General features: G+C 42.8%; 2 protein-coding genes across 3 annotated transcripts; one reads left to right on the top strand and one right to left on the bottom strand.

The window, feature by feature from the left end:
* Positions 1-42511: 42511 nt before the first annotated feature.
* Positions 42512-48051, top strand: LUZP1 (leucine zipper protein 1; the record flags this gene model as incomplete). Its single annotated transcript, XM_080693317.1, has 2 exons — positions 42512-45580; positions 47896-48051. 2 exons carry the CDS (start codon positions 42512-42514, stop codon positions 48049-48051), a joined length of 3225 nt encoding a protein of 1074 aa, XP_080549443.1.
* A 4804-nt stretch (positions 48052-52855) lies between these two features.
* KDM1A (lysine demethylase 1A) lies at positions 52856-138969 on the bottom strand (the record flags this gene model as incomplete). Of its 2 annotated transcripts, XM_080690970.1 has the most annotated exons (20): positions 52856-53041; positions 54480-54626; positions 55800-55927; positions 57451-57565; positions 58335-58522; positions 61759-61891; positions 66780-66891; positions 67796-67869; positions 69329-69463; positions 71383-71473; positions 71859-72001; positions 82539-82633; positions 84961-85042; positions 85964-86070; positions 86622-86714; positions 88271-88349; positions 93946-94079; positions 104647-104706; positions 124443-124608; positions 138604-138969. In XM_080690970.1, 20 exons carry the CDS (start codon positions 138967-138969, stop codon positions 52856-52858), a joined length of 2634 nt encoding a protein of 877 aa, XP_080547096.1. The 2 variants fall into 2 exon arrangements, with proteins under 2 accessions (XP_080547096.1, XP_080547097.1); XM_080690971.1 differs by lacking the exon at positions 104647-104706.
* Between the last annotated feature and the right edge of the window lie 5210 nt (positions 138970-144179).

Below are 144179 nucleotides of genomic sequence, written 5' to 3'. Positions count from 1 at the left end.
CTAGCTTCAGACCTGTGATTCTCCACCTCAGTCTTCCAAGTACTGGGATTACATGTGGGCGAGGTGGTGTCTTCTTTGGTTAATGTTTATTGACTACCTTTTTTTTTTTTTTGGTTGTACTGGGGGTGGAACCCAGGGGCTTTTCTACCTCTGGGCTATACTCCCAAGCGCTGGGATTACAAGCATGTGCCACATGCCCGGCTTGACTGCCTTTTTGTATGCCAGGCAGTAGTGTAGGCACTGGGGTACAGTGGCAAACAGCAACACGATACACGCCTTGATAGTCTCTGTGGTAGTGGATGAGATACATCAGTAAAAATATTAAAATATTTGCATGGGGGTATTTTTTAAATGGTCAATACATTTAGGGGAAATTACTTTGTAATCTTATTAATGGAAAAAATGGATTTGATAATACAACCTCAAAGGGTTGTTGTTCAGTTTTTTAAAAAGAAATAGTATTCATATCCATGTTCATAGCAACACAGGTCACAATAGCCAAATTATGGAACCAACCCAACCTAGGTATATATTCACAGATGAATGGATTATAAAATTAAAGAGTATCACACAATGGAATTCTGCTCAGCAACAAAGTGGAACAAGACAGTCATTTGCAGGAAGATGGACGGACCTGGACAGCATCATGTTAAGTGAGATCAGCCCGTCACAAGTGAAGGGTCCTGTGTTTTCTCTAATATGCGGGAGCCAGGGAGTCATCAGTACATCAGAGGGGCTTCAGATACGGAGGAGGAGAAACTTCGGTGGAGCTAGGGGGAGGGAGGGTCAGGGAAGGAATGCCGCCCACTGACATTGTGTACACATGCGAGCATACCAGCGTCAGCCTCAATACCCTGCATGGGAAGGAGGGGATAGGGAGCAGCTGGGGAGCCCACCACCACCACACGTGCTGTGTGCGTGTGTGCCACTGGTGCTGTGGTTTACAGTAGGATGTGAGACTATATAACGCACTAATAAAATTATATATATGTATATATATATGTGTGTGTGCATATAAATATAAAGAGATGGTAAAAGGTTAAAAACAAGAATTATCCTTGAAATTTGGATCTGTGGTAATTACATTAATTTGTATCCCAGGTGGCTCTTCTAGAATAACAGGTGTCTTCTTGGGTCTGTGTAGGGCAGCACAGCATTGTGGCCTTTTTTTTATGATGTGTTGCAGAGAACAAAGAAGTTCAAGGTTCATTGGCAATTTTTTTTTTTTTTTTGGTCCTGGAGGTTGAACCCAGAGGTCTTCTAAGATACACCCCAGTCCATTTTTATCTCTTATTTGGAAACAGGGTCTCACAAGGTTGCGGAGAGCTTTGCCGAGTTGCTGGGGCTGGCTTCGAACCTGTGATCCTCCTGTCTGCCTCCATCTGTAGTTTTTTTCTTTTTTCCTTTTTCTTTTCTATGTTTCTTTTTGCAGTACTGGGGATGGAACCTGGGGCAGTCTATATTCGAGCTACATCCCCAGCCCTGTTTTTTATTCTTTATTTTGAAACAGGGTCTCACTAAGTTGCCATCGTCGTTTTTGCTTTAGTGAAAGCAGTGCTTGCTTACCTCCATCCTTGGGAGCTAGGAAGCTACTGGAGATAGAGTTTTCTGGCTTCCTCGGAACTCCCACTTCTCAGCGGTATGCTCTCCTGTCTCAGCCTCCCAAATGCTGGGATTACAAGCATGCTCCACCACGCCCGGCTCCCTCAGCTCTTCTCGACTGGAAAATCTGTAATTCAAGTTTAACTTACTCGGCTTAAACCATGGGAGTTTATTTCCCTTGTAAATGTCACTGCAACTTTAGGATACCCTAATGATTCTTGTATGGTTCTCAGAGCTGTTAGGAGTCTGTGTCCAGCGCAGTCTCGCTGTTGCGTTCTCAGGTGGTGAAGCAGTCTGGCTTTATTTTATACTGGGCCTCTGGTAGGTGGGTGGGGCTCTTTCCATTACTGACTGAATAAGCATTTAGCCGACTTCCTGATCATGCCCTGTCTTGTCCTTTGTTTTTTCTGTGCTTTTCATGATTCTTTACTGTAGCTCAGGTGTTCTTCCATTTGTGGCTCTAAATAAGGCAGGCAACATGAAGCCCTTTACACGGTTGTTTATTGGAAGAGAAACCTTAAATGCATGAGTTAGGAATGGAGGTTAGTTCTTTGCTCTTTTCACAGGGCAGGTTTAGGAAGAAGAGTAGAGAAGATAAGGGAGGTGTGGAGACTGGGATTCAGTAAGACACTTTAGATGAAATATTTGTGGAAATAGAACTTTGGGGTGCTGACAGGGCAGAAATACTTGAGGAATGCTCCCGTTTTAATAAAGAGGTTATTTTTAGTTTGCAGAAAAGAATGGTTTCATCATCGTACTGGAATCTTGCAGTCGTGTTTGCAACCTAAACTAATCAGCTTAGCTGTGCCAGAAAAGTGTCAGGTGGCATGCTCATTTCCTCCTAACTTTGAGTGCTGCCGGGCTTAACTCCTGAAATCCTCTGGCTGGACCTTGTTAGTAGGGAGTAGCAGGTGAAGGAGGTGAGCTGCTGCTGGTGAAGGTGCTGGCCTCAGGAGGGAACCTGCATGCCAGGCCCTGCCTCCGTCCATTCACTAGGGCTATAGTTGTACTTGGTACAAACCAAAAATAAAAGAAGACTAAAAAATAGGGCTGGGGGCGTAGCTAGGAGGTAGAATGCCCCTAGGTTCCATCCCCAGTACTGCAAAACAAAAACAAACAACATCAACAACAACAACCACAAAACAAGAGCATTCCTTGTAGTACCCCACACATGACTTTGGGTGAAACCATCTTAAAACCACAGTTACTGATTTTCCAATAAATTTGACATTCTCCACCTGTCTCTTGGTTTTGTCCTGGATATTTCACTTCCAAGAGTGGTTTAAAATGGTGTGTGTGTGTGTGTGTGTGTGTGTGTTAGTTCCTAGGGATTGAACTCAGGAACATTTTACCTCTTTGCTATACCCCAGGCTCTATTTTATTTATTTTTAATTTTTGCGGTACTCGGATTCTATCTCCAGGCTATACATCCAGCCCTTTTTAAAATTATTTTGAAATAGTGTCTCACTTAGTTACAGAAGGCCTCACTAAGTAGCCAAGGCTGTCCTTGAACCTGGGAGCCTCTTTTCTCAGCCTCCAAAATACTGGGATTACAAGGTGTGCCACCATGCCTGGGTTTTATTTTTTATTTTGAAACAGTCTCACCAAGTCCCAGAGGGACTCACTGAGTTGCTGAGGCTGGCTGTGAACCTAGAACCTGAGAACCTCCTGTCTCAGCCTTGCAAGTACTGGGATTGCAGGTGTGCCCCACCATACCTGGCTTAAATACCCAGTATTTTAATTTTTAAATTTGGGTCAGAGTTTATATAACTTACTAGGTCAAGAAAACATGGTTTGTGGTAGTACTCAAATTTGGTTTGGATACTATGTGGTCATTGTACATGAAGGAATGTAAATTAATGAAGGTGTGACCTTAGCTCTTGAAGAGTTTCGAATGGTACAGAGAAAACAATAGGCAATACAAGTAAAACAAGTCCTCACTAAGTCAGCTGTGCACAGCTAACTCCCTACTAGTGTTCATGGGCTATCGGTCAGTAGGATTCACAACTTCATGCTCGAACGTGTTTTACTTTAATTTCTCTTGCTTTATATACAAAGATATAAGCCAGCAATTATAGTATGACTTGACTTTTGGCAGCCTTGGGGACTTTTCTAATTGGTCTGACTTTTTTTTTTTTTTTTTTTTGTGGTACTGGGGATTGAACCAGGGGCCTTCTACCTGCGAGCTACAACCCCAGCCCTACTTTTTATTCTTTATTTGGAAACAGGGTCTCACAGAGTTTCAAAGGGCCTCACTGAGTAGCTGAGGCTGGCCATAAACCCCAACCCTTCTGTTCAGCCTCCAAAATGCTGGGATTATAAGCATGTGCCATCACACCTAGCTGGGCTGACCTTTTTAGCTTAAAAGATAATAAATAATTTATGTAACTGATTCTCGTGGGGACAAGAAAAACTTAAGGATAGTTAGCTTAGTAAAACACCTTGTAAACTGGCTCATCTCATTTGGAGAGGCCAGGAGTCTGGGACGAGTTGATCATTTTTCTACCTCTTCTGGTCACTGAGCAAAGTGGCTCCATGTAGAAGCCCTTCAGTTCTACAGCTTGCCTTAGGTCAGCAAACTATTTAAAATTTGAGTATCAGTTTCCTCACTTAAAAAATGGATTTGATAATACCACCTCAAAGGTTTGCCTTGAGGATTAAGAGTATGGTTGTGCAAGAGCTCTGGACTATGAAATAATGTGTTTTGTTTCTTCATATTTATTTTTTAAGTACTGGGCACTCTTATCCCCAGCCCTTTTTAGTTTTTAAAATTTGAGGCAGATTCAGACATGGTGGTGCATGCTTGTAATCCCAGTACTTGGGAGGCTGAGACAGGAGGATCATGGGTTTGTGGCCAGTTTCACCTATTTAGTGAGGCCCTCTGCAACTTAGCGAGACCCTGTTTTAAAATAAAGAATAAAAAATGGGTCTGGGGGGGTGTAGATCAGAGGTCCCTGGATTTAACCTCAGTACTACAATAAATAAAGTAATTAATAGAATTTGAGACAGGGTTTCACCAAGTTGCTAAGGCTGACCTTGAACTTAGCATCCTTCTGACTTAGCCAAGTTTCAGGGGTTGCAGGTGCAGGATTCCCTGGGGTTGCAGGTATAGGATTCCCTGAACCTGGCAGGAAAATAATAATATTTAATATCATTTGAAGGGGGTGTCCGTGTAGAAGATGAGCTATTCTGTTTCTGTAGTCTGCTAAGCACAAACACCTATAATATTCGGCAGGTTAGCCATTGAACATTGATTGATGTCTGGAGTTTTATGTATGTGCTTGGAGGAGTTAAACAAGTAGACAATTGTAATACAGTGTTAAGTGCTGTGCTGGTAAACGTAGGGTATGTCAGAAGGGCCTGTTCCTGCTTGAGCAGGCTTTGTGTGAGAGCTGTAGGAGATGCTCAGGAGGCTGGGGAATGGATTCCCATAGCTGGGTCTCACGGCGGGTCAGTGCCAGCTGAGGGCTCAGATCTGCCTGTGCTCCCACCTGGCACTCCAGCTGGGGCTTGGTCTCCTCAGCCTCGCCTTTGCTTTTCCTCTTTGCCCTGGATCTTTGCTTTTTCAAGTAGGTTCCTCTCCCCACACTGTCCCGCTGTCTTTCCGGTTTCTGTTGTTATAATCTGTCGTAGAGCCGCTGCTGCAGTGGAGGCAGGAAGCTGAAGACATGGGGAAGCCGGTACAGTACAGTGAGCCTAGACATGTCCAGATTCACATGCCATTGACCTCATCTGTATTCCTGTTCTTAAGAGTTTACATTTGCTTCTAGATACCATGTTTTATTCCAACACTCTTCCACATACACCTTTATTTATCTATTTATTTATTTTTGTAGTACTTGGAATTAAGTGCCACAGGGACATTCCATCTCCAAGCATTTTTTTTGTTTTTTGCTTTGAAATATTTGAAATAAGGTCTTGTTAGGTTGCTGGGAGTCTTGCCACATTGCTGAGGCTGGCCTCCAGCCTGCAATCCTCCTGTTTTCAGCCTCCAAGCACTGGGATCCCAGGCCTGTACCACTATACCCAGCTGTCCTGGATGATCTCGACATGTCCTCCTGACTGATATTCTTAAGAACACCTCATTCCTATTCATAATAATGTTTCCTTAACTGTCTCAAAAGTATCTTTGCAATTAGTTTGTTAAAATATAAGGGTCCAGCCAAAATCCACGTGGTATATTACAAAGTTTCTTCCCCCCAAGTTTGTTGTAAAGCAGGTGGGTGTGTGTGTCCCCCCCCCCCCCCTCTTTCATGTCATTGACTTGTTGCAGAAATTGGCTCACTTGTCAGGTAGTAATATTTTTGAAAGCTCTTCAGGTTCCTTCCTTTCTTCATTTCATGCCTAGGTATCTACTCTACCACCAAGTTGTATTACCAGCCCTGCTAACTTTTGTGTGTATGTGTGTGGTATTGGGTATTGAACCCAGGGGGGCATTATTTTACCTCTAAGGTTACACCCCAAGTTTTTTTTTTTTTTTTTTTTTGTGGTACTGGGGGTGGAACCCAGAGGCTTTCTACCTCCGGGCTATACTCCCAGACCTATTTTTTATATTTTATTTGGAAACAGGGTCTCACTAAGTTGCTGAGAGCCTCACTCAGTAGCTGAGGCTGGCTTTGAACCCGTGTGATCCTCCTGTCTCAGCCTTCCAAGTGCGGGGCACCCCAAGCTCTTTTTATTCATTTTTATTTTTAGAAAGGGTCTCACTAAGTTGTAGAAGGCCTCATTAAGTTGCTATGGCTGTCCTGGAACTTGTGATCCTCTTGTGTCAGCCTCCTAAGTACTGAGATTACAAGCTTGCGCCATTACACCCAGCTTCAGGCTCAGTCTTGCTAAATTGCCCAGGCTGGCCTTGAACTCGGGATTCTTCTGCCTCAACTTCTAGAGTAGCTGGGATTACAGGCTGCATTACTGTGCCCGGCTAATGCATAGGGTGGAGAGGCTTAGAATGTTAGAACCAAAAGTACAGCAAGAGATGATCAGGTCTAGCGGAGTGGTCTTTACTGTTTTGGGGACATGAAACCATTTGGTCAGAGAAATCCAAGGAATCTAAGATAAAGAAATCAGGTGAAATTAGGAAGAAAATGAAGAAGAGGACTTGAGTTGGAAGTAGGCAGCCTTGGGTCACAGACTAGCATATTCTAGAACTGAGGACTTTCTAAGTAAAGTTTAACACTTAAGCTGGTCAAAGGTAGACTGTATCTGCTTTGTGTATGTATAATATAACAATTACCAGGTTTTATAGTGCACAAAGTATTTTCACACACATTATTTTATTCAGTATGTATCAAGCATATTGTCATTCTTGTTTTACAAATAAGGAAGCTTTAATTCAGAGAATTATAATAGTCTGACAAGGGTCACAGAACTAGCAAATCAGAAAGACCAGAGTCTAGGACTCAGCTGCCTACTTTGCTACCTGGAATGCACGTGAATGTGAGTACTGTTTTTTGCTTTTTATGCTGAACATGATTGACCTGAGACCTATGGGCAGGCCCAACTTACTAAAAGAGACACAGTCACAGCTCTAAGAAGGAGCTTGGGAAAGGGGAGGAGGCTGGGAACTGGCCAGCAGCCTGTTTCTTTGGCTGTGGGTCTCTTCCCTGTCTCTTCAGATGCTGCTTGTGACACCACTGGCCCCACCTACCCAACTCACTTTGTACTTATTTAAAATTATTTCTAACTGATTCTGCAAGCTAATTTCTCAAGGTTTCTATTTCTAAAGGACTCCTGATGTACCTAGGCAAGGGAAAAAGAAACTAAGTAAAAATGTATAAGGATTAATCAGAATGGTAATGAAAAGAAAAATGGATTTATGCCAGACCTTATGTGCCAGGCACTCCATGTATATTTTTAGGTTATTCTTACAACAGGCCCATGAAATTAGGTGTAATCTCTATATATAGGTAAAAAAAATAGGTTGTGAAGTTTAATTACCAACACTGCTGTGTGACTGAGTCAGGACCCAGGTCCTCGGACTTTCAAGACCATGTTTGTCCCTTCTGCTTTATGTTGCCTGGGCAGCAGCAAGGGGAAGAGAGGGAGAGAGCGAGAGAGGGAGGGAGAGACAGACACAGACACAGACACAGACAGACAAAGGAACATTCTCTGAAGGTTATAAAATGGAAAGGCAGTTTTTGCTGTATGTAGCAATAACAAAGATCCCACAAATATGTCTTCAACCTAAAATGAAAACCAGCAGAAAACTTTTTTTCTTTTTAAAACTGGGAATTGAGCCTAGGAGCATTTTACCTTTGAGCTACATCCCAGCTCTGTTTTTGAAACAGGTTTTGCTGGGTTGCTGAGGCTAGCCTCAAACCTTTGATCCTCCTGTCTCAGTCTCCCCAGTGCTGGGATTACAGGTGTGTGCCACCATACCTGACAGATCTTTTACTTAGGACTGCTAGTATGTCTGTTCTATTCCTGATAGCACCCAGGAAAGTGTATAGAAACTATTTTTATCTTCCTTTGCAGTAAGGGAGATAAGACATGTATAAACAAAAGGCTTGTAGATTGATATTCTGAGCACTTAGGAAAATCAGTCAAAGGAAGGTTGCACATTCCAAGTTGAGTGTGTGAGAGTGAAAATGACTTGGAAGCCTCAGGGTGCCTGCAGCACTGAGGCCTGGTGGCTTGTGCCCGTGGCAGTGCCGGGCAGTGCCCCCTTCAGCTCTGCCTTCCCTAGCACCTTCACATTCGCACAGCACACCTTTCTAAAAAACTGACTGCCTCGTTCCACGCAGTCCGCTCCAGCCAGGCCTGTCTGTCCCTATCATTTCAGTGTAACACTCCTTACTAAGGTCACTCATGTCCTCCACCAGGCTGAAATGAGCAGATGGTTTTGGTTTTTAATTTTCTCAGTCCATTTGACACTGTTAACTGCTCCTTCCTTCTAGAAGCATTCTTCTTTTGGCTTCAGGGACATAATATTCAGTTTCTCCCTCTCCTACATCTGTACTGTTTTTGCAGGCTCATCTCCTTTCTACAGCTGTTAAACGCTCCCTCTTCCAGGCCCTCCTCTCTTCTGGTAGTCTCCGTGAGGGATCTCAATCCATCCAACTGTTGCCAGTAACTGAACCTCCATGGACATGACTCTTAAGTGTACGCTGCCATTCCAGGCCACTGCTCTGGGCTGTAGACCCATCTATTTATTGCCAGTCAGGTATTGTTCTAGGTACTGGGGGTATAGTGATCAGCTAGGCAGGAGTAGGAGTGATTATGGGGGAAAGACAAGCAGTAACAACCCGAGAATGTCAGATAGGGTTGAATCTCAAGTAAGAATGAGCCAGGGTGATGTATTAGAGGTTGGGAACTGTGCTGTGTTGGCTGGTCAAGGCTCTATTGGTAAAATTTATGCTGACCTTTGAATGACCAGGAGGAGCCAGCTGGACAAAGGGAAGAGGGAGTAGCTAGTGCAAAGGTTTGAGGGCAGGAATGGCCACAGAATGAACATGAAGCAGGAATCGGGGAGGGGAGCTAGGAGAAAATGAGGTCAGAAAGGTATACGGGAACCAGGTCTTGTAGGACTTCCTAGACTGGTGAAGGCTTTGCACTAATCCAAATGGAGTGGAAAGCCACTGGAGCTTTTTATTGGACAGAACAGAGTTTGCACCTGATGAAGATTTGGAAATGTAGTTTACTGTCTGGAGAATTGTCTGTGTGAAGACAGCTGGTAGCAGGGAGGGCAAGGAGGTTATTGTAGTAGGTAGGGCCAGAGTTTGGCATCTTGACTGTAGTGCTAAGAGGGAATGTAAAGAGTGGACACACAGATCTAGAAAAACTGGGAAGTAGAGTTAATAGGACTTGCTGATAGGTTTGCATGTGGGATGGAGAGAAAGAAAATCCAGTATGATTCTTTGTGTTTGGTCTGGACAATTGGGTGAATGGTGGTACTGTACACTGGGGTGGGGAAGATTTGAAGAGGAATGGGTTTGGAGAGAGAAGAGTGGAAGGTGGATGCCATCAAGACGAAGGTACATATGTGAATATGTAATATCAGTTACCTATCTAGGTAGAGATGTTAGGCAGGCTGTTGGATGTGTTTCTGAAATTCTTGGTTATGCTTCTAAGAATTTGGAAGTCTTTGAGACTGGATGAGCTTATCCAGAGAAGGGAGAGTACAGCTGAAGAAAAGAGGTGCCAGGGTCGACCTTGATTAAGCAGAGGAGCAGCAGCTAGGAAGAACGGCAGGGATCAGCCAGGGGAATAGGAAGAGGGTGGGGAAGGATGCTGTCTAGAGTCAAGGAGGAACATGTTTCAATGCGGAGGGGTACTGGTGTTAAATGTTTAGAGGTTGAATAAAGCAGAACCTAGGAATTTGGCAATATTGAGGCCTCAGACCTCATCAACAGTTTCATTGGAACATTAGGAATACAGGGGCCTGGCTGGAGTGAACTGAGAGAACGGGAGGTAGGGAAATGAAGATGAGGATAGATAGCTCTTTTTGTGTGTTTGTGGTTCTGGGGATGGAACCCAGGGGCATTCGACCTCTGAGCTACACCTGTGCCCTATTTTTTTTATTCTTTACTTTGAAACACGGTCTCATTAAGTTGAGGAGGGCCTCACTAAGTAGCTGAGGCTGTCCGCGAACTGTGATCCTCCGGTTTCTGCCTCTTGAATGCTGGAATTACAAGATTTACAAGCGTGCACCACCACACCCGGCTTAGATAGCTCTTTAAAGAGACAGTGCAGGTAGGCATGGTGGTGCACGCTTGTAATCCCAGCATTTGGGAGGCTGAGACTGGGAGGATCATGGTTCGCGGACAGCCTCAGCTAATTAGTGAGGCCCTCTGCAACTCAGTGAGACCCTGTTTCAAAATAAAGAATAAAAATAGGGCAGGGGGTATAGCTTGGAGGTCAAATGCCCCTGGATTCCATCTTCAGACCTGCCCCCCCCCCAAAAAAAAAAGTGCTGTAGCTGGGCGCCATGGCACATGCCTCTAATCCTAGTACTCAGGAGGCTGAGACATAAGAATCGCAGGTTTGAGGTCAGCTTAAGCAACTTAGCCAGACACTGCCTCAAAATAAAAAAATGAAAAATAAAGCCATGGATTTAACCTATGTGTGTTGGCATCAGAGCCTTCAAGAGCATCACCCTCCACCCAGGGAGGGGTTGGGGTGTAGCTTGGGAGATAGAATGCCTCTGAGCTCAACCTTCAGTTACCCTCCCAAAAAAAGTGCTGTGAAGGGGAATAGAGATATTGGGGCTGCAGTAGATGGAAGGATATGTGAGATCAAGGAAGAGTTTTTTTTTTTTAAGTTATTTTAAGTTTGTATGTCTGTGTATGTGGTACTGGGTATTGAACTAAAGGGCATTCTACCTCTGAGCCACACCCTCAGCCCTTTTTAATTTAATTTAATTTTTTTTGGTTTTGAAATAGGGTCCTGCTAGGTAGCTGAGAGTCTGAGTAGCTGAGGCTGGCTGCAAACCTGCGATTCTCTGTCTCAGCCTCCCAAGTACTGGGATTACAGGAGTGTGCCACCACAACCATATTTTGATTTTTAAGATGGGAAATTTATAATGCTTCTTGTGTGATCAGTGAAATCAACCTGGGAACCTGTTCTAAATACAGAATCTCAGCTGGGCGTGGTGGAGCACGCTTGTAATCTCAGCGCTTGGGAGGATGAGACAGGAGGATCACACAGGTTCGAAGCCAGCCTCAGCTACTTAGTGAGGCTCTTAGCAACTTAGTGAGACCCTCTTTCCAAATAAAGTATAAAATAGGTCTGGGAGTATAGTCCAGAGGTAGAAGAGCCCCTGGGTTCCACTCTCAGTACCACCCCCCCAAAAAAAATTATTTATATATATATATATATATATATATATATATATATATATATATATATATTCTGTGTGTATATATATACACACACAGACTCTTTCCAGCCATGGTGGCACACACTTGGAATTCCAGTATTTGAGAGGCTGAGATAGGAGGATTGCAGGTTCACAGTCAGCCTCAGCAAATTGTGAGATCCTTTGCAACTTAATGAGACCCTGTTTTATTTATTTATTTATTTATTTATTTATTTATTTATTTATTTATTTATTTATTTATTGGTGGTACTGGGGTTCCTGGAAGCCCTTCTACCTCCGGGCTACACTCCCAGACCTCTTTTTACATTTTATATTTGGAAACAGGGTCTCCTAAGCCAGCGTGGGCAGCTGGCTTCGAACCTGCGCGATCCTCCTGTCTCTGCCTCCCAAGTGCGGGGATTACAAGCATGCGCCACCACGCCCGGCTGAGACCCTGTTTTAAAATAAAGAATAAAATAGGGCTGGGGGTTTAGCTCAGAGGTAGAATGCCCCTGGTTTGAATACCTAGTACCATTAAATAAATAGATAAATAAATAAATAAATAAAAGTATAGAGATAGAGCGTCTCAGGTCCCACCCCAGATATACTTAATCAGAACCTTCTTATTAATGAGACCCTTAGTTGATTGTTATGAATACTAAAATTTAAGAAACACTCTCCAGAGGGCGAGTCCTCACACTGATGCAGGATGGTTTTATTCTCCGCTGTCAGGGACCTGCCTGTGGTACTAGGCGTGCTTGGTGTGTAGCTCATTCCACACGCGCCTGTGTAAGGTCATCAGCACCCTGCTTGTCTGGACTCTGGTCTCCTTGTGTTGGGCATTGCAGCAGCTGTCACCATGCTACACAAATGTCTAACTTTCTGTAGTTCTACCAGTTCTGACTAGTGCTGGTTTGTGGACTTCACATCAAGTAGCCCTCTTACCCCCACCCCCACAGAACTGGGGATTGAACCCAGGGGCATTCTACCTCTGAGCTGTACCCTTGTTCCTATATTTTATTCTTTATTTTGAAACAGGATCTCATCAAGTTGGAGAGAGCCTCACTTGTAGCTAAGGCTGGCTTCCAACCTGTGTTCTTCTTGTCTCAGCCTTCCAAGTACCGGGATTACAAGTGTGTGCCACTATGCCTTTTTTTCCTTCTGTGTGTGTGTGTATGTGTGTGTGTGAGAGAGATGCACACATACACAGACAGACAGACAGACAGACAGACACTGGGATTGAACCCAGGGACATTCTACTTAACTACCCCAGGCCTATTTTTATTTTTATTTTGAAACAGTGTTGACGAGAGAGTCTCACTGTTTGCGCAGGCTGTCCTTGAACCTGCAATCATCCTGTCTCAGCCTCCCAAATTCTGAGATTACAAGTTACACCACCATACCTGGTCAGGTAGCTTCTCCTAGAGCATGTTTTTATGCTGATGGGCACAGAACTATAAAGAGAAAAGTGATGATGGTGATAACGAGAGAGAAGGGGTAATGCATATGAAAATGTGAGGGAATTGGCTCCACAATAGATATGAAGAGTTGTAGTTTATATTTCAACGAAGGATCCTTATTGTAACTATAGGAAAAGAATGCTGCCGTGTTGTTAGATTTGGAGATAAGAAAACAGGGATCTGAATGTTGCTCCTTTTTGTTTTTTTTATTTTTTGTGGTACTGGAGATTGAACCCAGGGGTAATCTACCTACAAGCTACACCCCCAGCCTTATTTATTTATTTATTTGTTTGTTTGTTTATTTTTTTGTGTCTGTGTGTGGTACTAGGGAATTCAAGGACCTTCTACCCCTAGGCTACATCCCAGGCCCTTTTTCCCCCCCTGGTACTGGGGGTGAAACCCAGGGGCTTTCTACCTCTGGGTTATACTCCCAGACCTATTTTATGTTTTTATTTGGAAACAGAGTCTCACTAAGTTGCTGAGAGCCTTACTAAATAGCTGAGGCTGGGTTTGAACCTGTTCAATCCTCGTGTCTTAGCCTCCAAGCTCTGGGATTACAAGCGTGTGCCACCACGCCCAGTGACCCCAGGCCTATTTTATTTTTTACTTAGAAACAATGTCTCGCTAAATTGCTGATGTTGGCTTTGAACCTGCAATCCTTCTGTCTCAACCTCCCAAGTACTTGGATTACAAGCTTGGGCTACCACGCTGGGCTCACGCATGTGTTTTTAAATGATACTAGTTCACTATACAAGTGGTTAGTTTCTCTGTGACACTTCCTTGCTGTAGGCCTGAAGAAGTTCTTAGTTTGGTTCGACCAGGATTCAAGTTTGAGGTGTGATGGGGAAGGAGGGCAAATGGATTTAAGGTATTTGCGAGGGACTGATTATGAGTTCAGTGTGAATGTGAATGGGGGGCAATTCAGTTAAAGTATTACATCTAGCCCCTATTTTATTCTATGTGTGTGTGTGGGGGGGTACTGGGGATGGAACCCAGGGGCCTTCTACCTCTGGGCTACACTCCCAGACCTATTTTATATTTTCTTTGGAAACAGAGTCTCACTAAGTTGCTGAGAGCCTCACTGAGTAGCTGAGGCTGGTTTCGAACCCACATGATGTCCTGTCTCAGCCTCCCAAGTACTGGGATTACAAGCGTGCGCCACCATGCCTGGCCTAGCCCGTTTTATAACATAGAGATACTAGTGTCTGCTTTACAGAATTGCTATAAGGCTTAAATTTATTCATGCAAGTGCTTAGAGTGAATGGCACTTAGGACATAGTCAGTGCCATGCACGTGCCCATTACTGTCAGCTGCTACCACATCCTTTCTCCTGGACCATAGATCTGGCCTCCTCACTGGTGTCTTGCCCTCATTCTCCCTTCTTCTCATCTGTTGTCCATACTGGAGCCAAAATACTCTTTCTGGAACAGGTATGTCTTACTGCTATTTAATACTTAAATGGCTTCTCTTTGGATAAAGACCTAAATTCATAATTTGACCTCCAGTATCCTATATGATGTGTCTTTCTTCATAGCTCTCTTGCTTCCCCTTAACTTGTACTTCTATTTATTCTCAGTTGTTTGGCCACATGATTTCCCTTTCCTCAAATTCGTTATGTCCTCTTCTTGAAAAATTCTCATTAGGGAGAGCCTTCCTAGACTTTTCTATTTCCTAGTAAGCTTCTATTATACTGTATTATTATTATTATTATTATTATTATTATTATTATTATTTTGGTGGTTCTGTGGTTTGATCCCAGGGGCATTGTACCTGAGCTATACCCCCAGACCTATTTTAGTTTTACTTTGAAACAGGATCTAACTAGGTTGGTGAGAGTCTCACTACTTGCTGAGGCTGGTCTCAAACCTACAATCCTCCTGTTTCAGTCTCCCAAGTACTGGGAATACAAGTGTGCACCACCACATCTGACTCATATATTTTTTTTTGTGTGTGTGTGGGTCTGGGGATGGAACCCAGGGGTATTTGACCTCCAAGTTATACCCCCTGCCCTATTTTTTATTCTTTTGAAACCGGATCTCACTGAGTTGCAGAGGGCCTCATTAAGTAGCTGAGGCTGTCCGTGAACCTCGATCCTTCAGTCTCAGCCTCCCAAATGCTGGGATTATAAGCGTGCGCCACCACGCCTGGCTTCATATATATATATAATTTTTTAATTGGAGAAGAGGGTTCCTACTTGGGACTCTACCCTTTTTTTTATTTTAAGATTTATTTATTTATTTATTTATTTGGAGTACTGGTGATTGAACTCAGGGGCTTTCTACTTCCAAGATATACTCCCAATTTTTTTTATTCTTTATTTTGAAATAGGGTCTCAGTAAGTTGCAGAGGGCCTTTCTAAGTAGCTGAGGCTGGCCATAGACCTGTGATCCTCTTGTCTCAGCCTCCCAATTACTGGGATTACTATAAGCATGTGCCACCAAGTCCAGCTCCATTTATATTTAATAATGGGATATTTTTTCTATTGCAATATACTATAACTATTAGGAAGACAAGATCTGTTTCTACTCACTCTTTTATCCCTGTGCTGACTCAGAACTCTCTGGAGAGGTGGTATAATAGAAGAAAGCAAAATGGGAACAAAAATATCTGAATGAGAATACATTTTACCATGCCAGGTGTGGTGGCTCACATTTGTAATCTTAGCATTTTGGAGGCTGAGACAAGAGGATTGTGGTTCACAGACAGCCTCAGCTACTTAGTGAGGTCCTTTGCAACTCAGTCAGACCCTGTTTCAAAATAAAGAATAAAAAATAGGGCTGAGGTTGTAGCTTGGAGGTAGAAAGCCCCAGGGTTCCATAACCAGTACCACAAACAAAACAAAACAAAAGAATATTTTACCATTTATTTGCTATATGACTTCCATGGAGATTCATAGATACTGAAAGCCTTTTTGGTTCCTTTCTCTTTTGGGTAATTGTTGTGACTTGCTATTTAACTACTTCTGCCATACCTGCTATAAGTCTTTATGGCTACTTGCGGTCCTAATCATAGACTCCAGAAGGGATCCAGCATGTTTGATTCAACCATGTTTCTTAAAGTCGGCAAGTAACTGGTAGTTTAGACATGTGGTTCTATTGCTAAATCCTGCAAGCATGGGCTAATGGCAAGGAAGCCAAGTCTCAGTTATAAACTACTTGTCGGAAGAGGGAACAGTAGAGCCATGTGGTAGTTTGAGTGGCGGTTTTCAAAAAGATACACTAATCTCAAGTTAGTCTTATAAATTATTTATTAATTAATGTTTCCCAAGAGCACAGCAGTTCTTAAGCCTTTTCTTTCTTCTGACTCTGGTCTTTGTATACTTGTAATTCTCTGGTAAGTTTTTATTTTAAATAAGAACTTGATATATAGTAATGAGTTTGCTGGATTCTATTCTCTGTTACTAGCTTTCAAAAAGGGTTACAAGTCTCTTAATCTGTTCTCTTGTGTGTCGTAGGAGGGATAAGATTATCTGCCTTCTCATCTCAAGGGTTATGTCAATAAAAAAGTTACCTAGAAGCACTTTTAGATGGAAGATGTTATTCTAGCAACCATCCATCATAGGCAGATGTCAAAATCTGTGATTGATACAATTTAACAATGATTTTTAAAAATTAATTACCTTAAAAATTTAAGAGTTATGCAGTTATGAGGCATTGTGATGAATTAGTGAATTAACATTTTTCCATTTCTGCTTTCAGGGATCTATTACTCATAGTTTCTTTAAGGGCAGATGTTAAGTAGGTCACTATTGGAAAGGACAATAACATATCATTATTAAATGCCATTCATTCTGACCGTTTTGTTTGACCAATGAAACAGACCCAGAGAATATAATTCGGGGCACTACCTGGATGTCTCTCTCTCCATTTAAAGCTCTTATACTCAGAAGACATGATGTATTGTTCTTAGTTTCCTACTTAAAATTTTTTTTTTTTTGTAGTACTGGGGATGGAACCCAGGGACATTCTACCTCCATGCTAAAACCTATAGCCCAGCCGGGTGTGGTGGCACACGCTTGTAATCCCAAGCATTTGGGAGGCTGAGACTGGAGGATCGTGGTTTGCAGACAGCCTCAGCTACTTAGTGAGACCCTCTGCAACTTAGTGAGAACCTGTTTCAAAATTAAAAAAAAAATAGGGCAGGGTGTGTAGCTTGGAAGTCAAATGCCCCTGGGTTCCAACCCCAGGCCCGCAAAAACAAAAACCTATAGCCCTATATTTGTGTGTGTGTGTGTGTGTGTGTGTGTGTGTGTGTGTGTGTGATACTAGAAATGAAACCCAGGGGCTTTCTACCTCCAGGCTACACTCTCAGACCTATTTATATTTTATTTGGAAACAGGGTCTCACCAAGTTGCTGAGAGGCTCACTAAGTAGCTGAGGCTGGCTTCGAACCCGTGCGATCCTCCTGTCTCAGCCTCCCAACTACTGGGATTACAAGCGTGCGCCACCATGCCCGGCTTCTAGCCCTATATTTTATTCTTTATTTTGAAACAGAGTCTCTCTGAGTTGCAGAGGGCCTCACTAAGTAATGCCCTAAGTAAGGCTCTCACTAAGGCTATTCACAAACCACAGTCCTCCTGTCTCAGCCTCTCATGCTGGGATTACAAGCGTGTGCCACCGTACCTGGCTCAGTTTCCCATTTGGTCCGAGGTGATCACGTGCTCTGGTTGCTCTTACTGCTCAGTGTGGGGAGATGGGCTGGGGAGGGCGGGTGAGAAGGCCTTGCCACACTGATGTGCCTTTGCAGCCCAAGCTGCTTCCACTTCCGCCCAGAGTGACCTGTCCTCCGATGTGAGTGACTTGAGTGAATGAAGCTGGGCAGTGATGGTGTTCGGTAGCTGCTTTACCAGCCTCGGTGGCGCTGGACTGACCCTTACCAAGCTCCTGGCCCTCTGAGCTTCAGACCTACTGACGTCTGCTGTCAGTCTGCTCACCAGATTGGCTTTTGGGCAGAAAAATCATTAAAGCCCCCCTTGGCTTCCCCTCAACCGTGCTGAATGCTGCTTCATCAGTCCAGGGAAATGACGACTCCTCTCTCCCAGTGCGCAGTGGGGTATTAGGTTTGCTGCCTGAGGTGTGGACAGTATGGAAAGCATTTAACTTTAACCTGGCCTCTCACTTTCCACCTTCATTCTTCTTTGCCTGCATCTAGAAGACTCCAACAGATTTAATTATAATGATAGTTCAACAAAATTGCCTGTGATGGTTTTTTTTTTTTGGTGGTACTGGGGTTCCTGGAAGCCCTTCCTCCGGGCTACACTCTCAGACTTATTTTATACTTTTTATTTGGAAACAGGGTCTCTTAAGCCAGCGCAGCTGGCTTCAAACCTGCGTGATCCTCCTGTCTCCGCCTCCCAAGCACGGGGATTACAAGCGTGCGCCACCACGCCTGGCACTTTTCTAGCTATTTTTATTGCTTACCAATAACTGTTTTCAGGTCTTACTAGCTAGCTTGGTAAGTTGCTCCTTTTGCCCTCATTTTTTAAGCCATTTGAAAAAAATTCTTCTATTTCTCCATCTTAAGTCTATTCTTCTGTCTCTCCAGGAGGAAGGTGGCACTGGTTGGGTTCTGTTGTGTGTTTTGGGAGTGCGAAAATCAGATTAAAAGGACGAGTGGTCTTGGAGGGAGGCCAAAGTGTGGTCTGCAGGGATGCAGAGGAAGGGCTAGGCCGCCATGGTTTAAGGAAGGGGCTTTGTGCATGTGAGGCTGTGTGCAAAAGCTTTAAGTTAGTTAGAAACTACCTCTTGGCCCGCTGTGGTGGCACATGCCTCAGCTACTTAGTAAGGCCCTCCGCAACTTAACGAGACCCTACCTCAAAATAAAATAAAAAATAGAGCTGGAGGGGTAGCTCAAAGGTAGAATACCCTGAACCGAAAAAAAAAGAAGCTATTACTTCATATTTCCTCAAGGCCAGCATAGACAGGAAGATTTAACCTGAATCTTTGTCTCTAGTAAAGTTCCTCTGATTGATTTTAGTGGTCAAGTCAGCTCCCAGTAGGAGGCTGCTCATCACAAAACTGGAGAGTAAGTTTGCAGACAGAAAAGCTCTCCTTTTGGTTCTAATTTGCATTGGGTGGTTCAGGACCCTTTTGAGGATTATGTCAGGAAGGCAGCAAAATGAGAGGCAGTATGGCAAAGCGGATTTTATAGACAGACAGACTTGGGTTTAAATCCTGGTTTCTGTTCGCTTGGTTACCTGTAAGACCTTGGACAAGTCACTTCCTGGAAATTTTGATTCTTTATCTGTAAGGTGGGCATAACATTATTATGTTATTGTATTATATAAAACATAGTGCCCAGATATGATAGATTCTCTGCAGATGTTTGTAATTTCTTTTCTTGCCTACCTTACTTTATTTCTTGCCCAGGACATGTATTTTCAGTAGAATCCTGGCTTTATTGCTAAGTAATTGTGTGACTCACCATTTCCAAGCTTCAGCTTCCTTCCTTACAACAGGGGAGTTTAACTAGTTGGTTCTGAGATGTTTTCCAGCTATAAGATGTCATGCATCTGTTTGGACTACTGGGGAAGAACAGGTCTGTTAATTTAAGGAAATACAATTGGGACCATATCATCTGGTACGAAAGGGGCCATCTCCTGGAGCCACATTTCGTGTCCTCTCCCCGAGAGATGCTGTCAGCTTCCTTCACAGGCAGGATGTAGGCACAGAGCTTACCTGTCTCGTCTCTTTACTGATACTGCACCGAAGGTGAAGGCCTTTGGGTTAATTCAGTGTTGGTGTGATTCATGCTTTACCTATTTCTTCTTTCTTTTTATATTCTCTCCAGGTTAAAAGGCAACTGCCATTGAAAGATAGTGACTGTTTCCAGGGCAACGAATACTGGGGAAGCAGTGTGAAGTGTCTACAGAAAGCTGAGATTACGTAGATGGTAAGTGAAGTCTGGGCGTACCAGCAGGAGTTGGGGTTTCTGCATTCTCCGTGGCTTCCCTCCATTGCAAGGGAAGGGAGAGAAGCCAGTGCTGATGACCCTTGTGAACTAGACAAGGGTAAATAATGTTTCCTCCTGTAATCAGCTGACCAACTTGATGAGGGTAAAAGTCTTCACATGAAGCTGACGGCCATAAGAAGCAGGCTTAAACTACCATTTGTTGGTATTTGTTATATGCCAAGCACAGCCTTGTGTGGCATACTTACCTTCCTTTATAATGCCCTCCCTGCAAGGCGGGGGCTAGCGCTGTTATCAGCACCATCAGGAAAGGAACTAAGGGCAAGGAACTTCTCCAGCTTCACACTGGTGGTAGAACTAGGTTTCAATTCTGTTTTTTTTTTCTCTCTCTTCCTTCCTTCCTTCATTTCCCTCCCTTCCTCCCTCCCTTCCTTCCTTCTTTCCTTCCTTCCTTTTGGTGGTACTGGGGTTCCTGGAAACCCTTCTACCTCCAGGCTACACTCCCAGACCTATTTTATATTTTTTATTTGGAAAGAGGGTCTCTTAAGCCAGCGCGGCTGGCTTCGAACCTGCACAATCCTCCTGTCTCTGCCTCCCAAGCGCGGGGATTACACCCTGCCCAGCTGGGTTTTTCCTTATTACAGTATGATTTCCTTTTAATAAAATTACTTTTTATTGGTTGAGAGAGTGATTGAATTAACCTTTAAAAAGCATAGCAAAATCAGTAGATTAAAGAAGCGTTTGATCAGCAACTAGTTTCTTTTTCTAGCCCTTTCTGGATCTGTGCCCATGACTGTTGGCTGGTGCTGATGAGAGCGGCGGAGGGCACTGGCACAGTAGGAGTGAGAACTCAGGCAGTGAGCGGCCTTGGATCACGGAGAAACATTCTCCAGAGGAAGTAGAGCAATTGGGAAAGCCAGAGTTGATCTGGGAAATGGGTCCTAGTCACAGGAATCCCACAAGACTGCTCACTCACGTGACCCTCGTGGGAGCTGGGCCTCGCTAGGGTCGTGGAGAACTGTAAGGCGCGGAGCCGGCAGGCTTGTTCTCTGCCTCCCCGAGTGCTGTCCTACTGTAGGTTACAGGATTAACTTCTGTAGGATGAATGGCAACTAGTATTTGATCTTTCTTTTTGGATACTTGATGCTTTTTAATATACTTGGTGAAGTTTTGGGGAAATAATCATGTTCCTCAACAAAACTTGTTATACATAGACTATCTTCTGTATTCTGGAGCCACTATCTGTTGACAAAAATTGACCACCTACTACCTTCCTAGCACAATTATTGGCGCTTAGTATACAACATTAAATAAAATGCAAAAAGCCCTTGCCCTCAAAGATTATACTCTAGTGAGTAGAAACAGATAAAATAAGTGAATAACTAGATAGAAACAAACATACAAAGAGGTAAACAAACTTATTTACCAGGTGATACGTGCTACAAAAAAAGAAGCCGGGTAAAGTGACAGTGGCCGGAGGCCGAGGGACCGCCGCCTCATACAGGCGCCAGGTGCCCTCAGGAGATGGCATTTACATTGAGACCTGGAAGAGGCGAGGCGAGAAACCCAGCCAGAGAAACAGCAGAGGACAGGAGTATGCGCACAGGGCGTGGCAAGTTAAGTCCCTGTGCTCCAAGGGCGGCAGTGTCTGCCAGCCCGCTGAGGCATCCTGGCTAGAGTCGAGCAGGAAGAGGTCAGAGGAGGAAGGAACAGGACCACGCTCACATGGTGCCTGACACCAGGGTGACATCTTCGGAGTAAACTTTATTCACAGGGAGGTGGGAACAGAGGAGTGGCACGATTCTGGTCACGGTGGGGAACAGACTGGAGTGTGAGGGAAGGCGGGTGGAGGTGCAAGCAGGCTGAGCAGTTCGGGAGCGTTTGCAGTGACCAGTAGTCTAAGGAAGACTTGGCCTAGTGCTAGGTAGCCAGAAAGTAAGGGATTCTAGGTTTATTTTTTTCTTCTCCCAGCCCTACAGAGTGAACCCATTGTCTAGCATATGCTAGGTTAGTGGTTTACCAAGAGCTGCATCCTTAACCCGATTCTAGACATATTTTGAAGGCAGAGTCTAATTCCATTTCTCCCTTATAAAGATGTTCAATTTATGTTTAGTTATCCTCTGGGTAATGGGGGTTTGGGTTGAGAGTATCATTGAAACCTGACAGTGATCCTGGTAAAATTTGAAAATTAAGCTGGGTATGGTGACACACACTTGTAATCCCAGCACTTGGGAGGCTGAGACAGGAGGATCTCACAGGTTTGAAGCCAGCCTTAGCTACTTAGTGAGGCTCTAAGCAACTTAGTGAGACCATGTTTCCAAATAAAATATGAAAAAAAAAATAGGTCTGGGAGTATAGCCTGAGGGTAGAAAGCCCCTGGGTTCCACTCTCAGTACCACAAAAAAAGAAAAGAAAAAAAAAATTGGTAGCTGGGCATGGTGGCGCACGCCTATAATCCCAGTACTTGGGAGGCTGAGACAGTAGGATCACAGGTTTGAAGACAGCCTCAGCAAGTAGTGAGAGTCATCAACCTGGTGAGACCCTGTCTCCAAATAAATAAAATCGAGCTAGGGGTGTAGCTTGAAGATAGAGCCTCTGGGTCAGCTGATCCTCAGCACCAAAACAGAAAAGGAAGAAAGAAAAGTTTAGCAAAGATGAGAACTCGTTGACCCCAGAAGGAGGCTGTGTTCACTAAGAAATGCTGGTAACTTTTTTTTTTCTGTACTCTTTGCCTTGATGTTACTTAAATAGAAAATCAGTACAAGTTCATTATAGAAATACTAGAGAATAAGGATAAGCAAAAATATAAACACGCCTACTTTGTTTATCAATTTGAAGCCAGACATGATGGTTCATGCCTGTAACCCCAGAACTTGGGGCTGAGACAGGAGGATCACAGGCTCAAGGACAGCCTCGGCAGCCTAGTGAGACCCTGTTTCAAACTAAAAATAAAAGGGCTGGAGGTGCAGCTTGGAGGTAGAATGCTTTTGGGTTCAATCCCTAGTACCATAAAACATACCCCAGTCCCCCCTTCCCCACATACACACAAAAAGGAAGAAACCAAAACCACCACCACAATTTGGACATCAATTTGATGAAGATATGGAAAATACATGTCTGTCAGATTTATAAATAACAAATACTTAAGCTGGGTGTGGTGCATGCTTGTAAGCCCAGCATTCAGGAGGCTGAGACTGGAGGATTGCGGTTCATGGACAGCCTCAGCTACTTAGTGAGGCCCTCCACAATATAGTGAGACCCTATTTCAAAATAAGGAATAAAAAATGGGGCAGGAGGTGTAGTTTAGAGGTTGAATGCCCCTGAGTTCCATCCCCAGACCCTCCTCCCCACCCCCCAAAAATTAAGCTAGACAGTATAAAGAATATTTAGACAATGGATTGAAATTAAGAAGTTGAAGTACAAAACAATAATAATTTCAGCTAAAATTTATATGGTAGTTCATATGGAACTTACTAGTATAAGCACTAATTTATTTTTTATTATTTATTTACTTATTTATTTATTGTGGTACTGGGGATGGAACCCAAGGGCATTCTACCCCTGAGCCGCAACCTCAGTCCTATTCTTTTTTATTATTTATTTATTTATTTATTTTGGTGGCACTGGGGGTGGAACCCAGAGGCTTTCTACCTCCGGGCTATACTCCCAGACCCATTTTATATTTTATTTGGAAACAGGGTCTCACTAAGTTGCTGAGAGCCTCACTAAGTAGCTGAGGCTGGCCTTGAACCTGTGCGATCCTCCTGTCTCAGCCTCCCAAGCATGGGGATTACAAGCGTGTGGCACCACACCCGGCTTTTATTCTTTATTTTGAAACAGGGTCTCACTGAGTCCAAAGGGCCTTACCTGAGGCTTACCATATAACATTTACACTTACCATAACCCTTTAAGGTAGGTATCAAAATAAAGAGAAGTGACTTGCCCAAGGCCACATAGCAAGTAAATTAGCAAACTCAGGGTTTAAATTTAGGCTTTCTGGCCGGGTGTGGTAGCACACGCTTTTAATTCCAGCATTTGGGAGGCTGAGATAGGAGGGTCGTGGTTCACAGACAGCCTCAGCTACTTAGTGAGGCCTTTTGCAACTCAGACCCTGTTCCAAAATAAAGAATAAAAAATAGGGGTGGAGGTGTTGTTCAGAGGTAGATGCCCCTGGGTTCCATGCCCATTACCATCAAAAGAAAAAGGAAAAAAAAGAAAAAAAATTAGGCTTTTTGACTCTAGGATCTAGTACTCTAATCATTGCACCTGCCTTCAAAAAAAAAAAAAAAGAATATCTATATCCTTATTAAAGAATATCTAGTACCACCAAGAATGCCCAGTATCACACAAAAAAAAAGAAAAAAAATAGAGTTGAGGGTATAGCTCGGAGGTACATGATTCTGGATTCCATCCCTAGTACTGCCAAAAAAAAAAAAGAAAAAGAAAAAAAATTTAGGCTTTCTGGCTCTAGCATCTAATACTCTAATCATTGTACCTGCCTCCAAAAAAAAAAAAAAAAAAGAGAATATCTATATCCTTATTAAGGTTATTAAAAATTAAGTACATCTAACAATTTGTTTGAAAAATCAGTATGAGCTGAGCATGGTGGTGCACGCTTGTAATCCTAGTACTTGGGAGGCTGAGACAGGAGGATGACATGTTTGCAGCCAGCTCCAGCTACAAGGTGAAGCCCTCTGCAACTTCATGAGACCCTATCTCAAAGTATAAAAAAATAGGGCTGGAAGTGTATATCGAAGGTAGAATGTCCATGGTTTCAATCTCCAATACTGCAAAAAAAGAAACGAACAAGAAAAATCAGTATGATCCCACAAAACTGGTAATATAGCTGCCAGATTAGCTCATGCAGTCTTTATTAAGACTTTATGCAGTTCTTTATTAAAGCTGGGTAGACCAGGTCATCTTTCAGATCCAGCCCCAGTCTTTCTCCCTGGAGCTGCTCTTCGGGTGCAGGCCCTTAAGTCCTTCTGTCTCTTGTCATCACTGGTATAATAGCGCCCTGGTTTATCTTTCTAGAATGATCTTGCACAAATGCAGTTCTGATTGTGTGTGTTACTTTCAAAACAGGTTGTAAGTTTGCTTCCCATAGCCGCGTGGAGTTGTATGTCAGTGTGTGTTTTGGAAAGTCCAGATCGTGATGCTCTTTTTATTTCTTCTTTTGAGTTTGTTGGTTACACTTAAGAGATTTCACATAGAAGTAGGCACTGACCTTCCTGTCTAGCAATAGTCCTGCTAAGATGTCTAGCACGCACTTAAATTGCTGGCTTGACCTCTGTGACATTTGTGTTTACAGCCTCTATGCCGAAGGCTGAGTTTCTTTCCTAGAATACAGTGCCCTATTCTGCAAACGACTCTCTGTATGTAGTTTGGCCCAATACAGAGTACAAAAAACTGTTATCTTCACTTATCTGCTACACATTTCTATGGTCCCCACATTGCTCCCTTACTTACTCAGTGTCCAGGACAGAAAAAGGAAGACAAGACAGCTCCTCTTCTCATAGCTCAGAGTCAGTGACATAAATAAACATCGTGGGCACAGGACTGAAGTATTTACAGGATTTAGGACAGTGCATTTCTGTACGGGGCATGGCTTAAAAGGCTTCAGAGAATGCCCGATGCATTGAGAAGGTGTTCACCTTCAGAACGGCACAGGAGAGGCTCGAGGACCGCGAGCGGGGAGACGCGTTTCTAAGTGCCCCTGACCTCAGCCCTCCGCACGTTCTCCGAGGTTTCCAGGGCTTCAGATCTTCCAATCAGCACTGGACACTTTTTATTTTGTCTTTTTTCTTGTACCTCTCATGTCATCCTGGCTCAATGAAAGTTCCCCCAATGTAGCATGCTTTATTTATTTTCCCTTTCCTCTCTTCATTCCAACAAATAATCTTTAGAGGGGTACTGGGGATTCTACCCAGGGGCGTTCTACCTCCAGGCTACATCTTCAACCCTTTTTATTCTTTTATTTCGAAATAGGGACTTGTTAGGTGTTGAAGCTATTCTCAAACCTGTGATCCTCCTTTCTCAGCCTCCCAAGTACTGGGATTATAGCTGTGTGCCACCGTCCCCAGATCCCTTTTTATTTTATTTTTTTTATTTAAAACCAGGGTCTCATTAGGTTACTAAGAGTCTCACTAAATTGCTGAGGCTGGTCTTGAATCAGCAATCCTTCTGTCCCAGCCTCCCAAATACTGAGATTACTGAGATTATAGCTTAGCTCTAAATAATTATTTTATACCCTTTAAATTCCAGACACTCTTCAAAGTGCAGGGGATATAGCTGGTACAAACAACTACCGAAATAGAGTCATATTCCTGACTTCATGGGCCTTAGTGAGAAGAGTCAGATAGCAAATTCACAAGTAACCAGGTGGCTAAATGTGCTAAGAAGAAAAACAGTATTTTACCTTATAGTTGCCCCAAATGGATTGGGTTGTTGAGGGGCAGGGCTGTGAATGTCCTTCCTGTCATTAGAACTGTTCCAGCAGAAGCTGAATGACTACTTGCTTGGTAACTTCTGCATTAAGTGGGAAGTTGAATCAGATCTTTACATTTTTTCCAATTTGAAGAATCCCTAGCCGAGTCTGGTGGCACACGCTTGTAATCCCAGTACTTGAGGCTGAGACAGGAGGATCACAGGTTCAAGGCCAGCCTCAGCTACTTAGTGAGGCTCTCCGCAGCTGTGTCCAATTGCTTTATATTGTATATGGCTGCTTCACACTACAGTGTCAGAGTTGTTGGGACAGAAATCTTGTTTTATAACCTCTAAAATACTTACTTTCTAATAAGTTTGTAAACTCTTTTTTTGTGGTATTGAGGGTGGAATCCAAAGACCTTCTACCTCCGGGCTACACTCCTAGACCTATTTTATACTTTATTTGGAAACAGGGTCTCACTAAGTTGCTGAGAGCCTCACTAAGTAACCGAGGCTGGCTTCGAACCTGTGCCATCCTCCCAAGTGCTGGGATCACAAGCATGTGCCACCACACCCAGCTAAGTTTGTATACTTCTATATCAAACTGAAAAAGAATTTAAGTTTGTCAGCTCCTGCTTCAAGTGGTCACTGGGAACAGGAAGTGAATCATGGCAGCTGTGTTGGGAGAGGGGCAGGGCAGGCTTGATTATGTTCTATTTCAGACCTTCCTGATCTGCCAGGACAGGAAGAAGAGTTAGTTTCCAGAACGTTGGATAGGGCCACTTAGAATCAGGTTCAAGAACTTTGCAGAAACCAGTCCCAAATTAGTGACAGTTGGCCTCTTTCTGGTACTTGCAACTGAGCTAGACGCATATGGCAGTTGGCATTCAGAGATGGGACCTCCTTCCCTTTCTTTACTTTCCTGTGATTTTCCCCCCAGTTTTTGTGGATTTACACACACACACACACACACACACACACACACACACACACACACACTTTGCTCGCTCTCTTTGCTGTGCAGCAGCCTGGCACTGGTTCGGTGACTCTGACGGCGGCTGGGATGCTCCTCGCGGGTCCTGGCGAGTGGCCGTGCACAGTCTCAGCATATTTTTTTTATTTTTTATTTTTTTTGCAGGTCTGGGGATGGAACCCAGGGGCATTCGACCTCCGAGCTACACTCCCTGCCCTATTTTTTATTCTTTATTTTGAAACAGGGTCTCACTGAGTTGCAGAGGGCCTCACTAAGTAGCTGAGGCTGTCCGCGAACCGCGATCCTCCAGGTCTCAGCCTCCCGAATGCTGGGATTACAAGCGTGCGCCGCCATGCCCGGCTCAGTCTCAGCATATTACGGTGTGCTGCGCGTCAGGAGCACTTCCGGCTCCTCCTGTGTGGACCTGAACGTCTGTCAGTGTGCGCTTTGTTCTTGTTGCTTCCATCATCGGTGCTGGGTGACAAGATCTGGCCCTTGGTTTTCTCTGCAGCCTGTTGTCAGTACCTCTGGGTAGACGCTTCCTTAGAAGGCAAATCAGTTGCTTTCGTTGACCAAGAAAGCGAGCCTGGAGCCCAGCCTGCTCAAATCGTCCCTGTTTTCATTCCCCCAGGGGCCCCTGAAGGGGTTTGCTGAGTCTTCCTTAAAAACTAGTGGACTAACTGGCCTTGAGCTACCTTTGGTTCTGAAATCCCATTTTAAGGAGTGGAAGAAGATCTGGAAATACTTTCTGCTTTTTATCCAATACTTGATTTACTAAGTACTGCTGGATAGTAGTTATTGATAGAGTTGTGTGGTTTTGGTATTTATATCCCATTTCTGTGGTGTAGGCCAGCGAGGTGGAAGGGGGCAGCCCAGGGGAAAGTGCTGTGACTGGGATACTGTGTGAATGGTGCACAGCCTGGGGTGGGTGAGCTGGGGCTCTTTTAGAAGATTACCACAGGACCTGCTAGTGCCTGCGCTCTCTGTATCCACTCTTTATAATCCATGAGCACTTCCTTGACGTCGTCGTCGTCGTTGTTGTTGTTGTTGTAATTTATTATTATTATTATTATTATTATTATTATTATTATTAGTAGTAGTAGTAGTAGTAGTAGTAGTACTGGGATGGAACCTAGGGGCATTCTACTTCTGAGCTGTACCCCCATCCCTATTTTATTTTTTATTTTGAAACAGAGTCTCACTAAGTTGCTGAGGCTGGCCGCAAACCTGCAATCCTCCTATCTCAGCCTCCCAAGGACTGGGATGCCTGGCCTATTATTTTTAAAATACTTTTATTGGTGCAATGTAATCTTACATCATTATGTAGTTCAAAGTGATAGGGACATACATATACACAGCACTTGGTGAGCTCTCTTCCCCACTCCTTCCCCTCACCATGATTTTGAGGTTGGCGCTGATAATTTCACCGCTGTACACAACTTCAGTGGCAGGAAGATTCTTCCTTCCCCCCAACACCACCCTCCCTTAACATTATTTTTAGTATTTTCTGTTGATAGTACCAAAGGGATAACCCCCATTTAATAATTAGGAAGTTCATTCAGCCAGCCACTCATCAAATTTATTTTTTATTTTTTATTAAAAATTTTTTTTTCGGTACTAGAGATGGAACCCAGGGACATTCTACCTCCAAGTGACACCCCCAACCCTATTTTTTATCCTTTATTATTTTATTTTATTTGCAGGTTTGGGGATGGAACCCAGGGGCATTCGACCTCCGAGCAACACCCCTGCCCTATTTTTTTTCTTTTTTTTTTTTTTTTGGTGGTACTGGGGTTCCTGGAAGCCCTTCTACCTTAGGGCTACACTCCCAGACCAATTTTATACTTTTATATTTGGAAACAGGGTCTCTAGGCCAGCACGGCTGGCTTTGAACCTGCGCGATCCTCCTGTCTCCGCCTCCCAAGCGCGGGGATTACAAGCGTGCGCCACCATGCCTGGCTATCCTTTATTTTTGAAACAGGGTCTCACTGAGTTGCAAAGGGCCTCATCAAGTAGCTGAGGCTGTCCATGAACCGCGATCCTCTGGTCTCAGCCTCCTGAATGCTGGGATTACAAGTGTGCGCCACCATGCCTGGCTATCCTTTATTTTTGAAACAGGGTCTCACTGAGTTGCAAAGGGCCTCACTAAGTAGCTGAGGCTGTCCGTGAACCACGATTCTCCTGTCTCAGCCTCCCAAATGCTGGGATTACAAGCATGCATCACCAAGCCTGGCCACTCATCAAATTTATTTATTTATTATTTTTATTTTTATTTCTTGGTGGTACTAGGGGTGGAACCCAGAGGCTTTCTACCTCCGGGCTATACTCCCAGACCTATTTTATATTTTATTTGGAAACAGGGTCTCACTAAGTAGCCGAGGCTGGCTTCGAACCTGTGCGATCCTCTTGTCTCAGCCCCCCAAGTGCAGGGATTACAAGTGTGTGCCACCATGCCTGGCTCACTCATCAAATTTAAAGCATTTATTATATGCTAGGCTCACTTTTGGGTGCTAAGAATATAGTGGTAACTAAGAGCACAAGTTGGGAAGATAAAATGAGTAAAATCTCAGTACAGCGTGATAAATGCATCGATGGGATGGATATAGCAGAGGAACAGCAAGAGCGGCCCTGATCTGACCTGGGGCTCATGAGCTCACTGGTATCCAAGCCAGGTGGTGTGCTGCATGCCTGGAATTCTAGTACTTGAGAGGCTGAGACAGGTTCGAGGCCGCCTTGGCCCTCAGCAAGACCCTTAGCAGTCTAGGGCTGGGGGTGTCTCTTGGAGGTAGAATGCCCTAGGGTTCATCCAAAGGGCACGTAGCTCAGAGGTAGTGTGCCTACATTCAATCCCAGCATATCTCTCCCCCCCTCTCTCCCTCTCTCTCCCTCTCTCCCCCCCTCCCTCCCTCTCTCTCCCTCTCCCCCCCCACCTCTGAGTTTCCAAGAAGTCACATTGTCTAAAGAGGGATCTGAGGGAGTGAGAAGGAAGCAGGCTGCTGGCCCAGAGGTGAGGGTGAGCACAAGAGCGAGAGCTGAGGTGTAGCTTTGAAGACGCGGCTGCAGAGGCGGCAGGGCCCGAGCACAGCCCGAGCACGAATGGCTTCCTGTGCCACGTCGGGTGATTTGGACTTTATTCCATGAATAATAGGGACCTTTACAGGATTTTAAGTAAAGTTATAATGTGTAATACCTATGTTGTCTTCAGAGTTCCAATATTTGCAGCATATTTACTAGGTATAGCCTTTTTCTTTCTTTTAGGAGGGTCCTAGGGATTGAACTAAGGGATTCAACCTCTGAGCTACACCTGCCACCCCCTTTAATTTCGAAAAAAGGTTTCACTGGGTTGTTAAGACTCTTGCTAGGTTGGCCTTGATCCTGCCTCTTCCTGTGTTAGCCTCAAGCACTGGAGTCACAGGCCTGACCATCCCCCGGTTTAGCTTTTTCATTCCATATGCTGTATTGGCTGATTCTCAGCACTCAGTGTTTTGAATGGAATATATAAAATTGGCACTAAATGCCACATTAGTAAAACAGGTATAATTTCTGGATTCAGATTCTAATTCAGAATAAAGATAATTTATAGATAGAGTTGTGCTACAGTGTAACGTTTCTTCTCTTTGAGGGGATTTGTTTATGAAAACTGTAATATAAATTAGTATAAATAAGATGTGTTGAAGGAAATATTACATTTTGAGTATAAGCTGAGCTTGTTTTGTCAGCTTTGTTTTTGAGAAAGGGTCTGTTTGCATTGCCAGACCCATCTTGAACTCCTGGACTCCTACTAAATTCCTAGGTCACTTAAGTGATCCTCCTGCCTCAGCCCACCAAATAGGCTGGCTATAGGCATGCATCACCATGCCCAGTTGGGTTTTTTTCCTTGCAGTTTTACTGAGTTATAATTTGCATATCTTAAAATTCAGTTTTTTGAAGTATAGAATGTAATGGTTTTAAGAATGCTTATTGTAGATATTAGTCCTCTATCTGGAGGAATAATTGGCACTTTTTTTTCTGTTCTTTTGGCTCTCTGTTGAGGTTCTTGATAGTTTCCTTTGCTGTACAGAAGCTCTGCAGTTTAAGGCAGCCCCACCTATTGATCCACCTTTAAATTTTTTGTTCCTTTGGGTTATTTTTGTTTGTTTGTTTGTTTATTTGTTTGTTTGTTTTTGCCTGGTCTGTGGGGCCTAGTACAATAACTTAGTCTCTTTTATCTTCATTAATTTTTAATTTTTGGTGGTACTGGGAGTGGAACCCAGGGGCTTTTCTACCTCTGGGCTGCTCCCAGACCTATTTTTTATACTTTGGAAACAGGGTCTCACTAAGTTGCTGAGAGCCTCACTAAGTAGCTGAAGCTGGCTTCGAACCTGTGTGATCCTCCTGTCTCAGCCTCCCAAGCGCAGGGATTACAAGCATGCGCCACCATGTCCGGCTTTGGGATCTTGTTGATAAAGTTTTTATCTACCCATGTGTTGAAGTGTTGGACCTATACCCTCTTCAAGGAGCTATAAGGTCTCTGGTCTGGTTTTCAAGTCTTTGATCCATCTTGAATTGACTCTTGTTCAGGGTCAGAAAGTGGGGTTTATTTCCATTTTTCTGCATATGGTTAAATATCTAGAATATACAGAGAACACAAGAAACTCACTACTAAGAAAATAAATAAACCAATAAAAAATGGGCAGGTGAACTACTAAATAGACACGTCACAAAAGAAGAAATTCAGGTGGCCAATAAATGCATGAAGAAATGGTCAACATTATTAACAATCAGAGAGATGTAAATGAAAACTACCCTGAGATTTCATCTAACTCCAGTTAGAATGGTGATCATTAGTCAGGTGTGGCGGTGCACACTTGTAAATCCCAGCGCTTGGAGGCTGAGACAGGAGCATCACTCGGGTTCAAAGCCAGCCTCAGCTACTTAGTGAGGCTCTCAGCAACTTAGACCCTGTTTCCAAATAAAGTACAAAATAGGTCTGGGAGTATAGCTGGGAGGTAGAAAAGTCCCTGGGTTCTACCCTCAGGACCACACACACACACACACACAAAAAAAAAAAAAGAATGGTAATCATTAAGAAATACAAACGACAAATGCTGGCAAGGGTGTGAAGAAGTGGGACCTCTTACAAACTGTTGGTGGGATTGCAAATTAGTGTAACCACTTTTGAAAATAGTATGGAAGCCGGGCGTGATGGCGCACGCTTGTAATCCCAGCATTCAGGAGGCTGAGACCAGAGGATCCTGGTTCGCAGACAGCCTCAGCTACTTAGTGAGGCCCTCTGCAACTCAGTGAGACCCAGTTTCAAGATAAAGAATAAAAAAATAGGGCAGGGGGTGTAGCTCGGAGGTCGAATGCCCCTGGGTTCCATCCCCAGACCCGCCAAAAAAAAAAAAAAAAAAAAAAAAGAAAATAAAACGAGTATGGAAGGATCTTTAGAAGAATGGGAATGAACCTACCAAGTGGTCCCGCAATACCACTTCTGGGTATCTCCCCGAAAGAATGGAAACCAAACTACCAAACGAATGCATGAGTATCCATGTTTATAGCTGCACAACTCACAACTGCCAGAGTATGGAACCAGCCAAGATGCCCATCAGCAGATAAATGGATTACAAAACTATGGGATATGTACACAATGGAATTTTACTCAGCCATAAAGAATAATAAAATGTCATTTGCGGATAAATGGATGGAACTGGAGAACATTATGCTAAGTAAGATTAGTCACAAAAAGTAAAAAATTGGATGCTCTCCCTAATACGCAGAAGCTAGGGAGAAAAAGGATCATAGGAGGAACTCTAGACAAAGGAGAAACCATCGATGAGCAAATAAGGTGGCCTAACAGGGGGGACGGGAAAGAGAAATTTCCCAGTGTACATGATGTGCATTCATAAACATCACTAAGCTAAACAGGAGGGAGGGAGGGAGGGGTGAGGGAATGGGGTGGGAACTGGGGAAGGGCCAAGTGAGTGATGTGTGCATGTGTGCCGCTACCATCTTGTATCCCACTAAGATGTATGACTACAATGCACTAAAAAATATTTATGTAGATACTCTCTCCATTTTTTGGAGGAAGAAGCACATAGGTTGGGGAAAGAAGAGAGGCTAAAAGAAGCAAAGGAGAGCTGGCATGGTGGCACACGCTTGTCATCCCAGCACTTGGGAGGCTGAGATAGGAGGGTCACAGGTTCACAGCCAGCCTCAGCTGCTTAGTGAGGTCTTCTGCAACTTAGTGAGACCCTGTCTCAAAAAAAAAAAAAATAAAAGATAAAAGAATAGGGCTGGGGATGTAGCTTGGAGGTAGAATGCCCCTCAATCCCCAGTACTGCAAAGAAAAGAAAAGAAAAAAGGAAAAAGAAAGGAAGGAAGGCAGTCAGGCAGGCAAGCAAGCAAGCAAGCAGCAAAGATGAGAGGAGAGAAAGATGACTCCAAGAAAGCAGAGGTGATGGCTAGGGAGGCCAGAGCTGACAGGCAGGGAGGAGGGAACCTCCTATTCCCACACCCCAAGCCTGGCGGCTCTGTCAGAGCTGGCATGGCTCCATCTAGTGGCTCTGGACTCACAGTGCAGCAGCGGACATGCTCTGGTGGTTGGAGGGAACTGGCTTTTGGCACTGCCTCAAGCCCCACTTTCAGTTGTTTTTCTGTTGTTCCTGGCTCTCATGGGGTGCTTGTTCGAGTAAGTTGTTCCCTAAAATGGTAGTTGTTTTTTTCTTAGGGTTCAGACTGTATGCCTTCCCTCCTTTTCCCTAGTGTGTGTGTGTGTGTGTGTGTGTGTGTGTGTGTGTGTGTGTGTACACTGGGAATTGAACCCAGGGATATATTATTCTATTTTGTTTTTATTTTGAGACAGGGTCTTGCTAAGTTGTGAGGGTCTTGCTAAATTGCTGAGGCTGACCTCAAACCTTTCTGTCTCAGCCTCCCTGAGATTCTAGGAGCCCACCGCTGTGCCTGGTTAGGATTCGCTTTATTTTTTTGTGTGGTACTAGGGATTGAACCCAGGGGCGTTCTACTTCTGAGCTGCACCTCCACCTCAATTGTTTATTATTTTGAACAGGGTCTCACCAAGTTGCAGAGGGTCTCAGTAAGTAGCTGAGACTGGCTGTGAACCCTCAGACCTGTGAATCCCAAGTACTGGGATTACTAGTTTGTGCCACCATGCCTGGTTTAGGATTCACTCTTAATGTTGTATATTTTATGCGTTTAGACAAATGAGGAAGGACATCTCTCTATCCATAACTATAGTATGTGTAAGAACATTTATCTGCCTTTTTCCCCTTGCCCTCTCTTCTAGCAATCATTAATTCTTTTCACTGTCTCCATATTTTCACCTTTTCGTGTGTGTGTGTGTGTGTGTGTGTGTGTGTGTGTGTGTGTGTGTGTGTTATACTGGGGATTCAACCCAGGAGCTACACCCCCAGGTGTTTTTGTTTGTTTGGATACAGGGTCTCACTAAGTTGCCGAGGGTTTTACGTTGCTGAGATTGGGCTCAAACCTGCAATCCTCTTGTATCAGCTTCCTACGTGCTGGGATTATAGGAGTGCGCCACTAACATTATTTTATGTCCTTGAGATCTGTAGTGATGTCTCCTCTTAGTAATTTGTGCCTTTTCTGTTTCTTAGCCTGATTTTATTAGCTTGGTAGTGTGTTTTAAATTTCAAATTCCACTTGTTCTTTGTTGTATATAGGAAAGTGACATATATCAACTTTGCTATAATTACTTTTCCAAGGTGCTTTTTTTGGTCAGTTCTTTTGGATTTTCTACATAGACAAATTGGCAAACACAGTTTTATTTCTTCCTTCCTAGTCACACTATACCTTTTATTATCTTGTCATATTGTGTTAGCTAGGCTTCTGGTATAATTTTGAAGAGAAGTGGTGAGAGAAATCCTTGGTTTATTACTCATTTTAGCAGCACAGCTTTGAGTTACTCTGTGTGTGTGTGTGTGTGTGTGTGTGTGTGGTACTGGAGGTAGGACCCAGGGGCTTTTCTACCTCCGGGCTATATTTCTAGACTTATTTTTATACTTTATTTGGAAACAGGGTCTCACTAAGTAGCTGAGGCTGTCTTCGAACCTTTGCGATTCTCCTGTCTCAGCCTCCAGGTGCAGGGATTACAAGCGTGCGCCACCACACCTGGCTTAGTTACTCACTTTTATTTTTTTTGGTGGTACTGGGGTTCCTGGAAGCCCTTCTACCTCCGGGCCACACTCCCGGACCTATTTTTTATTTTTGGAAACAGGGTCTCTTAAGCCAGCACGGCTGGCTGGCTTCGAACCTGTGTGATCCTCCTATGTCCGCCTCCCAAGCGCAGGGATCACAAGTGTGCGCCACCACAGCCGGCTTAGTTACTCACTTTTAAGTGCTATGTTGCTATAGGTTTTTTGTTTTGTTTTGTTTTGTTGGTGGTACTGGGGTTCCTAGAAGCCCTTCTACCTCCGGGCTACACTCCCAGACCTATTTTTTATTTTTTTATTTTGGGAACAGTGTGGGGATTACAAGCGTGCGCCACCACGCCCAGCCACTATAGGTTTTTAAAAACAGATATTCTTTATTAAGCCGAGGAAGTTTTCCTCTGTTCCCAGGTTGTCAGTTTTTATGATGAATGCATGTTGGATTTTATCAAATGCATTTTCTGCATCTATTAATATGATCATGTTGAAAGCTGGGCATGGTGGCGCACGCTTGTAATCCCCGCGCTTCAGAGGCTGAGACAGGAGGATCGCACAGGTTCAAAGCCAGCCTCAGCTACTTAGTGAGGCTCTCAGCAACTTAGTGAGACCCTGTTTCCAAAATAAAAAAGGTCTGGGAGTGTAGCCCAGAGGTAGAAAGCCTCTGGGTTCCACCCCTAGTACCACCAAAAAAAAAAAAAAAAAAAAAGATCATGTTGTTTTTTCTTCTTCAGCCTATTGATGTGATTAATGTTGAACCAGTCTTGCTTACTAGGGATAAATCCCAATTGATTGTGGTTTAATTCTTTTATTTTTTGTGGTACTGGTGATTGAGTCCAGGGGGCATTGTACTTCTGAACTACACCTCCAGCCCTATTTAATTAATTAAAAAAAATTTTTTTTGGTACTAGGAATGAAACCCAGGGGCTTTCTACCTCCAGGCTACACTTCCAGACCTATTTTATACTTTATTTGGAAACAGGGTCTCACTGAGTTGCTGAAAGCCTCACTAAGTAGCTGAGGCTGGTTTCGAACCTGTGTGATCCTCCTCTCTTAGCCTCCAAGTACTGGGATTACAAGTGAGTACCACCATGCCTGGCTATTAATTTATTTTAAAAGAGGGTCTCACTGAGTTGCAGAGGGCCGCACTTAAGATACTGAGGTTGAGCCAGGCATAGTGGCGCACGCTTGTAATCCCAACATTCAGGAGGCTGAGACTGGAGGATCGCGGTTCGTGGACAGCCTCAGCTACTTAGGCCCTCTGCAACTCAGTGAGACCTGGTTTCAAAATAAAGAATAAAAAATAGGGCAGGGGCTGTAGCTTGGAGGTCAAATGCCCCTGGGTTCCATCCCCAGACCTGCAAAAAAAAAAAAAGATCCTGAGGCTGGCCTCGAACCTGTGATCCTTCTGCCTCTGTTTTAGTACTGGGATTACAGACATGCACCACCACGCCCAGCTTGTATACTTCTTTTCATGCATTGTTGAATTTGATTTGCTAATGCTTGGTTGAGATACTTGTGCATCTGTGTTGACAAGAGATACTGGTCTATAGTTTTCTTGTCCTTAGGGTAATGCTGGCCTTGTGGAATGAGTCGGAGAGTATTGCTTCTGCTTCCGTTTTTTGGAGGATTTATAGAAAGCTTTGCTCACCAGTGTACCTATGTGGGCTTTCTGCTTTCTGTTTTGGAGAGTGCTTTATTTTTTACATTTTTTATTTTTTTCAGAACTAGGGATTGAACCCAGGGGCATTCTACCTCCAGGTTACACCCCCAGCCCTATTTTTATTCTTTTTTTGTGTGTGTGTGTGTGTGGTATTGGGGACGGAACCCAGCAGCTTTGTACCTCTAGGCTACACCCCCGATCTATTCTTATATTTGGAAACAGGGTCTCACTTTGTAGGCTGGCTTTGAACCTATGCGGTTCTCCTGTGTCAGCCTCCCAAGTCCTGAGATTGCAAGTGTGCGCCAGCACCCCCAGCTTTGGAGAGTTACTAAACGGCTGATTCCTAGTCTGGCTGTCTACTTTAGAGCGTGGGAAGATTTGTGACTTTCAAAGAATCAGTCCATCTCATCGAGGTTATCACATTTTTGGTCAGAGTTGTTCATTGATTTATTATCCTTTTAATGTCCTTGAGATCTGCATTGAAGTCTTTTGTCATTATGTCTCTGAGACTGATTTTATTGAACTGATTTTGTTTAGCATTTGGCTTCATGTTATTCTTTACTGATTTTCTGTTTTCAACTTCACAGATTTCTTGTCTATTTTTTATTCTCTGTCTGTCTTTCTGGAATGGAACCCAGGGACATTCTACCTCTGAGCTTTATACCCCCAGCCTATTTTGTTTTTGCTCTTTGAACCTGTGATTTTTTGTCTCAGCTCCCTAAGTACTGGGATTAAAGGCGTGGGCCACTATGCCAGGCCCCTCCTCCTCCTCCTCCTCTACCTCCTCCTCATCATCATTTTGGTACTGAGGGTTGGACCCAGAGGCAGTCTACCTCTGAGCTACACTACTCCAGCCCTTTTTTAAAAATTTTTATTTTGAAACAGGGTCTCAGTAGGTTGATGAACGTCTCACTACTTGCTGAGGTTGGTCTCAAACCTGTGATCCTCCTGTCTCAGCCTCCCAAGTACTGAGATTACAGGCGTGCACCACTAGGCCTGGCCTCTTAATTTTGGTTGGTTGATTGAGAGATAGAGCCTCCCTATGTTGCCCAGGCTGGCCTTCAGTTCCTGGGCCCAAGCGATTCTCCTGTGTGAATCTCCTGGTAGCTAAGACTATAAGCATCCACCACTGCACCTGGTTTAATTTGCATTTAATTTAATATTTTTAGTTTCCTAAGGTGGAAGCTTACATTATTGATTTTTGATTTTTTTTTTTTTTTTTTTGCGGGTCTAGAGATGGAACCTAGGAACATTCGATCTCTGAGCTACACCCCCTGCCCCTATTTTTTATTCTTTATTTTGAAACAGGGTCTCACTGAGTTGCAGAGGGCTTCACTAAGGAGCTGAGGCTGTCCGTGAACTGTGATCCTCCCATCTCAGCCTCCTCAATGCTGGGATTACAAGTGTGCACCACACAATTTGGGGAGTACTTGGGATTGAACCCGGGGCATCCTATCCTTGAGCTATACCCCAAGCCCTATTTATTTTCTATTTTGAAACAGGGTCTTGCTAGGTTGCTGAGAGTCTCACTAAGTTGTTAAATCCGTGATCCCTCCTGTGTCAGCCTCCCAAGTACTGGGATTATAGGCGGGTACCATCATGCCTGGCTCATCCCATAAATTTTAATAAGGCTTTTTTTTTTTTTTTTTTTTGCAGTACTGGGGATTGAACCCAGGGGCATTCTACCTCCAAGCTGTACCTCCAGCCCTATTTTTTATTCTTTTATTTTTTTATTTTTATTTTTGGTGCTACTGGGGTTCCTGAAAAAACCCTTCTAACTTTGGGCTACACTCCTAGACCCCCCCTTTTTTTTAATTAGGAAACAGGGTCTCTTAAGCCAGCGAGGCTGGCTTCGAACCTGCGCGATCCTCCTGTCTCCGCCTCCCAAGTTGCAGGGATTACAAGCGTGCGCCACCACGCCCGGCTATAAGGCGTATTTTCATTCAGTTCAAAATATTTACAGATTTCATGTAAGGTTTCTCTTTTCATTCATGTCTTAATTAAAAGATTGTTGTTTAATGTCCAAAGTATTAGGAGATTTTCTAGCTATTGATTTCTATTTTAATCTCACTGTGGTCTGAAAAAATACAGCTTGTGATTTCTGTTCTTTTAGAACTGTTAAGGTGTTGATGGCCTAGGGTTTGGTCTGTCTTGGCGAATGTTCCTTGGGAGATTGAGAAGAATGTAATTTGCGGCTGTTGTATGAAGTAGTATATGTCCATTCTATTTAGCTTGTTGATGGTGCTAATGAGTTAGATTATGTGCTTCCTGCTTTTGATTGCTATTTCCCTAATAATTAGTGTAATATTTTGCATCTTTTGATTGTTTTGGTGGTGCTAGGGATTGACCCCAGAGACATTCTACCTCCAAGCTACACCCCAGCCTGATTTTTTTGTATTTGGAAACAGCATCTTTGCCAAGTTGTTGAGAACCTTGCTAAGTTGCTGAGGTTGGCTTTAAATCTGTGATCCTCTTGTCTCAGCCCCCAAGTTAACAGGTATGTGCCACCATGCCTGAATTTTAATGTTTTTAAACAATTTGTATATCATCTTTGGAGAAATGCCCATTTATATCAACTGTCCACTTAAACATTTTTTTGGTGAGTGAAATTGTAGGAGTATTTTGTCTGTTTTGGGTATTAGCCTGTTAATCTGTATATATCTTATATATGATTAACATCTTTTGTGTGTGTGTGTATGTATAGTACTGGGGATTAGCCTAGGGGCATTCTGCCTCTGAGCTATACCCCAGCCCTATTTTTTTTTTTTTTTTTTTGGGGATGGTACTGGGGGTGAAACCCAGAGGCTTTCTACCTCCGTGTGATCCTCCTGTCTCAGCCTCCCAAGCGCGGGGATTACAAGCGTGCGCCACCACGCCCGGCCCCAGCCCTATTTTTAAATTTTGAAACAGAGTCTTACCAGGGCCTAAATTTCTGAAACTGGCCAATTATTATTGTTAGTAGTAGTAGTAGTCGTCGTCGTCGTCGGTGGTGCTGGAGATTGAACCCAGGGGCATTCTACCTCTGATTTATATTCCTGGCCCTTTTATTTGAAATCAGAGCCTGGCTAAGTTGCTAAGGTCCCCTCACTAATTTGGTGAGGCTGGCTTTGAATCTGAGGTCCTCTTGTTTCAGCCTCCCAAGTACTGGGCCTACTAGTTTGTGCCCCCACGCCCAGCAACCACCCCCCATCAGTTTTTATGGTTTAAATGAGCCAAATGCTTATTCAGGTTATTTGCTTTCCATGCTTGGATCTCCTGCCTTTCTTGAGGGATCAGTTTCTGTCTTCGGAATATATCCCTTAGTTCTTTCAGTTCTGTTCATAAATTCTCAGACTTTAATTTCCCTTGTTTTTATTCTACAAGTGTTTCTAATTTAGGATGTGGTCTGTCTTGGTGAATGTTCGGTGTGAGCTTGAGAAAATTGTATCATTTGCTGTTGGATAGAGGTTACATGTCCCTTATATTCAGTTCATTACCGGTGTTGGTAATCAGTTAACTAAGTTACGCTGGTTTTTCATTTTCATAGTTTAGTCTAGGTTTAGCTATGTTGTCTTGGGACTTTTTATCTTCTACTGCCCCTGCTTAAAAGTTTCTGCTGAGAAGAGGTTTGGTTGCTGTTTCTTCACAGGTTGCTGCTTGGTTTGAATGGTTCTGTCCCCTCCAAAATACCTGCTGTAACTTGAGTCCCCAGTGCAACTGTGGGGACTTTAGGAGTCCGTTGGGCCATGTTAGGCCATCAGAGCTGACTCCTGGGTGGGATTGGCACCCTTACAGAGGGATTCAGTTCCAACCTTTATTCCCATTTATCCCTTCTGCAATGTAAGGGTGCACATTTAAGCCAGAATTCTGGAAGCAGAGACCAGGCCTCATCTGACGTAGAATCTGCTAGTGATTTGGTGTTGAGATTTATAGCCTCCAGAACTGTGAGGAAATAAATTTCTGGTTTTTATAAATCACCTAGTTTCTGCTATTTGTTTTAGTAGCACAAACAGACTGAGAATTGTCTTTGTTTATTTTTACTTTAAATGTTTTTTAGATAATCTCTGGGTGGTATTCTTCTATATGCTTATGTGGCTGGGTGTGGTGGCTCATGCCTATTATCCCAGTATTTGGGAGTTTCAAACAGGAGGATCACAGGTTTGAGATCAGCCTCGGCAACTTAGCAAAACCCTGTTTCAAAATTAAAAAAAAGGAGCCGGGCATGGTGGCGCACACTTGTAATCGCAGCATTTGGGAGGCTGAGACTGGAGGACCGTGGTTTGTCGACAGCCTCAGCTACTTAGGCTCTTTTCAACTAAGTTAGACCCTGTTTCAAAATAAAGAATAAAAAATAGGGCAGGGGGTGTAGCTCGGAGGTCAGATGTCCCTGGGTTCTATCCCCAGGCCCACAAAATAAATAAATAAATAGCCGGGCGTGGTGGCACACACTTGTAATCCCTGCGCTTGGAAGGCGGAGACAGGAGGATTGCACAGGTTCTAAGCCAGCCTCGCTGGCTTAATAGACCCCGTTTCCAAATAAAATATAAAATAGGTCTGGGAGTGTAGCCTGGAGGTAGAAGGGTTCCATCCCCAGTACCACCAAAAAAATAAATAAAATAAAAAATAAATAAAATAAAAAAAAAGATCTGGGGTGTGGCTCAGAGATAGAAGGTCCCTGTGTTCAATCCCAGTATCCCCCCCCCCCCGAAAAAAAAAAAAAAGAAGAAAAAGAAGAAGACCTTTTCTCTCATTCGCCTGGATGTAGTGGAACGTATCTGTAGAGTGCCAAAAGGTAAGTTTTGTTGAGCCATACCTAAATTCCACTTGCAAATGTGCCTACACTTTTGGGAGATGTTGAAAATAGGTGTGGGAAGGCTGCATTCATACATTGTGAAGCTTGTCATTTATATTGCAAGACCAATGAATTTATATCACTTTAAAATCACAGTAGCTCACAAGAGAAAACTTTTTTCTTATAAATAACCTCAAGATTGCGTAGTGCATTGCTATCAAGAAGAGCTTTCTATGTGTTATCTCAGAACAATATAGGGGAGAGGTACAGTGACCATCATTATTCTTACTTTACAAGTAAGAAAAACTGAGCGTCAGTTTACTTGATGACTTAGAGAAGGGAGTTGACTCTTGAGGTTGTGCAGTGGCAGATGGTAAAGATTTTCTTGGATCCTGCCATGAGGACTGGGCCTCCTATATCTTCTGTTGTTCTTCAGGGTGAAACTAGGTGTCAGCTCAGCACTGACTAGAAGTGGCCTGTGTTTTGGGTTGATTCAGGTTTGTCATCCCACACACGCAAGCACCTGCCGTGTCGTAGGTCCAGGATGACAGATGGGAACGCTGTGACTAGAGCTCAAGTGCAGGCTTGAGATTTGCTGATGATCTGCCTTCTGCTTTCTTCCTGTAGACTGATAATGGTCTCCAGCTGCCAAAGAAGGTTGTGGCTGCCAAGAGAGAGGTAGCCATCTCTCGCCTCCTCCTCCAGTGGAATTGGATGCCTCTAGGAGCCCACGTGGGCTGGCAATAGACATGGCCGAATCTGCAAGCTACAAGGATGCTGCTTCTAGCCGCCACCTGCGGTTCAAGTTACAAAGCCTAAGTCGCCGCCTGGATGAGTTGGAGGAAGCCACGAAAAACCTCCAGAAAGCAGAGGACGAGCTTTTGGATCTCCAGGACAAAGTGATTCAGGCAGAAGGCAGCAACTCCAGCATGCTGGCTGAGATTGAAGTGCTGCGCCAGCGGGTGCTGAAAATCGAAGGTAAAGATGAGGAAATTAAGAGAGCAGAGGACCTGTGTCACCTGATGAAGGAGAAGCTTGAGGAGGAGGAGAACCTCACCAAGGAGCTGAAGTCTGAGATCGAGCGGCTTCAGAAGCGAATGGCTGAGCTGGAGAAGCTGGAGGAGGCCTTTAGCAGGAGCAAAAATGACTGTACCCAGCTGTGTGTGAGCCTGAATGAGGAGAGGAACCTGACCAAGAAAATCTCCTCGGAGCTCGACGTGCTCAGGGGTAAGGTGAGGGAGCTGGAGTCTTCCGAGGATCGCCTGGGTAAGACCGAGCAGAGCTTGGCGTCCGAGTTAGAGAAGCTCAAGTCTTTAACTCTGAACTTCGTAAGTGAGAGAAAATACTTGAATGAAAAGGAGAAAGAGAACGAGAAGTTGATAAAAGAACTCACTCTAAAACTGGAGCAGAACAAGAAAATGAACCGAGATTATACAAGGAATGCTTCCAATCTTCTGGAAAGGAATGACCTACGGATTGAGGATGGCATCTCTTCCACACTGCAGACCAAAGAATCGAGACGGAAGGGCAATCTGGACTATTTAAAGCAGGTAGAGAATGAAGCAAGAAACAAGTCCGAAAATGAAAAGAACCGCAATCAGGAAGACAACAAAATCAAAGACCTCAACCAAGAGATTGAGAAACTTAAGATCCAGATCAAACACTATGAGTCTTTGGAAGAAGAGCTTAAGAAAATGAAGGCCAAAAATAATGACCTTCAGGATAATTACTTAAGTGAACAAAACAAAAACAAACTCTTAGCCAGCCAGCTGGAAGAGATTAAGCTGCAAATCAAGAAGCAGAAAGAGTTAGAAAACGGGGACGTGGAAGGGGAGGAAGCTCTCCTGTCTAACAAAGGCAGGCACGAGAGGACTAAGCTTCGAGGCCACGGGGGCGAGGCGCCTGTGTCCAGGCACACAGCCCGGGAGCTGTCTCCTCAGCACAAACGGGAAAGGCTCCGGAACAGGGACTTTGCTCTCAGCAGTGAAAATTATTCTTTGAGCAACAGGCATGTTTCTTCTACTTTCACCAACAGGAGGGCAGCCAAAGCTTCCACCATGGTGCCAGGTACGGACGGTGGGGCTCAGGAGACAAAGAGAACTGACGACCGGTTTGTACCTGGATCCTCTCACAGTGAAGGGAAGAAGGCCAGGGAGCAGCCAGCAGTGCTGAGTCGCTACCCACCGGCTGCTCAGGAGCACAATAAGGTTTGGAAGGCCAGTCCCAAGCTGGGCCCTGAGAGTGGACTCAAAGGGAAGGTAGAGAAGGCGACACGAACGTTCACCGAGTCCGCCCACGGGTCTGTTCCCAGTGACACATCAGGTAGAGCTGAAAAGGCCTCCGACTCCTCAGAGGTTCTCTTTGGCAAGAAGGGGCAGGTGCCTAGCAATGGAAGTCACATGACTCAGGCTGCAGACTCTGACTCTGCTAAGGCCATGGGGACTCTGGCCTCATCTCGAGGACCCTCCTCAGAAGGACTCACCAAGAGCAGAAAGGCTGCTAATGGCCTGGAGGCGGATACCAGTGCTCCGAATCCCAAGGCTTCTGCTTTATCTAAATATCCTTATACCTCCAAAAGTCAAGAGAACATCCTCCAGGGCTTTTCAACCCCAACAAAAGAAGGAGTTGATCAGTCCATATCGGTCGTGATGGAAGATAGCAGTCAGCACGAAGCGCTGAGGTGTCGCGTCGTCAAATCCAGCGGCAGAGAGAAGCCAGACTCAGATGATGACCTGGACATGGCCTCTCTTGTGACTGCCAAGTTAGTGAACACAACTATCACCCCAGAGCCCGAGCCCAAATTCCAGCCCAACTCCAGAGAAAAGGCCAAATCCCGAACAGGACCCAGAGCCTCCCTATTTGAGAATGATAAAAATGCTGGCATAGAAAATGAGTCTTTGAAACCCATCAGAGCTGCCACCAATGCCACAGAATCCCCAGATGCCAATGGTACTGGGGTAAAAAGGCCCTTCAGTCCCAGAGAGGCCTTGCGGTCTAGAGCCGTCATCAAGCCTGTTATCATTGATAAAGATGTAAAAAAAATCATGGGAGGAGGATCTGGAACTGAGGCTCTGGCAGAGAAACAGAAGTCTAGCTCTAAACCAGGGCCAAACAAAGTGACAAGCAGCATCACCATCTACCCCTCTGACGGCGGCGGCGGCGGTGGCAGCAGCGGTCCCAGAGCGGGGGAGGCCCCAAGGGAGAGGCACACCTCCACCAGCAACATCCAGGTCGGGCCCCCAGAGCTCACAGCAGTCAGCAACCATGTCAGCTCCCCCTTTGAGCTTTCCATTAACAAACATGATATCACCCTGCAGCTCGCGGAGGCTGAAAGAATGGGAGATGGGCCCCCCAAGAGCAGGCCAGAAACAATGGTCTCTAGGAGCAGCATTCTAATAAAGCCATCCGATTCCGCAGAGAAGAATAGCCATGCACCCCCAGCAGAGACAATCCGGTGGAAAAGCCATAGCGCCCCTTCCGAGGTGGCCTCCTCAGATACCAGACACGTCACTGTGCGCAATGCCTGGAGGAGTAAGCGAGACCTGAACCATTCAGAAGACCCTGTGGCTTGTGTCGGCAGAAACGCAGAACCTGCCAGTGCCTACACCCAGAGGTCTTCCACTGACTTCTCAGAACTGCAACAGTCCAGGGCCTACCTTTCTGAGCAGGGCACCCGAAGGATAGGGAATTCAGGGGATGTCCCTGAGGTCTCCTCCAGAAGGACCCAAAGCAGCCTCACGGTGTCGGAGGTGCTTACCCGTCGGGGTCGGGTAGGAGACGCCGTCTCAGCTGTGGCCTGGAATCACTCCGCAGGTGTGGTGAGTCCGTGCTTCCTTCCGCTGCCTTTCCCTCCTTTGCTTCCTCCTTTCTCATTTTCTTCTCTGATCCAGTCTTTGTGACCAGAATTTTGGCTCCAGGAGGTACCGGGCAGACTAGCGCTCAGGGAACTAGTAAATCGGGAGTTTGACAGAAAGCAGCACAACTTTCCGACATCCCCTTTCCACTCTGTCTTCTCCCATTCTGTTCTGAATACCAAGGCAGTGCAAACAGGACACCTGGCTCTGTTCTCCGTTTGCCAGAGCAGCCCTGGAAGCATGATACACAGCTGGCAGGAAGCTCTTGGTGCCAACAGGCAGCACTGTGTGCTGTGGAGTAGAGGTGGAGGTCTGGTGAACAAGTTCCCCTTTTTGGTGGTATCGGGGATTGAACCCAAGGGCATTCTACCGCTAACCTCTGCTCCTAGCCCTCTTTTTATTTTGAAACAGGGTCTCACTAGGTTGATGAGAGTCTCCCTACTTGCTTGCGGCTGTCCTTCAACCTGTGATCTTCCTGTCTCCGCCTTCCAAGTATTGGGAGTATAGGCTTCACCACCATGCCCTGCATGTCTTTTTTATTGTTTTTATGGTAAGAGGGATAACCCAAGTGCACTCTACCACTGAGCTACGCCCCCTGCCCTTTACTTTGAAGCAGGGTCTTGCTAAGGTGCTGCGGTTGGCCTTGCTCTGGGTTCTCCTATCTCAGTCTCCCAAGTAGTAGCATTACAGGTGTGTACTATCATGCCTGGTGACAAATTCTTCTTGGCCTGTTGATTTGGTTAGACAGCAGGTCTCTGTGGGCTGCTGGCATATAGGAGGAGAAAGCTAGGGCTGCCTCTGGGCCTACTTCATAAGCTTTATAGCCAAGTATCACATTATTTTGTTCCAGACAGCAGTCTGGCCCATTATAACGTCTGCCTGAGGGGAGGGTTGGTCCAGTACTACTCGTTACAGGATAGATAAATCCAGAACTACTTGACTTGAGGGTCAGAGTGTCAGAACAGTATCTAAAAGAGAAGCCCCTAGCAGTGTCTTTAGATGTGAGCCCATGGCAATGAAAGATGCCTTACCTTAGACACACACTGCTTTAAAAAGGCAGGTGAGTGGGGGTACTGGAGAACCTGTCTCCACAGGTACTGAGCATTTCACAACGCTTCCCCACCCAGTCCTGCCCAGTCCCTCCAACAGCTAGCTCTGTGGTCAGCTATGATCCCCACTTTCTACCTATAACAGCTGAGGGCCACAGACGCAGAGTGCCTCACCCAAGGGACCCAAGTGAATTACTTGGAGAGCAGATTGGAACCTGAGATTACTGTCCCTAAACCTAGCGGGCTTCCCACCTTAACCTATCTTTTTTTCTCTTCCTTTTTTTTTTTCTTTGCGGTACTGGGGATGGAATCCAGGGGAATTCTAACTCCAGGTTACACCCCTAGCCCTATTTTTTATTCATTTTGAAACAGGGTCTCAGTAGCTGAGGCTGTCTGCAAACTTGGATCCTCCGGTCTCAGCCTCCCAAATGCTGGGATGACAAGCGTGCGCCACACCAGGCCTGGCCTTAACCTTCCTTATTCATACTTCTGTTCTTTTTTGGTATGCATTTGCTTGGAAAGACAAAGAAGGCCAGAATTCCAGAAGAGGAGTGGGGAGAAAGATGGATGTGTGGGCCTCTGAAACTTTGGACATCTGAGATGAGATACAGGACAAGGGACACACACGGGGATAGGCATGTGAGCTTTTGGTAGTTCACAGGCAGAAAGGAGAAAGCGACCAGACCTTTTGAATATACTCTCTATCCCTCTCAGACATGGCTCCCACCCCAGAAGCACACAGCCCGCACGTGCAGAACCTGAGGCACCAGGTGCGCCCTGGCTCCTGTTCAGGAGCCTGTTCAGTTGTGAGTCCCCTGGTTTGTCCTGCTTGTTCCCAGCACCTTCGAGTTCTGACTCTATCCCATTTCCAAGGAATTTTTGTAATGGTCTGTATTCAGGCAAAAACATGTCTTTGAGGCAGGTGTGTTGGTGCATGCTTGTAATCCCAGTGCTTGGGAAGCAGAGACTCGTACGTTAGCAGCCAGCCTCTGCAACTTAGGCCCTGTTTCCGAGTAAAATAATAAAATGGGGCTGGGGTATAGTTCAGAAGTAGAATGCCCCCGAGTTCTATCCCCAGTACCGCCACACACACAGAAACACATCTTTGCAGTTCCACTGGTCTTTCTGCCTTTGCCAGGCTGCAGGGACCTGCCGGAGCGGGAGGTAGGGTGTCTCTTTCCCACTGTACTGTCTTCTGCAGCTCACTCCTCTCGTCATTTGTTGGCACAGGAGGAGAGTGAAGACTGCACACTCAGCATCTACAGGCGACTGCACAACTCCCTGGAGCGGTCTGAGCTGCCCGCAAAGCAAGGGCCACCAGAGCCCGGACGAGCGCGGGCTGAGGAGCGGTTACCACCACCCAGGCCTTGTGCTGAGGAAAACTGAGCTCCTGGTGAGAGCTGCCGTCGTCTCCTCTGCTCCTGCTGCTCAGCTCTTCCAGCCTCCTGCCCTGTGAAGAAGGCCAGTGAACCAGGCCAAATGCAAGGTCTTGGCTGGGAGACTGGTAGAGAGCTGGCTGTGGCTCAGGTAAATTTTTTTTGCCATTAGCCAGAGGGGACCAGAGACTACAACCCCAATGGAGTCACCTGGGCCCAGCCTTCCCCAATGCACGAGTCCTCTCTCCTTGCCCATCTCCAAGGCTGCATGGCCATGGCTCCCAAGCGGGGAGATAGGCCCCATCACCACACAACCTGGATTCCTATCTCCTCACCACACCTAGTTTGCTCCTTGTTTGCCTGAGGACCCAAGTAAGTACCCACTGAGAATTACCAGCCATCAACTCCATCCAGGGGACCTCCATTTCCCCTCCCCTCCAAGTTCCTTTCCTCAGACTTTGAAAGCAGAAAGGCCTGTGCTCCCTCCAAGGGGTCACGGGACTCCCCTTTAGGCTGGCGCTTCCCTGACCTGACCCCTGGATGACCAGGGTGTGGAGCATGCAGCTACCCCTCGGAATGACCCCCACCCCAAGCTCTCCTAACCTCCCAAGCCTGCGCTCGCCTGTGGCTGGAGACTTCAGCTGATTTCAGACTGGCCAGCACACTCTGCCTTCTAGGAAGTGCCCAGCAGGGGGAAAACAGGAAAAAGTTCTTTCTCTTTAGTCACTCCACAAGCAATAGTTCCACAAAAGGCATGGACTGAGCAAACTCCCTCCTGTTCCTCCATCCCCGAGGAAGAGGCTTCGCACTTTACCAGGCTGATGCCGGCGTGTTCCTCCAGAAGTGGCCCTGATCTCTGCGAGCTGACCACCATCACAATGCCTTCCTTGAAGGTGACACCTGTCCACTGAGGACCTCAGGTTTATACAAAGTGCAGCAAACTTCAGGAAGCCACACGAATAATTAGCTGATATTAAACAACACACAAAAGAACTGTTTACTCTTGGAGCTGCTGCTTCTGTAGCATTTTCTCAATTCAGAGAAGGAATTCCTTTCAAAGGCTGATGTTGTTGCCTTCAGTAGTGAGAGAGCATTAGAACAGGAGTCTGGACAGCTGGTTCTCCCCCGTGGCTTTATTTCCTTGCTGTATGACCGTGGGTGAATCATTGTCTTCTTGGAGCCTCAGTTTCCCCATCTGTAAAATGAGTTATTTGAAAATAGATGCTAAGGGCCCTAAATCTGGTACTCTAAAATTCCTGCTTTCACCATCCAATACGGGGGCTGATTCCTAGTTTGGGGAGATGTCCTCCACAGGGTTTAGGGGACATCTTCCCTCCTGCCCTCAATTCTTTCTGGGCCTGATGCTTTCTAGTTTCCCCACTGTCACAGGGGTGAGTGCGGAGCATCTCCCTAGCCCTGCATTTCCAACTCAAGGAACTGGATGGCCTCCGTGGTGTGGCGCTCTGTGGCCGCAGCCTTTCTCTGGCTGCAAGTTGAGCCCGCTGCTTTCCATAGCACATTGGAGTGGCTCCTGCTCCAGCTCCAACTCTTCTGTCAGTTTCCCGGACTTTCTCAAGAGGACCGAATGGCTTTTCTGCTCCCACTCAGCCCAGCCCTGGCGTTCACCCTGCCCTTGTCACACCAGACATGCTGTCCCGAGGCGGCCTGAGGAAGCACCTGCCTACCTGACCTCCAGGGACAGGAACGTCTGGCTCAGAGTTTGTTCTCTGGAGTTTCATCAGTCTAAAGGCCCCGTCAGGCGCTGGCCTTTCCTCTCCACGTCCCACCTCAGATGCACAGCTAGGACGTTGTTTTCAAGATACCTTCTTGCTGCTTCTCCTGGGTCACTTGCTGGCCATAAAATTGCTCCCTCAAGGCTGCAACCCCTACCGGCAGCCTCTCTGCCATTCTCTACTGGTTGGCAGCCCCGAGTTCACAAAAACTGGCCTCTGTGGTAGTCAACAGAGGGCACAGAAACTGTGGCTTTTCTCTGCTGAGGGAAACAGAAGGGTGCCATACCATGCCTAAGAAGATCTCACCAATAATTTTTGTCTTTGGGTGTTGGAGCCCTGGATTCTGGTGCTGTAGCTCCTGGTGCCAAAGTCTGGATCTTTACACATTTCAGCAGTACCAACATCTGCTGCTATTCAAAATGCTCTGTGGAAAAGGGACAGCTGTGGTGCCCTGTTACTGGGGCTGCCATTTTGAAATCTGAGTGCAATAGGGTTTGATTGTAACAATTATTTCAGGATATTTTTTCTTTAATCTGCACACTTTCTAGAACCGCTGTAAAATAGATTTTATTTTTAAATGTTCCCAACATTGCAGGAAATAACATTTGTATTAGCATGTGAAGGCTGGAGGCTCAGTTCCTCTGAGTTTCAAATGGCTGGCAAGGCTGGCTCTCAGATTCCAAAGTCGGAAGGCACATTTTTGAAAAGCAACCAAGGTGTGGCCATTTGGACCTGGGATATGGAGGAAAGTAGGGTCCAAGTGGAAGGAAGATCTGATAACTGAATAGTTGTCTATGCCAAATGTTCCTACTATCCCAGCCAACAAACCCCATTTATGAGCCTCTTGCAGCCTGGCTGTGACCCAATGGTACTGGCAGGTATATGGCTGCGAGTGTTCATGGGGGGCAGTTTCCTAGTGAAGCTGGAGAACCTGGCCCAACAGCTGCTTGAAGTAGAGCTGGCGGATCCCAGGAGCTGGTTTCTTCCACCTGCTGCTGTCTCTCTTGCCACTCAAAAGGGGCAATGGACAGAGAAGCCGGGGCACGTTTTCCTTCTGAGTGGCAAGGAAACCAAGAACGGGGTAAAGGAACATGAATAGGGTCGAGGACTCCAGTCCCGGCTGCAGGCACACTTGCACACAGCTGTTCCCTCTCCTGGGGTCTGCGGGTGGGAGGCTCCGTAGGCTTCTTGGACTTGTCCTGGGCCAGGTTTAGTTCCTTAGATTTAGTGGGTCAGTGCCAAGTGCTACCACTTCCCAGTAAAGGCACAGGGAACCAGAGGCTGCGTCCCTGGCTGCCTTTGTTGGTGCGTGTGGGGTTGTTGTTACTCTGACGAGACTGCTTTGGAAGAGCTGCTTTTAGGGATCTTTTGAGTACCCCATGGAGAACAGGGTTCTCCTCAAAGTCACCAAGATCATAGGAAAGGGCCCTACTTTCTTGCTGCTTCACAGCTCAGAACATGTACTGAACGGAATGTATTTTTAAGAGAATAAAGTCTATTTTTTGTATTTTAAAGATTGGGAGGGCTAGGAAGATAGCCTTCAAATAAACTGTTATTGCGTCATGGGCCCCCTGCAGGGCACCGGTCTCTGTTGGTCCATACCTACTTGCTCAGGCAGGTGCTCTGGCCTCGCCCTGGCCCCTTGGGGTCTAGGTGCAGCAGCTTCTACATTCCTGCTCCAAGCATGGGTCCAAGGAGGCCAGAACCTGTTGCTGGAAACCAGGGCAAAGCCGTGAGCGTGGCTCGGGCTCCTTGGGTGCATGTGTATAGCTGAAGCTGCCTGTCTGCATGTATCCTCCAGCTCCAATGCTCTGTTGGCTCTGCAGCACATTATGTAACCAATAAAGCTCCCTCGTTTCCACATGCTCAGCGTGTCCTTGATGCACATTTTGTTGATGTCATTTCTGTGTACAGCTGTCTCCTCTAAAGTGGTGCATATAGAGTATCTCACCACTTAAACACCACACCAGCAACTGATGCTGTTAGGACTGGAAATACAGCTGGGAAAAGGATATGTCACAATCAGCAGCTACTACTTGGCTGGTTTTCTTTTCAGGCCTGGTGTTACAAAAAGTCATCTCTGAAGCTGTTTATAAAACAAAATCTCCTAAAAAACAACCACCACCAGGTCAGGCACTAATTAGCCTTCTTATGTAACAATGTCAACAGGATAGCTGGGATTCAAATTAGGCCCAAGCATGTTCTACTGTGTGCAGTTATCACCTTTGCACCACAGGTCCGGTTAATTTTGTCTTCCAGTCAGACTACCAATAATAGGCCTTAATAAATAAAACTTCACTTAAACTAAATTACAAAGAACTGGTTAACAAATATAAGATCTGATTTCCAGAAACATATTAAACTGTGTTAAATGTGTATGTTAGGAATCTTAAAGAAGGAATGCTACTATTCCCTTCTTGTTATAAGTCTTTACCTTAACATAGCAGAGAGAGCTTTGCAAATATGATTAAGGACTTTGAGACAGGGAGAGTGCCCTAGATCGTGTCAACACACATGTCCTTACGGAGGTAGACAAGATCTGGCTACAAGGGACTGCACCATACACCAATACAGACAGCTACTAGAAACTGGAAACTGGATTCTCCCCTAAGAACCTCCGCTGTGAACACAGCCTTGCAGACCCATTAAGACTGGCCATCCAGAACTGTAAGGGAAAATAGACTGTCCTAGCTTAAGAATAGAGAAAACACATCAGTATTTTAATAAGGTAAAACTGGCATTTCCAAAGGATTAATACCCCTACCATATATATATATATATAAAACTCCCACCTAAAGAGTAAACAAAACGACCAATTTTGTATGAAGTTTTATTCTCAAAATATAAAAACCAAACACCAAAAGACAAAGATGTTACAATACTTGCCTCCATCTTATGAAGAATGTAATTCCAAACTAACGGGACAAGTTCCTTCTTGTGTGGTAAGTTGGAGGAGGAAACCTCCTTTGTCAGATCAGGAGCCCCCTCAGCAGATGGTGAGTCCAGATGCTGGGACAGGTGCTTCTCAGGGGGATCTAGTATTGCTAGAAGAGCTTTGCTTATGCAACGAATGCACCTGTCTCACATGCTCGGAGACTGCTGCGCAGGGACACCTGGTGTGGCCTGGCGAGGCAGGGTGTACATGGCTCCCAAGAACTGGTCTGCAATCCTTCCTGCTTCTCGCAGCCCACTCAACAGAGCACCATGGACTGTGGCTGGGTAGTTCCGGATTGTATGTTCTCCCGCAAAGAAGAGTCGGGGGATTGGCTATTTCAGGGGGAAGAAATTGGCAGGTTGCAAAATAGACATTCTCTTTGAGATAGGGTCTTGGCTTAAGTTGCCCAGGCTGGCCACGGACTTGCAATCTTTCTGCTTCAGCCTCCTGAGTAGCTGGGATTACAGGTGTGAACCAACATACCTGGCTACCTGTATTTTTACTTTTTTGTACTGAAGCCTGAACCCATGAAGCATTCTTTGAGCCTTTTTCTTTTTGGTACTGGAGACTGAACCCAGAGGCATTCTACCTCCAAGCTACATCCCTATCCCTATTTTGAAACAGGGTCTCACTAGATTGATGAGAGTCTCACTACTTGATGAGGCTGTCTTCAAATCTGCGATCCTCCTGTCTTAGCCTCCCAAATACTGGGATTACAAGCATATGCCACCATGCCGGCTCCCTCTGGGTCCTTTTTATTGGACTCCAGCACTTTTTAAAACTTTGAAACAGGGATTTACTAAACTGCTGAGGGTAGCCTCGAACCTGTAATCCTCCTGTCTTAGCCTCTCAAGTACCGGACTATAGGCATGTATAACACTCAGCTAGCTACTTTTATTTTCCCCCTTATTAATTATTCATCATTTCTACTCAAGTCTCTCTTACATGAAGCATTTAAGGTTAGATGGGATAATAAAGCCTGGCGTGGTGGCGCACGCTTGTAATCCCCAAGCTTGGGAGGTGGAGACAAGAGGATCGCGTAGGTTCGAAGCCAGCATTGCTGGCTTAAGAGACCCTGTTTCCAAATAAAATATAAAAAATAGGTCTGGGACTGTAGCCCAGAGCTAGAAGGGTTCCATCTAAAAAAAAAAAAAAAAAAAAGAAAAGAAAAGAAATGGGATAATAAAACAGTCTAACCACGGCTTGAGAATGATGCCTTAATTATTAACTGTATCTGTTCTTACCTGTTTACTAATACCCAAAATTCTAGCTTTTTTTTTTTTTTTTAAACTTCATGTAGTACTTACTGAGGGTGGGATAGTGTCTTTTAACTACTCTGAACTAGTCTTTTTTGTATGTGGTGGTGGGGACTGAACCAAGGGTATTCTCTGAGCTAAAATATGCGAAGTCAGACACTGGGTTATCTGAAAAGGTCAGAATTAAAATCTGAAAAAGAATCAATGGCATCGTTTCTTTTTTTGCTTTTTTCTGTGGTACTGGGGATGGAACCCAGGGGCATTGTACATCTGAGCTACACCTCCAGCCCTATTTTTTATTCTTTATTTTGAAATGGGGTCTCACTAAGTTGCGGAGGGCCTCGGTAAGTAGCTGAAGCTGTTGGCGAACTGCGATCCTCCGGTCTCAGCCTCCCAAATGCTGGGATTACAAGCATGTGCCACCACGCCCGGACAATGGCATTATTTCTAACCCATGATCCTGGTATACAGCCCCTTCCTGAATAAATTCAGAAGCATCTTTCCGGTTCCTCACCTGTGGGGCACCTGGGATTGAGGGGCCAGGAGTGATGGGCTGAGCCATTAAGTCGTAGTCATTTCCAGATGATCCTGCAGCTACATAAGAATAGGAGCCCCGGGCCCAGGGATCAGCACGCCAGCGAGACACCACAGTTTCTTTGGGCTAATGGAAAAATCATGAGCAAAAAGGTCATTACTAGACGCCAAGGACAAAGTCCTCTCCAGGAGGTGGTAAAGCAGAGGTGGGTGGTGCATGTGCGGCAGGAGACAGGCGGGATGGGGGATGAATGTGCGCTTGAGCTGCATGGAGGCAAGTGACTTTAGACTGCAAGGAAACCCTCCAATGGCAGCCTGCTGTCTAGAGTGCAGAGATCTGTCTACACAGGGCTAGACCTTTGTTCTCAAGAGAACATGAAGCATTAATACCTCTTCCTTCAAAGAAGTCATAAGAGGCTAAAAATTGGGCCAAAAGAATTTTTTTAAAAGTACCAAGGGACTTTTTGTGTGTGTGCGGTACTGGGGATGGAACCCAGAGGCATTCTACCTCCGAGCTACACCCCCAGCCCCATTTTTTTTATTCTTTATTTTGAAACAGGGTCTCACTGAGTTGCAAAGGCCTAAGTAACTGAGGCTGTCCGTGAACTGAACTGCAGTCCTCCTGTCTCAGCCTCCCAAATATGCTGGGATTACTGACGTGCGCCACCATGCCTGGCTACCAAGGGGCTCTTTAGGACTTCCTTGAGGTACTCACTGGAGTTAGGTCATCTTATCTGGAGGCAGGGTGGTACAAGCACAGGCAGAGGAGAAATGCAGCTGAGTTTTTAAGACTTCTAAATGCCACTTGTAAGGCCCAAGCTCCAAACATTACAATTCATTATACTCAGCACACACTTCAATTCTGACACTTTTCAAACTTTTTTTTTTTTTGGCGGTACTGGTGTTGAAACCAGGGGCATTCGACCTCTGAGCTACACCCCCAGCACTATTTTTATTCTTTATTTTGAAGCTGAGGCTGCCGGCGAACGGTAATCCTCCTGTTTCAGCCTCCCAAATGCTGGGATTACAAGCGTGCACCACCACGCCGGGCTTGTTCTGGAACTTTTAAACTAAAGAAGTCAAACACTGGCCGGGCATGGTGGCGCACGCTTGTAATCCCCGAGCTTGGGAGGCGGAGACGGGAGGATCGCGCTGGTTTGGAGCCAGCCTCGTATCCCAGAGGTAGAAGGGTTTCCAGGAACCCCAGTACCACCGAAAAAAAAAAAAAAAAAAAAAAAAGTCAAACACTGGTCGTTAATCTGAACCCAGATCCCTGCTTTCCGCCCATCCTCCTACATACCTGGGGCACCGCACTGCTCCCGAAAATCCCTTTAAGAATGGCTAGGCACCGGCCAACGATCACATCATCACTTATGTTTTCCATGATGCCAGCAGCTTCTCCTGCCACCAGGGCCAACAGTATCGGAGCTGGAGAAAGAGGACAATTCTAGGGTATTTTTACAGACATTTCTCAAGAATTATTCTTGCAAGGCCCACTTTGTTCTTGGTGCTCTAAAATAGGAGACAGGCAGCACCAATCAAATGTCATAGACATTATTTTTCTGGACTCTATCCCCAGAAATTGGCCTGCAGGGAGCTAGCAAGCTCCAGGGTGCTAAAGTGGGGCTCACAAGCATCTCGCTGGCCCTCACTTCACAGAACCCAGCAGTCCTGAGCAGCAGAAGAAAGCGAACACGCTCAAGAGTTGGCCACAGAAATGTCAGCCCTGAACGCCTCAGAGAGCTCTGTGATGACGACATCCCTTCGAGGTACCCAGGCACCTCCAGGCCATCGCTCCACTCCTTCAGCCACCCAGCTAGAGAATGTTTATGCAGCAGACTTACAAGACATGCAGAGATAAAGCCTAGGGATATAAAGGATACAAGCTACTTTATACTCCATTAGAGCAATACAGAAATAACCACAAAGACAGAGAACTATGAACTGTGGAAAAACTATGAACATATAGGATACAAGGACAAACACAGGACTTTTCATTCAGATTCCAGACAGCCTAGGTATTTGTCCTGGAAGATCTCTTTGAAATACCGACATTTAGCTCAAGACCTAAAGGCTTTACAGAGTGAGCCAGGTTGGAAAGGAATAAAAGAAACAACCAGTGGCCTAGGACAAGAACACACAGAGCCTTGAAGGAGAGATCAGCGCGCTGCATCCCAGGACCTGGGGGTCGAATGCGCCCAGAGCTGAGGAGCGGGGGACTGACAAGAAGGAAGTCGAAAAGAGCCAGATTAAGAAGGGCTTAGTAAGAGCCATGACAAGGAGTTTGAGTGTTTCCCTTTAGCACTAAAAGGCCAACAAGAAATAGAAGCAAAGATAGCACAATGGCAAGTCAGGCAAAATGAGGAGCGGCCTGGGAGGCTGAGCGCGAGTGCAAAAGCCCGCACAGCTCTGAGGGAGGCGGAGGCAGGCGCAGCACAGCGCCCCCTGTGTGCAGCCACAGGCCCTGCAGGAGAGGGCACTTCTTCAGCAGGCAGGGAGGCAGGGAGGCAGGGAGGCACGGAGGAGCACTCAGCAAGTGGGGTGAGCGCTGTGCTGGGCAGCCAAGACCTACTTAGAGTGAGGTCGGGATAGAGAGACTTTCTTTTACATCTACACAAAGTTCAGAGCACACCAATCTCAGGAAAGTAATTAAATAGGAGACAGGAATGTAAAAAACGCTAAGGGAAGGGACTGAAGATGTGGGGCAAGCTGGCTATGACAGCCTGAGATGGTGAATACAAGCTTCTCTTGCAGGAGGGCTCCCAGGCTGCTGCAAATCTTCCTTTTATATGTTTTCTCCTGATACCTGAAGAGACTTTAGGAATTGTTTATTGAGTTAAAAAAAAAAAAGAAAAAATTAAGACACATATTAGGCAAGAAAAACCTAATTAGGCAAGAAACACCTAATTCTGTGTTCCTATAAGAATGTGAAAAAAATTAAAACTAGTTACCTTTATAGAGGTTCCAGAAGAGGAAGAGCTCACCCCTGCTGGCAGTCGTACTGCCAACGTGACCGAACAAATTGACGCTTGGGTCCCAGAACACCCGATCAAAGCATAACACCACCTACCAGAAGAAGGGCATGCATGAGCTGACGCAAGGCTTAGGACACAGCTTTCTTGAAGCGATTCTGTTCCTCAGCAGAAAGTACTTCTTGCTTAGCCTCTCCTAGTCTACTTTTTTTTAAATGTATGGTGCTGAGGATCGAACCCAGGGGCATTTTACATCTCAGCTGTTCCCTCAGCCCTAATTTTTTATTTTGAAACAGGGTCTAAGTTGCTAAGGCTGGCCTCGAACCTGTGATCCTGTCTCAGCCTTCCAAGTACTGGGATTACAGCATACACTACTATGTCCAGCATTTCTAGTCTACTTTTTTTTTTTTTTTTTGGTGGTACTGGGGTTCCTGGAAGCCCTTCCTCTTCTGGGCTACACTCCCAGACCTATTTTTACATTTTTATTTGGAAACAGGGTCTCCTAAGCCAGCGCGGGGCTGGCTTCGAACCTGCGCGATCCTCCCAAGCGCGGGGATGACAAGCGGGCGCCACCACACCCGGCTCCAGTCTACTTTTAAGTCTAGAAGTCCATCGTAATGTCCTTTATAGAATGACACCGATGACTTGTATTTTGCTTGGGTTTGCAAGACTATAGTACATCTGGACACTATGCAATTTGATAGGCACCAGGCAGATGAACTGACAGGCCTCAAGCTCACGACCAGAGATAGCTAAGAGCATCACCAAATGTACACAACGCTACTCCCCATTGCACTGAACTGACAGCACCAGGACTGGTGTGTGCATAGCAGGGATGTGCAAATGAGGCCTAGAGATGTTACCTTGTTAAGGTTGCCAAATCCCATCCTTTGGACTGCAGATGTTTTCCACTCTGGAAGAGGTGGTACAAACTGAACAGCTGGCGGCTGCTGCTTCAACACGCCCAAGGGAAGGGTACAGAGAACTGCATCACACTTATAAATAAAGGTCTGACTTGTGGAGCGGGTATTCACAGCAATCACTTCACATCCTAGAGAGGTGAGAAGAGATTTTATTAAAGACTGAACACTTAGTGAACAACAGAACCTACATTCTCTCATCTAATTCTGACTACATGCCTATGAGACAGGTACTGTTATCTCATTTTTCATATAAAAAATAGACGGAGTCTAAGGCTGCACAGGCAAGAACTGCTAGGCTGTAAGTCCTCATAGTTAATGTCTAGTCTCTGGTTGTTGCCCCCATGCTAGCCTGTCATACCCTGGTCACTTTCTGGATTAATGAAAGACCTAGCCACTACCAAAGGGAAGTAATTCAGAACAAAATTAAAAATAAATTGTATATCCCAAAAGAAGCAGTGCCTTTCCACTACAGTCAGCTGCTCATTAAGGAGCAAGAAATCCACGCCTAAAGACTATGACACAGACCTAAGGACACAGCGCAAACTGGGGTGTACGCTGTCTCTGAGAATACACCGCGAAGCTCAGCTGGTGAGAACATGAATGAGCTCAGAGTTGTCCTTGGAGAGGGCATTGAGCCTGGCATGGTGGCACAGGCCTGTGATCCCAGCATCTGGGAGGCCAAGCAGCAGGATCATAGGTTTCGAGCCAGCCTCAGCAATTTAGTGAGACCGTTTCCAAATAAAAATAGAAAAGGGCTGAGGATATAGCTCAGAAAGAAAATACTTCCGCGTTGTCTCCAGCATAAAAGGAAGAACGAAAGAAGAAAAAAAAATGTATTGAAATTTAGTTACTATTATTTCATCTTGTGTGATTTTTTTTGGTACTGGGGAATAAACCCAGGGACATTCTCCCTCTGACTATACCCCAGCCCTCTGAATTCTGAAACAGGGTCTCACTAAATTGCCAAGGCTGGCCTCAAACCTGCAATCCTTCTATCTCAGTCTCCCAAGAACTGTGGCTATAGGTGTGTGTGCTCCACCAGGCCCAGTACCTCATTTGTGTTTTTTCACAAATGCTTATTTTTATAATAAACACACACACAGCTCAAATTAAATACGAATGCTCAGGACACGCCCACTTTGCGGCTACAAAACTAGGGAAAATGACATTAGTTCTCATTTTACTCATCTATCTGCAAAAGGCTAAAGGCTGCAGACCTCAACACCATCAGCTAGAAGCTGCCTTTGATGGGAAAACTAAGTGAAAAATTATTTTCAGAGCTATACACATGAACTACCATTGTGGTGATCCCAGCAACTCTAGGAAAGGGGCCACAGAGTTAAGATGAGTGGTTCCATCTCTACTTCTCATACCCAGACAGTCATTGAGGGTTCTTAGGGAGCTGACCAGCTATTCTAAGGAGTTTATTCTTTATTTTTGGTGGTACCGGGGTGGAACCCAGGGGCTTTTCTACCTCCGGGCTACATCCAAGACCTATTTTATACTTTATTTGGAAACAGGGTCTAAGTTCTAAGAGCCTCACTAAGTAGCTGAGGCTGGCTTTGAACCCGTGCGATCCTCTTGTCTCAGTCTCCCAAGTTCTGGGATTACAAGAATGCACCACCAACGCCCGGCTATTCTTTTATTTTTTTGAAACAGGGTCTCACTGAGTTGCAAAAAGCCTCACTAAGTGGCTGAGGCTGCCTGTGAACACGCTACTGATGTCAGGGTGGCTGGACAACAGGTCCTCTGCGGCCACATTTACTCTGCAAAGAGCATCAACAAGGACAGTGAAGCTCTCGGAGGACTCACGGGCCACTCTGCGGTTCTACGGATGGAACCAGGGCATTCTCTGAGCTACACCCCAGCCTTATTTTTTATTTTAAAACAGGGTTTCCGCCGGAGGAAGTGGCGCCTGCTTGTAATCCCCGCGCTTGGGAGGCAGAGACAGGAGGATCGCGCAGGTCCGAAGCCAGCCGCGCTGGTTTAAGAGACCCTGTTTCCAAATAAAAAGTATAAAAATAGGTCTGGGAGTGTAGCCCAGAGGTAGAAGGGCTTCCAGGAAACCCAGTAACACCAAAAATAAATAATAAATAAATAGATAAATAAATAAAACAGGGTTTCCCTGAGTTGCAAAGGGCCTAAGTAGCTGAGGCTGTCCACAAAGTGCGATCCTCCTGTCTCAGCCTCCCAAATGCTAGGATTACAAGCATGCGCCACCACGCCCAGCTAGGGCCACTCCGTCTTTGAAGTCAACTTAATGGTAGGACTGCTCTGGAACTAGGAACTAGCCTAAACAAATCAGCCCTTCACTTATTTTTATTTTTATTTTTTTGCTGCAGTACTGATGGAACCCAGAGGCACTGTACCTCTGAGCTACACCCACCCCGAGTCCTATTTTTGTTTTAGTATTTTTATTTTTATTTTGTGGATCTGGAGATGGAACCCAGGGGCATTCGACCTCCGACCTACGCTCCCAGCCCTATTTTTTATTCTTTATTTTGGAACAGGTCTCACTAAGTTGCGGAGGACTTCACTAAGTAGCTGAGGCTGTCTGCGAAACGTAATCCTGTGGTCTCAGCCTTCTAAACGCTGGGATTACAAGTGTGAGCCACCTCGCCTGGTTTAGTATATTTTTTTCTTTTTTTTTTTATTATTTTTTTTTGGTGGTACTGGGGTTCCTGGAAGCCCTTCTACCTCCGGGCTACACTCCCAGACCTATTTTTACATTTTTATTTGGAAACAGGGTCTCCTAAACCAGCGTGCGCAGCTGGCTTCGAACCTGCGCAATCCTCCTGTCTCCACCTCCCAAGCATGGGGATTACAAGTGTGCACCACCACGCCCAGGGTAGTATTTTTATTTTTTGAAACGGTCTCATTGAGTTGCGAAGGGCTTCGCTAAGTAGTTGAGGCTGGCTGCGAACCCCCATCCTCCTGTCTCAGCCTCCTGAATACTGGGATTACAAGCATGTGTCACCATGCCCAGCCTACAAATCAGCCCTTCTGAAAGGAAATCAGAATGGTTGTAAGCAAGGAGCCCTGATATAGTTCTGAATGACGGCGTTACAAATATAATTAGCAAAACTAGATCCAAACTCCCTGGCTATTATTTTAGTACCCAAGTAATTTACACACAAATTGAAAATACTAAACTTTAATTTCCTGGTCTATAAAACTGAGGTTAGAACCTCCAAAGTCAGCACAGGCCAATCATCTGAAAATGCAAAAATTTCACCTAGGAGTCACCATTTCTAAAACATTTTACAAGGAAATCTACCTGCTGTTCTTGCTGTAGATTATTCTCAACAGAAAACGAGCAGTTACATTTCCAGGAAGGCGCTCGCTCTCACGGTTAGTCACGTACCTGAGGCTGTGTAGCGAACCTGTCGCACTGCTGTGTTCAGCTTAATGTCAAGGCCTTCTGCTAACGCCACAGGCACACAGGAGTAGCCATTTCTCACTGTCAGGTGGCTGCCAGTAAACTCAAAGTCATCATCCTAACAAGGAGAGAAAGAGATCTAGTTCCTGTATTCTTTTTTTCTTTTTCTTTCTTTCTTTTTCTTTCTTTCTTTTTTTTTTGGTGGTACTTGGGTTCCTGGAAACCCTTCTACCTCCAGGCTACACTCCCAGACACCTATTTTTTATATTTTTATTTGGAAACAGGGTCTCTTAAACCAGTGAGGCTGGCTTCAAACCTGCGTGATCCTCCTGTCTCTGCCTCCCAAGCGTGGGGATTACAAGTGTGCGCCACCACTCCTGGCGCCCTATTTTCTTTATCTGTGTCTTTGCTTTGAGTTTTGTATGACAATCAATGCTGAAAAATATAAACTAAGAGAACAGTCAATATTTTAGGCCCAAAACTAAAGAATAACCAAGCAATATTCAACTACATTTTCCCAAGGACATGAAAAAACACCAACAAGCCCCTCATCTGAGGCGCAGAACAAAAGTAGCTTCTTTTTCCTTAGATAAGAGTTTTTACTGTCACAGTCCTACACCCATCAAGCTCAGACCACCCTCAGGAGGCAGGTGTGAAAACTCAAAATGATTAGACAGCACTTAAGTTTATTTGGCTTCTGAGTTCATTACAGATTCGTGAGATATTAAATTCACTGTCTTAATTACATCTTTGTCTAAGAGCAAAATCTGTTTTTATTCCTTAAACTTACAGATTTTTTTTTTTTTTTTTTTTTTGGTGGTACTGAGTTTCCTGGAAGCCCTTCTACCTCCGGGCTACACTCCCAGACCTATTTTTATACTTTTTTATTTGAAAACAGGGTCTCTTAAGCCAGCATGGCTGGCTTCGAACCTGCGCAATTCTCTTGTCTCCACCTCCCAAGCGCGGGGATTACAAGTGTGCGCCACCACGCCCGGCATAAACTTATAAAGTTGAGGAACATTTCTAAAATGTAGAGTCAGTCAAAGCCAGGCATGGTGGCGCATACTTGTTATCCCAGTAATTGGGAGGCTGAGATAGGAAGATTGCAGGTTCGAGGCCGTCTCAGCTTTAGTGAGGCCCTCTGCAACTTAGTGAGATCTTTTGTCAAAATAAGTAATAAAAAATAAGGCTGGCGGTGTAGATTGGACATAGAATGTCCCTGGGTTCAATCCCCAGTTCTACACAAGAAAAAACCCCACCACCACCACCACCAATAACAACAACAAAAAAACTAGTCAGTCCAAGTAGATGACACAATCCATGGCTATGTAGAGAGACCCAAGAGAATCTATTTAAGTCACGATTTGGCCTGGAAGTTAAGAATATTCAAAATCATCTATTTAAACCCAGGGGCCCAGAGACCGTGAAGTTATTAGAGAAAGGCACAGGATCTACACTCCAACATAGAGGCACAGGGAGTAACTTTCTCAGTAAGACTTCCAAAGCGCAGGAAATTAAAGCAAGAATTAATAAGTGGGATCTCTTCAGACTAAAAAGTTTCTTCTCATCAAAGGAAACCATCAAGAACCTAAAGAGGAAGCCTACAGAATGGGAGAAGATCTTTACCAGCCACCACTCTGGTAAGGGGCTAATATCCAGAATATACAAAGAGCTCAAAAGACTCTACACTAGCAAAACAAACAACCCAATCAAGAAATGGGCAACTGAAATGAATAGACACTTCACAAAACAAGAGATACAAAGGGCCAATAGATACATGAAAAGATGTTCTACATCACTAGCCATCAGGGAGATGCAAATCAAAACTATGCTGAGATTCCATCTAACCCCAGTCAGAGCAGCAATCATAAAGAAATCAAAGAACAACAAATGCTGGTGAGGATGTGGAAAAAGAGGAACTCTTTTACACTGTTGGTGGGAGTGCAAAGTAGTTCAGCCACTATGGAGATCAGTGTGAAGATTCCTTAGAAAACTGGGAATAGATCCACCATTTGACCCGGCTATACCACTCCTGGTTATCTTTCTAAAGGGGTGAAATCAGAGAACTACGTTAACAAATCATACCCATGTTCATAGCAGCACAGTTTGTAATAGCCAAAATATGGAACCAGCCTAGACCTCCATCAACAGATGAGTGGATTGCAAAATTATGGGAAATACACACAATGGAATTCTATTCAGCTATAAAGAAAAATAAAATAATAGCATTTGCAAGAAAATGGAAGAAACATTATGTTAAGTGAGATTAGTCAAGCACAGAAAGAGAAGGGACATGTTTTCTCTAATATGTTCAAGCTAGGGAGCAGTGGTAATACCAGAGGGATTCCAGATGATGGAGGGGAAATCTCAGCAAAGCTTGAATGGAAGGATAGGAGAGAAAGAAAGCTGAGGTTGTTCAATGGAGGAGCTACATACGAATATGTGTAATAGCATAAATACAACATGATTAACCTGGACACTCTCTATTGGGGGGGAGGGAAAGGGAGGGGGAAGGGCATCAAGTACAATGTACACCACAAAGTACACCACTCTCAATATGTTCCACTTATATAAAAATTAAATCGGGCGTGGTGGCGCACACTTGTAATCCCTGCGCTTGGGAGGCTGAGACAGGAGGATCGCACAGGTTCAAAGCCAGCCTCAGCTAGAGAGGCTCTCAGCAACTTAGTGAGACCCTGTTTCCAAATAAAATATAAAATGGGTCTGGGAGTATAGCCCAGAGGTAGAAAGCCTCTGGGTTCCACCTCCAGTACCACCAATAAATAAATAAATAAATAAATAAATAAATAAATAAATAAATAATATAATTTAAAAATAAAAAATTTTTTAAAAATCAAAAAATAAATAAAATAAACCCAGGGGCCCTGGGTTCAAACTCCTTGCCAACAATAATAAGGGAAGAAAACAGCTGGGTGGGGTGGCATATGCCTGGAATCCCAGTACTTGAAAAGGCTGAGACAGAAGGATCACAGGTTCAAGGCCAATGTGAAGTAACTTCATGAGACCCTGTTTCAAAATAAAAATAAAATGGGCGAGTGGTCTAGCTCAGAGGAAGAACTCCCCTAGGTGCAATCCCCAGTGTGTGTATATATACATGCGTGCGCGCACACACACACACACACACACAAACCTCAAGAAGAAACACAAAGCCTAAAAGAAAAGTTTATAATTAGAATTTCATAGTACTTTGCTCTTTGAAAGAAATCATTTAGAAAAGAAAGTGCAAGCCAACAACTGGAACAAAGTAACTGCAAAATATAAAAGTGACAAAGGACTTACAGCCAGCATTTAGAGAACACAATGAATTCTTACAGCGAACTTACTAACAAAAAGCCTAACAACCAGATTTGTGTGTGTGTGTGTGTGTGTGGTACTGGAAATGAAACCCAGGGGCATTCTACCTCCGAGCTACACGCCTAGCCTATTTTTCATTATTTTGAAACATGGTCTCACTGAGTTGCAAAGGGCCTCACTAAGTAGTAGCTGAGGCCGTCTACGAATTGTGATCCTCCTGTCTCAGCCTCCCAAATGCTGGGATTACAAGAGTGTGCACCACGCCTGGCTTAACAACCATATATATATATATATATATATATATATATATATATATATATATATATATATATATATATATATATATATTTTTTTTTTTTTTTGACAGTACTGAAGATGGAACCCAGAGGCATTCTGCCTTTGAGCTATACCCCTAGCCCTATTTTTTTATTCTTTATTTTGAAACAGGGACTCACTGAGTTGCAAAGAGCCTCACTAGGTAGCTGAGGCTGTCCTCACCAGATTTTTAAGGTGGGGGAAAAAAATCTGCAGACATTTCATCAAAGGAGACAAGGAACGGTGGACAGGCATGTAAAGAGATGCTGAGCAAGAAGAGATGCATCAGCAGGAAGTGCAAACACCGCTCCATCCAGCAGAGTGGGTGCCATTTTAAAAACTGACCCTACCATGGGTTGGTGAGGTGAGGCTGGGAAGCAAACAAAACTCTGTGTGTGCACACACACTCGTTCTGCCTCGGCTCTACCCCAGGCCCTTTTTTATTCTTTATTCTGAAACTGGGTCTCACTAAGTTACTGTGGTTGGTCTCAAATCTGCAGGCCTCTTGTACTCAGCTTCCCAAGTACTGGGATCACGGGGTTGTGCTATTATACCCTGCCTGGAAGTTTCTCATCAAGTTAAAAATCTACTTTTCTGAGCCAGGCATAGTGGTACACACCTGTAATTCCAGTACTTGGAAGGCTGAGGCAGGAGGACCAAAGGTTCATGGCCAGCCTCAGCAACTTAGTAAAGCCCTGTTTCCAAATAAAAAATAAAACAGAGCTGACAGTATAGCTCCAAGGTAGAATTTCCTGGGTTCAATTCCCAGTACCGCCAATAAATAAATTAAAATCTACTTTCCATAAAACCCTAGCAATTTTACGCCAAGGTATTTACTTAAGAGAAAGACATGAATGCTCACAGCAGATTCATTACTAGCTCTTAAATAGACAACTTAAATGTCCACCATTATACCAGTGAATGAATAAACAATCTGTGTTACATTCTTACAATGGAATCCTACTAAATAATAAACAGAAACAAGCTACTGATAAGCACAATAAAATGAAATCTCAAAAATTTCATACTAAGTGAAATAAGTCATGCACAAAAGGCTACATACAAACTCTATAATGTATATGCAATTGATAATAAGCAAAATGATTATGGCAGAAAGCAAACCAATGGGTGTTTGGGCAGTAGGAGTCAGGATGGGTGATTAACTGCAAAGGTACAGGAGAGAACTTTTCAAGATGATGGAAATGTTCTATATCATGACTACAGAAGTTTGGCAAATCAAAAGGCTCACTAAATTTATGGGTGAATTTCACTGTGTGCTGAAAAATGATACTCTTACAAAAGCTGTCCGAAATCACACACATAAATTAAGTTTCTCTTAGGTATGTGCAACAAAATAAATGATAAAGGAATTTTACCTGATCCCAATGTTTAAGAGAGAGGGTAGAGAGAGGTGTGGCATTAGCAAACTCAAGATTTGCAAAATGCCAATCAAGTATTTGTCTGTCTCTTGATGAGAGATACACATCACTGGAAAATAAGGACAAGGAAGCAGGGAGTTAATAAAAGACATTGCCCCTGTTCCCACCGCACAGCACAAGGGTCTTAGTGAATATGCTCAACTATAAGCCTGGACAGGGACTTGCCTTATGTGAAGAAATTATAAGAGGTAAAGATCATACCTGTCGTATTAACTGCTTTATCCCTGGTGCCTAGACAAATGCCAAGCTCATCTCAGAAAGCAAATTACAGTGGGCCCCTTTTGTCAGGGAGGAGACTTCTTTATACTAAGTCATCTTACATTATGAAAGTTTACTGTAAAAACTTTTTAAGACTTCTCTCAAGGATGGGTAGCATCCCTGGCTATAGAACAAAAGATTTTTGCATACAGAGTTTATCGGCATGCAGTCACTGTTCAATGGAAATAAAGTATAGTAATTTCCTAGTCCCCAGAAACTTAAAGCAGCAGCACTTTTTTTTACAGTCAACACAATGTCCATCTACGACATTTTAATAAAAAATCAGATCATATGGAAAGGGCTAAGGGATATACAGCTGAGTGTGGTGGCAGACACTTGTAATTCCAGGTTCATGGCCAGCCTTAGCTACTTAGTGAGGTCCTCTGGAACTTAGTGAAACTCTGTTTCAAACTAAAAAAATAATAAAATAGAACTAGGGGTGCAGCTCAGAGGCAGAATGTCTACATTTATCTACTGTACAGGGGCGGGGAGGGGTGGAAGGATGGTAAGAAATACAGAAACCTAACAACAAGTGACCTATGTTTACAGATATTTTCCATTCATTAAACAATTTAAAATATACTTACTGAATATAAAAAAAAAAAAATCACTGTGCTTTCTAATTTTCCCTCTAACTCCAACAAAGAAAGAACAGTCAAAGCTATCCTACTGAATATTGGGCTTATTTTCCTTACCTTGGGGGATTAGCTTCCAATTCTTGAAGTTTTTCTTCTAGCTTTCCTTGTGTTTCAGCTAATTCATCATATTCCTGATAAAATTTTAAAAATTACATGAATATGGTTTATCCTGAAAGGTCAGCAATCTACTAGTTTATTTATGCCACAGATATAAGGTCTGAGCTGGGCATGGTGGTACATGCTTGTAATTCTAGAACTTGGGAGGCTGAGGCAGGAGAACCTTAAGTTCGAAGCCAGCCTCAGCTACTTAGTGAGACCCTCCACAACTCAGTGAGACACTGTTTCCAAATAAAGAATAAAAATGGGGCTGGGGTGTGTAGTTCAGAGATAGAATGCCCCTGGGTTCCATACCCAGCACAGAGAAAGAGAAAAAAAAAAAAAAAAAAAAAAAAAGATGTAAGGTCTGAACCATATTTCCTGCCAGATACTGTGTAGAAAGGACTGCAGGTTTGAGGCCAGTCTCTGCAATTTAGTGAGAGCTGTTTCAAAATAAAACAAAATAAAACAAAATAAAATAATAATAAGCAGGGCATAGTGGCATATACTTATAATCCCAGTACCTGGGAGGCTGAGATAGGATGATCAGAGGCATGCAGCTATCCTGAGGAATTGAGTGAGGCTCTACAACTTAATGAGAACCTGTTTCAAAAAAAAAAAAAAAAATTGGGATGGAGGTATAGCTCAGAGGTAGAATCCCCAGTACCACCATTGACACCCCAAAAAAGGGTGAGCTCAGAATTTTTTATTTTGAAGGTATGTTTTGAGCCTGGGATAAAAGGAGAGCATGCAGAAGGAGAAAATAAAGAAGAAACATTGCATATGCCTGTAATCCCAGTACTTGGGAGGCTGAGGCAGAAGGATCACAGATTCAAGGCCAGCCTCAGCAACTTAGCTAAGGCCCTCACAACTTAGTAAAATTCTGTTTTGAAATAAAAGGGGAGTGGGGGATACAGAGGGTGTAGCTCTGAAGCAGAATGCCCTGGATTCTATATTCTGTACTCATTAACACACACACACACACACACACACACACACACACACACACACACACACACACACACACTGGAAAGAAGAAAATACTAGAAGCCTACTATAAAGTAAGGGTGAAAAAAGACTAAGCTACCAGCACTGCCTGAGCACACGCCACGCCCCAGCACTGGATAAGTAACTCAGAATATATAACTTTACTCAACTGTCACAAATGCCCTATAAACTAGGTGTTAGTAACTCCTTGTTATGGGATGAAGTAATTAAGAAGCCCAAGATCACCAGAATAGAAGATCCCAAGTGAGGGATTGTTTAAACCAGACAATTTGACTCCCAACGACTCAGTTCCACGTTCATCACTATTATTCTAAACACTTAGGGCAAGGATTCTGCAAAAGAGCAAATCTCAACCATACCCGCCCATTAAGAGCCCCATGGCTTTGTGTAGCCGACTTTCTTGTAGCGCAGACACTGTGGCTGGCGGCTTTCTTTCTCAGAGTCTCCCATCCACACCACTTGTCCCGAGTAATGCCGCAGGCTCACCTTGCACAGGGCGGTCAGGTCCCGGTGCTTGCTCTTCACTAGGAACTCGGCTGTGATGTCTCTTGGTGGCTTCACTTCAGAGGCTTCTTTGTACTGCTGATGCAGTTCTTTAATTTTTTCTTTCAAATTTACCATCTAAGAGGAAAAAAATACGAATTTCCATTTCAGAAAGTGTAATTTGACCCCAAATTACATGTACTCTTGGGTTCTGGCTCCTCTCCCCACTGTTACGCAAGGTCCTTGGAATCCTTAAAACCCATTTCTACATCAAGACATTTGGGAAACAGGGAACAAGGTTACAAGGCCTATCAGCTGCATAACACTATCAGGTCACTAGGACTGGTTCTTGCCTTCCTAAACAAATTAGAGGGAAGAAATATCTATTAAAAAATAACAGTAGCCAGGCGTGGTGGTGCATGCCTGTAATCCCAGCATTTGGGAGGCTGAGACAGGAAAATTGCACAGGTTCAAAGCCAGCCTCAGCTACTAGTGAGGGCCTTTGCAACTCAGTGAGACCCTGTTTCAAAATTAAGAATAAAAAATAGGGGTAAGGGTATTGTTCGGAGGTAGAATGCTCCTGGGTTCCAACCCTGGTACCGCTAAAAAGTATTAAATTAAAAAAAATCTTCAATTTAACTTAAACTTATCTTGGAAAGCCAATTGTTATGGTTTGCTTTTTAAAATATGTAAAAGGTCAAGCTAGGCATGGTAGTGCACACCTGTTAATCCTAGTACTTAGGAGACTGAAAAGAGAGGATTGCAGGTTTGAGACCAGGCTTAGCAACTTAATGAGATCTTTATTTCAAAACAAAAAAACAATGCCGGGCGTGGTGGCGCACACTTGTAATCCCCGCGCTTGGGAGGCGGAGACAGGAGGATCGCACAGGTTCGAAGCCAGCCACGCGCGCTGGCTTAGGAGACCCTGTTTCCAAAATGAAAATGTAAAAATAGGTCTGGGAGTATAGCCCGGAGGTAGAAGGGCTTCCAGGAACCCCAGTACCACCAACAAAAAAAAAAAAGAAAAAAAAAGAAAAAAAGAAAGAGCTGGGGGTATAGCTTGGCGGTTGAATGTCCCTGGGTTCCATCCCTACCACCAGAAGAAGAAAAAAAAATTAAATAAGACAGGTAGAAGGTCAAATCGTTACATAAAGAACCTTACAGAACCACTCCTGGTGTTTGTTCTCTTCAGGTTCCTGGAGAGTGACAAACACTAGGAGGCAAAGCCCGAGACAGGGCCTGCAGGTGCCCCTGCAGTTGGCAGCTCCAGCCACTCTCCTCGTCTCACCCTTACACAATCCATGAGGATGCGAGCACGCTTTGACAAGAATGGAGAAATGAGGCAGTGAGAGGGTCACAGGGACACCCAGTCCCATTAGAAAGACTCCTACCTGCCCTGCCCCACTACCACACAGCCTTTCTCACTAAGCCATGATGCTCGCAGTTGGCAGTAGAGAAGTCCTCAGCCGAGAAATTGAGGTAGGGGTGTTGAACTCTCTAGGAAAATAACTGGCAACAAGCTGGCAAGTAATTTGTTGATCTCCTTAAGAGTTCAACAGAAACCAGGCATGGTGGGTGCACGCTTGTAATCCCAGTACTTGGGAGGCCAAGACAGGAGGATCCCAGGTTTGCAGCCAGCCTCAGTACTTAGTGAAGCCCTCTGCAACTTAGTGAGACACTGTTTCAAAATAAAAAGAATAAAAAAATTGGGCTGGGAGTGTAGCTCAGAGGTACAATGCCCCTCGGTTCAATCCTCAATACTACAAGAAAAAAAATAGTTCAGCAGGGAGGGTCCTGGGCTGGTTTTGAACAGCTAAAGGAAACTAGACAGAGAGGAAAGACAGATTTCCACTACCAACAATGTATCAACAGCATCAGAATAAAGACTAACAGATCAAACAGTGCTCTTCACTAGTCATTATTTTCTTAATTATGAGTTTCAGCTGTGCGGATCTTCTCTTCATGGAAATAAAAAACCAAAATGCCTTTAAAGGTTCTGAACTGAAGGCTTTCCCCCACTGAAGCTTCTTCAGCTATGAAGACATATCACATTCCACCTTATTCAGAAGTTCCTTCAGTTCTTCCTGAGTTCTCACTATTTTCTTCCAATGTTCAATCTGCTCGTCTTTCACATGCTTTTCTTGTAACCTGTGGGAGACAACACACATGTCCCAACCACTCCGCAGGCTCCGCAGCACAAGGCAGGCAGCCATCAAGAGCATTAGAGGCTATCAAGCCCCCCCGGAACTTCTAATACTCAGGGAAAAGAAAGTTGGCTGGTGGCAAATTACTATCTAGGTTATGTTAAATACAGTAACAAACCATAAAAGAAGTGAATTTCAGAATAAAAAGGGGCCTTAAGTATAATTCTTCAATTTTAAATGTTTAAATCGTGTAATTCTTCAATTTTAAATGTTACTTTGGAATTTAACAATGAAAACCAAGTAAAAAGGAGCTTAAGATTTATTGAAAAAAGCATAAAAAGCAAATCTAGAAGGTAAACTCACTGTACAAACTGTATCAAAGTACTTACTGAATAACAACTTCCAATGCCTGGCCAAGGGACACGGGCTTATTATTGAGAACATTGAAGTCTAGTTGGTGACTAAGGTAAGATGTAGCTTCTAGTAACCGGTTAAATTCTTGCTCTACCATTTCATCTTTCTCTTTAGGAACCTGAAAATCCGAAGTATAGCAGAGTTGGTCCTTATAATATAGACTAAACATAATCATCCATGAAGACACAAATGCCCAACAGTTTAAAAGATCAAAATATGTATCTCAAAGAAGTCTTGGAGGACAATGATTTGAAATTTCTTTTCTATGAAGTGGTTCAGTCCATTTAAATGAGATATGAGATGTTTGTGCCCTGGTATTTCCCTCTTTCCCTAATTTGGCCCTCAGAGGTAGGACTCTGCGGACTAACAGTCACAAGATTTACAGTGGGGTTAACTGAGGTCACATAGAGCACAAGGTGCACTGAGCTGACATGCACTGAGTTGAGCTGGGCTGACATGCAAATGACACGTTAGAAAAGTCCCAGAGAACAAAAGCTATGTTAACACCCGAAGACCTTCCTGTGGCAGGATGGGAAAATAAGTCCAAGTTATCTGCTTTCCCTTAAAGGTGACAGGATGTCAGGTGGTAGTATGGAAGAAAAGAAATGAAACCTATGGCTATTAATAAGAAAACACTAGTGTCTTTACTCTTTTCCACAGTTATGTTTTATGGTACTGATAATTTCAGAATTGAATGCCCCTTATTGTTCTAAAGAAAGGAAATGGACTGCAAAGTAGGCTATCAGCTGCTAGACACGCCTGAAGCCATGCTGTGCCCCTGCCTACTGACATCATCCATTAGTTGACACCTGCCTCTCTGCTACTTAATTCTGCCCCAAAGGAAACTATTGCAATCCTACTGCTGAATTCATTGCAGCAGTGATAGAATAAAACACTATGTCTAAGGCAAGCATCTCTTGTCAAGCCAGGCACTGACTGGGAAATGGGACTCAAAACGGACTCACTTTATAGCCAACCTAAAATCACTAACAAGAAAAAAAGCACTAAAGAAGTTCTAGTAAACACTAACAGAGAGGAGTGATCTTTTACAATCAGAGATAACCGATTATTGACAGGATCATCATAGTAAGATTCTACCTGGCTTGAATTTCTTGTTTTTACCTTTGCAACTAAACAGATGACTGTGAAGCACTAGCCTCTCTACTCCTTTACTGACCAATACAAGTAACTCTACCAGATGAGCCATCACATGGCAAAAAGAATCTCGTTAGAAGTTCAATCAGCACTAAAAAAGAAAGGGAGCTACAACTCTCCTTTGGATGTATAAATATATCACATTTCATCAAAACCACACTTGAAGCATTAAGTTCTAAAAGACTATACATGGCAGCCATTAGGATATTTTAACTCTTAGCTAAAGAAAATCTAAATTCCTACAAATCTTCTGGTTTGTGTTGAGAACTGAGGCAGAGAATCAGGCTTTGGATGCTTGTTGCCATTTATGTTTCAGGACAGTCCTAGGACCTGGTGGAGCAAAAACATCTGACCTACCCATTCAACTCCATGGCCAAAGAGCGCTCTGCTGAAAGAGACCCTCTTGTTAGGAATGCCATTCACTTTCTCATCCATTTTTTTCCCCCTTACACCAAAGTGATGATCATGTACAGAGCAACTTGAATAATGAAATTCTCCTCAGAAACTTGCTATTTGTAGTGCAACTCTGCAATGACGTTACAAAAGATAGTTGTACAAATCTAAATTTAATTATTTCAAAAAGGAAACAACTACATTCCAAGTGAAATCTATGCAATTATGCAGTCTTAACTGATCATAGATACAATGTGCAAGCCTGGTTTCCCTTGAAGTACAGAAAGGTGGTATCTCTGCATGTGGCTTCTAAAATGCCTAGTAAGAGGATGCTATAGCAGTAAGAGGGACAAGATCGCGTATGTCTCTACCATAGGACGGAATGTGCCAATACACAAGAATGCAAATGAGACAGATTAAAGCTCTTCCAGTGTCAACCGGATGGCTTGCTTCCGACAAGCTTTAATCTTTGTAGCTAAGGTTATAGTCACATAAGGAACTTTATACTGAGAAAGTATGCAGTGCTCAGGCTCAGTAACTGGGGTCCAGCGTGTGTGGTAGAGAAGTATTTAAAGGGACACTGTCAAGGTTAGAGGGACCAAATTGACCTTTTGTTTCTTCCCTCTATTTTCTGAGCAGCCCGCTTGATTCATGACACTTTCCCCTTTAGTCCACCCATACTCCCCACAAAAAAACTGACGGTTTTACATGCGCTTTCAAATGACAAAAACTTGAATGGCACCAGCCCAACATATAGGCGCAACTCTACAACAACAAACCAGTGTGAATGTGTGATGGAGAGGATCTTTGAAAGGAAAAGATTTAAGTGTCGAGCTTTTAATGGGTTATTGTAAAACAGTGAGGAAAATGATTTGAAAAATTATGAAAAAAATACCTTGACAGTGTCCTTTTAACCAGTGCAGCAGAGAGAAAAATAAACTGTAAATAACAGCCCAACAGCCACGTCAGGTTTAGTTTTTTATGACAGCAGTAAAATCAAGGCTTTAAACACACAGCATGACAGAAGCATTCTGTTAGCTCAGAAGCTGCAACCATCAGAGAAATAAGGGATAAACTGTACAGAGACCAAAATGGGAAAGTCAAGGCATAGAGATGGGGATAAAAAAGGCAATTTAAAAAAGACAGGGAGTCTGAAAGCAACGAGAAACAAAGCCAAATGTAATAAAAGAAAGAAAAACACAGAACGGTAACATAATCAAACAAACAAAAATCAAACAAAAAAATACTGCCACATTTGACTGACACCAGAGGATAAGACTGCTTCTCCAGTCACCACTCAGACCTGAGGCTCAGCTTGATGAGATATGTGAAACAGAGTCAGCAACCGGACCCCACCCATTTTAAGCAGGTAGGGAGATAGCGCGTGTGCAGCCAGAGAGCACTTTGAAGCCTGGCTGTTCTTTAGTACTTTAAAATTTCAATTTGAAATTACAGGAATATTTGGAAAATAATAGATAAAATATTTGTCCATTGGGAAACCAATCTCACCAGGAAAAAACCATGTGTTTTAAAATACATTAAAATCCTGACCTCATTTCTAAAAATAAGTTAGAAATGTTCTCTGACATATCTGGACAATGAATAATAGCAAACGACTATCCTAACCCCCTTAAACTCTGTGTTTCAGGTCATCTTTTCCCTCTTTGTGAGAACCTTTGGATTCTTTTATTCTACAAATAATCATGGAAAACAAGTAACATAAAGGAATTGAAATACTGGCAATCTCTACAAGTCACAATAATTTAAATTTTATCTGACCATTTTATTCCAAGTCCTTAAAATTCCATTCTGAGAAAGAAACTCAACAAATGATTACAAAAGATTAAGTACCATGTCAGAAGGCAAATAAATTTCTACAATACAACAAAGTAGGAACTTGTTACAGCAAACAAAGAAGCATTTTTTTTTGGGGGGAAGGACCAATAATGCAGTCTTTTATCAAAGAAACAAAAAGGAGTATCATTTAAACAGATTTTCATCAGGCCTTTGCAAAGCCATTAATTTCTTAATCATGGTTACAGGTAAAAGTGTACTGTACCTTTCAAATTCTAACAGATTTTGATAAGTCTAATGTTCTAAATGTGTTCAATCCTATTACTTTTTTATTTTTATTTTTGCAGTACTAGGGATGGAACTCGGGGGCATTCTACCTCCAAGCTATACCCCTAGTCCTATATTTTATTCTTTATTTTGAAACAGGGTCTCACTAAGTTGCGGAAGGCCTAAGTAGCTGAGGCTGGTTGCAAACCCAGATCCTCCTGTCTCACCTCTCCAAATGCTGGAATTACCACCACGCCCCGCTTCTCAATCCTATTACTTTTGAGTTCTAAAGGACTGTATGAAGCATCCCTGAACATGCTCAACTGTGTGCCTAGCTCTTGTAGAATAAATTTAGAGAAAACCAAATTTCTGGACAAGGTCTCTAACCCTCTAGGAAGTAACCTCAAAGGAAGAACAAATTCCTTAGTTCTACCTCTGGTTGCATTCTATCATCACAAGCTTTTTAGGTCTTCAAAAGCACTTACATCTATCTTACGTCTAGTATTCATACGCTCTCTAGCAGCAGAGCAGAATGGAGTTAAAATGCAGTAATGTTGCAGGTACAGAAAATTCTGAGATTTAGCCAGAGAACTCCTCAGGAAGAATTAAACTTTAAAAACAGCAATAATGACCAAAGCTGGCCAATGGAGGCTCTCGTCAATCTCCACCTCCCTCATCTTCACGCCACTGAGTGCGTCTAGAATTACAGTGATACAAAAGATTAAGATTAGTTCTTTTGGCAAGACTCAGAAGAAGAAATTTATATCTCAAGAATCTCTAATTCAGATTCTTCCAAATAGTCATGGGAAAGGAGATAAAGCTATTATCCTTAAAGGGAGAATAAGGACAACAAGCATATCCTTTATATAAATAAAAGTCAATGTGATTCTATAAATGGAGAATGCTGCTCCCCCCAACTTTTTGACTCAAATCTTTAAGGGGATATAAGTGAATGACATACTTAAAGCAATAATCAGGGTGTGTGGAGAAGCACACACATCTAAGAAATTCATTCTAGTAGTTTTTAGCACACAGTAGATGTGCTCAGGAAATGCCTATTAAATGAATAAATATAGTCTGGAAAAGCAATGCCAGTACTGTAACTATACTAGGGTGGACTATTTTCAAACCTCAGGACTATTTTCAAACCTCAGGATCATTAAAGGAAGGCAGGAGATTTTTACATTTACAGGAAGTAGGGATCACCAGTTGTGATTTTAAAGGATTTAGGAAAGACTGCTATAAAAACACTGAAAAGCAAAAAGGATAGAAGGTTTGTGTCATAAAAAAAATAAATATAACACCCGAGACAATTCTACGTGAATAAAAATGAATCACCCTGCTGGTGATAACAGCTGCTGAGAAGACCTACAGTTAACAGTTTTGGAAGAGAACTGGGCACCTAACACCTGTCAAGTATTAGAAGAAAACCCAAATCAGCTTCTAAACAGTTTCTGGGCCTGTCAATCATCCTCAGGAACAACAAATGTTCCAAAGGGGAGCAGGGGAGCAGAGATCCTGTAATGCAGAATGCTAAAGCACTGAAATTACTCATTTTTTTCTTTTTTCGGGGGTGGGGGGGTGGAACCCAGAGGCATTTGACCCCCAAGCCACACCCCCTGCCCTATTTTGCATTTTTTTTTAAAATGGTCTAAGTTGCAGAGGGCCCCACTAAGTAGCTGAGGCTGTCAGCGAACCACGATCCTTGTCTCAGCCTCCTGAATGCTGGGATTACAAGTGTGAGCCACCATGCTTGGCACAAATTACTTTTTTTTTTTTTTTTGATGGTACTGGGATTCCTGGAAGCCCTTTACCTCCAGGCTACACTCCCAGACCTATTTTTATACTTTTTATTTGGAAACAGGGTCTCTTAAGCCAGCGTGGCTGGCTTCGAACCTACGCAATCCTCCTGTCTCTGCCTCCCAAGAACGGGGATTACAAGCATGTGCCACCACGCCCGGCTAAATTACTCATTTTTTTAACCTTCCTCTCAATTTAATTACTAGTCGGAGGCTAACTCCATTGCGTGTTTGTGGGCAGCTCCTGTATTAGCTCTGCTTTTACAGACTTAAGTTATGAGAGATCTTCTCTATTTACAGGAATATTCTTAATATCCCTACAATATTTTATAGTATATATTATATCCCTTAATAGAACAGCCCTTGTTCTCATCATCCTGAGTCACAAAATAAAGTTACCCTATACAAACAGAAGCTCAACACTAGTTGCCTATATAGGACCAGAGGAAAAAAGTAAGGTAAATTTAGAGATCTTGTGATTGTAATTAAGTACTAACAACTAGTAGGCAAGGAGATTAAAACCATGTAGCCTGTAAATACATTATGTCATTAGCCATATCAACAACATTAACAAAGCAAAAAAGCACTACCTAAGTGATTGTCATCCCCTATAGCAACAAATTGGCTGGGTATGAAGATATATCCTTAAGACAATAAGTGATATTTATAACTGAGTAACTACTGGCCTCAGACAAGACAAAATAATTCATTTCTATGTACTTAAAACAGGACCATCAAATTGCCCTTTTTGAATAAGCCTGTACATAAAGATTGGAAAAACATACTCCTTTATATCCAACAGTCACCAAAGAAAGAACAGTGGCTGGGCAGAATTCCACTCTAGGTGGGTCTTGCTGGCTCCCAGAGACAACGCTCAAGAAAGCTCTGAGGAGGAGATTTGGCACCTGCAATCACAGAGGCACACCAGCACACGCCTGTGCCAGCTTCCCTGAACGAGCAGGCAGGTGTAGCAGAGCAAGTATGGGAATTAGAGCACCAGGCAATGATTCTGGCTCTTCTACATACTGAGTAGCAGTGACTTAGGCAAACCGTGGGAGCATTTGTTTTTCTCCTACAAAATAAGAAAATAGCCGGGCGTGGTGGCGCACGCTTGTAATCCCCACGCTTGGGAGGTGGAGACAGGAGGATCGTGCAGGTTTGAAGCCAGCTTTGCTGGCTTAAGAGACCCTGTTTTCAAATTTAAAAAAATATAAAAATAGGTCTGGGAGTGTATCCCGGAGGTAGAAGGGTTTCCAGTACCACAAAAAAAAAAAAAAAAAAAAAAAAAGAAAATAAGTACCGGGCATGGTGGCACACCCTTGTTAATCCCCGCACTTGAAAGGTGGAGGCAGAAGGATCGTGCAAGTTTGAGACCCCGTTTCCAAATAAAAATATAAAAAATAGGTGTCTGGGAGTGTAGTCTGGAGGTAGAAGGGATTTACAGGAATCCCAGTACCACCAAAAAAAAAAAAAAAAAAAAAAAAAAAAAGAAAAAAGAAAACTACTGATCTACTTATGCTGTGAGAGCTCTAAAGCTATAACACATATTTGTAATTATAAGCATAAATAAATAGGGATCTTTGTACTTGTCCTGTAGGCAAACAGTAGCCTACTAGTCAGTAGTTGCCATTCTTGCTGTGAACTAGATGCTAGACTACTGGAGACAGAAAATACAGATAAAACTTAATACAAACATAAGAAGTTAGAAAAATCCTATGTAGGTCAGAGTTGCATCACTTGAAAAGTATCAATATCCCTGCATAAAAAAATGCTTAAAGCCACACTGAGGTTAACAATTATTTAATCAGGTGACACTCAAAGGGTTGGTCCTGGTAAGATATGGAGCTTTCTTCAAAAAGTCTTGCTATAAAAGTCATCATCTGAACAAGAATGTGGCTAATGACATAATTTATTTACAGGGCATAAGGTTTTAATATCATCACCTACTAGTAACCAATAGTGTAGATTGGCAGTCGGTGCAGGCCACACTTGAGAGGAAGAGAATATGTCCTGGTATACTATTTGAAAACAAAATTTTTAGCCAGGCATGATGGTGCAGGATTGTAATCCCAGTACTTGGGAGACCGAGACAGGAGGTTCCCAAGTTCATGACCAGGATCAGCAACTTAGTGAGGCCCTCCACAACTTAGTGAGACCCTGTTTCAAAATAAAGAATAAAAAATAGGAATGGGGTGTAGCTGGGAGGTAGAATGTTCCTGTGTTCAAATCCCAGTACTGAAACACACACACACACACACACACACACACACACACACACAAACAGAAAGCAAAACAAAACAAAAAGTTTAAAAAACTGCTATGAAAAGCAAAAACCAAAAAACCCAAAAGGGCTGGGGATACAGCTCAGTGGTAGCATGCCTGGAGCACTTGCCTAACAAGCAGGCTCTGGGTTAAAGCCCAACTACTCCAAGAAAGCATTGCTTTTGCCAGGCATATCTGTAATCCCAGTATTTGTAAGGTTGAGATAGAAGGATTGCAGGGTAGCAGCCAGCCTCAACAACTTAGCGAGGCCCTCCTTTGAAATAAAATGCAAAACAAAGCAGGTGGTATAGCTCAGAGATAGTATCTGGTTGAATGCCACTAGGTTCGATTCCCAGTACAAAAAAAAAAGTCTCTGGAACACTGCTTCAACAGCCACAGGCTGAAGTCCCAACTTGCCTTCACAAATGCTCTCCTTCCCTCCAAATCTCTCTCCCAACCACACCCACCTGCGACATACATCCATGCTTCCTTGGCTCTTCTGGAGTAACCTGTTCCTTCTAACTTCTTGCAAATCTGCATTGATTTTATGCTACGGATATATTTATGTGTGCTGTGTTTGTGATCTTTTTAAATGTTTTAGATCAGCCAGGTATGCTGGCACACACCTATAATTCCAGTACTCAGGAGGATCACAGTGTTCAGAGCCAGCCTCAGCAACTTAGCAAGACTCTGTTTCAAAATAAAAAATAACAGGGTTAGGGGTGTAGCTCAGAGGTAGAATGCCCCTGGGTTCAATCCTCAGCACCACAAGAAAAAAAAAGTTTTATACCAAGTTAAAGGAGCGGTGCAGGAACAGAACAGATAAAACACAATTGGACAAGTGAGAGTTCATTTATAGTACTTTGTACTTCTGTGTATATTTCTAAGTCTCCAGAATAAAAAACTAAGAGAGCCAGGCATGGTGGTGCATGCTTGTAATCCTAGCATTGGGGAGACTGAGACAGGAAGATCGCAGTTCGAGGACAGCCTCGGCTACTTAGTGAGGTGCTTTGCAACTCAGTGAGACCCTGTTTCAAAATAAAGAATAAAAAATAAAGCTGGCATGGTGACGCACGCTTGTAACCCAAGTGCTTGGGAGGCTGAGACAGGAGGATTGCACAGGTTCGAAACCAGCCTCAGCTACTTAGTGAGGCTCTCAGCAACTTAGTTGAGACCCTGCTTTCAAATAAATTACAAAATAGGGTTGGGATATAGCCCAGAGGTAGAAAGCCCCTGGGATCCACCCCACAGTACTACCAAAAAAAAAAAAAAAAAAAAAGGGCAGGGGGGCTGGGGCTGGGCATAGTGGAACACACTTATAATCCCAGCATTCGGGAGGCTGAGACAGGAGTATTATGATTTGCAGCTAGCCTCAGCTACTTAGTGAGATTCTTTGCAACTCAGTGAAACTATTTCAAAATAAAGAATTAAAAAAAAAAAAATATATATATATATGTATATGTATGTGTGTGCTTGGGATGTAGCTGGGAGGTAGAATGCCCCTGGGTTTCCACCTCAATACCACCAAAAAAAAAAAAAAAGTACTGGGGGTAGCTTGGAGGTAGAATGGCCCCCCGCCTCTTACTATCCCCAGTACTGCAAAAAAAAAAGGGGGGGGGGTCGCACGACATTTTATATATATAAGTATCACAAGACTGTAGCAGAATCTTTCTTATGCATCTCCATGTCTTTTACAGATTTCTGTAGAATAATAGAAAATTATTGAATTTTTAAATTAATCTCTACTTCATCCTTTCTTTTTTTTTTTTTTGGTGGTACTGGTGGTAGAACCCAGAGGCTTTCTACCTCCGGGCTATACTCTCAGACCTTTTTTATATTTTATTTGGAAACAGGGTCTCACTAAGTTGCTGAGAGCCTCACTAAGTAGCTGAGGCTGGCTTCAAACCTGTGCGATCCTCCTGTCTCAGCCTCCCAAGCGTGGGGATTACAAGCATGCGCCATCATGCCTGGCTCTTTCTCTCATTTTGATAATTCTCTCCAAAGCCTCCCACAACCCCTGGGAGAAAATGTGGAGAGGATGGTACAATGGAAACTATGTCTTAGAAATCTGTCCTTTCCTGATATGAACCCAATAAAGCCTAGAGGAATAGGTGAGGATGTCCCTAACACCCTTCACACACTCACAATTTAAGAGTCAGAATCTTTCTACTTTTAGTAACAACAGCTATCATCTACACAGTTTATCTTCCCTTTCTCAAAATATAAAGATAATAATGTACTTATATCTCTGGGGGTATAACTCAGTGGTGGAGCATTTGCTCCATGGGTGATGCCCTAGTCTGACCCTCAGCACTGGGGGAAAAAAAGTACAGTGCACACATCCTGATAAATGTGGACTCTTACTTGACAGGGGATTGGCAGATTTCCACTAAATATAAACTTTTGAATTTCACTCACCCCTAAAAACATCAGGACTAACTTAAGTAGTGTATGCCTACAGTAAAGTGGTTAAAATACTTTCATTTCCCCATACCAATTATCACTTTTGTGCTACTGTCATACAAAGGATAAGAAGCTCCTAAGCTTCTGGTCAGCAAATAATGAGAATACTTGGAATAAAACCACCATTTGGCTATCAGCCTATCAAAAGCTTGAGCCTATAAACACAAAATTGAAGTCATAAGAGCACATGAAGCCAAGCACATGATGAGAGGCACAATACAAAAAAAAGAATAAAAGAAGAATCAATTTTTAATTCCACAGGTCTCTTAGAATAAGCAGCCAGTCAAATAAAATGATTAACCATCTAACTGCCTGTCATTAAATGTCTTAAAAGAAAAATGCCTAAAAACATATGTAAACTTGCATATACATAATTCCTTCCAATATAGCTAAGACACAACCAGAAAAATATTACATCATTTATTAGTTCATATTATGTGTATCTTCAGTCACACATGCCCCCCAAATTATTTTAAACTGAAGCAAAGAAATTTTGAAAAGTTCTGTTTGTCCTCAACTTACAGCTTGTCCATTGGCTTCATAAAGTGGGCATTTCTGCTTGATCTTGGCCAGTTCCATATTTACTTGTTTGCTGACAACAGCCATGGGATTCCCTCCTAGAAAAAACTTAAACAATTAAATTCAACGTACTTATGAAAAGAGAAAGAAAACCTCAAAGTAACATATTTACTCAAAATTTAAAATGCTCAAAACTGACAGTATGTAAACTAGATTTTTTTTTTTTTTGCAGGTCTGGGAATGGAATCCAGGGGCATTCAACCTCCAAGCTACACCCCCTGCCCTATTTTTTATTCTTTATTTTGAAACCAGGTCTCACTGAGTTGCAGAGGACCTCACTCAGTAGCTGAGGCTGTCCGCGAACCACAATCCTCGTCTCAGCCTACCGAATGCTGGGATTACAAGCTTGTGCCACCACCCCCGGCTGTAAACTACATCTTTAAAAAATGCTCAAAGTAGTTGGTGTATTCATTCGAGTCACCCCTCTATGCCAGTCTGGTATGGAGCTGTACCTATTCTCTGTATTTCTATCTTTTAATAAACTTCTTTAAATCTTAAAAAAAAAATGCTCAAAGAAAAAATAGATAAGATAATCATAAAGGAGAAAGCAAAATACTACCCACAATCTCACAGTTAACATTTTATAAACTGGGTGTGGTGGCACATGCTTATAATTCCAGTACTTGGGAGCCTGAGATAGGAAGATCGCAGGTACATGGCCAGCCTCAGCTACTTAGTGAGGCCCTCCAAAACTTAGTGAAACCCCATTGCAAAATAAAAAATAAAAATAGGGCTATGGGTGTAGCTTGGAGATAGAATGTCTCTGAGTTCCATCCCCAGTTTAAAAAAAAAAAAAAATTTACAGCAAATCCTTCTAGATTTTAGGTAAATAAATTAGACTACATAGACAAAAGGAAAACACATGTACTGCTTTATGATCTTTTTCAACTCAGCACTATATCGTACTATATTGTGGACTTCATTTTATGTAACTATAAAGCTACATGTCGGGCATGGTGGTGCACATACATAATCTTTGTACTTGAAGGCTGAAACAGAAGTAGTGCAGGTTCAAGAACAGCCTCAGCAAGTAGTGAGACTCATCAACCTAGCGAGGTCCTGTTTCCAAATAAGAAAGAAAATCAGGTTGGGGGTGTATGCTTCGCCCGGCGTGGTGGCGCACGCTTGTAATCCCAGCATTTGGGAGGCTGAGACTGGAGGATCATGGTTCGCGAACAGCCTCATCTACTTTATGAGGTTCTCTGCAACTTGGTGAGACCCTGTTTCAAAAAAATAAGGAATAAAAAATAGCTCGGAGGTCAAATGCCTCTTGGTTCCATCCCCAGACCTGCAAAAAAAAAAAAAAAAAAAAAAGGTAGAATGCTTCTGGGTTCAATCTTTAGTGACATGAAAAAAAAAGTTATGTAATTATTAGTGTTGGTATAAGTTCTGTGTGACAAAATTGGGGGGGGGGGAGTGGGGACTGAACACAGGGGTGTTCTATCTCTGGGTTATACCCCCAAGTGCTTTTTTTGTGTGTAAAACAGGGTCTCATCCTAAATTGCCAAATCTGGTCTCAAGCCTGCTATCCTCAGGTCTGGGCTACCACACAAAGGCAGGAGGGGCTTTTTAGAGGTGATTAGGATTAGACAAAAGTCCCATGATTAAATCTGGGTGGTTTTGTAAGAGGGAGAGAGACTAGAAGAGACATAGGCACATGTAGCACTCCCTATCTCTTGACATGTGATGATCTGTGCCACCTCAGGACTCTCACCAAATGTGGCCTCTCCACCTTGGATCACAAGTGTGAGCCCAAACAAACTTTTTTGTTACTGGGGACTGAACCCAGGGGGATCCTACCTCTGAGCTACATCCCAGCTCTTTTTATTATTTGGAAACACGATCTAATTAAATTGCAGAGGGCCTAAGTTACAAAAGCTGGCTTAGAAACTGTGACCTTCCTGTCTCAGCCTCCTAAGTATTGGGATTACAAGCATATGCCATCACACTCGGCTCTAAATAAACTTTTTTTCTGTATGTGTGTGGTACTAGGGATTGAACTCAAAGGCATTCTACCTTTGAGCTACACCCCCAGCCCTATTTTATTTATTTGGAAACAGGATCTTGCTAGGTTGATAAGACTCTCACTACTTGCTAAGGATGTCCTCAAATTTACAATCTTCCTGTCTCAATCATACAAGTACAAGGATTACAGGCATGTACCACCATGCCCAGCTCCAAAATAAACAACTTTATAACTCACCCGGTTTGTGGTAGGGTGCTATTAGAAAAAAAACAATGGACCAGCACACGATACCCTAAACCAATCTATTTTAAATCTGCACCTATGCCTTTAAACTGTAAGCTTAAACAATCGTTTGTGGTTCACACTGTGTATTGCGGCATAAAACTAAGCACCACTTACCAAGACCTGTCACTACCATGGCTCCAAGATCAGCTACATAATTTCCTTTGCGAAACGTGGCAACTCGTCCACCAACACGATCCTATTTTATCAGAAATTAAATGGCAAAGTCAATAACCTGATACACCAGAATTGTTTTCCATAATTTAAAAAGGAAAGCATGGTTTAGGGTTTACATAGAATGCAATCACCAGTAATGGGGGCATAAAGAATAAAATTTTAACTCAAAGTTGAGGAAAAATAGGTAATAGATAACATATAAGAAGTAAATAATGTAATATGAAACAGTTTGACTGCCAGAAGACATATGCAGCCACAGGTACTACTATCTCTCTATCCAGCTATCTATAACACCTCTTAATGTACAAGATGTATAATGGCCACCCACAGAGAAAACAAATGCTCACAAATTCCAGTGCTACCCATTTTCTACCATTGTAATACGACACCCCCGCTCAATGGGTCTTGCTTTATATTGCTCGGGTTGGATTTGAACTGTGGGCTCGTGCTTGTCCCACCTCAGCCTCCCAAGTAGCTGGGACTACAAGTGTACAAAACCGTACCTGGTTTAGCTGTGAATAATTTGATAATTTCTCTGACAAATGTTCTCTAAAAGAGGACTATGCCCAGGGACAGGGTCTACTGAATATAAACTATTGACAATAACTTTCATTCCTTATTAGGCCCAGGTTTCCCCTGCTGACCAGGAGTTTTCAAGGATAGGAAAACTTTAGAGGGGTACTAGGACTGAAACATTTAGCAGTGACATTTTAGCCCTAGCGCTCAGTTGTAGAGCACTGCCAGCATGTGCACGGCCCGAGTTTGATCCCAGCACCAACAAAAAGAAAAGCTTTATCCAATGTAAGTAACAATATCCAAAACACTACGCTTATACAAATTAATCTGGCTAAAATCAAGGTGTGTTATTCTTTAATTTGTAACAGATAACTTCTTACCACATTTCTATTTGGTCAGGGTTCTTAATCTGAAATAAAATTCTTACCCTGGCTTCTAGAAGCGTGACATCCATTCCAAAACTTTGTAGTTGTCGAGCTGCTGCCAAGCCTGAGACTCCAGAGCCTATAATAATGACCTTTCCTGTCTTTTTAGCTAAAAGCAAAAATGAACAAAACTATATTATTTTGTTGTAGTTAAAGAGTTTAAGGTTTTTCTCATGAAACCTATAGTTCTTAATATGTTGTGATGTCTTATAAGCAAATATTTCAGTCCTTTACAAAATATGAAAACTAAAAACAAATATCAGAAGCTTATAAAATTTCAATTCAGTATTGAACATTTAGAAATCAAATTCATTATATTGAGATTTACTTTCTCATTACTTCAGCCATTTTTCAGCTTCTGTGATTCTTTATACATTATGAACCATCTGCTTCTTTTACCTCACAAGTGTACCAGGACACATTCTGGGTGTAAGCTATTTCCTTTATGATCTACCTCTCTAGTCTTAAGTTAGTATTCAGTTTTGAAGAATGGTTAAAGTGTTTAAAAATAAATGTATCATTATTTTACTTTAAATTTGACTAAGATAAAAACTCTTTTAACTATATATAGATTTCCTCAAGATAGAAGGCCAACAGAATCAGAGATATAAAATGTAGTCCGAGATTTATAACAAAAAAATCATGAAGGCAAGTCCTTACTTGGTAGGGGTTTTATCCTCTTATAGATGCCAAAGTTGATAAGACCATGACGCTCTAAATAACTATGGACTCGGTGGACAAGCACAGTATCACCTACAGAATAAGTGAATTTAAAAACATATTTATATTTCTAGCAGTTTAAACAGAAAACTCTTTAGCTCTTCTATTTCTCCATCATAAATCATTCTAAACACTCTTCCATATGAGTCCTTTAGAAAAGTAATTCATGGAATTATTTGGACTGTGCAATAACCCAAAATGTGTATCATATATAATTTGGATTTTTTTTTTTTTTTTTTTTTTTTTGCAGTACTGGGGATGGAAACCAGGGGCATTTTATCTCCAAGTGACATCTCTAGCCCTATTTCTTATTCCTTATTTTGAAACAGGGTCTCACTGAGTTGCAAAGAGCCTAACTAACTAGCTGAGGCTGTCCGCAAACCCGGATCTTCCTGTCTCAGCCTCCCAAATGCTAGAATTACAAGTGTGCACCACCACACCTGGCTTGTAATTTGGATTTTTTTTTTTTTTTTTTTTGGTGGTACTGAGGTTCCTGGAAGCCCTTCTACCTCTGGGATACACTCCCATGGGCTACACTCCCAGACCTATTTTTTAACTTTTTATTTAGAAACAGGGTCTCTTAAGGCAGCATGGCTGGCTCCGAACCAGTGAGATCCTCCTGTCTCCGCCTCCCAAGCGCGGGGATTACAAGCGTGCGCCACCACGCCCGGCCTGGAATTTTTAATAATGTCATTCCATTAAAAGGAAAATGGAGGACAAATCTTTGCAAAGTAGTTATATCATTTATTTTGTCAAAGACTTAAGACTTTGTTAATAACAAGTAAGTTGGGCGTGGTGGCACACGCTTGTAATCCCCGCACTTGGGAGGCGGAGACAGGAGGATCGCGCAGGTTCGAAGCCAGCCACGTGTGCTGGCTTAGGAGACCCTGTTTCCAAATAAAAATGTAAAAATAGGTCTGGGAGTGTAGCCCGGAGGTAGAAGGGTTTCCAGGAACCCCAGTACCACAAAAAAAAAAAAAAAAAAAAACAAGTAAAAAATAAAGCCAGATAGTCAGCTAATCAAGTGCCAAAGCATTCCATGAATCAAAAGTGGACAATATATCAGTCTAGGAAAATTATTTAGAAAGCTATTGAATCAAGCTGGCCAAGGTAGCACATGCTTGTAATCCTAATGCTTGAGAGGTTGAGACAAAAAGATTGCAGGTCAAGACAGCCTCATCAAGTAGTGAGACTCAGCAACCTAGCAAGGCTCTGTTCCAAAACAATAAAATTGGGCTGCCCCTAGGTTCACTTCCCTGAATGAATGAATGAATGAATGAATGAATGAGAAAATAAATAAATAGATCTCCCGAATTCATATGGCAACACAATTTAAAGACCAGGCATAAAAATACAGAGACTCAAATCTTTCCTTCCCCTTCCTCTTCCCTTTCCCTCTCTTCTTTTTTCCCGTTATACTGGAGAATGAACCCAGGCAACAGAGAATCAACCCTCCCTTTCCTCTTTCCACTTGCACAGCACAAGCTAAAATAAAATGTAAATATGAATAAAAAATCATTTACAAAAGAACCATTAGGCTCCTAGTATGAAATGTCAATTAAACTAGTCCTACTGAACATACTACTTACTGTTATAAGGTGCTTCTAATTGTTGGAGAGTAGCCTCAAATGTTAGTTGAATCTTTGGATTATCCAACCACAACTGCAACTGTATTAAAAGGATATAAATTATATTACATACAAATAGACATATGCTACTTCATCATTTATAAGACCATCTTTTTAAGATCTTAAATTTTAACTTTATCCAAACAGTGAAGGTTATATTCCTGAAACTGATGAAACAAAAATCCATGCCAAATGAGTGGATTACTGAAAAATATAAGGGACAGAAAACATGAAAGAGAAAAATATGGAAGGGCACTGCTGCTGAAGCCTGAGGAGGGGAGCACTGAAGCAGGGCTCCCGGGGCTGATGAGTGACTAATGGGCCACTACTAATGCCAATGTGCCTGGGGCCCTCGTGGACCCTCCTTGAGTGTATGAGCCAAGGAGACTCAAACCCAGCATCCATTCCATATGTAGCAGAAGATATTTAAGGAGATGATAGATGGGTGTCTCAGCACAATAGATTTGTCTTGGACTGTAAAAACAAAGAACCTGATGTACTGTCTGTGGGAGTCTCCATGGTACAGCTAATGCAACAGTGTAAGATACGTGGGAGCTTTTTTCTCCAGCCTCCTCAGAGCAGCTGTATCACTGGCACTACAGAACCCTCTTTCTTAAGGCACTCTGCATTGTAGAATGTTCCCGATGCTCCAATGTTTGAAGGGGAGGAAGAATTTAAACTGGTCCTGTAAGTTGGGCATGGTGGCGCACACTTGTAATCCTTGTGCTTTGGGAGGCTGAGACAGGAGGATCGCTACTTAGTGAGGTTCTCAGCAACTTAGTGAGACCCTGTTTCCAAATAAAATATAAAATAAATCTGGGAGTATAGCCTGGAGGTAGAAAAGTCCCGGGGTTCCACCCTCAGTACCATAAAAACAAATAATAAAAAAAAAAAAAATGGTCCTGTATGACAGGTTTGTTTGACACAGGAGGAAAATTGGCCAAGGAAGATTGTTGCTTAAGTTCATTTGAAACCAGAAGGGAAATTTTAGTTATCTGTGTGACATATCCATTAACTTCTGTTTTTCTAGGATATCACCAAGCCCAAGTACTGAAACATGTTTGTGAAAATTGGTTTTTATTCCCATTGTGGAACTTTTTGGAGGGTATTATTTTTATGCTGAATATCATGTCTGTAATAAGACATACATGTAGCCTTTTGTCCCCTCTCTGTCTAATCCCTTCTTAAAAAAAACAAAAAACTTTGCCGGGTGTGGTGGTGCACACTTGTAATCCCCGCACTTGGGAGGCAGAGACAGGAGTATCACACAGGTTTGAAGCCAGCCGTGCTGGCTTAAGAGACCCTGTTTCCAAATAAAAAAGTATAAAATAGGTCTGGGAATGTAGCCTAGAGGTAGAAGGGCTTCCAGGAACACCAGTAAAACACACACACACACACACACACACACACACACACACACACACAAATTTAGTTTTTATTTTAATTTTTGGTGCTTACAGACATTACAAGCCTTTATACAGTTTTTACCTAGGCGCTCTGTTGTTCAAAGTCCTGAGCCAGTAATATCATTACTCTCATGATGATTTACCAATGCGTAACTCATTCTTGTGTGGTGTTCTGTGCTAAGGAGTCTGTGTCTTGTTACCCATGTGCAGAGTTCTGGTTTGTTTTCAATTAAAACCTGTTAATAGTTTACTCTTATGAAAGAAAAATCAGAACTCGCCAGGCGTGGTGGTGCATGCTTGTAATCCCTGCACTTGGGAGGTGGAGACAAGAGGATCGTGCAGGTTCGAAGCCAGCTTTGCTGGCTTTAAGAGACCCTGTTTCCAAATAAAAATATAAAATAGGTCTGGGAATGTAGCCCGGAGGTAGAAGGGTTCCATCCCCAGTACCACCACCACCAAAAAAAAAAAAAAAAAAAAGAAAGAAAAGAAAAATAAAAATCAGACCTCTATTTTTGTGTTCCATAATATACAACACTTCAAGTTTTATAGTATCTTAAGGTATATGCTTTATTTTTTTTGTGGTGTTAGGAATCAAACTCAGGGCTTGGCTACCCTATACAGCCCTATATTTTATTTTTTTTATTTGTTTAGTTGTTAAATTATATCAGTTGAAACAACTGTTTTTTTCCATGGAAAAACAGTGAGGCCATTCTCAGAATAGACATTCTACCTTTATCCCAGCATTTTCGTAAAAAAAAGAACTAAGTTCATTCAACTTCTAAGGTTTCTTAATGTCTTCACCTGAGAATATTTTACAAGAGAATTATTTATAATCTTTTCTTTTTTTCGGCACTGGGGATGAAACCCAGGGGGATTCTACCTCCGAGCTCTACCCTCAGTCCTATTTTTTACTCTTTATTTTGAAACAGGATCTCACTGAGTTGCAAAAAGCCTTATTAAGTAGCTGAGGCTGTCTATGAATTGAGATCCTCTTATCTCAGCCTCTCAAATGCTGGGATTACAAGTGGGTGCCACCATGCCCGGCTTATTTGTAATCTTAATGGTTTGCTTGACTTATACAACTGCCATTTAAAAGACTAAGGAAGCCAGGTATGATGGAGTATGCCTAGAATCCCAGCAATCCAGAGGCTGAGACAGTAGGATGTAGGTTCTAAGACAGCCTTAGCAACATCGTGAGACTTGTTACCAATTAAAAAGTTGGGTTGGGGGTATAATGGTCCTGGGTCCCCTCCAATACCACCAAAAATGAAAAAGAATAATGGAATAGTAAGTGGCTTATTGCTCAATGTACTGATAACATTTGTACAAAGTGGATCTACAAACAACTATTTTCTACTGGACCAGGTTGCGTAGTGAACTTACCCATCCAAATGTGCTCTGCAGGGGTTCAGCTTGATGCTGACATTCAATAACTAAGGCGTACATTTTATGTTCTGCTTGCAAAGCAACTGGCAGGAGTTTATGTAAGACTCATCTGATTAAGTATAGAACTTGGGCTGGTTTTGTTTTACTTATCAAGCCTCTTTCTGGGAATTTGTTTAATTTTGTTTTGTTTTTATATTTAAAAAAAATAGTTTTCTGAACATACTGTTTCACTAGCAACAGGAAATACACATGGTGTTTACTATATTAAAATTTCCTAGCCGGGCGTGGTGGCACCACTTGTAATCCCAGCATTCAGGAGACTGAGACCGGAGGATCGCAGACAGCCTCAGCTACTTAGTGAAGCCCTTTGCAACTCAGTGAGACCCTGTTTCAAAATAAAGAATAAAAAATAGGGCAGGGGGTGTAGCTTGGAGGTCAAATGGCCCTGGGTTCCATCCCCAGACCTGCAAAAAAAAAAAAAAAAAAAAAAAAAAAGTCCTTTTTTTAGAATCCAGGTTCTTGAGTTTTTCAAGAGATCTTTTTTCTTAGCTGAGGTATAGTTGCAAAAAGGAGAATTAATTAAGCCAGAATTTTGTCTTTATCAGAAAGAAGGTGAGAGTATGGTCTATTCAATTCCTTCTCACTCCTGCAGCATGTGCTCGTAGCTTCTCTAGTGACTGAGGATAAATATCCCTTTTTAAACTGCCCTTCGGCACCATTGCTTATGTGTATACATCTCAGATAGTACTACATTTTATATCTGCTAGAGCTACTCAAGCAATAGTATTTGAACCACTAGCCTTTAAAATAAAGTTCTGCTCCATTGCTACTGTACAAAAAAAAAAAAGAAGAAAGTAATGAAAAAGAAAAATACTTGTCAAGGCCATACAGTGAGTATGAAGAAACTAGGATTTAAACCTAGGTTACATGACTCCAGAGATACTCAGTACATAAAATCCACAAAACCTAATAATCATTAGAAATGAGAGTTGGAACCAGGCATGGTGGCGCATGCTTGTAATTCCAGGACTTGGGAGGCTGAGACAGGAGGATCACAGGTTCACAGCCAGCCTCAGTTACTTGATGAGGCCATCTACAATTTAGTGAGACCCTGTTTCAAAAAGAATATTCAAAAAGAATAAAAAATAGGACTGGGGGTGTAGTTCAGAGGCAGAAATGCCCCTGGGTTTCATCCCCAGCACCACAAAAAAAAAAAAAAAAAGAAAGAAAGAGGAGGAGGAGGAGGAGGAGGAGGGCTATCAACTATTAACACACACACACACACACACAACACAACACACACACACACACACCCCTAGTCCCATGGATAAGGGATTTTTCATGAACAAAGGGCATTTTAAAAAAAATTACAGAAGAAATATAAATGGTTAGTATGTTTAAAAAAGAAATCTCAGTAATCCAAGAAATAAAAACTGTGCTGGCTTGTTATAGCAACATAGATTATCACTGTTTTAAAAACAAAAATGGGTAGGGAAATGAAAATGTTGACTTGTTGAGCCTTTCTGGACAATATTTATCAAAACTTAAAAGCACTTTGATCTTTCTAGATCTATATTATAAAGAAATAAGCCAAGCATGGTGGCACACACTTATAATCCCCGCACTTGGGAGGCAGAGACAGGAGGATCGCGCAGGTTTGAAGCCCGCCTCAGTAGCTTAAGAGACCCTGTTTCTAAATAAAAATATACAATAGGTCTGGGAGTGTAGCCCGGAGGTAGAAGGGTTTCCAGGAACTCCAGTACCACTAAAAAAAGAAAAGAGAAAAAAAAAAGAAAAAGAAAGAAAAGCCATAAAGATATAAGGCTGTTCAGAACTTACTTAAAATAAGGTGGAAATGCTAACTTAAATGTCTTAATAGTCCAATCATCAAACAAAATATTCAGCCAGAGGAGGAAGTTGAACTGGGTAAGCAAAACAGGGTAAGGGGTTTCTCTTATCTTGGAGGTAAAGACAAAGTGATTTGTGTGCATATGCGTGCAAAACACACACACACACACACACACACACACACACACACACACACACACACACACACACACACACGGGATCCAACCCTGATTTAAACTACCAGCACTTTCCTTTTAGTTTCTGTTTAGAAATGGGCTCACCAGGTTGCTGAGAGCCTCACTATCTCAGTTTCCCAAATCCTGGGATTACAGGCACAGGGCATGCCTGACTGACAAAGTGATTTTTGTTGTTGTTGTTGCTGTCTTGCTTCTTTGTTACTGAAAACTGAACGAACTCTGGGATATTCTATATCTGATATACACCCACACCCACCCTTTTTATACTGTGTTTTGAAACAAGGTAATACTAAGTCACAGAGGGCCTCCCTAACATTGTCAAGGTTGGCTGCAAGCCTGTGAGCCTCCTGTCTCAGTTCCCCAAATACTGAGATCATAGGCATGTGTCACACCTGGCAAAAGTGATTGTTTTTATGATGTTTTTTTCCTTGGGCTGGGGATACAGTTCAATAGTAGAGTACTTGTTCCAATGTACAGGCTGGCTCTGGGTCTAATCCCCAGCTGTACCCTCCTCAAAAAAACAAAAACAAAACAAAAAAAACTTTAAACGTGTAAATCATGAGTTATATGAAAAGGTCCCCCCCAAAATGCATGTAAACAGGATATCAATTTGTAAAAGCAAAAATTTCATATATATGTTTTAAAAATAACCAAATGAAAAACAACAATAAGAATGGTTATCTCTGGAACAAGAGCATTGCAATTTAAAAATTCTTTTCTGAACCCCCCCCCCTTCTCTATAAAATCTAAGGTACTTTTCATAATCCAGGTGAAAAAAAAGGCTAGCATGGAAACTTACTGTACGGTTTCTAATAAACAGAAAAACCTTCTGGGTTTGCTGAGGCCCACTGATGATGTCTGGAAAACAGGCTGCTTCCTGTGAGGTCATTCGGTCATGAGGAAGTCTGCTCTGAAAAGCGGCGCCCTCCACACCTAGGAAAGAAAACAGAAGTGGCTGTGAAAAGTGCAAGTGAGCACAAAACCAGGGGTGGTGATGACATGTCAAACTCCTTTTCTGACTAAAGAACTTTGTAAACTTTTGCTTCACTCACAGATTAATCGATCTCACCTTCTTCCCTTTCATTCCTTTCTTTTTTTGGAGTAACTAAGGATGAAATCCAGGAGCATTTTACTTCTGAGCTAAATCCCCAGCCCTATTTTATTTATTATTATTATTATTTTATTTGTTTATTATTTTTTTTGGTGGTACTGGGGTTCCTAGAAGCCCTTCTACCTCCGGGCTACACTCCCAGACCTATTTTATACTTTTTATTTGGAAAGAGGGTCTCTTAAGCCAGCGAGGCTGGCTCCGAACCAGCGCAATCCTCCTGTCTCCGCCTCCCAAGGGCAGGGATTACAAGCGTGCGCCACCACGCCCGGCTCATTTATTATTTTTGAAACAGGGTCTCACTAAGTTGCAGAGGGCCTCATTAACTTGCTGAGGCCGTCCCTAAACCTGCAATCTTCTCTATGTCAGCCTCCCAAATACTGGGATTACAGGTGTGTGCTACCACGCCCCGCCTTCACCTACCTCAAGAGGAACTTTTTCTTTTAGGTCCTGGGGATGGAAACCATGGGTATTCTATCTCTGAGCTACACCTCCAGCTCTATTTTTTATTCTTTATTTTGAAACAGGGTCTCACTAAGTTGCAGAGGGCCTAAGTAGCTGGGGCTGTCCACGAACTGTAATCCCCCAGACTCAGACTCCCAAATGCTGTGATTACAAGCATGTGCCACCATGCCCGGCTTAAAAGAAACAATTTTTTTTTTTTTTTTGGCGGTACTGGAGATGAAACCCAGGGTCATTCTACCTCTGATCTACACCCCAGCCCTATTTTTAATTCTTTATTTTGAAACAGGGTCTCACTGAGTTGCAGAGGGCCTAAGTAGCTGAGGCTGTCAGTGAACCACGATCCTCCTGTCTCAGCTCCCAAATGCTGGAATTAGCGTGCACCACTACATCTGGCTTAAAAGAAACTTTTTTTTGGTGGTACTTGGGGTGGAACCCTGAGGCTTTCTACCTCCGGGCTATACTCCCAGACCTATTTTATATTTTATTTGGAAACAGGGTCTCACTAAGTTGCTGAGAACCTCACTAAGTAGCTGAGGCTGGCTTCGAACCCGAGTGATCCTCCTGTCTCAGCCTCCCAAGTGCGGGGATTACAAGCGTGCGCCACCACACCCGGCTTACAAGAAACTTTTAAATTATCAAGCTGTCTCAAAAGGTGCCACTCTTAACATTCCAAAATTTACAGTTTACTAATGAATCAAACAAGATACTTTATATAAGGCACTTAGAATATTTTCTTCATCGATTAAATATCTTAATATTGAATGATATTCTATATTAAAATTAGAATCATTGGTAGCATGTGCTAAAATTTACAAGTAAAGAACCAGATTAAAGGGAAAGTATACTAAGAGGAAAGCAAGAAGCTATACAGCGGAAGATGCAGTCGCATGCCTTCTTTTAGGATTACAGCATGCAACAGAAAGATGACTCAAAGGTTGAATAATCTACAGCAGATTCTAAAATATATAACCCTCTCAATAGTAGCGACCATCAGTTCCCATTATTCAATGCTGGCAAAGAGTAGGAGAAATTAAACAGATTATAATAAGCCAGAAGAATGCAAGGAATTTGCTTTTTCTAGAAGAACACTAAATGCTTTGTTATAGACTATGTTAACAATGTGTTACTAAATATACTACATAATACATATAGTGTGCACATATACTGCATACTACAAGAAAAATGTTTGTAATTCCTTAAATTGGTTATTAAATATTTTTATAAGCTGGTGGATAAATGCTTATTCTTAGAAATACATCTGCAAGACAGGTGTGGTGGCACATTCCTTTAATCCCAGTAGTTGAGAGGCTAAGACAGGAGAATTGCAGGTTAGAGGCCAGCCTCAGCAACTCAGACTGTTTCAAAATAAAAAGGGATAGGGACATAGTTCAGAGAATGCTTCTGGGTTCAATCCATAGTAGCAAAAAACAAAAATACATATGCATAGATTGTACTCATACTTCTAAGAACATCTTAAAAAATACTTAACCACTAGCTTATAAAAATATTAAGATACAAGGCTCAGTCAGGTATGGTGGCATTCCCCTGTAATCCTAGTACTTGGAAGGGTGAGACAGGAAGATCCCAGGTTCAAGGACAGCCTCAGCAATTTAGTGGAAAAAAACAACAGTGTATTAAAATAAAAAATAAACCAGTCATGGTGGTACATGCCTGTAATCCTAGTTCCTGAGAGGCTGAGACAGGAGGATCACAGATTTGAGACCAGCCTCAGCAATTTAAGACTCTCAGCAATTTAGTGAGACCCTGTTTCAAAACAAAAACTAAGCCAGGCCTGGTGGCATACACCTGTAATCCCAGTACTTAGGAGACAGAAGGATCACAGTTTCAAAGCCAACTTTGGCAATTTAGCGAGGCCCTCTGCAAATTAGGGAGACACTATTTTCAAATAAGAAATAAAACCAGGCTGGGAGTGTAGCTCAGAAGTAGAATGCCCCTGGGTTCAATCCCCAGTAAACACAAACAAGCAAACACACATATAAATAAATAAATAAATAAATAAATAAATAAATAAATAAATAAGGCTGGGGGTGTAGCTCAGAGAAAGAATGCCCGAGTTCAATTCCCAGTAACACACACACACACACACACACACACACACACACACACACACACAACACAAATAAAATAGTGATGTATCATATAATACATCATATAAACAGAATCAAAGACAAAAATCACATGATCATTGCAATAGATGCTGAAAAAGCATTTGATAAAAATCCAACATCCATTTATGATAAAAACACTGCAGAGAATTGGAATAGAGGGAACATATCTCAACATCATAAAGGCAATCTACAATAAGCCCACTGCCAACATCATATTAAATGGGGAAAAACTTCAAGAATTCTCCCTAAAAACAGGAACAAGACAAGGATGTCCATTATCACCACTTCTCTTCAATATAGTACTAGAGACTCTAGCCAGAGCAATAAGGCAAGAAAAGGAAATCAAAGGAGTACAAATAAGAAAAGAAGAACTCAAACTTTCACTATTTGCAGATGACATACTATATTTAGAAAACCCAACAAACTCAACCAAAAGGCTTATAGAACTGATAAACATATTCAGCAAAGTGTCTGGATACAAAATCAATCTTAAAAAATCAGAAGCTTTCCTGTACACCAACCATAAATCCACTGGGGAAAAAATTTCAGAAAACACTTCCACTCAGGATCTCCCACAAAAAAATAAAATACTTAGGAATAAACTTAACCAAGGAGGTAAAAAAATCTCTGCAAACTATAAAACACTGAAAAAAGAAATCGAAGATCTTAGAAGATGGAAAGGTCTTCCATGTTCATGGATAGGCAGAAATACGATTAAAATGGCCATCCTTCCAAATGTGATCTACAGACTTAACACAATGCCCATTAAACTACCAAGATCATTCTTCACAGACATAGAAAAATCGGGCCTTAAATTTATTTGGAATAACAAAAAGCCCAGAATAGCCAAGGTAGTTCTCAGCAACAAAAACCATGCAGGAGGAATCACAATACCTGACTTTAAACTATACTACAAAGCCATTGTAATAAAAACAGCATGGTACTGGCACAAAAACAGATACATAGACCAATGAAGTAGAATAGAAGGCCCAGAAACAAGTTCACACACTTTCAGCCAACTGATTTTTGACAAAGGGGCCAAAAACATACACTGGAACAAAGATAGCCTCTTCAACAAATGGTGCTGGCAAAACTGGTTAACCATATGCAGAAAACTGGTAATTAAACCCACTTTCTCACCCTGCACAAGAGTCAATTCAAGATGGATCAAAGACTTGGAAATCAAACCAGAGACCTTGAAGCTCCTTCTAGAGGGCATAGGTCCAACACTGCAACACATAGGCACAGATAAACACTTTCTCAACAAGACCCCAAAGGCACAACAAATTAAAAGGCGAATCAATACATGGGATTGCATGAAACTGAGGAGCTTCTGTTCAGCAAAGGAAACTGTCAAGAACCTTAATCGAGAGCCAACAGAATGGGAGAAGATTTTTGCCACCTACACCTTCAATAGAGGACTATATCTGGAATGTACAGAGAACTCAAGAAACAACACTAAAAAACCAAATAATCCAACAAAAAAATGGGCAAACAAACTAAATAGACACTTCACGAAAGAAGAAATTCAAATGGCCAATAAATGCATGAAAAAATGCTCAACATCACTGGCAATCAGAGAGATGCAAATCAAAACTACCCTGAGATTTCACCTAACTCCAACTAGAATGGCAATCATTCAAAACACAAACAACAACAGATGCCGGCGAGGATGTGGAGAAGTGGGAACTCTAAAACATTGTTGGTGGGATTGCAAATTAGTGCAACCACTTTGAAAAACAGTATGGAGAACCCACAGAAGAATGGGAACAAATCTACCATTTAATCCAGCAATACCACTTCTGGGAATCTACCCAAAAGAAAGGAAACCAAACTACTAAACTAATGCATGTGTATCTATGTTCATAGCTGCACAATTCACCATAGCCAAACTATGAAACCAGTCAAAATGGCCATCAAAAGATGAATGGATTACAAAACTGTGGAGATATGTACACAATGGAATTTTACTCAGCCATTAAAAAAAACTCAATTACATCATTTTCAGGGAAATGGATGGAACTGGAAGACATTATGCTAAAGGAGATTAGTCAGTCACAAAAAATAAGAAATTGGATGCTTTTCCTAATATGCGAAAGCTAAGGAGAAATGGGTCATAGGAGGAACTCTAGATGAAAAAGGAAAACCTATAGAGGAGCAAACAAGACAACCTAAATGAGGGGATGGGAGGATGAGGGAAATTCTCTAAAACACACAACGTACTCAAACGTATCGAAGTCAACCACTAAGCCAAACATGGGAAGGAGAGATGGGGAGGGAATGGGGTGGGAATTGGGTATGGGCTAAATGGGTGATAGGTGCATGTATATCCACATAAGTTTTTTTTACCTCAATATGATGTATGAATATAATGCATCAATAAAAACTTTTTAAAAAGACAATTTAAAGTTTCAAAATTCAACACAATTGAAGAAATTATTGTGTGTATGTGGGTGTGTATATGTAGGTATTATGTATTATTTTTGAACTCAGGGGCATTCTACTCTGAGCTACATTCCCAGATCTATATTTTATTATGAAAGAGGGTCTCACTGAGTTGCTGGGGTTGGCATGTACCACCATGCACCCAGCTCATATTTAATCATTTTAAAGCATATAAAACAAGAAATTAGAAGCACTAATAATGAAAGTAAAGTTAACAAAAAGGCATCAGTAGAATTAAGAGAATAGAAAGAACAAGGTAGGTAAAATTTAATTTAGGAAACTGTAGCTAAGCCATTGAGAGGTCTGTTTCCATAAAGACATTCAAATGGCAAACTAGGAAAAAATAGTTAATAAGAGATCCAGCAAAAAATGCCAGCTGCTAACATGGGCCACACAACACTGTTGAGACAGGAAATAAGGCTATCCATTCTCTATAGATAATGAGACACAAACACTGCGTTTTACATTACTACATCACATTAACAATCCTTACATATAATTATTTCAACCTAAAATTAATGACTGTGAGGAAAATTATTTCTTAGAGGAAAACAGTAAGAGCCATATTGCTGCAGGTGGAGCACCAAAATTAAGGCAAGAAAAGAACAAGTGCTGACTATTAGGGGTACAGGTTCTTTGTGAAATTTTCCAAAAATATACAGCTTTGATGTTCCCAGTCTTCATTCCCAAAATAAACAAAACTCAAGACCAAAAATACCTGGTATTAATACCAAGTATGTGACAAAGTATCTCTTAAGATGTTGTTCTTGGTATATAGTTCATATGTATACTATTAACGTAAAAATAAATTGTCCCTATTATTAATTCCACTTCTCCCTGCCAAAAGCAGTAGTTTTCTTTCTTGCCTGCACCACCTTCTATATATTTACTAAGTGGTTACTGAATATTAATTTTACTGCAAAATATTATTTTCAATGGAAAACAGAAAAGCCACGAGAATTAAAACACAAAATTTCATATTACCCTTGGTTCCTCATTTCAAATGTTCTTAACAAAAAATCATTCTGATATAGTTTGCTAACTTTGGGAATTTTGGTAACAGCTGAGACATGTTATTTATATAAATCCTGTGGCAATTTCAAAGTATTTCTCTATATCAAATGTCAAAAGTTTAAACAAACCGGGCGTGGTGGCACACGCTTGTATTCCCCGCACTTGGGAGGCTAAGACAGGAGGATCGCGCGGGTTCGAAGCCAGCCTCAGCTACTTAGTGAGACTATCAGCAACTTAGTGAGACCCTGTTTCCAAATAAAGTATAAAATAAGTCTGGGAGTATAGCCTGGAGGTAGAAAAGCCCCTGGATTCCACCCCCAGTACCACACACACACAAAAAAAAGTTTAAACAAATATAAGCAATTAAAGAAGTTCAAGTTGTAATGTCCATATATACTTAAAATAATAATCTTTTCCATCTCATCTCCCATGTAGCATCTTAAAAAAAGTTACCCTTTTTTTTTTTTTTTTTTTTTGGTACTGGGAATTAAACCAAGAGGCATTCTACCTCTAAGCTACACCCCCAGCCCTATTTTCTATTTCTTTTTATAAACAGGTTCTCACTAAGTAGCTGAGGCCACAAACCTGAGATCCTCCTGTCTCCGCCTCCCAAGTACTGGAATGACAAGCCTAAGCCACCACACCACTGCTAAACACCGGAGGACAACTCTGATAGCAACCCCCCTAGGGAACCAAAGCCAGGAGTGCCCCACCACTGATCACATACCCATCCTTTTCATTTTTTATTTTGAGAAAGAGTCTCACAAAGTTACCCAGTGTGGTTTTGAATTTGTAATCCTCTTGTCTCAGATTCCCAAATTGTGGGGATTACAGAAGTGCTTCACCATGCTCAGACAAGTATCAATTTTTTTAAATGACAAGTGGCTTCTAAAATCTCTCAGTAATTATTTCCCTCTGTTCAGTGGTTAGGGATAAACTATTATTACGAGGAATAAAGAATATTATCAAAATCAGGCAGAAAAACCTACAAGATTAAAAAAAAGTCTAAGCTTTTTCCAAAGAAAATATTTTGGCACCTAAATTATTCAGAAGCTAAATCAAAACATCTTTTTTTTTTTTAACAGAATATTTCCAAAATGAAGTAACAGACCACTTTGGATAATACAATTCATAAGCATTTTCCTTTATAGGAAAAATCATTTTGGAATATAGCTGACTTTAAATTTTTTTTTTTTTGGGGGGGTGCTAGGGATTGAACCAGGGCATTCTACCTCTGAGCTATACCCACAAACCTATTTTATTTTGAAACAGTCTTACTAAGTTGTGGAGGACTTCACTAAGTTGCTGAAGCTGGCCATGACCTACGACCCTCGGGTCTCAGCCTCCCACTTACTGGGATTATAGGCGTGGGCCACCACACCTGACTGTCCTTTTTTTTTTTTTTTTTAAAGTACAAATAGTATATATAATTCAGAAGAAATTTATACTTAGCTCTGGAATATAGTTTTGCATTTTGGTATTCAAATGTATTAATAGACTCTAGTATTCTGAGCCAGGCACAGCAGTGCACACGTGTAATCTCAGAACTTAGAAGGCTGAGACAGGATGGTTCCAAGTTCAAGGCCAGCCACAGCAATTTAGGTAGATAGACCCTGTCTCAAAATAAAAAATAAAAAGGGCTGGGGAGGATGTGTGTGTGTGTGAGACCTCAGAAGTAGAACCTTAACTCTGGGTTCAATTCCCTGTGTATCACTAAATAAGTGTGTGTGTGTATATATATACACATTTATTTATTATTCTGGACACTTAGAATGTTCCAAAGATTCCATCTAAAATTCCCAGAAGCCCCAAAGATGACTGCATATCAATCTTTCCTCCTGCCCAATTTCTTTCCTGCTCACCACCTCACACAGGAAATCTCACTATCATCTTACAGAATACAATCTTGCTAAGGCAGAATTACCCTTTCTAAGGAATAGTCTGTCTGACCTATTTTCTCTGAAAACACAGTAAACGTAGCTAAATATTAAAGTGAATAATTTGGACCTTTTGGAGGTAAATGAAACAGGGAGAAGGAAGAGAGAAGGGGAAGATGAAATTACAGACCCTCTATTCTCTGTATAGGTAGCATCTTGACTAGAATAAGGTCACAGATACAACAAACTAAAACGGAGGGCTTCATGAGAGTTAACTGCCTTTATTTTTTTGGTGGTACTGGGGTGGAACCCAGAGGCTTTCTGCCTCCAGGCTATACTCCCAGACCCATTTTATATTTTATTTGGAAACAGGGTCTCACTAAGTTGCTGAGAGCCTCACTAAGTAGCTGAGGCTGGCTTTTAACCTGCGCGATCCTCCTGTCTCAGCCTCCCAAGTGCGGGGATTAGAAGCGTGCGCCACCACGCCCGGCCTAACTGCCCTTACTAAAGTAGGTAAGTTAACTGGATCTAGATTTCTAGCTGAAAAGTGAAAACAGAAGCCTGATAGAACTATATATTAAAGACATTACTTAAAATTAGTAGAGACACACCATATCAAGTCCTAGTATTTAAAAATAAAAAGAATAGCAGGAGGAAAGAAAAAAAAGTAAAACCAGAGAATTGTGATTTCTTAGATTATGGTAACTATCTGTTTTAAGTTATTCTAGTGGTGTAAGGAATAGTCTGTGAACCAAGAAGCAAGATCCCTGTATTCTCACTCTTCACACTGCTGTTTCACTGCTCGCTGAGCCATTAAGCTTCTTTTTAGGTCCTAACCCATAAATAGGGAAGATGTAACACTATTTGTGTGAAGGCAGGAAACTACACCAGATGACCTTAAGTTCCATCCTAAATCTTAGGGCTCTAAGATTCAGATTTACACACAAAGTTGAGGTAGATTTTGAAAAGTCAAAGATAATCCTAGCTTCAAGATACCCATGATGGTCATCTAATTTCAAGAGAATAATGTTCAAAGTAATGGAACTCCTAAGCACATTTTTATCTCTAATTGAACAGCTCAAAAAATACATGCTTCAGAACATGACAAAGATCTAAATAAAGTTTGAGGGATTCAGAACAGTCACCACCATCTCTGGATACACTTAAAACTCATGTTCACTAACAGAAACACAGTGGCACCCCAGTTTTACATGAAAGTCCTATTACTTTCAGCATTACACTGCATTTTTTACCTAATCGTAAAAGCAAATATTTTCATAAAAATAAAACCAAAAAGCAACAAGCAAACTCAATTTCCTTTCTTGAGAGTAAAGCTCTGAAGAATATCGCTAATCTTTAACAAGTTCCATGAAGACCTACTTTTATACCAATTGAAGAAGTATTCTTGAAGCTTTATCTGCCACAGATGATAGACTCGGAGTGATGATTTTAACTCCTCTAAGATAAGCATGTACTAAGTGTCAACTTCTAGTCCTTAGGATAGCATTTAAAGACATAGACTCCAAATGCTCTGAATCCTCAACTACCAACTGCTCTATTAACCCAGAACTATTTTTCGCCTAAGGAAGTAAAATACAAGTAAAATCCTTCAATCTGCTACATGCAAACTGCAACAGACAAATAATTTTAGAGTAGATTTAATTCAAAAGTAACAAGCTCCCACAATGAGTTAATACTCATTCTGATCCTATCAAAATGCATATATAAACCGGCTTTGAGCAGTGGAACACACAAAAACATCCTTCAAAGGACAGAGGATGAAGTTCAAACACGTTACTTTGGATTCCTACAACAAACACTATTTCTGATGGTGGCCTCCTGTAAGTTTTTACTTTTTTCTTGTGGTAAAAATTCATACTGTTTGGTCTGAAATGAAAAAGTGCTTTAAATGGACTTTAAAAAAAAAAGATAATTTCACCTTAGAAAAATATTTAAACTATAAAATAACTATGTAATATTTATTGAAAAAAATGTACCCAATATTATGTAACAACCATATCTAAAAAGGTGTCATTTGCCCGCATAATATGTTGATTAGGCCTATAATGCACCTTTTAGTCCTTTTTTATTTTCTTTTAAAACTTTTAAGCCTGTGGCAATCTCTCTATGTATATCATCAAGGTTTTCTTTTTAAGGGTCCCATGATTCCTAAGTCTATGTTTTACATCATGTTTACAGTGTAAAGACTGTTGGTGAGAAAAGGACCCGCCATCTCCTGGAAAACATGGAGTGGAGGGCTGAGATCGGCCTGAGGACTTCAACAGGTTTTGCTTGCCTTCGTTCTGGCTCACTCTCGCCTATTATCCTACTCCGTCTGTGGCTTACATGTCCCTGAATTTCTCGCTAAAATGTGGATACCACAGCCAAAAACACTTGCAAGCATCAATCCCTGACCTGGCGGCTCTTGCTGCTAAGTGGCAAGCATCTAACGCCACCCTCACCTGATGCTTGGCCGTCTCCATACCCTCCAGAACTGTCGTCTTGAAGTCCTCCTGCTTGCCCTGTGGAAGGAAAGAGGAGAACTCAGGGACCTTACTCCATAAATTAAGATAATATCTGGACATAAAGGCCTAATAGTTGGCGGATTCATTAATTCACCACCAACTAGTAAACCCATATTCAAAGAGCTCCTTCTGGAATCAAGGCCCAGAGTATTATATCACAATCTTCCAAATTCTGATCAGGAAATTTCAACTTTACATGCTGATACTTTTTTGAAAGGCAGTGAACAAAAATACATAGTATTTCCAATCACTAAATTCTTACTGTCAGTCTGATTTACTAAGTTTGAATAGGGGAAATGGATTCCAAATGTCTTTAACTGTTGCTAGACTGAAAACAGGTGTGGCATGAACTGTGGGACCTAGAGTTGAAATAATTTAGCATAAAGTCAATATTCCTTTAATGCCCTAAAATGAGAAGTATATGACAACAAGCAAAAGACTATTTTAATGAAAACTCTCCTTTTCTCCTCAAAGCAAGAAATATAACTGACTCAACTCCAAAAGTAGTTTTATTTACTATACATAGTAGAGATGAATATGCCAGTGCTACCATAGACTACACCCTAAGACTCCTGTAGACAAGATGCTAAGAACTGTAGAGAGATGCACGCTTGTTGGGGGATAGAGAGGGGCAGGCAAGACTGAGAGAGGCTTTTAGCTCGAGCTGCACAGTAAGCCTTGCTAAGAACTTTTCCTCATTGATTAATGTATAGAAGTAGTTTCAAGAAAAGAATCAAAGTTTAAAAATTCAATCTGAAAAACTGATAGGATAAAGTAGTATCTCCCAGACTCTTCCAAAATCACCAAGACAAATGCTATGATCCTCTTAAGCTTCTAATCACCTGGTATATTACAGAAAAACTACTGTGTGATCTTTTGAAGATAATGAAAACACCACCTCCCACTGTTCTAAACCTAAACAAGCTTCATTAAAGTTTATTTTATAACCTATACCCAAAATAAAAAGCACACTGATTATTCTACTATTTGTGCAGGAAACAGTAAAGTCAAACTAACAATGCCCTTTTACTATAAAAATGCTCCAAGCTGAGCATGGTGGCATACGCTTGTAATCCCAGTATTTGGGAGGCCGAGACAAGAGTATCAAAGGTTTGAAAGCCAGTCTCAGTAATTAAGCAAGGCCTTCTGCAACTTACTGAGACCTTGTTTCCAAATAAGAAATAAAATCTGACTGGGGGTATAACTTGGAAGTAGAATGCCTTTGGGTTTGATCCCCAGTATAAAAATAATAATAATAAAAAAGGATCCAAGCTCTATGAGATTTTAAATATTTTCATCATTAAGAATGTAAAGAACTTAATTTTGACAATGATACTAAAATGTGCTGCTAGACGGCATAAACTCTGTTTGAAGACTCTTACTCTAAACTCTTAGAAAATGGCATATAAACCGGGTGTAGTGGTACTTGCTTGTCATCCCCACGCTTGGGAGGCTGAGACAGGAGGATCTCACAGGTTCGAAGCCAGCCTCAGCTACTTAGTGAGACCCTGTTTCCAAATAAAGTATAAAATAGGTCTGGGAGTATGGCCCGGAGGTAGAAAGCCTCTGGGTTCCGCCCCTAGTATCACAAAATAAATAAATAAATAAAGAGAAAGCGGCACATAAATAGAAGATCCAATTACTAATCAAATCTGCAATCTTATTTTGAAAATATAGTGTGTGTGTGTGTGTGTGTGTGTGTGTGTGTGTGTGTGTGTTGCCAGGGACTGAACCCGGGGTATTCTACCTATGAGCTATACCCAGAGCCCAATTTTATTTCTTATTTGGAAACAAGGTCTCACTAAGTTGCAGAATGCCTCACTAAGTTTCTGAGCCTGGCTTTGAACCTGTGCTGAGATTACAAGCATGCACCACTATGTTTGTTTATAAGCCCCATGTTTTAAATCATAAAGTTTAAATAAGAAATACTCATTCCTAGCAAGTTCTGGATTTATTCATTTAAAATATGTCATAAAGCCGGGCGTGGTGGCGCACACTTGTAATCCCCGCGCTTGGGAGGCAGAGACAGGAGGATCGCGCAGGTTCGAAGCCAGCCGCGCGTGCTGGCTTAGGAGACCCTGTTTCCAAGTAAAAATGTAAAAATAGGTCTGGGAGTGTAGCCCGGAGGTAGAAGGGCTTCCAGGAACCCCAGTACCACCTAAATAAATAAATAAATAAATAAATAAATAAATAAATAAATAAATAAATATGTCATAGGGGCTGTTGCTGTTGTTTTGGTATTGAAGATTGAACCCAAAGGCATTCCACCTCTGAACTACAGTCCCATCCCTATTTCACTCTTTATTTTGAAACAGACCTCGCCATGTGGCTGAGGCTCACTAAACTCCTAAGGCTGATTTAGACGTGTGATCTTCCTGTCTCAGTCTCCCAAGTACTGGGATTACAAGCATGCACCAGCTTATCATCTGGTTTTAAAAATACTGCCACTGTTTTGTTTGGTTCCAAATAGAACCTAGCTGGACCAGACACTAAACCATACTTGGGAGGAGCAAATATAACCGAAAGATTATTTCTCAAAACGATGAAATAGTTTTCAAGAATAACATTTAAGCACTAGGAGCAGCATAGCTCCTCTGTCTTATATGATGTTCCTGACTTGACAAGTGTAAAATAATCTTGTCATGAAGGTATCTCACCACTACTAAAAAGTTAGAAAACAAACAAAAGCACTTTTCACTAGCCTCTTTCCTATTTCTATAATTTTCCTTCTTTATAAACTACATGCTATGCAAATAGTTAATTTTAACCTACAGGGAGTACTTGACTGATTTTATTTTTCCTCTAAGTCAATGCTAATTAACAGAAAGAGATTTCTTATACCTGACTTGTGTGCTAAGAAGGGTAAGAGCAAAAGAGCAACAAGGTAAGGTGGCCAAATTTGACTTCTCCTTTTAAAAGAAACATATTAAAGAAATTCCATAGACAGTGTTCTTTGATAATAGAAGGAAACCAAGCAGGAAGTCATGTAAATATATTAAGAAATTATGGAAAACTACATTAAAAAGTGCTTAGAATAAGATTCAAGGACTAGATATTTATATCTTACCTTGATGAAACTTAAACTTGTTTATTTATTTGTTTTTATTTATTTTGCAGGTCTGGGGATGGAACTCAGGGGTATTTGACCTCCAAGCTACATCCCCTGCCCTATTTTTTATTCTTTATTTTTTGAAACCGGGTCTCACTGAGTTGCAGAGGGCCTCACTAAGTAGCTGAGGCTGTCTGCGAACCACGATCCTCCAGGTCTCAGTCTCCCGAATGCTGGGATTACAAGCGTGTGCCACCACGCCCAGCAAACTTGTTTAAAAGTAAAAGAATGAGATTGCTATTTTCTAACTATAACATACACATGGGAATGCTGAAGGTGCCTACTTCTCCAAAGAGCTGAAGACATCTTTATTAGTGGTATTCTGGACCAATTTTTCATCATTTTCTGAATAATAGCAGATAGACAAAAACCTGCAATCCATTTTCCATCCGGTTTCTCTGACTATAGAGTGAGTATATATAAAATCTAGTCCTTATCTGTCTGCGCTCCACATGTCTTTCCAGCCTTCAAACAGTGCCGTGGAGAAGCGTGACAACAGGCAAGCACAGCTGTCATCCGCCATGACCACAAATTCAACACAGAAAATAAAAACATTCAAAAGCCAACTCTTTAATATCTCAGTTTTGGCACAAATGACTTCCTTTTGTTTTCATCCCCTCACCTCCCATGTGCCCTCAAGATTAAAATACAGACTCCTAATAGAGGTTATTTGTGAATATCTCCAAATAAAAAATCAAATCTTTAAGCCAGATGTGGTGGTGCACACTTGTAATCTCAGTACCTGGGAGGCTGAGACAGGAGGATCACAGGCTTGAGGACAGCCTCGGCTAATAGTGAGACTCTCATCAACCTTGTGAGACCCTGTTTCCAAATAAAAAAATACTAAAGCTAAGGGGCATAGCTCAAAAGGCAGAATGCCCCTGCGTTCAATCCCCAGTACTACCAAAAAAAAAAAAAAAAAGTTTTTGGTTTACTTAAACAGTAGCCCTTCAAATCTGATTAGAATGTTTCTGTTATAGTTACATTATTTTTTTCATCTTGATTCAAATACTCAAAGGAGGAGCTGTGCGTGGTGGCCCATATTTATAATCCCAACATCTGGGAGGCTGAGACAGAGGATCCTGGTTTGAGGACAGCCTCAGCTACTACTTAGTGAGGCCCTTTGCAACTCAATGAGACCCTGTTTCAAAAAAAAAAAAAAAAAAAAAAGAATAAAAAATAGGCCGTGGTGGCCCACGCTTGTAATCCCCACACTTGGGAGGCAGAGAAAGGAGGACAGCGCAGGTTCAAAGCCAGCCTCGCTGGCTTAAGAGACCTTGTTTCCAAATAAAAAAGTATAAAATAGGTCTGGGAGTGTAGCCCGGAGGTAGAAGGGTTTCCAGGAACCCCAGTAACACCAAAGGAAAAAAAAAATTGGGCTGGGGAGCCAGGCATGGTGGTGCATGCTTGTAATCCCAGAGGATCCCAGTTCACGGACAGCCTCAGCTACTTAGTGAGGCTGTCCGTAACTTAGTGAAACCCTGTTTCAAAATAAAGAATAAAAAATTGGGCAGGGGGCAAGTGCCCCTGGGTTCCATCCCCAGACCGCAAATAAATAAGTAAATAAATAAATAAATAATAAAAATAGGGCTGGGGGTGTGGCTCAGAGGTAGAATGCCCCTAGGTTCCATCCCCAGTACCATTAAAAAAGAGTAACCACCAAATACTCAAGGGACCACTCTGCCAACAACTTAAAAGGAAATCCATGTTAACTTTCAAATACTTTTATCTGATAAGAATAGAGGTAAGAATGATCAGTTTACAGTTCCAAAGAATTTCAATTTCAATTCACATTTGGACTGGCTTCTTGGAATCACATTCATATTTGATAACCTCTGTAAGCACATGAAGAAACTTTAATAATTGCTTTTAGGAAGCAATTATTTTAAAGAGCAACTATCAAAATGGCTAAATTTAGCCAGGCGTGGCAGCGCACGCATGTAATCCCCGTGCTCGGGAGGGGGAGACAGGAGGATCGCGCAGGTTCGAAGCCAGCCGCGCTGGCTTAAGAGACCCTGTTTCCAAATAAATATATAAAATAGGTCTGGGAGTGTAGCCCGGAGGTAGAAGGGCTTCCAGGAGCCCCAGTACCACACACACAAAAAAGGCTAAATTTAAGAAATAAGGTTGCAAAGCTACACATTTCAAATTGTACTTGATAAATTAACAAGGAAAACATTTCAAAAGATAAAAACATCTTTGAACACACAAATCTCCGCTGTATTAACAAATCGGTCAAGTTTCTCATTTAATAATCTCACTAATTTGATGTTTATTGAATGTCACCAACCCTGCTTTCAAAGAACTTAAAATCTATTTGGGAAAAGAGGGAAATTATCCACCATCTCTTTATTATAAAGGAAATAAGCTAGTATAGACTGGAGAATCAAGGAAGCTTTTCTGCACAAGTCCAGAGACATCTGGATAGACTGAGAGGCACTAAAACTACCACTGAGGTCCAGAGCAGTGACAAAGAGAGAGCACACACGCAATGTGCAGAGAACCGTGTAGCTTGTGTGTAACAAAGGAGATGGTCTAAAGAGCAGAGTGGGATCAAGCAAAGAAGAGAGCCTCCCTCGTATCTGAATCAGATCATAGGAGTGGTGGGGTCCTGATGGAGTCAGGTGGGGCGGGAGGGAACATACAACAACAGGGCGACACTGTGGTCTCCGTCAAGAAAGCAGCAAAACAAGTGATATTTAGCTTAAACTACTCTACTTTGCACGAAATGGATTAGAGGGAAATGGCCTGGATAAAGGAGACCAACTGAAAGGCTACTGAAATAATGTACATATGAAGCAGGATTCACTAGAATGAAATGGCTAAGGCACAGCCAATCAAAAAGACTGTGCATGGGAAGACACGTGGCTTTACAACGGACTTGGCAAAAGGGATAAAGGATTTTGAAGGTAACTCATTCTGAATATAGAGTGGTGACACATGAACAGATTAAGAAATTTGGGAGATAAGCAAATAAAATCATATGGAAATGTTCTAAAGATAGTTGGGAATTAAATAGAACCCAGTTCTATCTTTTATGCGTCTAAAAGTCTTCAAACTAGCATAGAGTAAGAAGCTGAGGGAGTCTGAGGCAGTCATAAATGTTTAATTAGCCTCATGAGCATAAGGAAAATCAGTTTCAGGATGGCAGTTCACAGACAGCCTCAGCTACTTAGTGAGGCCCTCTGCAACTCAGTGAAACCTTGTTTCAAAATAAAGAATAAAAAAATAGGGCAGAGGGTGTAGCTCAGAGGTCAAAATGCCCCTGGGTTCCATCCCCAGATCTGCAAAAAACAAAAAACAAACAAACAAAAAAAAACAGGAACTAGTCACTAGAGGCAAATGACCAAAGGTGAGTGGTGGGGGAGACACCAAAAACTAAGAAACCAGGTGCAGTGAGCACATCTATAATCCCTGTATAATCCCTCCCTGTACTCAAGGCTAAAACAGAAGGATCTTAGGTTTGAGGCCAGCCTCAGTAACTTAGACCTTTCCAAAATAAAACAGGGCTGGAAGTTGTAGCTCAGAGGATGCCAGTGCAAACCCCAGTACCACCACCAAAAAAAAAAAAAAAAAAAAAAAAAAAATCCTGAGAAGGCAGGAATTATTAGTGACCAATTCAAACTGCCTTCTTAGCCAGGTGTGCTAGTGCACACTTGTAATCCCAGTACTTGAGAGGCTGAGATAAGAGGATCCTGGTTAGAGGCCAGCCTCAGTTACTTAATAAGCCCCCCGCAACTTAGTTGAGACCCTATTTCAAAATAAAGAATAAAAAAATAGGGCTGGGAGTGTAGCTTAGTGGTAGAATGCCCCTGGTTCAATCCCTAGTACCACAAAAAAGGGAATCTGAGCCAGGCGTGGTGGTGCACGCTTATAATCCCAGTACTTGAGAGGCAGAGACAGGATGATCCTGGGATGGCCATAGGCCTCAGGTATTTAGTGAAGCCCTCTGCAACTCAGTGAGACCTCGTTTCAAAATACAGAATAAAAACAGGGCTGGGGGTATAGCTCAGAGGTAGAATGCCTGTGGGTTTAATCCCCAGTACCACAAAAGGGGGGGAGGGACATGCACATGCGCATGCCTGGGGGTATAGCTCAGAGGTAGAATCCCCCTGTATTCAATCCCCAGTACCAAAAAAAAAAAAAAAAAGTATACTGTTCTTGATGCATTTCTTTGCTACTTTTTTTTTTTTTTTAACCATGATTCTTGGCAAAATAAATGATCTACACCAGTTAGAAGAAATGTAAAACAAAAACTATGCTCACAGAGGTAGACTACACTACCTAGAATGAAAACCCTCAGGGGGGTTCTTTGAAGTACTTAGAGGCCTTTCTTTTCACACTGCTAACAATCATCAGAACAAACCAACAAAATCATCCTAAGTAAAATTTTTGGGTTTCAAACAACAGCAATACCAAAGTTATACTGTCCATTAAAATACTATACTAAGACCGGGCATGGTGGCACACGTTGTAATCCCCGAGCTTGGGAGGCTGTGACAGAAGGATTGCACAAATTTAAAGCCAGCCTCAGCAACTTAGTGTTTCCAAATAACAATATAAAATAGGTCTGGGAGTATAGCCCAGAGGTAGAAAGCCCCTGGGTTCCACCCCCAGTCCCACAAAAAAAAAAAAAAAAAAAAAAAAAAACCAACTATACTAAAACACATAGTCTTCTAAGGGCCTAGAAAGGAGAAAACTGTTCTGCTTGAAGTCTGCCCAGAATTTGCACTGTACCACTGGAGAAGTAAGAAGCTTAGTAGCCAGTTTCCTAACAAAAGAAAGTAAAAGCCCTACAAACTGAGGAAAGTAAACCTCTTAGAAACTGATGGGAAAAATTTACGTTTTCACTTTATATTTACTCTGTGAACATTTTAAAATGTTCCAAAGAGAGCTCGTAATTTAGATGCCATGTTCTGTTGCCCAACTACCAAGCTTAAGGTGGTTCTAAAATGTTACAGTGGCGGTGGTGAAATGTTATAATTAATACAAAGTGGTGGTGATATAGTTAATTACAAAGTGTACTTTTCTAGTTACTTACTCCAGTTTTTGTTTGTTTTTGTTTTGTGGTACTGGGGATGGAACCCAGGGGCATTCTACCTATGAACTATAACCCCAGCCCTATTTCTTTTTTAATTTATATATATTAAATTTATATATGTATATATATAATTTATATTAAACTATATATAAACATATATAATTATATATTATATTTATATATATATATATATATATATATTTTTTTTTTTTTTTTTTTTTTGCAGTACTGGGGATGGAACACAGAGGCATTCTACCTCTGAGCTACAACCCCAGCTCTATTTTTTATTCGTTATTTTGAAATTGGGTCTCACTGAGTTGCAAAAGGCCTCACTAAATAGCTGAGGCTGTCTCAGCACCACCACACCTGGCTTATTTATTTTGAAACAGTCTCACTAAATTGAATCCCACCCTTCCTGTCTCAGCCTCCCAAGTTCACAAATGTATACTGCCACCACCATCCCTCTACCCCCACTCTTCACTTGTTTTTAAAAGGGACAATATTAAACTTTATTCTGGCGCTCTTATTAAAACCACAACTGTAACATTTCACTCCTTGTAACAATGAGATACATGAGTTTCTCCTGTTAAGAATCCCCTTTCCTGCTCACAGCAAGTTTCTCAGGACTCTGGCTTCAGACATCACCAAATGATTTAAGGTTTCCTCTCACCTTCAATATGTCTTGGCCCTAAACTTTTATAACAATTTCTTACACATTTATGGTAATATGTTCTAAAAACAACAGCAAAAAAATAAAAATAAAAAATTCATACACTATCTTCAAGTGTTTAAAACTTCTGGTCATCAAAAAGATAAAAATTAATTTTCTTTGTATTTTGACAGCTGATATATAGATTTTGATTATATTATTCCCTTGGAAGAAAAGGTTTATTGGAAAACAAGATTTGCTATTCTTCTCATGACTTAACATAAAGTACCAAGATTTAATTTGCAAGTTTTTACACACAAGGCTAAGAGTTCTAGGTGTTTAAAGAATTATCTATTTTGTAAATGACACAATACTGACAATGGGGTACTACTGATACTTCAGTTTACAAAAGTAACATAGTATATGTATCTACAAAGTCCATAAACTGACCTGGTTTTTTTTTTTCTGAACATCAATCTACCCTCTTCCTGGTTCAACTCTGTGTTTAATAAGTACGAGATATTTATACATACAGCGATTTCACATTTTATTCTTTTTATTCCACAGCAAGCCCCATTTGGCAAATAAGGAAAATGCTAATACACAAATTATCTTAACTCTTCTATTTTAACAGGATCAGACCAAATAAATGATAGTAGCAAAAGAATTCAAAGATCATATAAAAACAAAATTGCTCACCTAAATAATTACTTTTCCTTAACAAAAAAACAAAATAATATAAATCATTAAGCAGCTCAACCTCTCATAGATCAAACATCTGATTCAATGGTTCTTATCCACCAAAAGCAGTAAACAGTTTAAAATCAAGGATCTAAAACTGTTTCAAAATGCCCAAATTCATGTCTTCATGTTTATTGTAAAATTTCCAAAATCTAATTTGGGACAGAAACTTCCTTTAAAAACAACTTCTAAGAGATCTACTGTACAGCACGGTGACTATAGTTAATAATCTTGAAAAAAATCCTGAGAGCACAAGTATTCTTACCACAAAAATGATAACTATGTGAGGCAAAGCATGTTAACCATCCAGATTTAGTCATTATGCAATGTATATATAGCTCAAAACAGTTGTACATGATAAATCCACACAATTTTATCTGTCATTTTAAAAAATAAAACTTCTCTACTTTATACACTTTTACTGTATTATTGTGTATTTATTATAGCCAACTACTTATATCTATAACCCTACACTAGACTAAATTCATTGCTAGAGGTCCTAGTCTTTATCTTTGAACTCTTGGATTCCAGTATCGTACCTGCAGCAAATTTTAGAGTCCAACAATTAATGTGTATAGAATAAAGTAAATGAAGAACTGTCACATTTGGAGAAACCTTGTTCTGTGTAGAGAATGTATCCATTTCATATTTTTAAAATTTCCCCTAAAGAGCCAGGCGTGGTGGCGCACGCTTGTCATCCCCGCGCTTGGGAGGCAGAGACAGGAGGATCGCGCAGGTTCGAAGCCAGCCGCGTGCGCTGGCTTAGGAGACCCTGTTTCCAAATAAAAATGTAAAAATAGGTCTGGGAGTGTAGCCCGGAGGTAGAAGGGCTTCCAGGAACCCCAGTACCACCAAAAAAATAAATAAAATAAAATTTCCTCTAAATACTACCAATCCCCTACTCCTTCACCCTTTTTACCTCCAGGTTCCTCTAGAATTTTTAAACTGCAATCTAACACTTATTAGAATTCTTCCTTCTTTTACATATTTGTGTATATACATTTTTTATCTTATACTAGGTAATAAATTACCTGACAGTTGGGACCATGTATATAAACTATATATTATGGTCCATTTATAGTACCTCTTGAAATATAAGAATTTTACTAACTTGATCTCAATTACCTTTTCAGCCTGTTACATTTTTTTCTGTCCTCCAGTAAGTTATTTTTGAGCATAGTTCCGAATCAGAACACTAAAATGATGCTATTCTCAAAAGAAAAAAAAGGGCAAGAAAGTTAATTCTAGATCCATTTTCTGAATGTATGCATCATACGTCAGATAATGAGAACTCAAATGATCTCAAGACATTTATTGTATACTAGTAGGTCTAAAGGGCAATGTAGTTTGTTAGGAATAAACTCCCCAGCCAGCTCTGGTAAATCTATGCAAAAGGGTCTCTTACTAGACAGGGGGATGTAATAGTCACCTACAATTTTTCCTCTGGAGGTAATATCTGAGTTAACTCCCACCAAAACTGAAAACTACTCCCGCCCTCTAATTCCACTCATTGGCAAGGAAAGAAAAATCTGGGAATAGTTATAGCATGGTAAGAAACATAATTATTCACTTGAACTCTGACCATAACTATACGCATACTGCAGAACCCACAGCCATGCCTGCGACTGAGTGTGATCAATACGCCTGCACTCCAGGAGAGATCAGGGAACCTTATAAAGATAAGGTAATTCTTTTAAAGTAAGGAAGTCAATATTCAATTTTTGTCTGTCAATTCTATTACAGCAACTTTAAAGTATGATCCAAAAGATTTTGCCTTTGGATTTTTGCTAAATCCAAAAATGAATTCATCAAATTTTTCATCATTAGTCTTTTGTCATACATATATTTTCATTATAACACTTGTGATCAAATGACATTGAATCTTAACCTAATTCTTCTACCCTTTTAAGTATTTTGTTATTTAGCATTTTTATTCAGATTGTATCTCCTTTTATATGTTTGGGTTTTTTTGTTTGTTTGGTTTGGTTGGTTGTTTTCCCAGCCAATGTGACTTTTTGAGAATACTTTCAACCCAGTTTGACTGCTACACAACCAGGGTCCAAACTTTATTAAAACCACACAAAATTTTTTGTCATCCCAATCTCTTATCTATCAACAATTTTGGCTAACCTATTTGGCACATGCTTCCAAAGTTACTATGTATAATAGAGACAAACTTCCTCTGGTCCAAATAAGAATGTAAACAAGGAGATAAAGGGATTCTTTCCATTACTGTTCAATAAAATAGATAACAGAAAGCTATGTGACCAATCAGCTAATTAAACCTAACAAAACTGATTTGAAAAGTTAACCAATGGTTTAATGGAAGCCTCTGAGCTTCATTAGAAAGTATAAGCAACAGCCGGGCGTGGTGGCGCACGCTTGTAATCCCCGCGCTTGGGAGGCGGAGACAGGAGGATCGCGCAGGTTCAAAGCCAGCCGCACGTGCTGGCTTAGGAGACCCTGTTTCCAAAAATGAAAATGTAAAAATAGGTCTGGGAGTGTAGCCCGGAGGTAGAAGGGCTTCCAGGAACCCCAGTACCACCAAAAAAAAAAAAAAAAAAAAAAGAAAGTATAAGCAACATTACTGAGGCTGGAAAACTGCTATACATGTGCACATGCTTTTATATACATACATACACATGCACCCCCGAGAAATCTTGAAAGAGCCTGAGAAAGGCATTTCACTGGGCACAGTGCATGCCTATAATCCCAGATACTTAGGGGAAGCTGAGGCAGGAAGATTGCTTGCACTCAGGAGTTTAAGACCAGCCTCAGCAACAGAGCAAAAACCCATCTCAAAAAACAAAACAAAAAAGCTGGGCATGGTGGTGCACACTTGTAATCCCAGCATTTGGGAGGCTGAGACCGGAGGATTGCAGTTCACAGACAGCCTCAGCTACTTAGTGAGGCCCTCCATAACTTAGTCAGACCCTGTTTCAAAACAAAGAATAAAAAATAGGGCAGGGAGTGTAGCTCAGAGGTTGAATGCCCCTGGGTTCCAACCCCAGACCCGCAAAAAAAGAAAAAAAAAAAAGAAAAGGAGAAAAGGCAAAGAAAAACATGCTAACAGACCATATCAAAATTTCCTCTTATTTTCTTATTTTAGAATAAGTTTCTATCTCCGGGCGTGGTGGCGCCCGCTTGTAATCCCCGCGCTTGGGAGGCAGAGACAGGAGGATCGCGCAGGTTCGAAGCCAGCCGCGCGCACTGGCTTAGGAGACCCTGTTTCCAAATAAAAATGTAAAAATAGGTCTGGGAGTGTAGCCCGAAGGTAGAAGGGCTTCCAGGAACCCCAGTACCACAAAAAAAAAAAAAGTAAGTTTCTATAAAAGACTCAGGCTATACACAACAAAGCTACTTCTAACTTGAAATAGAACAGAATACATCTCAAACCCAGAGTTCTCCAGTTAAATTCTCCCCACCCCCATACTAGGGACTGAACCCAGGGATATTCTTTGTCCAAGCTACACACACCAGCCCAAAGTTTTAATCTTTATTTTGAAACAAGGTTTTACTAAGTTGCAGAGGGCCTAACTAGGTAGCTGAACTGGCCCCAAATGTGCAATCCTAGCCGGGTGTGGTGACCTACACTTGTAATCCCAGCATTGGTGGGGGATGCTAACTCAGGAGGATCAAGGTTGGAGGACAGCCTTAGCTACTTAGGAAGGCCCTTTGAAACTCAGTGAGACACTGTTTCAAAAAAAAAAAAAAAATAGGGCTAGAGCTGTAGCTCAGAGGTAGAATGCCCCTGGGTTCCATCCCCAAACTCACTCCTGCCCCCAAAATGTGTGATCCTCCTGCCTCAGCCTCCCAAGTACTGGGATTGTAAACGTGCACCACCACACCCAGCTCCTCTAGTTAAGATTTAAATCCAGAAACTTCTTAGTAAAACCTCACTAATTGAAACAGAGGAATGGTCTAAGGTACGTAAGATAATAAACAGCCAAAAGGTTTTTCCCCCAATAGAAGGCTACTTCAATGGAGACACAATTATTCTTAACCAGTAATACTCAAATGAACAGGATTGTATTGTTTTATAGAAGCTCCACTACATGTGACATAATAACCAAATGCACTCGATTCAAAAGCAGTATGTTCAGGATGTGCTGCCATGACTTAAACACTTTTATCAAAGTACTAGAAAACCAAGTAAAACCATCATTTGTTAATAATAATAAAAATGATAAAAACAATGCCAGTCATGGTGGGCAAGCCTATAATTCCAGTGCTTGGGAGGCTGACACACAAGGATCACAGGATCAAGGCCACTGCATGTTAACTTAGTGAGACAGTTTCAAAACAAAAAAGGGCTGGGAGTGTAGGCTCCATAGCAGAGAACCCCTGGGTTCAATCGCCAGTACCACACATAAAATAAATAAATATAAAACTACACACACACAAAAGAAAATAAGGTACATTTTAAATTAAATATAGCTGGGCGTGGTGGCGCATGCATGTAATCCTAGTACTTGGGAAGCTGAGACAGGAGGATCGTGGGTTTGCTGCCAGCCTCTAGTGAGGCCCTTTGCAATTCAGTGAGAACCTGTTTCGAAATAAAGAATAAAAAATAGGGCTTGGAGGTAGAATGCCCCTGGGTTCCATCCCCTGTATCACAAAAAATTAATTAAATATTTAGTATAAAATCCATATTTATTCATTTTGACTCTCACCAGGGATGCCATAAATTATGGTAAAAAAATTGAAAATCTAGCCAGGCATTGTGGCGCACACTTGCAATCCCAGCATTCAGGAGGCTGAGGCCAGAGGTTCATGGCTTGCAGACAGCTTCAGCTATTTAGTGAGGCCCACTGTAACTTAGTGAGATCCTGTTTCAAAATAAAGAATAAAAAATAAGGCAGGGGCTGTGGCTTGGAGGTCGAATGCCCCCCAAGTTCCATCCCCAGACCCCCCCCCAATTGAAAATCTGGAAACAATGTTTAAACCAAAACAGAGAACTTGCTTCCAATAAAATGAATCAAATTAGACCAAAAAAACTTATGTTTTCATTACAAAAAAAAAAAAAAAAGCCTTTGGAAGCTGGGTGTAGGTTGGTGGCGGAGTGCATGCTGATTAGAATGAGCATTGTCCTGGTTCAATCACCAGCACTGCCCTCCACTTAAAAAAAAAACAAGCTGGGCCTGGTGGCGCACACTTGTAATTCCAGTGCTTGGGAGGCTGAGACAGGAGGATCGCACAGGTTCAAAGCCAGCCTCAGCTACTTAATGAGGCCCTGTTTCCAAATAAAGTATAAAATAGGTCTGGGAGTATAGCCCGGAGGTAGAAAAGCCCCTGGGTTCCACCCCCAGTACCACAAAAATAAATAAAATAAATCTGATAGTAAGAACATTTTTCCATTAACCAAAATCCACTAAACTCAGTTACCAAAATAACCCAAGTTATCTCTCAATCCTGTCTCTTTACTCCTTTCAGTCACCTTTAATGAAGCAGGCCTATAATCCCATTACTTAGATGTCAGCCTCAGCAATTTAGCAAGACCCTGTCTCAAAATAAAAAAAATAGGGTTAAGGGTATAGTTCAGTTCAGAGGTAGAATACCCCTGGGTCCAAACTCTAGTACCAAAAAAAAAAAAAAAAAAAGCACCCTTAGCCAGGGTAATCCTGTAATCTCATTACTGGAGGCTAAGACAGGAAGATCAATTTCAGCAGACCCTGGTTCAGTAAAAGGCTGGGGGGTGGGGAGGTGGCGTATGGCTCAAAACAGAATGCCACTGAGTTCAATCCCCAGTACCAAAAAAAGTCACCCTTATGGAGCACATCAGATTGATGGCTCTATAACACATTATTTTAGTAGTCTTATTCAAAATCCTCAGTGTATGTGGCGATGGTGGCAGTCAGAGATACAAATAAGTGGTAGAGTGCTTGCCTGGTTCCCCAGCATGGGAGGCGGCACTGGGACACCTTTTGGGCTTCCTCCTCAGTCCTCTCCTAGGGAAGCTTTTCCAGTCAAAGCATTTGACACACTCACTTCAGAATACCTTCTACTTTCATAATTAACAAAACATTTTCTTTTTACAATGAATACTATGGAAAACAAAGTTTCCACACAAATTTAGAAGTTAGTAAAATGGAATGTATGCAAACATTACATATGTATTTTAGAGAATCACTTAACTTCTATTTCGTTCCATGCCATTTTTAACTGAAAACTATAGTCAAAGAGCAGACTCTGATCTGACAATAGACTTTAACTTACCTGGTAGTAGTTGATGAGTCACCATCAGGGCCAAATCTATTTCTAAACTATAGAGGCTAGTTACGTTGCCATTGCTTTCTAGGACATCGTACTTCCTTAGCTTCCAGAAATTTTCAAAAAATTCTAGGTAACTTTTGAGGAAAAATGCCTTTATTCTTATAACCACGAAAAATATATTAGCAAGTTTGACTGTTATCAACACATCTCAAAGCACGGAAGATATTCTTAACTTGAACAGAACTTAACTCCCCCCCCTCAAAATGCTAACATAACTTATTCAAACTAAAGCACTGGATTAGAATGACCTACATACAACAGAATAAGGCCAGTTTCCCCAAATATTAAATGAATACCTTCCTAACACACTTTTTGTGGGAAAATGCCTGACATTTATGAAATTTAAATACTTCTTTCACAAAAAAGAAACCACCAACACTTGGTTTAAAACTTTTGAAAACAAAGTGTTTATTACCTTGGTATACATTGGCACACCAAAAATGAAGGTAAGACAGCATCTGAGCTGCCAGATCATCACTGCACAATACTCAGAGCCCAGGAACTAAGAGATCAACAGCTATGGCGGGGATCTCATTAGCAGGCGCACAGCAAAGGTAGACAGAAAAGAGATAAGAATCAAAAAGATTACAGAGGGAGGAAAAGAACAGAGGTGAAGAGCTGAGAACAGGACAAAAAGAAGGGAAGAGAGCTGAATGTTTAAGACTTCCATACCACAAAGAAGAACCACCAACAAGAGAGAATGTGCTGTTGAGATACATTGGAGGATACAATTGCCTTGGGCACTAGTACCAAAGGTAGTGTACCACTAAGAACCAGAAGTTGCCAACAAGTCTTTTTGGTTTCAGAAAGATTCTCCATTTTAAAAAACCATGACTCTTAGGATAAATTGAATGCAGAACCCTATCTTTCTCTGTTTTTAAACAGTATTCCTTTATTATATTTCAATCCTGTAAATTATACATTTTTGCTAAGAGTTTTAGTCGTCAGAATTTAAGCTCTAAATTCAAAATTTTTTTGTTTTGTTTTGTTTTGCAGAACTGGTGATTGAACCCAGGGGCACTTTACCTCTCAGCTACACCCCTAGCCCTATTTTTTTATTCTTTATTTTGAAACAGGGTCTCACGCTAAGTAGCTGAGGATGACTGTGAACCTATTTGTGATCCTCCTATCTCAGTCTCCCACGTACCAGGATTATAAGCGTGCACCGTCATGCCTGGCCTAAGTGAAGGGTTAATACTAAAATACTATTTTTGTTTTTGTACTGGGGATTGAACCCAGGGACGTTCTACCTCTTCCAAGCTATACCCCCAGCCCTATCTTTATTTAGAAACAGGGTCTTGCTAGGTTAAAGTCTCACTACTTACTGAGGTGGTCCTTAAACCTGCAATCTTCCTTTCTCTGCCTCCAAAGTACTGGGATTACAGGCATGCACCACCACACCTGGCCTGGTTTTTTTTTCCTTTTAAATAAAATAACTTCAACTGGGCATGGCGGCGCATACTTGTAATCCCAGCATTTAGGAGGCTGAGACAGGAAGATGGCGGCGGTTCACGGATAGCCTCAGCTACTAGTGAGGCCCTTTGCAACTCAGTGAGACCCTGTTTCCAAATAAAGAATAAAGAATTGAGAGGTAGAATGCCCCTAGGTTCCATCCCCAGTACCTAAATAAATAAATAACTTCTAGTAATTTTCAATAACATGACAGGGATGAAAGTAATGTAAGATAAAGCAGATGGGGTCTTTTTTTTTTTTTTTTTTTGGTGGTACTGGGGTTCCTGGAAGCCCTTCTACCTCCGGGCTACACTCCCAGACCTATTTTTACATTTTCATTTTGGAAACAGGGTCTCCTAAGCCAGCGCGCGCGGCTGGCTTCGAACCTGCACGATCCTCCTGTCTCTGCCTCCCAAGCGCGGGGATTACAAGCGTGCGCCACCACGCCTGGCCGCATTTTGTTTTAATAAGGAATAGAACTTAAAAAATTGGTGAGGTGAGTGGGCCTAGAGTTCATGGAAATGCTATTTTTTAAAATTATTTATGGAGAGAAACTTAGTAAAAACTCAAAGTCAAAAAGAGTTAATAACATGACACAGTGGCACACACTTGTAATCCCAGTACTTGGGAGGCTGAGACAGGAGGATTACAGGTTCTTGGCCAGCATCAGCTACTTAGTCAGACCCTGTTAAAATAAAGAATAAAAAATGGGACTGGGGATGTAGCTCAGAGATAGAATGTTCCTAGGTTCAATCCTCAGTACCAAACAGAAAAAAAGAAAAAAGTTAATGAAATGTCACTAAGGATGAAGGTATAAAAAAATTTAAGCTTTTCTGGGCATGGTGGTGCACACTTGTAATCCCAGAGCTTGGGAGGCTGAAACAGGAGGATCGCACAGGTTCAAAGCCAGCCTCAAGTACTTAGTGAGGCTCTCAGCAACTAATTGAGACCCTGTTTCTGAATAAAATCTATAATAGGTCTGGGAGGATAGCCCAGAGGTAGAAAAGCCCCTGGGTTCCACTGCCAGTACCACAAAAAAATTTTTTTTAATTAAGCTTGTTTTTGCTTGATCTCTCTAAAACAGAAAGGTACTCCCTATTTGCTCTAGATAGCCTCTAAAAGCTGGAACTCACAGTTGGAAATGTTAGATTTTTCTTTTTCTGTTTTTTTTTTGGTGGTATGGAAGATGGAACCCAGGGGCATTTCTACCTCCAAGCTACACCCTCAGCCCAATTTTTTTATTCTTTATTTTGAAACAGGGTCCCACTGAGTTACAAAGGGCCTCACTAAGTAGCTGAGGCTGTCCATGAACCGCGATCCTCCTGTCTCAGCCTCCTGAATGCTGGGATTACAAGCGTGTAGCACCACGCCTGGCTAGATATTTTTCTTTTTAAAGCTGCTTGAACATCTGACACTAATACTACAAATTCCAATAATATTTCCATGGTATAAGGAAGACTGTGGGAATTTAGTCTCTTACCACTCCTTTGATTGGGAGTCTCAATAACTAAATAATTAAAGATCTGAGGCCTTTTCAGTTTGACCTTAAAATATATTTTTATATTTGTTCACCTGAAAAAAAGCTTCTTAAAACTGAGCTATACCATGAAGGTCTATAAAACCGAGCTATACCATGAAGGTCTTCTCAAAAAATATGCGCACGCTTGTAATCCCAGCATTCAGGAGGCTGAGACTGGAGGATCGTGGTTCACGGCCAGCCTCAACTACTAAGTGAGGCCCTCCGCAATTTAGTGAGACCCTGTCTCAAAATAAATAAAAAATAGGGCAGGGGGTGTAGCTCGGAGGTCAAATGCCCCTGGGTTCCATCCCCAGACCCCCCCCCAAGAAAGTATCCATACTGTAAATGGATAGTTCAGCCGCACCAATTTCTAAATCATTCTACCTTTGATTAAATCAGTGAGTCAAACTGTCACTGAGAGGGCTGTTGCGTTGGATACAGCATTCTGTGTTCTCTAACCATTTATTTCCTTCCCTTCCTCCCTCCCTTCCTTCATGCTGAGGGTTGAACCCAGAGACATTCTAGCTCCAAGATGCTCCCTGCACCCACCTCTCAGCTGTTTTTATTTTTGAAACAGGATCTAAGTTGCTAAGGCTGTCCTCAAACCCACAATCCTCCTGTCTCAGCCTCCAAATCCTGGGATTACAGGCCTGTGTCACCAGGCCAATTATTTTCTCTCTGCCTTCTACTGCCACTGTCCTTCCACTGCCATCCTTTACTTTCCTTCTTTTTACGTCCAGATAGACATGCACAAAGATTGTCAATACCAGTATGTATGTGTACACACATGTATATGAACACACACGCACATATAAAGACACACATGGCAAGAGTCCCCGTATCAGAGTATAAACCAAAGATGAAGACATACATAACATAGCAGAATAGGGATAAATCCACTTCTTATTTCTAAGATAAAACAAAACTGTGGTTGATGACTACCACTCACCAGACGGTTCTTCAGGCTCGCTTTCATTTTCTTCCTCAGGTGGGGCTTGAGGGGGTGGTGGGGGAAGCTTCTTTTCCTTCTCTGCTTTAGCATTTCTCTCTTCTTCCGAATAATACTCATCTTCTGAGAGGTTAGCCAAGCTTTCATCCATCTCTCTGTACTCTACCTATGTGGAGATTGTAACCAAGAAAAGCTAAATACAGTGAACATCTAAAATCAGGGGCTCTATTTGGAACTATTAGTGAATATTAACTGCTTTGTAACTTCCTTCACATAAACATATAAATAAGCAATATAACAAGAAATGAACAGTTAGTAACAGGTAGGTTTCTTTTGTTTTGGTACTATGGATTGAACCCAGGGGATTTCAAGCTACATCCCTAGCTCTTTTTATTTTGAAACAGGGTCTGCCTAAGCTGCTGGGGCTGGACTGGAAACTTCCATCCTCCTGCTTCAGCCTCCGAAGTCCTGGTATCACAGCCTAGGCCACCACTCCCAGCTGTAACAGGTAGTTATTAAAAACAGAAAGCCTCAGGAGACCATCTTGTGTCAGTTCAGGTTTAGCCTAAGCTGTAACTTTTTTTTTTTTTTTTAACAGTCCTGGAGATGGAACCCAGTGGCATTCTACCTCCAAGCTATACCCCAGGTCCTATTTTGTTTTTGAAACAGGGTCTTACTGAGTTGCAAAGGGCCTGAATAAGTAATTAAGGCTGTCCTCGAACCATGACCTTCCTGTCTCAGCCTCCCACATACATGCTGGGATGACAAGCATGGGTCACACCCCTCTAATCTGTAACTTTTACATCACAGTACCACCAATTTAAATAACTGACTCTGAAGTTCTCTACAACTCCTAAAAAGAAACCTTTTCAGTGTGTATTTACATACTAGAAATTTCAGTAAAAGACTAAAATAACCCTCAGACACAAATATCGCTAACTAGGTTACCAAGTCTGTCTAGTGCCAAGTCTATTTTCTAACTATTACATGGGGAAACAACAAAAGAATTCCAGAAACAAAATAAGAGGAGAAGGAATAAAAGTCATCAATGCCAAGTCAAGCCAGCACACCTGTGATCCCAGAACTTGTACTGAGACAGGAAGAGCTCGGGCTTGTAGCCTGCCATAGCAACTCAGCAAGGCTCTCAGCAAATTAGTGAGACCCTGTTTCAAAATAAAAAATAGGATGCTGGGCGTGGTGGTCCACGCTTGTAATCCCCACACTTGGGAGGTGGAGACAGGAGGATCATGCAGGTTTGAAGCCAGCCTCTCTGGCTTGAGAGACCCTGTTTCCAAATAAAATATAAAATAGGTCTGGGAGTGTAGCCTGGAGGTAGAAGGGTTCCATCCCCAGTACCACCAAAAAAAAAAAAAATAGGAACCAGGCATGTTGGTGCACGCTTATAATCACAGTATTATTTAGGACGCTGAGACAGGAAGATGGTGATTCACATGGACAGCCTCAGCTACTTATGCCCTTTCCAACTTAGTGAGACTCTGTTTCAAAATAAAGAATTAAAAAAATAGGGCTGGGGATATAGCTCAGAGGTAGAATGCCCCTGGGTTACAACCCCAGTACTAAAAAAAAAAAAAAGAAGAAGAAGAAGAGTGGATACATAAACGCAGACACTAACTAGCAGGTCCTGTGGTACTCTTCTAAAAGATCCCCACCCCACCCCACCACAGGCCTTGCACCACTCAGAGTATCCCAGTCACAGCACTTTTCCCTGGGCTTCTACATAATGCCCCCTTCCACCTTGCTGGTCTATGCCACAGAAATGGGACATAAATACCAAAACCACACAACTCTGTCAATAACTACTATCCAGCTGTACTTAGTAAATCGAGTATTGGATAAAAAGCAGAAAATATTTCCAGATCTTCTTCCATTCCTTAAAATGAGATTTCAGAACAAAAGTAGCTAAATTCCAGTTAGAGCCAGGAATGGTGGCACACGCTTGCAATCCCAGTATTTGGGAGGCTGAGAACAGAGAATCACGGTTTATAGACAGCCCCAGCTATTTAATGAGGCCCTCTGCCACTTAGGGAGACGCTATTTCAAAATAAATAAAAAATAGGCCTGGGGGTTTAGCTCGGAGGTCGAATGCCCCTGGGTTCCTCGCCAGATCCGCAAAAAACAGTCCACTGCTCCCTTTTTTTTTTTTTTTTTTTTTGGTGATACTGGGGGAACCAGGGGCTTTGAACCTGTGCGATCCTCCTGTCTCAGCCTCCCAAGCGCTGGGATTACAAGCGTGTGCCACCACACCTGGCTGTCCAGTGGCTTTTAAATTACTCAGCAAATCTCCCTGCAGGGGCCCCTGAAGGATTGAAAACAGGGACGATTTGAGCAGGTTGAGCTCCAGGCTCCTTTTCTTGGTCAACAAAAGCAACTGATTTGGCTTCTAAGGAAGCTTTCTACAGTTTTCATTTTTAAAATATTGTGATTTCTCCAGCAATTTAATAGAACCAAAGATTTCAGTCTCCTGACTGAAAATCAGAGATAGTACACCTCTGGGCTCTATCCCAGTACCCGAACACACACAAAAAGAAAAAGACAAGAGAGACAGTCAGTCAGTCAGTCAACCTGAAACTATGGAAAAAGTCCATTTGCTCTTAAAATGTATCTAGAGCCAGGTGGGGGTGGTACATGATTATAATCCTAGTACTTGGGAGGCTGAGACAGGAGGATCCCAGGTTCAAGGACAGCCTCAGCAAGTAGTGAGACTCCTATCAACCTAGAGACCCTGTTCTAAAACAAAAACTTAAAAAATAGGGTTGGAAGCCGGGCGTGGTGGTGCACGCTTGTAATCCCAGCATTCGGTAGGCTGAGACCTGGAGGATTGCGTTTCGCAGACAGCCTCAGCTACTTAGTGAGGCCCCCTGCAACTCAGTGAGACCCGGTTTCAAAATAAAGAATAAAAAATAGGGCAGGGGGTGTAGCCAGAGGTCAAATGCCCCTGGGCTCCATCCCCAGACCCGCAAAAAATTAATTAATTAATTAAAATAAAAATAAAAAATAGGGTTGGAGATGCAGCTTGGAGGTAGAATACCCCTGGGTTCAATACCCAGTACCATGGAGAGAGGATAAAAAGGAGCTAGAAAAGCTGATAAGTAAAGAATCCACATATAAAGGAGCAAGTGACAGGTCTTACTACTATTTCATATTCTAGTTATAAAGAAGAGAGAACCAGGTCATTAATAGAAAGAGGAAGCACTCTTAGTCAATGTGTCAATGGAGGCAAAGGAGAGTAGGGGAGGGAAGAATATATGATGGACCGGTTGGTCAAATTGTATAATATAAGCCGGGCGTGGTAGTGCACACTTGTAATCCCAGCATTCGGGAGGCTGAGACTGGAGGATCACGGTTCACAGACAGCCTCAGCTACTACTTAGTGAGACCCTGTTTACAAATAAAGAATAAAAAATAGCGCTGGGGGTGTAGCTCAGAGGTAGAATGCCCCTGGATTCCATCCCCAGTACTGCAAAAAAAAAAAAAAAAAAAAAAATTGTATAATATATATGTATTATAAAAGAGCTGTTGATAATATTGGAACACTGTAAAACTGTAGCTGGATTCTAGAAAGCATTAGAAACTATAGTTTTCTGATATTATGGAGCCAATGAAAAATAAAAATAATCACATAAGGAGATGGGGCAAGACAACATGGTTTTCACATACGACATACCTAATATATTAATTTCCAAAACGAATAGTCCTGTGAATTACAGTGATATAACCTAATTTAGTTTTCTAAATGCCTTTGAAATAGCTCCAGATGGCTATTTTTATATTGCCTTTTTCTTCTCAATGATGTGACCAAAGGTTTGGGGTATGGGGCAGTACTTAGGAGAGAGAATAATTTTTTAAATATCAGGAATGCATTAGAAAGTAGAAAACAAAAATAAAGGACAAATTGACTAGTTATAAGTGGTGCTCTAACAATATTTATTTTTGTAGTTCTGAGGATGGAACCCAGGGGCATTACACCTCCAAGCTATACCCTCAGCCCTATTTTTTATCCTTTATTTTGAAACAAGGTCCCACTGAGTTGCAAAGGGCCTCACTAAATACCTGAGGCTGTCCTCCAACCACGATCCTCCTGTCTCAGCCTTCCGAATGCTAGAATTACAAGCATGCGCCACCAAGGGTGGCCAGGCTTCTACCAATCTTAATTTAACACATGAATAATTGTATTCATCTACTGAACACTGAGTACATGGCACAATAAAGAAAACAATTATGAATGAGTGTATCCCTACCCTTAATAAGCTAAAAACCAGAGGCCCTGAGTTCAATCCCTAGCATCACACATTCACTAAAAGTAATAGTTCAATCCTTGTACCTAAAGGATTGAGAATCTCTCATCTCTAAGTAAAAACCGCAAGAACTTCTTAAAACCAAGGACATAAAATAGCTCAGAAGGCAGATTATGAGTAGGGTAATTATTATTTTTACACTGGTGTATTTTTGCTCCTTACACTTTTATCTCTAGTCTCTTTCTTTTCATGCCCACCCTTACTACACTGACTCATTCCTTTCCCATCACCTTAATGCTCCAGCTTTTTAAAAATCTTTCTCTTTTTAGTTCACCTAGGGCACAAAAACTGATTAATATTCCTAACAGGTGACACTGTCAGCTTAACAAATGAAATCCAAATTTTTCAAACTAGTACATAAGCCTGGCGTGGTGGCGCACACTTGTAATCCCAGCATTTGGGAGGTGGAGACCAGAGGATCGCGGTTTGTGGACAACCTCAGCTACTTACTGAGGCCCTCGGCAACTTAGTGAGACCCTGTTTCAAAATAAAGAATAAAATATAGAGCAAGGGGTGTAACTCAGAGGTTGAATGTCCCTGCATTCCATCCCCAGACCCGCAAAAAAAAAAAAACTAGCATATAAATTTGCGGGCTTTAAACTATTCAAACATGCCAGGCATTGTGGCTCATGCTTGTAATCCCAGTACTTGGGAGGCTGAGACCAGAGGATCGAGCAGGTTTAAAGCCAGCCTCAGCTACCTAGTGAGGCCCTTGCAATTTAAAGAGACCCTGTTTCAAGTAAAATATAAAATAGCTCAGCCGGGCATGGATGCACAAGCTTGTAATCCCAGCTACAGGAGGCTGTGACCGGAGGAATGCAGTTCGCAGACAATCTCAGCTGCTTAACAAGGCTCTCCGCAACTTAGTGAGACCCTGTTTCAAAATAAAGAATAAAAAATAGGGCAGGGGGTGTAGCTCAGAGGTTGAATGCCCTGGGTTCCATCCCCAGACACACACACACACACACACACACACACACACACACACACACACACAAATATATATATACTAAGTCTGGGAGTGTAGCCCAGAGGTGAAAGCAAGCCCCTGGGTTCCATCCCAAGTACCACAAAAATAAACAAATGAATAAATAAACTATTCAAACCTACCTTCAATTTCAGTGCTGTTCTGTCCACACCTGAACCCCCTAAAAGCTTTTTCTACTAACTCAATTCCTAAAATTCAAGGCCCAATGCCTTGGCAAATTACTTAATTATTCTAATTAAAGACTATTTCCTTCCCTTCTCTGAATTCTCATTGAACTTATGGTCTGCTCTTCATAGTCTAATTCAGTGTAATGTGGTAAAACATTTTGTGATAAAGGAAATGTTTGGTATCTGTGCTTCCAATACTGTGGCCACATTAGAATGTGGCTAATAAACACAATGCGGCAACTATAAGGAGATCTAATATATATATATATATATTTTTTTTTTTTTTTTTTTTTTTTTGCGGTACTGGGGATGGAACCCAGGGGTATTGCCCTCTGAGCTACACCCCCAGCCCTATTTTTTTTTTTTTATTCTTTTTTGAAACAGGATCACACTGAGTTTTGAAGGGCCTCCCGAAGTAACTGAAGCCACAAACTGTGATCCTCTGGTCTCTGCTTCCCGAATACTGGGAGGCAGTGCTCCACCATGCCCAGCCTATAAGGAAATATTTTAAATTTTAATCTAATAGCCACATACAGCTACGGGCCATCGTACTGAACAACACAAATCTCGAACTCTAAACAACCTGAATACAACTCTACAACCCCAACACTACAGATCCCTTTTATCTTGCACCTCAAAAAAAACCTACCTCGAATTAGACTAATTTGTCAGCCAGGTGTAGTGGCAAAGTAATCCCAGTATTTGGGAGGCTAAGGTAGGAGGATGGCAGGTTCGAGGCCAGCCTAAGCAACATAGTGAGACTCATCAACCTAGCAAGACGCCGATTCCAAGGGAGGAGGGGTACCAGAAAGAATAATGTCCCTGGGTTCAATTCCCAGTACCATAAAGTAAATAAACTCATCTGCCCACTGTTCTCGGCTTTCAGTCGCTCACGCGGAACTCCCTGTGCTTCTCAAACCACTGTACTCTCTCCAAGCATTCTTCACTTCTTTCTCTCCCCTAGTAATAATTACAGGCTCGCTCTTACTCCCTGTCCACACAGTAATGAGCACTTTGTTCGCATTCATATCAAAGCCTAGCAACCTTGAGTAGCAAGGACTCAGAGGAAGAGCAACTGGCCTCCAAGTGCGTCCTTTCCCCGACCACTCTCCTAAATGCTGCCACTTCAAGGCCTAGCTGTTATTCCTGGAACTGTAGTGTTCCTGAAGTTCCACCCTAATTTGCCAATTTCATACTTTAAATGCTGCCCTCATTTTAGCACATACCTACCCAGATGAATTTAGCATGAAACAGATCAAAATAAAGCTTCAAGAAGCCGGGCATGGTGGCACACGCTTGTAATCCCAACATTTAGGAGGCTGAGACAGGAGGATCGGGTTCATGGACAGCCTCAGCTACTTTGAGGGCCTCAGTGAGATCTTGTTTCAAAATAAAGAATAAGAAATAAGACTGGAGGTATAGCTTGGAGGTAGAATGCCCCTGGGTTCCATTCCCAGTACTGCAAAAAAAAAAAAAAAAAAAAAAGGTTTCAATAAGTCACTGAGGGCCTAAGTAGCTGAGGCTGGCTGCAGACCTGGCTTCCTCCAGTCTCATTCCTTGTCGGGGCCCACTCGGCAGGACCGAGGTGGCACCCAGGCTTGTTGCCAGCATGGACTCAAGATGGCGCCTGGGCTTGCAGCCAAGTCACGAGGCTCACGAGGCTGGCGGTGCCCTGAGCCTGCGCAGTGAGCCCTATCAGGCGCCTTACGGATGATTAGTGACGCAGCGCCTCGTGCTACCACCTGCCCGCCCAGGAGAAGGTTAAAAAGCGCGCATGCCCTAGCGGGCGAAGCGAAGAGGGTTGGTGGACAGGAAGAGCAGTTTCTTGGCGGACTGCTCTGGGCTCCGAGCTGGGACGGACATGTTCACAAAGCCACCACTGTGACCGGTGTGTGCTGCAGCAGAGATGTAGAGTGCCACGGAGGAGGGTTGGTGGAGTGATGAGGGAGGAGATAGAAGACTGATGTTGTTTTTACCTGAGAGGGCGTTGAGAGAGCTAAGAGGGTTGGTGGAGTGATGGGGGAGAAGATGGAGAAGATCTACGGGAACTGTATAAGAACCTGGGGTAATAAAACTGCTTGAGGAAGATCGTGTAAGAGTCGTCACTGCGCACGACAAGTGGTGGCCCGTACGGGGACCTTCGCTTTGATCAGAACCTCAGCAGTCCAGGGCAGCTGGCTGGTAAGTGCTGGCTGGTAAGTACTCCTTTGACTCCGAAAAGGGAGGAGGAGGCTCCGTTTACGGAGGGTTATTTTCCCCGATCAACAGGGGGCTCCATTAAGGAGGATATTTTTTAGTGTAAGCAAGTTAGAGAATCGGGCTGGTCCTGATTCGACAAGGTAGAAGTAAATAAGGCTCGCGGATAAGCGAGGCTCGCGGATAAGCGAGGGACAGAAGTAAATAAGGCTCGCGGATAAGCGAGGCTCGCGGATAAGCGAGGGACAGAAGTAAATAAGTCTCGCGGATAAGCGAGGGACAGAAGTAAATAAGGCTCGCGAATAAGCGAGGCTCGCGGATAAGCGAGGGACAGCGCTGTGAAGGTTCGCAGGTGTTGCGACGAAAAGGTCTAAGGTTGCTAAAGTGAAAGCAGCCATTTTAGAAAATTTGAAAGCGAAAGAGATTTCTAAGAAGGAAGAAGCTCTGTTAGAATTCATAGAAAAAATGAAACGCCCTAAACCTTCCGCTCCTCCCCCTCCCTCTCCTAATCCGCCACCATAGATGGAAGACACCTGAGGTTAGTTGGAAAAGGCGCCTAATGTGTAAAGGATAGGTCAGAAGATTAGTTCCTAACGTAAGAGTTGTAAACTGCTGCTCGGTACCGTAGAGATGAGTTGTTTTCTTTAAGATCTTTGGGGAATTATTTCTACTTTCCCTCTTCCTTTACCTTGGTTAATGATAGTTTAGGTTGTTTTATTGATACCTGTTTTCTGACTTTCTGCTATGCTTCTATGCACCCTTGGAGACTTTGGAATTTCTGCTCTTATTGCTGTAATTGTGGCCTCTGTGGCCGTGGCAGTTATTGCAGCCACTATGAATGCTCTATCCTCACATGTGGCTGCTGGCATGGCTCAGCAAGCTCAATTATCTGGACTATATGTATAACGTATGTGCAGTATCAGAATTTCTCCCATGCAGGCAATTTGTTTCGTCATTTAAGCAAGACGCTTCTGGGGACTTGGAGCCGTGAATTTGAACACACCATGATTGAGCTACGAGCGTCCATCGCTGCAATTAATTCTACCCGCGTGGAAGTCGCCACAGTACAACAATGAATGGACTTAATACACGGAACATTGGGTTTTTTAAAAGACTGGGGTGGCATGGCGTTCTGGGCATTCTTGTTGGTGGTGGCATGATGTTTCATGGTTGGATATATCAGGCGAACTCGACAACGCACACTGCAACAACAGCGCATATTGGTGCAAGCTCTGGCAGCCCTAGAAGCTGGCTCATCTCCCCATGTATGGCTCAGTATGCTGGATCGGTAGTCAGTGACGGGTAAGATCGTCCCCGGGACCTTTCAACCTAAGACAGGGAAACAATCATGCTATTGTTCTCCCAATGACGGGTAAGAATGGTCCTTGAGGGTCGGCAACCTAAGACAGGCACGATCCCGAGCCTTATTTTAATAAAACAAAAAGGGAGATATGTCGGGGCCCACTCGGCAGGACCGAGGTGGCACCCAGGCTTGTTGCCAGCATGGACTCAAGATGGCGCCTGGGCTTGCAGCCAAGTCACGAGGCTCACGAGGCTGGCGGTGCCCTGAGCCTGCGCAGTGAGCCCTATCAGGCGCCTTACGGATGATTAGTGACGCAGCGCCTCGTGCTACCACCTGCCCGCCCAGGAGAAGGTTAAAAAGCGCGCATGCCCTAGCGGGCGAAGCGAAGAGGGTTGGTGGACAGGAAGAGCAGTTTCTTGGCGGACTGCTCTGGGCTCCGAGCTGGGACGGACATGTTCACAAAGCCACCACTGTGACCGGTGTGTGCTGCAGCAGAGATGTAGAGTGCCACGGAGGAGGGTTGGTGGAGTGATGAGGGAGGAGATAGAAGACTGATGTTGTTTTTACCTGAGAGGGCGTTGAGAGAGCTAAGAGGGTTGGTGGAGTGATGGGGGAGAAGATGGAGAAGATCTACGGGAACTGTATAAGAACCTGGGGTAATAAAACTGCTTGAGGAAGATCGTGTAAGAGTCGTCACTGCGCACGACAATTCCTAACTTCAAGCTTATTACAAAGCTAGAGTAATCCGAACAGTGTGGTGTTGGCAACAAGGTAAAAAATATATTAACAGGATAGAGTTCAGAGTCCAGAAATAAAGCTTACATTTATGGTGTCAACCACTCAATGTTCAATGGAAAATAGGAGTACTGGTCGTTAACAAATTGTGTTGAACAACTGGATATTCATATTGAAAAGAATAGAGCAAACAGGGCGTGGAAGCCACACCTGTATAGCCTCAGCTACGCAGTGCGGCACTCCTCAACTTAGCGAAACCCAGTTTCAAAATAAAAATAAAAAATACGGCAGAGGTGGTAGCTCAGAGGTCGAATGACCCTGAGTTCCATCCCCAGACCCACAAAAAAAAAGAGCAGAGCGTTTATCTCAACACTATTTGGAATTAATTCAGCACAAAAGGAAGCTGGGCATGGTGATGCAAGCTTGCAATCCAAGTATGTGGGAGGATGAGAGTAGGATCACAGATTCCTGGCCAATCTCGGTTACTTAGTGAGGCCCTCTGCAACTCAGCGAGACCATGTTTCAAAATAAAGTAAAAAAAAGTAGGGCTGGAGTGTAGCTTGGAGGTAGAATGCCCCTTGATTCAATTCCCTAGTATGCAAAAAAATAATAATAAAAAAAAGAAATTCAAGAGGATCACAATCCTAAATCCAAGAGCTAAAACTACAAAACTCTTAGGAAAAAAAAAAAAAAAACAGAAGCAAAAAAAGAACAAAAAAATAAACCGGACTTCATAAAAATTAAAATCCAGAACTCTTAAGCTGAGTGCAGTGGTGCACGCATGTAATCCCAGTACTTGGGAGGTTGAGACAGGAGGATCCCAGGTTCCTGAACAGCCTCAGCTACATAGGCCCTCCGCAACTTGGTGAGACCCTGCTTCAAAATAGAAAATAAAATTGGGCTGGGGGTATAGTTTGGAGATAGAAGGCCTCTAGGTTCAACTCCCAGTACCCCCCCCAAAAAAGGCCTGAGGGTCTAGTTTGGAGATAGAATGCCCCTAAATTCAATCCCAACACCACCATCCAAAAAAGAAAGTAGACTTGTAGCTCAATGCCAGGGGCTGGAAGTAGAGGGGAATGAAGAGTGACTGCCAAAGCTGGGCATGGTGGCACACGCTTGTAATCACAATACTTAGAAGGCTGTTCAGAGGTTTACGGCCAGCCTCAACTACTTAGTGAGGCCCTTTTTCAAAAAAAAAAAATAAGGCTGGGGGTGTAGCTCAGAGGTAGAATGCCCTTGGGTTCCATCTCCAATACCACAAAGAAAAAAAAAGTGACTGTCAATGATACATGTATCTCTGGGGGGCAATGAGAATGTTCTAAAATTGACTGTGGTACTGTGTACAACCTTGTAAATAAGATAAAAATTACTGAGCTGTGCATGCCTGCAATCCCAGCTACTCGACAGGCTGAGGTAGGAGAATGACCAGTTTGAAGCTAACTTGGGCAATTTAGCAAGACTCTGCCTCAAAGTTAAAAAAAAAGGGGGGGCTTGGGGTGGTCTGTGGGTGTAGTTCAGAAGTAGAGCACCCCTAGGTTTAATCCCCACTACTGCAAAATATAAATGGTGAATCATCTCAATAAGTGTTTTGTTTTGTTTTTTTTTGGCAGTACTGGGGGACCCAGGGGCATTCTACCTGAGCCACACCTCCAGCCCCATTTTTTTCTTTCTTCCTTTCTTTCCTCCTTCCTTCCCTTCTTTCTTTTGTGGTACTTAAAAGAGTGTCTTACCAAGTGTGGAGGGCCTCACTAAGTAGCTGAGGCTGGCGTGAACCTACGATGCTCCTGTCTCAGCCTCCCAAGTACTGGAATTACAAGCACGTGCTTCACCATGCCCAGCTGTTTGTTGTTGTTGTTTTATTTTGTTTGGCATACTGGGGATGGAACTCAGGGGCATTCTACCTCCGAGCTATATCCCCACTCCTATTTTTTTATTCTTTATTTTGAAACGGTCTCACTGAGTTGCAAGGAGCCTAAGTAGCTGCGGCTATCCACGCAAACTGCAATCCTGTCTCAGCCTCCCAAATACTGGGATTACAATGGTGTGACATCTTGCCAAGTTTTTTCCCCCCATGAGCCAGGTGTGGTGGCACTGAGGGTTCTCAGTCTGAGTAATATTTGTCATCTCAAGAAACTCCCCTACCTGCACTGACTTGCTATTTGCACTTAAAGCAATTATACACAGTAGGCTTAAAATATAGCTCAGTAGTACAGCAATCTCGTAACATATGCAAGGACCTCAGTTAGATCCCCAGCACCATAAAACTAAACTGTGTGTACACACACACACACACACGCTGGGTATACTGGCATGCACCTATAGTCCTGGTTACTTGGGAGGCTGATGCAGAAGGATCTCTTAAAAGCAGGAATTTGACAAACCTGCACAACACAGCAAGACCTAGTCTCAAAAAATCAATTTAAAGAAAACAAAAAAGAGCCAGGAGTGGTGCACACACTTGTAATCCCAGTACTTGAGAGGCTGAGACAGGAGGATTGTGCAGCTACTTAGGCTCTAGGCAACTTAGTGAGACCTTGTTTCCAAACAAAATAGGTCTGGGAGTGTGTGTGTGTGGGGGGGGGAGGCCCCTGGGTTCCATCCCCACTACACACACACACACACACACACACACACACACACACACACTCTATGAAGTGGAACATCCCTATAATCTCAGTACCTGGAAGACTGAGACAGGAGAATCCAAGGTTTGAGGCCAGACTCAACAATTTAGCAAAACTCTCAGCAACTTAGTAAGACACTGTTTCAAATAAAAATATAATAGTGCTGGAGGGGGTCTATCTTAGAGGTAGAAATGTCCCTCATTTACAAGTATTAATTCCATAAACTGCACAATTTTATTTAATATATTTACTTACTGTTCATTTTGCGGTGCTGGGGATCCAAGCCAGAGTCTCATACTTACTAGGCAAATGTACTACCACAGAGCTACATTCCCAGACTGCTTATGCTTATTTATTGCTACACATATTTCCAGTTTCTGATCCGAGCACATGAAATCTCGGGGGGGGGGGGGGGGGGGGTTCTAGCCAAGTGCCTGTAATTCCAGTACTTGAGAGGCAGAGACAGGTTCTGGGCCAGCCTCAGCAAGTTAGCAAGACCCTCAGGAACTTGGTGAGACCATTTCAAAATAAATAAATAAGCTGGGCACAGTCACTGGTGCTTGTAATCCCAGTACTTTGGAGGCCTCAGCCACTCAGGGAGACCCTCATCAACCCAGCTAAACCCTGTTTCAAAATAAAATTAGAGCCGAGCATGGTGGTGCATGCTTATAATCCCAGCATTTGGGAGGCTGAGACAGGAGGATCTCGGTTAGAGGGCAGCCTCAGTTACTAAGTGAGGCCCTTTGCAACTCAGTGAGACCCTGCTTCAAAAATTAAAAAATAGGGCTGGGGGTGTAGTTCAGAAGTAGAATGTCCCTGGGTTCCATCCCCAGTACCACCACCAAAAAAAAAAAAAAAAAAAAAAAATTAAATTAAAATAAAATAGGGCAAGGGATTTGGCTCAAAGGCAGAATGCTCCTGGGTTCAATCCCGAGTACCAAAATAAGTAAATACATACATACACCGGGTGATGCACGCTTGGAACCCCAGTATTTGGGAGACTGAAACAAAGATTCAGGTTCACGTACAGCCTCCAAAACTTAGGCCCTCTTTCGATATAACTAAAAGGAGCCTGGGGGTACAGCTCAAAGGTAGACTGCCCCTGGGTTTGATTCCCAGTACCACAAAAATAAATAAGGACATACACACACACATAAAAAAAAAAAAATTTAAAAAAAGGGCTGGGAGTGTAGCTCCGAGGTAGAACGCCCTACTAAGTTCAATCCCCAGTACAAAAAAAAAAAAAACAACAAAGAACCCGTCTATGCCCTAATACTGACCCAGTGTTCAGCCGACTCTTAGCATCCCACGTGATCCTTTGTTTCAATGATACCCCGTCACAACAGAAGTGTGGCTCTTACAAGCCTCAGCTTACTCATTCCTTAAATGGGACTGACAGTATCTGCCGGTCGGGGTTTAGCAAAAAGCAAAATCGCAAGACATCTGGCACACAGATGTACTGTTTAGTGTCCCACCTTTCTCTTCCCATAGGCTTGCACCTTGACTAACAGATAGGTAGCCCCCTTCGTCTTCTTCATCTATAAAAATGGACACTGAAGACCACTGAAGGCAAAATTTAAAAGATTCAAACTCTTGGCATGCAGCAAGCACTCAACACCCGAACCAAGCTGTTTTCAGCCCCACGGCCGAGGCCACTCCTTTAGCTCAGCAGAGAAACCCCCGACAGAAGCCGTCGACCTGCGGGGCAGCCTCCAGGCTCCGCGCCGGGCCAGCCGGGCGCCCCCCCTACGCCCCCGCGACTCCACCTCGCGAGGCCATGTTTTCCAGCCCGGAGCGTGGAGAGGTGTACTCGGCGCGGGGGTCGGGCTCACCTTGGCCCGCTTGCGCCGGCTGGTGCGGCGGCCCTCCGGCGTCTCGGCGATCCCGGTCTCCATCGGGGTCGCGGACCCGGGCACCGCCGTGGGCCCGGCCTGCGGCCCGGCGGACCCCGGCGGCTCGGCCAGGCCCCCGGGGGGCGAGGCCCGCGGCGGCTCCTTCTTGCGAGGGGTGCGCTCGCCCGCCGCCCCCGGCCCGACCTCGGCGGGGCCCGGCAGGCCCGCGGGCGGCGCGGCCACCTCGGAGCCGTTCTCGGCGCCGCCCGCGGCCCCGGGGCCCGCCTCCGTCCCGGCCGCCGCCGCCGCCGCCGCCGCCGCCGCCGCCGCCGCCGCCGCCGCCGCCGCCTTCTTCCCGGACAACATCTCGGGCCGCCTGGCCGCCGACGGCCGCAGGGGCCGCTCGGTCTGTCGCTCCGTGGGTCCCGAGCCGCAGCGCCTCACGCCGCCAACCGCCGCCGCCGCCGCCGCCGCCGCGTACGCACGCGCAGCGCGCGCTCCCGCCGCGTCCGGACAAAAAGGCCCGGAGCGCGCACGGCCCCGCCCTCCCGCTGCCATAGAGCGGCGGCCTCGCGGCTAGAGCGGCGCCGTGGCCGCCAGCGCGGGCTGGCCTAGAGCGCCTCCTGGGCCTGGGGGTCCGCCACTGCGCGCTGGGACGCGCCACCCGGGTCCGCCCAGGCTCCGCTCCTGCCGGGGTCTGCAACCAGTGTTTGCACAGGCTTACCACGTGAATTATGAAGTTCTTGCTTTCAAAGAGCTTACAGTCTAGTCGGGCGTAGTAGTGCACACCTGTAATTTCAGCTATTCAGGAGGCTGAGGCAGGAGGATTGCGTTCAAGGCCAGCCTGGGCGACGATGGAGACCCAGTCTCAAAATGAAAATGGTTCTCTGGCTGTAGCTCAGTGGTAGAATGCTCCTGCGTTCAATCCCCAGTACGTGGGGCCGGGAGCGTAACTGGGAGAGCTTCGCTTACTTAAAAGGACTGTCATACTTGGACTGGCACGCGAGTTTCCGGGTAATAAAATGAAGATATGTTAGGAAATCCCAGGACCCCCTCCTCCTTCGTGCCCCTCGCTGACACTTCCGCCAGCTATCTCTCCTGCCCCGCACACCCACATGGCTCCTAGCTGGGTCAGTTCTTCTCCTGACGACTATGGTGGAGTGGGTGGTTTATTTAACTCTCCCAGGAGTTCCTCACCCACCAAACATTGGAACAGATCTGTTTTTTGAGCTTATTTCCAATTGTTACACAGATATGAACTTGCTTTTTTAATTGTCTGTCTATTCTAAGTATAGCTTTCAAAAAAAAAAAAAACCTATGCCATTTGATGAAGTTTTCAAGAATTGGTAGAAACTGTTCTCTTGATTAAAACCTAGTCAGGGGTTGCCTGGGATAGAGTGGGTGCCCACCACAAAAGAGCAGGAAGGACTTGCTGGGGATAATGGCAGTGTTTTAAATCTTGACTGGGGTGATGGCTAATTTATTTCATGTGTAATAAAATATACATAACACAAAATCTACCATCTTAACCATCTGATGGGGTACTGGAAACTGAATACCCAGGGACATTGTATCTCTGAGCTATACTCCCAGCCCTATTTATTTATTTGTGGTACTGGAGATGGAATCCAGAGGCATTCTACCTCCGAGCTATGCCCCCAGTCCTATTTTTTATTCTTTATTTTGAAACAGGGTCTCATTAAGTTGTGGAGGACCTCACTAAGTAGCTGAGGCTGGACACAAACCTGCCACCCTCCTGTCTCAGCCTCCTAAGTATTAAGATTACATGTGTGTACCATCAGCTTGAACCCAGGGGCATTCTACTTTCTCCTAAGTATTAAGATTACATGTGGAGCTGGGCGTGGTGGCGCACGCTTTTAATCCCAGCATTTGGGAGGCTGAGACCGGAGGATCGCGGTTCGCAGACAGCCTCAGCTACTTAGTGAGGCCCTCCGCAACTCAGTGAGACCCGGTTTCAAAATAAATAAAAAAATTGGGCAGGGGGTGTAGCTCAGAGGTTGAATGCCCCTGGGTTCCATCCCCAGACCCGCAAAAAAAAAAAGATTACATGTGTGCACCATCAGCTTGAACCCAGGGGCATTCTACTTTCAAGTTATACCCAGACCTATTTTATTTATTCATTAATTATTTATTTATTGACTTATTTTGCAATACTGGTGCCGGAGCCTGCCGGCAAGAGTACGGGTTCTGAAGTGAGGCGTGAGGATGAAGAGTTTTTAACCCTAACGTGGGGGAGCTGCCAGCCTACTATCTCTACTGGTCGACCCCTGTTCATGGGTCAGTATTTCCTACAGGTCGGCGACTCTGCCTGGGTCAGTATTCTCTATTGCGTGGACACTCCTGACCAATGCAGCTTCTGGGTCAATCTTGTCTTTATTGTGCCGACCGACCTCTTGGCTTTGTTTTTCCAGAGGTATTTATACACAGCTACAGGTCAATCAACATTCTCATGCTAACACCACCAGAATACAATAAAGACCAATACAAAACACATATTACAGATAGGCCTATCAGCTGATCCTCTCTCAGACCTCTTTGAACTTTCCATAACCCCAAACCTTGTTGACTCTGGGCGAAGGACAGTCAGCTGAGTCAGAGACACCAATCTAGGAAAAGGCCTTAATGGCTCCCAACATATTGGGGATTGAACCCAGGGGCATTCTACCTCTGAGCTACACACCCCAGCCCTATTTTTTTTTTTTTTTGGGGGTGGTACTGGGGTGGAACCCAGAGGCTTTCTACCTCTGGGCTATACTCCCAGACCTATTTTTTATACTTTATTTGGAAACAGGGTCTCACTAAGTTGCTGACAGCCTCACTAAGAAGCTGAAGCTGGCTTCGAACCTGTGTGATCCTCCTGTCTCAGCCTCCCAAGCGTGGGGATTACAAGCGTGCGCCACCACGCCCGGCCTATTTTATTCTTTATTTTGAAACAGGGTCTCCCTAAGTTGCGGAGGGCCTCACACCTTTCTGAGGCTGGCCTTGAAACCGGTAATCCTCCTGTCTCAGCTCCCAAGTACTGGGATTACAAGCATGCGCCATCACACCCGGCTCTGTTTCATTTTTTATTTTAAAATGGGTCTCACTAAGTTGCTGAGAATCTCACTAAATTTCTGAGGCTATCCTCAAACTTGTGATTCTCCTGTCTTAGCCTCCAAGGACTGGAATAATAGGTTGGCATGTGCCCTTGCCCCAACTTGTATACATACTTTAAATATTTCCTTAGGATGTTTTCCTTTTTCTCATTCTTTTAGATTATACCCAGACATGAAATTATTAGACAAATACATCCAATAAAAAAAAAAATAACATCTAGCCTGGCGTGGTGGCACATGCTTGTAATCCCAGTACTTGGGAGGCCGAGACAGGAAGATTGTCAGTTTCAGGGCCAGGCCAGCCTCAACAACTTGTGAGGTCCTCTGCAACTGAGTGAGAAACTGTTTCAAAATAAATTAAAAATCGAGCTGAGGATGATGTAGCCCAAGATAGAACTCCTCTAGGTTCAATCCTCAATACAAAAAAAAAAAAAAAAAAAAGGAAACATCTTCCTACCATAGTAGTCCACCCCTGTAATTCCAGTATTCTGGAGGCTGAGACAGGAGGATCACAGATTTAGACCAGCCAGAGCAATTTATCAAGACTCTCAGCAACCTAGTGAGACTCTGTTTCAAAACAAAAAATAAAAAGGGCTGGGGGTGTAGCTTGGAGGTAGAACATCCCTGGGTTCAATCAATCCCTAGTACCAAAAAAAAAAAAAAAAAATGTAAACTGGGCATGGCAGCACATGTTATAATCCTAATACTTGGGAACTTGAGACAAGAGGATCAAAGGTTGGAGGCCAGCCTCAGCAATTTAGTGAGACCCTCAGCAACTTAGTGAGACTCTGTTCCAAAATTAAAAAAAATAAGCTGGGCGTGGTGGCACGTGTGTATAATCTCAGTATTTGGGAGGACCTGGGTTCGCGGCCAGCCTCAGCTGCTTAGTGAGGCCCTTTGCAACTCAGTGAGATTCTGTCTCAAAATAAAGAATAAAAAATCGAGCTGGGAGTGTAGCTCAGAGGTAGAATGCCCCTGGATTCCATCCCCAGTACTGAAAAATAATAAATAAAAGTTGAGCCGTGCTTGGTGGAGCACGCTTGTAATCTCAGTTCTTGGGAGGCTGAGACAGGAGGAACGCAGGTTCAAAGCCAGCCTTGGCAATTTAGCAAGGCTCTGAGCAACCTAGTGAAACCCTGTTTCCAAATAAGAAATAAAATCGGACTGGGAGTGCAGCTTGGAGGTAGAATGTCTCTGAGTTCCATTCCCAGTACCAAAAAAAAAAAAAAGTTAAAAAAAGAAAATAGGAGCCAGGTGTGGTGGCACACGCTTGTAATCCCTGCGCTTGGGAGGCAGAGACAGGAGGATCACACAGGTTCAAAGCCAGCCACGCTGGCTTAAGAGACCCTGTTTCCAAATAAAAATATTAAAAAATAGGTCTGGGAGTGTAGCCCACTAGCCCGGAGGTAGAAGGGCTTCCAGGAACCCCAGTACCACAAGAAAGAAAGAAGAAAGAAAGAAAGAAAGAAAGAAAGAAAGAAAGAAAGAAAGAAAGAAAGAAAAAGAAAATAGGGCTGGGCATGGTGGCACACGCTTATAATCCCCATCCCCACACTTGGGAGGCTGAGACAGGAGGATCTCACAGGTTCAACACCAGCCTTAGCCACTTAGTGAGGTTCTCAGCAACTTAGTGAGACCCTGTTTCCAAATTAAATATTTTAAAAAGAGTTCTGGGAGTATAGCCTGGGGGTAGAAAGCCCCTGGTTTTCAATCTCAGTACCACAAAAAAATAAAAAAAATAAAATAGGCCTGGAGATATAGCTCAGAGATAGAATGCCCCTGGGTTCAATCCCTAGTACCAAAAAATAAAATAAAATAAAATAAAATAAAATAAAATAAAATAGTAAGCCAAGCTGGGCATGGTCAAAATAAAAAATAAGAAAAGAGCTGGGCATGGTGGTGCAGGCTTGTAATTCCAGTACTTATTTGAGAGGCTGAGACAGGATGATTACAGGTTCAAGGAAAGCCTCAGCAAGTAGTGAAACTTTCATCAACCTGTTTATATATATATATGGGGCTGGGGGTGTAGTTGAGAGGTAGAATGCCCTTGGGTTCAATCTTCAGTGCCACAAAAAGGGGGTCTGGGAGTAGGACTCAGATATAGAATACCCCTGAGTTCAATCTCCAATACCTCCCCCAAAATTAGTAAGTTATCTTTTCTTTCTTCCTTTCTTTCTTTCTTTCTTTCTTTCTTTCTTTCTTTCTTTCTTTCTTTCTGCAGTACTAGGGATGAAACGCAGGGGCATTCTACCTTCAAGCTACACCCCCAGCTCTATTTTTTTATTCTTTATTTTGAAACAAGGTCTCACTGAGTTGCAAAGGGCCTCACAAGTAGCTGAGGCTGTCTGTGAACCACGAGATCCTCCTGTCTCAGCCTCCCAAATGGATTACAAGCGTGCGTCACCACGCCTGGCCTTTCCTTCCTTTCTAAAGCATCAGGTGACCAATAGGACCGTTAAA

Source organism: Muscardinus avellanarius (assembly GCF_963383645.1).
Source record: "Muscardinus avellanarius genome assembly, chromosome: 3".
In the NCBI taxonomy this organism is placed as follows: domain Eukaryota; kingdom Metazoa; phylum Chordata; class Mammalia; order Rodentia; family Gliridae; genus Muscardinus; species Muscardinus avellanarius.
Note: the sequence above shows the minus strand (reverse complement) of the source record. Positions and strands in the feature narration are given on the sequence as shown.